Raw genomic sequence first — 121,896 nt, forward strand, 5'->3', positions numbered from 1 at the left:
TCACATTTATAATGTAGTTTTTATAGGTTTACTCTTGACTTTAAACTGGAGAAATTGAATTTTAGAAGAAATGTCAGAACCACTTCAGAAACAGCCTTGCCATCTAATTTATCCCAAACGGCCAGAAGGCCACCTAAAATCCGATATTTTTGCAATTAACTCAGGAAATGTGGAAATCAGATGTCTGCATTCTTGTGTGAGACCATAACCACATCATGCTTCATTTGCATTCCAGGTCAGCACTTGCTGTGCTTCTGGTTGTACTGTGCCAGCTGCACAGCAGACAAGTCAGAAGATCAGTGGCATGGGCCTGAGAGTCTGATCCTGTTGGATAATTCTACTCAGTGGAGTCTTGCCTGCTTTCAGTGCCCACTGGAGCACGTGAGTGGACAGTGAGGTGGATTGAAAGTTGGCTGAATGACAGAGCCCAGAGGGTGGTGATCAATGGCACAGAATCAAGTTGGAGGCCTGTGATCAGTGGAGTTCCAAGGGTATCAGTTCTGGGGCCAGTCTTGTTCAATATCTTCATCAATGACCTGGGTGAGGGGACAGAGTGTACCCTCAGCAAGTTCCCTGACAACATCAAACTGGGGGAACTGGCTGATTCCCCAGAAGGCTGTGCTGCCATTCAGCAGCATCTCAACCAGCTTAAGAGTTGGGCAGAGAGGAACCTCATGAGGTTCAACAAGGACAAATGCAGAGTCCTGCATCTGGGAAGGAACAACCCCATGCACCAGTACAGGCTGGGGATTGACCTGCTGGAGAGCAGCTCTGCAGAGAGAGACCTGGGAGTCCTGGTTGAGAACAAACCGAATATGAGCCAGCAATGTGCCCTCGTGGTCAAGAGGGCCAATGGCATCCTGGGATGCATCAAGAAGAGTGTGGCCAGCAGGTTGAGGGAGTTTCTGCTCCCTCTCTACTCTGCCCTGGTGAGGCCTCATCTGGAGTCCTGTGTCCAGTTCTGGGCTCCTCAGCTCAAAAGGGACAGAGAACGTCTGGAGAGAGTCCAGTGCAGAGCCACCAAGATGATCAGGGGACTGGAACATCTTCCTTATGAGGAAAGGCTGTGGGAACTGGGGCTGTTTAGTCTATAAAAGAGGAGACTGGGTGGGGGGATCTCATTAATATATAGCAATATCTAAAGGGTGGGTGTCAGGAGGTTGGGGCATCCCTTTTTTCTATGGTGTCTAGCAACAGGACAAGGGGTAATGGGATGAAGCTGGAACACAAAAAGTTCCACTTAAACATAAGAATCACTGTGAGGATGATGGAGCCCTGGCACAGGCTGCCCAGGGAGGGTGTGGAGTCTCCTTCCTTGGAGGTCTTCAAGAGCCATCTGGACATGTTTCTATGCGACCTGATCTAGGTGAACCTGCTTCTGCAGGGGGTGTGGACTAGATGATCTCTAGAGGTCCCTTCCAGCCCCTACTATTCTATGATATCTCTCATCACTGCTCAATAAGCATTCTCTCATCAAGAGAGGCATTCCCTCCTGCATCACCGTTTCTGGTGGTACTGCCTTAATTACACAGCATTCTACAATAATAGCAGAGTGCACAAGTCACTACTTTTATTTAGGATACTCAGCAAATTATGGTAATCATAATACAATTTATTTCAATGCCTTTCAATTGAAAAACAATCTAATTCCCCAATTAATTGTTTTTTACTTTTGCAATAACAACTTTATGCTCAAAAAATACACATTATAAGAAAGACTTAAAACTGTTTCTTTGTTGTTTTGCACTGATACTCTAAGTTAAAATGTTCTGCTGTATTTTAAATATTAAGATAATTTATTAGATCTGCATTTCAAAGTGCAGAAAACTTACAACCGGTTAATAAAAACAGTGCTGTCAATTTTTACATAACAAACCCAGAATATTTAGACACATCATTTTAACTGATATTAGTTTTCATGGCTCGGCTGCACTGGTACTTGAGGAGTAAACTTCACTTCTGCTACAGTATAAACCAATACTTGTTTGTAAGACTGTTTCTTTTCAGCCTTGATAAAGAGTTTATCAAGTTGAAGTAAATTAAAATTGACTAAAACTTGATAAAAATTTATAAAGTTCTTACATTATTAACGAATTTCTGTGCTTCTGAAAATGAGGGTTTTTTTCTAGAAGACAATAGCAGCCAGCTTAGTGGGGTGAAAAACTAAAGCTGAATTTTTTCAGATGTTTTATATGACCAGGAAATCAGCATCAATTAAAAAAACCTGTAGCTCTAAACACCTTACAGGCCAACACAAGAAGTGAGACATGGGATGGGAAAAGCAATGACAGCAGGAATAATATCACATCTCTCCTTTTTGTACAAGATGCATTTCATTTTCCTTCTGTCAGTAGTTTAAATATTTGCAAGCAGGCCAGGTCTTGTAGACTCGACCCTAGAATTTCAGAAGCATTTTTGGAAGAGTAGATAAACCCCAGGGCCAGCCCATGGGGAATCTGAGAGGAAAGCGATGTGAAGGGACACTGAAAGCAGAGATGGCAGCCAAGGACCAAAGGCAGACAGGGAGGAAGAACAGGATGAGGCTAAAAAAGCCAAGAGGGATACAACTGACAACGTTTCCCTTGAAATGAAAACTAGCAGCAATACTGCTTAAGTCAGCGGCTGCACCAAACCTTACTGACAAGAGAACTGTGTGCCTTCTTCAAGAGCCAGGTGCACATGTCTCCAAACTCACTTGTGTTGAGTGTTTTGCTCTCTATTCTTCCCACCCAAAATCACACCATTTACTTCACTTTTGAAAAAAACAACCAACCAAACAAACAAAATCTTTCAAGTACCCATGCAGAGTAAGTCTTAATGAATCTCCTCTTCAGCTAACGTTAACACTGCAGGCAGAAATATAACTGACAAACATATCATTTCAGAATCAACTTTTGAAAATGAGAATGGAGAATGGGAGAATATTCCTGTAAAACTATTTCCCTCATCCTGATACCTAGGAAGGAAACAACGGCTAATGAGAGTCACATTCAAGAGTCCTGAGCATCACCCTCATTCTGATCCCCAAAACCTGTGATTGATTACAGCAGCAATGAGAGTAGCCCTGTGTATTCCCAAAAAAAAATCTTGCTGAGTGCATGCAAAGACCACAGATATTTCTCTCTCCTCAGGTACACAAGCTACCTTCATGTCTGAAAGGCTGCAAGAGTGTGACAGGTTGCCCCAAATATATACTATTGTCAAAACAACATCCAATTCCTTTTGCAGTATATAGGGGGCTCGGGATTTCTGTAGGCTTCCCTGCATATATGTTCATATATCTCTGGTTGCCATACAAAAAGATTCTCTTTTCCCATTTGAAATAAGTTATTTCTTATTGCAAGTAGAAGGGAACATTAGGGTCCCACAAAGAAGTATGTACAGTCAACTTCCAAAAGGGTGTCTGTAGATAAACAGACCTACAGTCCTCAAACAGCTCTTTTAGATCATATTCTTCTGAACAATAAAAAGAAGCTCTCATCTCACACATCAGTCAAAGGCTTTACTTTTAGATTCCAAGTAACTTTCTTAAGCAATGTTCTGTGATCATTGAGAAAAAATTTCCATTAGAATTGGTCAAGAATTTTCTCCCCAATCAGATAGAAAATTCAGATTGGTTCAATCCAGCAGATCACCTCATTCTGCAGTTTGGACAAACTAATCTATTCTTCTTGATAGACTTTGAGACTTGAATGGTTGCAGACGTTCAAGACAGCTACAGAGAAAGAGGTAACTTGGCAAAATAACAGTTACTTAATTTTTAGTGCAGAAGCTTAACTTCTACCTTTAATTTGCTGCTTTGGAATATTTCCAAGGTCTCTTCCACATTGCTTTTCAACATTTGGTTGAAAGACACATGTTTTTTAGATCACAAAAAAATCATTCCTTGTGCAAATCTATCCCTCTTAATCCCACCCATCTACCCTTAGTAGGTACAGATACACATTTCTCCTTGTAGCTCTTCCACTTTAAAGAAGTAAAAAAATGCCTTCAAACAATCAGTGTAAAGGAGTAAACAGAGTTTGAAATTTATCAGGCACGTGGTCCTTAATGGTTTTGGTTTAATGTTAGAAGTCTGACACTGAACTCAACATGCACCAAAAATAAATTTTAAATTCAGAAGAGCTGTGTTCTACAATGTTACTGCAGGACAACAGTTTGTCACAGCAGCTTCCAGGAGAGTAGCTGTCTTTTTCTACAGCAATATTTTCACCTCAGAGTCCTCACTGATGTTTAGACAACAGGACAAAGCTCACATGCTTTTAACTCTACTGGTTTGTCCAATAACAGATTATGTCTCTCCCCACATTCTACTCCTCTTTGGTCTTTGAGCCTTTATCGCACCAGTAGCAGTGCTTGACTGGGCAGGCATCCTGGTACTCGGTGCAACTCTACTCAAGTCTCTTCCATATGGTACCTTTGTGCACCTGAACATCACTGAAGATGTGCAGGTACCTCTGTCCTGACAAGGAACCTTTCCAGGCCATGCAGGTCTTTTCTACTTCAAAATATTTCTCAAAGACACTTGGCAGTCATTGCAGGCCCTGGAGAACTAATATGATTACAACACAAAACATCGGTTAAAAAAAGCAAACAGCTGTACACTGAATATTTCAAAGCATCACTTGATGTGGGTGACAGACCAGGGCAGAAAAGCTACATGAATGGCTTATGCACAAACTGCTCTGAAACATACAAATGACATAAAAATGCAGTCAGAAGTCTTAGGCTGTCAAAGAGCAAATAAAAAAGACATTTCCTAAATGTAAGCCAGCCCAAGTGGCTTGCAGTCTTATCTGTAGCTTTCCACTATCAAGCAAGTACATCAGCAGAAAATCCACCCCAAAGTTTTCCACTTATTCAGAAGGTTCCTTATTCCCCCTGCAACTCCTAAGGCAAAGGGCTTTTCTCTTTTACACTGCCAAGGCACGTACAGTAGCTGGAAGGTAAGTCCTGAAATAAAAGCAGACGACTCTCTTCCCACCTCATCCCCCCAAAATAGCCTCAAATGGAAAAAGATGACAAAGCTATTTTACAGCAACTGTCAAAACTCTGACATTTGGCTTTGGGTAGGGCTGTGTCTCGTCCCCACTCCCTCCTTCACTCAAGGACAGAACTGCCCCGACATTCTCCACTTTCTGTGCAAATACAAGTCTTCATCCAAAAGGAAAATCATGATACACTGAATATGGGGCTAATATACGACACACCTCTGTCATAAGCCTTAAAGAAACTTTTACTCTGTCCAAGAAGATAAGCAGCTCTGGGTCTTCTGCATCGTAACCTCATGTTCTGACCCTGGGTTAGAGCAACTGAGGGGTTGATAAGAAATCATCATGTTTTTCTGCATTTTTCACCAAATTAAACAAAAAAAATCAAAATTTCATAGATATTGGTACAACTCCTCTAATTATAATAATTTACAACCTTTTAATTATTTTTACTCTCCAAAATGCATGAGAATTTCACATCACCTTTAAATATTTGACATTTTAAAGATGAATATTTTATGCCAATTTTAATGAATATGATTCTTTTCCTTAAAGCTTCAGTTCTGTTACGTACAAAATGGCAATTCTGCACTTTCAGGTATGCTCTCAGTACAATGAAACAGAATTTTTAATCTCATACAAAGCAGACTACAAACATTGACCACTGCAGAGAAATAATACATTAAGGGTGAGTTTTTTCAAAACTACTTAAGTGATTGTGGAACCCACAGAGCTACCATTTAAATTAACAGAAACTGCAATGTCTGAGACTCTTAATAAATCTTGAATATTATTCTATGAAAGACTTCATCAGTTTAACAGTAGGAAGTTGAGAGTAACACATTGATAATATATTATCCTTGATGTACACCGGACACTTAAAGCAGAAGTGAACTTTAAGATACTACAATTATCCTTTGTTTTCTACTCAAACAGCCCTCTCCATATAGTATGCATATTTTTGCAGTAAAGTTCTATAAACATAGGAGGATGTTAAAACTTTAAAACCACTGTAATGTTTAACAGTTTGTTTTCCCTTTCACCCTTTCATCTGCAAAACAAGATACATCTGACTCAGATAACGTAAATGAGAGGCAAGTTTCAGAAGTGCATTTTTGGTCTAATCACTTTGGATGGCAGTGTCTTTTTCAGACCTCTCCCTGTCATTTATTCTTCTTTTAAAAGGTCTTTTAAAGCTTCCAGAGATGCAACAAATTAATAGCAGCACTGCCATTCAGACTGGTTTAAGGAAGTTGGATCCATAAAAGGCTGGGAGAGTAAGGAAGGGCAGGTGCAAGTTGATGTTAAAACAATTGTAGCAGGCTGTGCTGTTTGTTTACATACAGCCAGCCATGGATTTTGACAAAAAGCCACCTGTACAAATATTTAATTTAAAACAGTCTTTCATATTGCCATGGATGGTTCTATATAGTTCTTTTTTTTAGCAGATAGGTAGAGGGCAAGCCAAACTGAGAACAAATACTTAAAACAAAAACAGTTCAACAAAAATAAATTGCTGAAGTCCAACACATTTTTAGTTGAAAAAATAATTCTTTGGTCTACATTTCTGAAACATCAAGGTTATCATTTAACCAGTGACTACTTTCCCACAGAAAGAATGAAAGATATTTTATTTCACAAAGCCTAAATATATGTTAATATAACTGCCACAGCACAGTACTCAAAACCGTGTTTGAAGACTTTACATGCTATATATCACAGCTTGAAGGCCCAAAAAAACTGAAAAAGGCCAGATCAAGTTGAAATAACAGTTTAGCATATGAGAAATTAAACTATTCATGTTTAAAACTCCTCATCAATATCAGTCAGTATATTAATGTTATCAATCTTTTACAAACAGGCCAAGCTGATCAGGATTTCTTCATTTTATTCATTTAAGTTCCAGCTTTGCCATTTCAGCTGTTGATGATTCCTAGTTTAAAGCAAAACACCTCAACGTAGCTTAAAGGCAGTCAATGGCAACAGAGACTGACTGTAGGACTGAGCAGTTCGGTTAAGCAAGTGTGACTGAGTCAGTTGGCTTGGGAATTGTATTTATCACACAAAATCCACCACTGTGTTGCAGTAGCCTTTTTTAACTAATGTAAACTAAAATAAATGGGAAAAAAAAATACCTTCTACTTGGTACTACTAGTGTTAGACATTAATTACATGGAATGATCAGATCCAGACAGCAATTTCATCTGAATACTAGATTCAGTTGTTACAGATGTAATTTTAATTTTCAGCAGAAACAATTTCAATTCATTTTAAAATAGGTCTTTGCTCTTTTCCCCAAAGACTCAAATTTTAATGTTTTCCTAGTTCTTTGATGCTTCGTTTTAGTATTCTATGACGAAGCAACCACAATATTATGATCAAAACCACAGCTTGAATAGATATTCCCCAAAGAGTTTGCAGAATATCTATACATTAACTTACACTGCAGAGGTCAGGTATTTAACAGTAACTTAAAATTCTGTATATCCTTCTCATACATCAAAGAGTATTTCGGGACATAAAAAGACTTCCACACATTTACATATATCATCCCTTCTAGACATAAAGCAGTTGAGCTTAGCTTCACTGCATTGAGAAGCCATCCTAACATCCGCATCGAATGCTTGCTCAGAGGAGGCAGATGACAATAATAAGAAAGAAGATAAACTGAGGTGACAAAAAAAAAAAATTAGTGCATCAATTCCTGCCTATTACTCAGATCACAAGGACACCTCAGAAGTTGGGCTGATACCATTATATCACTCTGGTTTATCTTTCCTTTTTCCTCTTCATTTCCTCAAAATGGAAAGTTGGCACAAAAAAGTTAATTTTCAATTGATAAATACTCAGTAACTTTGTGCACAATACAAATTCATTTTTGGATACATTTCAGATTGCATCTGATACTGTCCATATAATACTGCAGTGACTTCCAAGAAGTAGGACAGATGAGCAGAAAACAACATTTCTTTTTGGGTATGAGAAAGTGGATTCCATAACCATTTTGTAAGGTTCTCTTCATGGCAACAAGCATGAACTCTGTTGATAAATTCTGTTAGCAGACATTACAAACAGAAGATATGGAAAAATGAGCACAATGAAAATGAAGTGCTACCTTTGTATCTTGCAGCACCATATACACACATAGACACACACAAAATATGTACACACATATATATTAAAAAATATATTTCTGCTTCTTGAGAACTAAATGGAGACAACAGTTTAAATCCTTAAGGGGTAACAGCAAATATGTGCCAAAGCACTTGCCTTTGCCATCAAGCTCATGTCAGTACTGAGTTGTTAGCAAGTAAAATCATGATAAGATAAACTCAAGTTTTGAAATCTTGAAAGTTATGACAGAACAGGTTTGCCATCCATTTGCCCTCTCTGGTCACCACCCTGCGAGCATTGAAAGAACATAAGCCACTTAAGATCTAGGCAGTTTACAAGTATGCAATTCTTGAAGTTGGTTTTTCACATGTCTCTATGTCATCATTTTTTTCAATAGGATGTTATAACCAAATTGTGCAAATGTTTGGGGTTTTTTCCCCCCCTCACTCCCGTTTAAAAAAATCTTTTTAAAAACAAAACAAAACCCCAGTTTTAGACAACCAGGAAAACTGTGAATCTACCTTTGTGCTGCCAGAGACTATTAACTACATGATTAAAAAAAATAGTCTGACGGATATATGTCATTCATGTTGTCTGTAAAAATTACAGCCATTCTTCCTTTTGCTTAAGCTGCAGCAATTAAGACTGAAAGTATAGGACACTGAGATGAGACATTCTCAGCCACAGGACAAGTATGACAAGCAAAAGGCCAACCAGATACTAAAACTTTTTAGACAGCAACAACACACAGATATAATCAAGTTTTGATTACATATAAATAAGTGGAGGTCAAGAGAATTGTGTCTGAGATTTTTTTTCTCTGCCTTTCATTATGGCCAGAGTATCCTGGATTTCAAATACTTCCTTTTGAATCCAGATAGCTAGTGAAAATGGCAGGTTTACAACAAAATGCATTTGGTCTATGTCGTTCTGACCACCATTAGAACAGATATTTGCTGCATTCGCTAATGTAATACACTAGAAGTTTCGCTGCTCATTTCACACTTTTTCCTCTTCCTTCAGACAGAACAGCCACAGTTATTCATCATCTCTTCACTGGTTTATGCTCTTTTTAATAGTCAACATAATAGCTTGTGTTAATTAGCAATGCAATACATTTTACTCAAGATTGCCAAGCAGTGGTTTCAGGAGGATGTAGTTATTTGATTTATAGGCATTTAGGCACCATTCAGATACAGGTTTAATATTGGGAGAAATTAAGCAAGAATAAGATGCACCTATCACTCTGCAAATGCATAAGGATGAAGTGGGGAAAAGATGCAACAAATCAAATGTTTTGATGGGTTTTTCCCTTTTGATTAGGGAAAAGCACAAGAAGAATCGTTAAGATAAGCCCTTGGACAATTAAAAGATCTTTTCAGAGAACCACCACCAACTCTTAGAAACTGACAACAGTGCTTAAAAGGATGATTGTCTAAAAAACAGCAAAAATCCAGATCAAATCCATGAGTCTGTGTGTATGTTATACTTTAAGCATGTGCTTCCCCTACGCTAGGTCTAAATGAAAATGAGAGGCAATGGACAGAAGGACATCTTGAAAGCCATTCCTGCATTACGCACACTATGCTGCTGGACATCCCTCAGTCTCCCATACCCAAGTGACGGGGCTTTGGGCTGGGCTGAGAGCAGGGAAGTTTGGGGGAATCACTCATTATACTTCCTCAAGGTGCAGAGCAGTAGAGAAATGACAGTAGAAAATACAAGATATTTTCATACCCCTTGGGACAAACAGAGATGTCTCTTGCAGCAGCGAATGCTATGGCATAGGAATTCCTGTAGCTGCATTATTAGTGAGTCATTTTAGAGACTAGAAATAGAAACCTTTTTCTTAAGTGCTTGTACATCATTACCCAGTATCATTATGGAACACTAACAGCTGAACACTGCTCACCTCCCAGAAAAAAAAAAGGAAAGTTTTTTAAGATTAAACCAATAATTTGTTCCATACTACTTGACAATTTTGTTTCCTCAGCACATGCACTTCATCCCTTGCCTTTCAACCACTCATTAAAAATCCATTTTACAGGAAAAAAAAAAAAAGCTCTGTACTGAAATGATGTATCTTCCTAAATAACATATAGCAAGGAATCTGATGTACCAAATGTTGGAAGCCAACAAGAGTGTGAATGGCTGAGAGTGATGATCACTTGGGGTAAAGAGCAAAGGAGAGAGCCAGAAAAGATAACTTACTGAAACAAGTCTCACCAATGCAAGAAGTAATTGATTAATGGAATTAATTGTATTTCTAGATATTTCTGCTGTCTCTCTGTATCAAAGCAGTACATCTATAAAAGCTGAGGAGTATCCTGGAAGACATCCTAACTGACATCTTCCTTTCCAGACATGCAACCTACACTGGGTCCCTGCAGCATGGCCTGCAGCAGCTTCAGCACGCCTCACTCCCACGGGTGACAGCAAGGAAGCACACAGAGCATCCAGCAGCAGCTGTGCTTCACACAGCAGGGAGAATTTCAACATGGATACAGAAGAGGCAGCAGCTACGCTCCATAGTGTAGCATCGGTTATACCTTTTTATCTTTACAATCATCAGATCGGAAGCACAGAGAAAACTGCGATATGAGATCAGTTCTGCAGGTCACAACACAGATGTATAAATAAGAGTTCTCTTTAACTGGAAGCAATCAAGATTTTAAGTTACCATCACGTTTTAAAAACAGCAAGAAGTTACAAGACCCCATCATGCCTTGTTTACTTCAGCTCAAACTGTAACATTGATTTGTCTGCTTACAAAACAACTCTTGAATCAATGCATCTTTTTACAAATGGATAAATATTTATTTCTAGCAGTCATCAACTTTTTGTACAATAAATGGAGAGAAATAGGAGCCCTTATAAATAGGTGCTTCCTGTTTAATATTGAAAACTACATTTTCTGTATAAGGCACAATATGCAGAATTCCTCTGCATCTCCTTTTGTCGTTTCCCTGGAGACAGATTATATTTGTAAGACATAACTGCTTTATGTGTCCTTGTGGCCAAGAAGGCCAATGGCATTCTGGGATGCATCAAGAAGAGTGTGGGCAGCAGGTTGAGGGAGGTTCTTCTCCCTCTCTACTCTGCCCTGGTGAAGCCTCATCTGTAGTCCTGTGTCCAGTTCTGGGCTCCCCAGCTCAAGAGGGACAGAGAACTTCTGGAGAGAGTCCAGCGCAGGGCCACCAAGATAATTCGGGGACTTATGAGGAAAGGCTGCGGGAACTGGGGCTGTATAGTCTGGAGGAGACTGAGGGGAGATCTCAATAATATTTACAAGTATATAAATGATGAGTGTCAGGAGACTGGGGCATTCCTTTTATCTCTGGTATCTATCAACAGGACAAGGGGTAATGGAATGAAGCTGGAACAAAAATGTTCCATTTAAACGTAAGAGAAAACTATTTCACTGTTCAGGTGACGGAGCAGTGGCACAGGCTGCTCAGAGAGGTTGTTGTGTCTCCTTCCTTGGAGGTCTTCAAGACCCACCTGGACACATTCCTATGAAACCTGATCTAGGTGCACTTGCTTCTGCAGCGGGGTTGGACTAGATGATCTCTGAAGGTCCCTTCCAACCACTACCATTCTATGATTCTATTTTAAGTAATCTCCATGTGTTATTATCTCACCACTGCCTTATACCTTTTCCCAGGAAAAAAAAAAAAAAAAACAAATCATTAGGTTCTCTCTCCAGACCTTCAACTAGCAGATAGGAAAATTCCCGGTGGAAGTGTTTCTTATGCTAGTAGAAAAAGAAATATATATACTGCCATCCATGAAGCTCCAGAACTTCAATAGGACTATAGGCCTACTACAACCTCAACCTGTTCTGCACCACAAAAAACAAAACCACAACAGAGCTCAACTCTTTTTAACAATATGCATTGTATCAGTGTATCAGAGGTCAAAATAAATCACCTTATGCTTTTCTTAATGCATGAAAAATGGCTTTAGTTTCCAAATAGTTGTCTTTACAATCAAGGTTTTCAAGACTTTGGAAATTTCTAGAACATATCAAAAGTTAAGTTCCTTTTTTTTTATGGGGTACATTGTTTTCAAAAGTTCTGTCTCACTTTCTGATATGAACTTTCACAGTGAGCTAAGAAATGGTGAGTCTAATTCTCTACATATATATGTACATGAGGACATATATATTTTTAAATATGTATCTAGAAACGAGTGTTTTTAAAACTTAATTGCTTCTCTCTAAATCACATTACAGATTTAGAAAAAGGTAAAAAAGGGAACACTTTCATTAGGGGGCAAAAAAAAAGGAGAGTGGAAGAAACTGAAGACATCTCAAAGAGTTGAAATGAAGTTTTAGAAACAACATCAGAAGGATTTTCAGGCTGGGAATTTAATAAGAAAAGACTTCAGCAACCTAAAACAAAAGAAGTTATTAAAATGCCTTTGAAATTTGAGCTATGGGCCCAGATGAAGGTCAATGAAATAGCACAGGAAGGCAGTCAAGTGGCGACTCTCAGTTTCTAGTTTCACTGCAAAGGTTGAAGATGGGATGAAGAAGAGATGTTGGGGTGGTGGGAATGGAAAAGGTTCTCTCTGGAAGTGGAACACGCCTTCTGCTGAAAAGCTAAAATGGCAAGCTAGCCAAGTGAAACCACTGACCTTTAACTACAAATTACTGACATCTCTTCTAATAGAACCTACCAAAAAATAAACTCCTTCTGGATAACAATATTAGCAGACTCAGCTGAAAGGAGACACAGTTTGTGGCTATCTCGAGGCAAGGAGGCCAAAAAGCTGCCATCATCGAGGGAGGCTGGCAGGGCTCAGCACCCCATGCGTTCCCACACTCCCCAGGCTGGATCATACTTCCAGAGACACGCAGACAGGCAGTGCCACATCCACCCCCCTGGGCTCTCAGTGCCCAGCACATATTAACACTCCAAGCGTGAGGTTTCCCTTGGCAGCAGCCACACAGCCAACACAGCTGAGCCTTGTGACAAAAGTGGCAAATACATGCTGAAAAACAATGGATTAAAAAAAAGAAGGGGCAACAATCATATTTAAATGACTGGTGCCTAACATCACTTATAATAAGATCTTAGATATAAGGAATAATAGTAAGGAAAAGAAAACCTGAAACAGTCTAAGTATAATTGCTGTGCATCATGACCCATTTAGGAGGTCTAACTTGTAATTAAAGTTGCTGCACAGAGTTTAAGAACTTTATGTTCTGCACAATTAACCAGCCTTGATAAAGCTGTTTTATGGAAACAAAAATACTTTGCTTCCAAGCACACAGATGTCTCACAGAACTACATCATCTTGTCAGTTTATTCTGCTCAGGAAGGGATGAGGTTATGAAGCATACAATGTACCTTTATATATATGTATTAATTTGAATATCAAGGTTTCCATAGTTCAAGATAACCAAACTCTTTCCACTTGGTCAAGCACTCCCAATGAATGGGACTGAACTACTTTCAGCAGTTAAATCTTCTGAAACTTAAATGCTTAAATAATTTTAATGACAATAGCAGCAGTCCCAGGAGGACTTTTGCATGTCATTATCCCCAGCACATAGAAATTATGTTTAAGTCCTTGTCAGAGTCTGCATTATCTTGTCACTGTTAAGACACAACAAAATTCCATGCCACGTCTAACAACCAAAATGGTCTCCGAATACCAGTTTGTAATTGCCCACAAACAAAGGCTCTTCTCATAGCTGCCCCAAATCAATATTCAGGATTTATTCCCCAAAATTAGAACTTAGCCCCTTGAGCTGTGCATGCTCATGTGTATGCATATGACAGTATGAAGCACATTTGTAAGACAGGTGTGCAAAGCACATATTACCTAGTAATGTACAGGGCATGTACTCTTCATATGTTTTGCTTGGCATTGTACTTATATTTATTGTCTTGTATTTCTTGTAGTAATACCATCTCCTTAGAAATTATTAGAACATATGAAACTCTGCCTCACAAAAAATAAAGAAGCATTACCAATCCTATTGTACTGAAATGTTTAATGACTTGCCCCAGGCCTCACAGGAGATCTGTAGGGAATTGCTTCTGGGATCTCAGCAGTCCCATCTCAATATTCTGGCCACTCTGTCACCCGTCCTCAGCCGGACTTAATACAACCAAATTACTGATGGCAACAAATAGCAGCATCTGACTTTCAGATGAGCTGATTTGTACAACGGGTCGATCTGTAACTTTTGTCTCCTTCAGACACTTAGATAGATGGGCTGGATGCCCAGCATGTTATAATAACCCTGAAAAGCTTTTGGCTCACACTGCAAACACATTAGCATTAACTTAAATCTGCTGCTTTGTTTACTATATGAGATGGCTGCTTCTGCACTATGCCTAAGTGATACCAATTAAAGAGACCCAAATCCAGAGCTTACAGGGCAGTTTACAGTGCAAGACGAAAACTACTCAATAATACAAAATTTAGTAAACTTCAGCTGGTATTTATTCCTCCAAAACATTATGGTCTGAGTCACCTTTTTATTTTCCAGTCATGGACTTGTCATGATTTACAATCAAAGCCGTCCCACACACACACAAAAAAAAGGCATTCAGGAAGCGTTAGAAACTGTGTCCATTCCTGCTGCTTCTGAAATGGATTAACACAACTCCAGTCTTGCATCTGTACGACTACAGATTATAGCAAAGCCACTCTTAATTTAAGCTGCTGGAAAGCAAGACAGAAAAGTCACTGAAAATTCTGTTCTGTTTAAACCCATTATAGGATCCACAGGGCTATATAGGTACTTGAGTAAATCACTTGGGGTGAGAGAACATCATTCACTAACAAGAGGCTTTTCTTATTTCTTGAGAATTACAAATGTGGTGGGCCTAGGAGGGCTCTAATTAGAACACCCAAGCAGCACTGGAAGTGATAATTTATTGACCATATCAGTGTATCTCAATGCATAGGCAGAAAAGACAAGTCAAGGATTGTATCCAGACCACTGAATTTCCCACTGCTTGCTAAGGTAAGCAGATTGCTGCAAGCTAATGATGTCATCTGACAAAGCCATAAGCCATGTTTTATCATAAAACCAAACTTAGCTTTTACTGCTTTTTAGGGAAATAAGATTTTTTTTCCCAATTTAGTTTTAAATGCCTCAAGGTTCAGCAACCGTTACCAAGACAGGCTGCTGGAATCCAGTCACTAATTACCCAGATGGGCAGCTAGGGAGCCAATTCAAAAACCTATCCAGGTCAACAGAGCTCTTGTAATCAACCGTAGCAGCCTCCAGATCAAGCCCCAGAATACCAGAGCTCACCTGCCTACTACTGGTTTATCCTTTCCACCCCAGTGATAACCCCCATCAGGTGCCAACCCTTGCCTGGCTCTGCCCTTTTGAATGCACGCAGATGTGACAATAAAAATTATAGACAATGCAAAAACAAAGTAGCATAGGGACTGCCAAAAGAGTTTATTCAAATACATTTTCTTGCTTTTCTATACTAAGCAACTCTTCCTTCTAGTGCTACCAAAAGAAGTGAAGGTTTCTGAGCAAAAAAAGTGCAGCACAGACTCAGAAATACATTTTCCAGCAGCTGCTACATGCTATTTTGCTTCCAGTGACACCTCCCCAAAGATCAAGCCCATTTTGCAGAAAGAGGAGAGAAGCAAATGGCAACAGGCGTATTTCACAGCCATGACTCTATATAAAGTCACTTATGACAGTTTAAGCATGTTCTTTGGATGTTTTCTCTCTTTAACACTGACATCAAGGAAAATAGAATAAAATAACCAAGAGTAAACTGGGAAATATTAATTTATGTAATTGTCAACTCCTATTTTTTCCTCCCTGTACAAAAAGATAGGAAGCTAGAAGCAAAAGCTAAAACAAACTGGATTGCAAAGAGCTGACACACCCCAGGCTTTATTCAACGCTTCACCCTCAGCACAATCAGAATCTGTACACTGCTGCCAATGAAGCCCTAAATCATTTGGTAAAGCACCACATGAACAGTCTCTACATTCAGCTGTTTGGTATCAGAAACACTGACTAGCATTGCTTGATCATATGATGAAAGAAATCAAATAGAAAGGCAAGGACTTAACATGCTTGGCTAGAATTCAGGCTCCTTGAAGAGAAAGAAAGGAAAGGAAGCAAACCTCAAGAACCGAGGACATTTTGCTCCCCTTAAGCACTTGTTCATTTAAAGAGAAGAATCAGAAAACCTCACAATCTCCTCTAGTGACCTCCTCCCATCACACTGAGGGGAAAATTCTTTCAGACAACTCTTTACAGAGATTACAGGCATTATTGACAAGTCTCTCTGCATCTTCTTGATCCACACGATGATTACTTCACCCAAGGACTGCAGAAACGCAGATTTTGGCACAGCTGAGGCAAGCCCCCCTTTCCATGCAGTTCTTTCAAAGATGTAGCAAGAGCACCTGCGTCTACCATCCCCAGGCTGCTCACGGGGGTCACAGAAAAATCTCTCCACATCTAGCGATTCAAAGCGGGGCTTACTAACCGCCGCCCCATCTGCCTGACGTATTCCTTTGCCAGAAGGCAAGCTTCCTCTTTCTACCGTGAAAGAACAAAAGTTCCTATTATCTCTCCCTACGATTTCTTTCCGTGGTTTCTTACACAGTACACGAGTTCTACGGTTGCTACTGTGCTACTGACAAATATCAGTGGGGCGGGGGGGATGGATAAAGCAAAACAAAACCCAAAGCACAGCCAACAAACAGAAGAACCTTAGAATTGCTCCGAAAAGCAAGGGACCGGAGATAACTTACGCCTCGGTGTATCTCCTTTCTCAGCGCCGCATTTCAGAGAGCCTCCGTTCCCGACGCGGCGCTCCCCGGCTGCGCAAGCCAGCCCCCGGCTCCCGGCGAGTGACAGCGCCGAGCGGGAAGCCCTCCCTTTCTCCCTCCCTCCCTCTGCCGCGATGTCACGCCAAATCTGAAACACCCGCGCGTGGGACGGCACACGGCACCCAGCCCGCTCCCGCCCCCGGCCGGCACCGCACGGCTTCAGACCGCGCGAGGCCAACACGCGGGGGCAAAGAGTCCTCCACGCGCCCAGAGGCGCGATCCTGTGGCCCTTGGGCGAGCACAGCTCTTAGGGGGCTAGCTCTTGCCCGAGGAGGCCAGGGGATGAACAGCAGCACAGAAAACACAGCGTGTGTCGTCGTCATCCCCCACGACAGACACCATGGACATCTGCAGTTTTTTATTCCCCCCACTCCCTTCTTCCTCTCCCCATCAACTGAAAAGGGGGTAAAACCTTGACCGGCAACCAGTATTTGAGACAGGTGAGGCACAGAAACACTAGCGAGCAGTGCCAGAACCGGAAAGAAAAGGGAAACGGAGAAAAGCAGCTGCTTCCAGATGGCTTTGCTGAGCCAGTCAGGCCAGCTGAAAAACAATGCAGGGTCTGTTTAAAAAGACACCTAAGTTCCCTTTACTGGTGGATGATAATACACTTCTGTGACTACAAAATCTGTGTAGCTCTGGCACTGAGCGAGATGGTTGTTAGTGGTGGATGTGGCAGTGCTCAGTTCCTCATTGGATTCAATCATCTTAAAGGTCTTTTCCAACCTAAGTGATCCTCCAACATAGCTCTGCTAAAATAAAGAAGCTTGAAATGCAAAGCTAGATTAAGTCTACACCCATACTTCAAATAGCACCCAATGGCAAAACCCTGGGAAAGGCAAGCCTAGGAGAGAGACAGAAGGAAAGACATGTCTCGGGATAAAGCCAGCAGAAGGGGTATGGTGTGTCACCCCCACGATGCATTGACCTCTGGCTTCAAAGGCCCATATTGCCTTCTTCACATGATGATTCAATGATCAGCAGAATACACTTCAATTGCAAAAAGCCCAGAAGTCGGTGGTACTGAAGTAAGGCCATATGGAGAGTGGTTGGGTTTCTGTAAAAGTGACTGTCACAAGATTAAAAGAGCAAGTCGGAGAGGTAATGGTTGCTGCAGAACAGAAGGAAATATTCTAGGTCAGCAAGAATAGGATTTCTTTTCTGAAGAGGTTTCAGAAAATATCATTGTTTACCATGTGGTTTAAAGGTGACAGACAGGTAACACCTCTCATTCTTCTAATATCCCTTCAGCATAAAATGAACAAAGTTTGTTATGATTACAATATCAGGGCTTCCTCACTGCAGTAATAGGTCTAATAGTAAGGAATACCATGTATTTTCCCTAGCTGCGGGGTTTTCTAAGAAAAAAGCTCCATACTAAGCACACAAAATCTTCTAGCTCAAGCCTATGGATCTTGAAACCTAAATTGTTTCAACCTCTTCGTATGGTTTGACAATTTTAGTAAGAAAATATTAACCCATAGGTCAAGAAGGAACAGAAGATAGGCTTTGATTGGCTATTAAAGAGTTAAAGAGAAGAGGAAGTATGAAGAAAAGCAAAAATAGAAAGAAACTCTTCTGTGACACTGTATACATTAGTAATGACCAGAGCTATCTGGAACTGATCCTGAGAAAGCTTTAACAGTTCTCTATATTCCTCCCATTAAAACTGTAAATGAAGTCAAGGGAGTCATGCTGGAACTTATATATATGGTTTTTTTTAAACAGTTGTCTTTCTCTACTTTTATTCCTCCCTCTGAATTAATTGTGTTATGCTTCCACACCACTGACATAAGACGGAACCTCTGAGACCAAAGCACCTAGCAGGATTCTTTGCACAGTCTGGTGAGGCAAGTTATTTTGAATCATGCAGCCCAAAACATGCACCAAGTACAATACAAAGGAAGCCAGGAATACAGAAGAAGTTAGGAAATTGCTGCATTCAAGTATGTAGCATGAAACATTCATTTGTTTTTCCCTATTTCTCCTTCTCTCATTTTCTAGATACATTTGTTTCATTCATAGCAAATGAAATCAATAATGCTTTTAGCTCCGAGTACATAAAGAGTTCAGCATAATGCTGCATCTCTTTCAAAGCTAACTCCTTGCTCAATTGAACAGAAGCAAATCCCAGCAGTAAAAGAAATGCTGGCGCAGGCCCAGCATAGCCATACAGAGCATTTTGATAAGTAAATACATATATATCTATATATACACACACACACATAGACTGAAGCTCTGAAAAGCCTGGGGAAAGCAGCAAAGTTTCAGCGTTTCTTAGTGGACTGCATTGGGTGCCAAAGTAGTTTAAGAAGGAGACTCTTCTGTCTCAGGGAGATGGGGGAAGCAAGCCATTTCACTAATTAAAGCTGTTCTTCCATGCTTCCCTTTCTGACTTTGAGCAGTCCAGTCTCCATCAGACAGTTGCCTTTCCCCAGGCAGCACAAGCAGGCCATTGAGCCCAAGCCAGAGGCTGTGCTTTTGAGGCTGATATCCTGTGACTCAGCTCAGCAATAATTTTTCCAAAAAAACCAAGGAGGACACTCAGATTCACCGAATTTCAGAATGCCTTTTCCACCCTGGAGTGAAAGTCTTTCTTACATTACAACATAATTAAAAAAAAATGTGGCCAAAACAACCCGTCACCAACCAGCAGAACAAGAATCAGTTTTCTTCTGCAAGAGAATGCTTCCAAGGTTTCACCATGAAGAGTTTTTCTCTGTATGGTAACAGACTACTAAAAGCAAAGCAAAATATTTCTCTCCAGCACTAATCCCTTTAAAAATAACCTAATAAAGGCCAGCTCTGAGAAGAGCCTTTCGTGTGCTGTCTCCTAAACCACTTAATGAGGGACAATTTTCACCTTCCTGGCAGAGCAAGCCACAGACTGAGAGAAGTCTTTGCCAAATGCGCATTAGCTCATGTCTGCCTAACAGCTTTGAATTATTGTAGATCCAAGCCCTGGGTATTTCAAAGGCAAGTTGGTTGGTTTGGGGGTTTTATCAAGTTCCATTCTTTGTTACATTACTTCATGAGATACTGCCAACAGCAAGCCCAGTTTCTTCCCCAAAGAAAGTGCTGCTAAAGGCATCAATCCAAAGTTTCCTATCAGAAGCAGGTCTGCATTCTTTGCAGGGGAGTCTCCATCTGTAGAAAGATCAAGATGACATCTGCCCACCCATTTGGGTCCTGGCCCACTCAAAAAAAAAACCAATTACCCCTTTCCTGCTGTAAATTCTCTCTCTACCTTACCTCCCAATCACCCACCCCAAACCAAATCCCATGGAGTCACTTTCATCAGGTAATGGGAAAAGCAGGGAAAAAGCATGGCACTTATGTCCTTGCCTTCCGCTCAAAACCTGCTGTTTTCTTGAAGGAAGAAGAATCAGGAAACATAGTATGGCCAAACTGACAAGTGAAAGAAGCCAGGTTCTCACTTTTTGGTTGAAAGGGTAACGTGACCTTGTTCTAAACTCTTTCCATTTTTCTTCACTGTTTATTGCCTTTCCTTTCCTCCCCCTCAAAGCCTAACTGGTAAGGGAATCTAACTTCATTTACAGCTTAGGCAAAAGGAAGTTCTCTGGTTGTTTGTTGATTTCCAGCACTATGTCTTTCTAATTGAATTTCTGTGCATCTCTGTTTAGTGTTTGGGATATAACTGAAGGAGGCGATTCCTCCAGTTCAGCTGCAAGCAGGAACCAACCTAAAGGTTTTCCGAAGCTCATAAGAGGAACCAACAGCTTTCAAGCAAACTTCATTCCCTGGGGAGCCAAAAGCACAACAGGTAGCTTCCATCAGTATGCCCAGAGATGACTATATTGCCATCCTTACAAACACACTGACCTACCCAGGATGGATCAACTCTGCAATACCCAGCAAAACTTAGAATCCCCTTTTTTTTCCCCAAGAAATGCTATAATTTATCAGATCAATTTATCCAACATACTGTGGAAATGAGAGCTATAGTACACTCTCTCAAGAAAAAAACCCATTAGTTCTTATAAAGGGCAAAAGGTGGGGGAAAAAAAACCACAACAAAAACCTCCCATTTCCGTTGATTTGGTACAACTTGTCTTCAGGGTTTCACATAACCCCAAGGAGCTGCATACTGTCTTTTGGTATTAGACTCACCAGAGAAGCCTTTGGAGCATACCAAGTACTACTTATCCCTGCACATAGACCAAAATCCAAACTGCCAGAATTTATTAAGAATGTATTTTCCACTGCACCTAAAGGGTGATTGGGAGAAGTGTTTTGAGGAAAATGAGCACATCCTGAAGTCAAAGAGTAAGATGCTGGTATGAGGTGATGTGATGATGGGGGAATAGTGTCTTCTATTTTCACTTGGAAAAAAAAAAGACAGTTCTCAGTATAATTGAGATACAGCCTCTCAGCCTATAGGTTAATCTGTACTTTTAAACAGAAGCTTCTTGTTAAACAGCAACAATTAAGGAACAAAAAAAACCTCTTGTCAGCACATGGTAGATTTTAATGGAAATGTCCTTGACATACGATATGAAGGCAAATTCATTTCTTGTCAGCCTGATCCAGTCTAACGGACTTTGAAGCTGCAGTTTCTCCATTCCTCTTAATGACTTGTTGCAATGGAGATGAGTGCTCTGCATACAGCAATGCCATCTTCTGGCACAGTTCCTGTGAGAAAGGGAACTTGCTGAATACCACTAAAAGCAAGCTCCTGTTTGGCGAAAACAGAAAGTCAGACTCCACAATAAATCTCAGATTTTTCCCTCTCCATTGCACTTACTGTTGGGCTGCAATTGTGTAAGGGACTGAAACGTAGCAGTGAGAAGGCACACAGTGCTGCAGGAGCCAACTCACTCAAGTGTCTCTTAAAGGCACACCGAGTATACCACCAAGAGCAAAGGCTGCTACCAAGCTTCCACAAACTCCAAGGTAAAGCACTGTGGCTGGAGACATGGATGCGTTCAATACTCAACGTGGGAACCTGGCAGGAAGGGCAAGTGGTAAAACAGAGACCACTTTGCATATCCCTGGGAAAAGGCTTCAGTATCAGCAAACATTTCATACAACTAATTTGTTTTACTTTTGTATTCCCAGACAGAAAGTCTATATTAAGCATCAGCAAATATTGAAAACACATGCTATTTACATTAAGGACATAAACAAGGGCCAGCAATTCATAACATACTCACAACTCTGACTTGCTCCTGAACCATCTTTATCTGCTATTGGGAGGGATAGTATGACAGGCTTAAGATACAGATCTTCCCTTAAATCCACGTCCTTTCTTTCCTCTGACAAATTAACAAGGTTCATGCTACAGTATGCATTAAGATACAGATTTCAAAGACTGAACAAGAATGGCAGATCCTAAATAGCCCTACTCTGAAATAGTAGTTGAAGAAAAACAATGCTGTTATTTACTGTGAGACCTGAGCATCAGATGGACTGCAGAGATGCTGACCTTGCCACCTCAGCCAGAACAGCCCATGAAGCCAAGAAGCTTCCCCAAAACTGGCCACACGAAACCACTAAGCAATACCCAGAAAAGACAATTTCAGTTGTTCTCCACCAATGAAAAATAATCTGAGGAAATATTTTTCAGAGTTAAATCAGCCACTCTGATTCTCAAGATATCTGTTCACTATGAAAATATCACCTCCATCTAGTTATTTTATAAAAAGAACAGCATGATTTAAATGTTTGTGCTTTCACGTGTGAGAGAAGTATTTCAAGCTGTAATCTGTAGAACTGTTGGACAAAGCTGTAAGTGTTCTGCTTTAATTTCTTTTGTGTCTTCCATTGTCTTACCTCTGACTTTCCCCCCCCAACTCTTTTGTGTCCCTCTTCTCTCTTCCCTCTCATGTTTCTGTCAATTCCCATAAAAAGGGTCTTTGCTGAACAAAGGTTATCTTCTCTTCCTTTTGCCACTGCTCCAAATTGAATGCATTTTTTACAGATGCCTCCTTCTGCAGAGAGTACAGCCTTCATCAATGTGTGTAAATAACTTTTTAACACACATGGTTGTGCAAAAAGAAGCCTGAAGACATTTATTTTTTAAAAGTTTACCAGTTACTTTTTAAAGAAAAAATTAATTGATTTTGGACTTCGGTAAGATGCGGGACAGATACCATCAAAACTGTTCATAAAGCACTTAAAGTCCCAGGTTTCCATCTTGTGTTGGTGAGCAAGTAAACAGACTGTCCCCTCAGAAGTATCATTTTGGATGTCAATGATAATCAGATGCTTTCTATGCTGCAAAGTCCCTGTCCCCCTTACAACAGTGCCAGAAAGGAAGAATACAGACAGTTTGGCAGTTTTTACAGGCACAGGAAAACAGTCACCTGCCTGACCATGATACCAGCATAGCAAAAGGTGTTACTTTAACAACTGAGATTCTCTCTGCTGATATCTATATCCCTGGTCCTTCCAGTAAGGCATCCTATGCTGATGCTAACAAAAGTCAGGCTTAGTTTAATATCAGTTGGAAGGAAGAACCATTTTGACAAACCAGGCTGAGGACATCAGTGTCTTGACCTGGCATGACTCATGAGGCTGTGCCCCAACAAATGGCACTTCACAATCTATACGGTTAAAGCATTGAAAGAAGACAAGAGGTAGAAATATAGAGCTTTGCAGATACCAGAAGTGCTCTAGGAGCAGCCTGAATTATTTGAACTACATTCACGTGGCAATGAGTTCATCTCTCAAGCCTTAAGAGAATTTTGTACAGGAAAAACACAGAAAATAAATTCTTAGGTACCTAACAAAGAGAAAACTCCAAGTAAACTGTTTCCCACAGTAAGTGTGCCTAGAGACTCTCCTTCTCATAGATTCCCATTAGACTAGGGTCAAGAGTCCACTGCCCCAGCAATTCTTACTAGTTGACAATAAATCCCTTTCAGAAATCTTCCGTTTATTCTCTCACAACATCAAATGTTTCAACATGAACATGCTTTGATCAGATTCTCTGCTCATATTCTGACCAAAAGAGAGGAAGCATGTACAGAGGCATGGCCCACAGTTCAAGTGGATTTTTCAAAAATGATTTTGAAATATCTGATAAGCCATTTAAGAGCTAGCCTATAAAAAAACCCAAACAGCCAGACAGGCACTTCCAAGAAAATTAGATTGTTACTGGAAGCGTCTTCAGTTAAATAAAGTTTAGCCTCTGGACATATAACAACCGCTAACACTGCTCTAATATATGTGGGCAAATAGAACAAAGGGACAACCACAGCCACTCAAAACATGAAGCTTAATAGCTGACTCAATCAGCTTTGTGTTCAAGGCCCCATCGGCCAAGCATTTTGTTTGTTTTTTCCTCTGTGGGAGAGATAAGTCATTCAAAATAATATTGCTTGGGCCAATCCACTCAGTCTCAAATACTGTCTAATTTCTTTTTTTAAGACTATTTTAATGTTTCATTTTTGCAATCATCAAGCAATATAGCAAATAGCACAGTTAGGTCAAGCAAATTCACAAAACCTGCAGAATAAGCAATGCTCCAGCAGGGTAACCAATAGGAAAGTGTTATTGCTGACTTTTTGGAAGCTGCATATTTCGTTTTCCCTTAGTTTTACTATTAAACTAGTAATATATAGTTTTGAACTATTCCTGTACCTCAGTTAATCAGGCATTATTGTATATAAAACCGGGATCAAAAGCTCTATTTTTCCATCTTACACTCTCCTCTCAAGCGGCACATGAAAGTTAACCACACTTCCAATACAACTGTGTCTGCAGATAGTTGATAATCCACCAGGGCTGTTTCCCGAGGTGAGAAAGATGCAAACTGGCACGCTTGGGAAACAGCACAGCCAAAATGCACATGCTGGAAAGCAAAAGCGATACTCTTACCTCAGCTGTAGCAATTTTTTCTCAGTGGGAGAGAACAGCAGACCACCTGACAAGTTTTTGCAGAGTTGTAAAATCAAGATCTGGTCTCCGGTAGCTCTAAATTCAACCTTTAGTAAGATTAAACAACAATGAAGAACATGCTACTAATTTGCAAGATCTCATTTTCTGAGATGTCTTCTCACTCAGGTTTAATATGTTCAACCTTCTCTGGCTCTGGCAAAGCTATCAGAAAGGAAGACTTCTCTTCCCACAGGGATACCCTATATACGAAAAAGCTTAGGAAAGACAAAATAAAACGTAATTAACAAGTACTTAGGGCCAAATGTAATAATTCTGCTGATCGGTAGCTGAACACAGTAGGTTTTTATTGAGTTCTCTCTTCAGAGACTGCTCAACTACATCAACAAGGTCACCTTATGCATGTGCCTAGAGGGTTCTTCACACAGCAGAGCTGTTTACCTGTAGTTCTCCTTTTACAAGGGCAGTTAAAAACCTGAGGAAAGCACAGAAGACAGTCTAAGATACACAAACACACTTACACACAGGACATCCAAAATGTGTACATTGGTCAAATACTTGGCTAGCCAAGTTAAATGACTTTCCTTCCAAAGCTCATGCATCTGGGTAAACACAATCATTTCCCATGTCTGCGGGTGTCCAAACTCCTCATGAGTAACCCCTGATAATGTAAATTTGGCATCAGAAGTGAAGTATTTGTCTTGTCCAATCATGGACACCAGTAACCACTTTTCAGTAATATTTTTGTCTGGCAGCACAGTCAAATTGCAGGTTCTGGTATAGTAACACCAAGAATTTGTTGGGGCTTTTAAATAGCTTTTTTCCTGTACTCAGAGAAATGCTAAATGGTCTTCCATCACTGAAGCTTTAAAATCAAGTGAAACAAAACACAGTTCTGTGGCGCTTACATTTGAGGTAGCAGATGACACACCTGCTGCTCTTCACTGCATTTCAGAGCTGGTTTTGACACCTAGCTCCCTTTTCTCTTTAGAGCAGCAGCTTAATGCCAGTCAAGCAGATCAGTTGTCAGATAAAAGAGAATTGCTGCGTGTCCCTTCAAGGAGGTGAGACATGAGTTTTCATCAGGCAGGGAATTGTGATTGACGACATCTCATTTAAAAAAAATGGAACCAGACTTCACAAAACACTTTTTTTTTTTTTAATTGACAGAGCTGCTGATCCATCCTTTAAAAAGTTACATTTAGTACATCCTCTGTAGTGGGTGATGCAGAAAAATTAAAAGTTCACCACATTCAAACTGCAAAACAAATTTAGCCTCACCTGCTATCTGCAACATTCCATTTAGGTTTAGGAACACAAGACAGAAAATTCTCGTCTTTCCCAATGCCTTCTTTCCAACTGCTCTGGTCACCAGTATAACTTTTTCACATCAGTTTTCCAGTCTCACTGCACAGGGGACAATTCTTCAGTCCAATGACAAGTAATATACTTCTGCATGCAAGACTGCATTCACTTTTGACAGAATATAATCCTCAGAGACCTTTCATTACAAGAGGACTACATTGTATCCCCAGTTGGGTTGGTACAAGTTTACCCTCTACAGGAAGGGTATAGAAGCAACACAAAATGCCCCCGTAAACCATTATTCAGTACTCACATATTAGAAAAGCAGAATTTCTCCAAGTCCATACTGATTTCTAGATGCATATTTATCATCTTGCAAATGTAATACTTGAGTTGCTTAAAAATTACTATTTTAATTAGACATTACACAGGCTTTGAGTGAAATATATAGTCATTGACATAATTTTCATCTCTTATAGTTATTTTCTGGCTTCCACTGGATCTTAAGTATAAAAAAAAGCCAATGGCTTGGTTAGCACAATCTACGTTACCACGGTAAGTGCTCTGCCAAACATAACTCCATCTTCCTACAAACAGGGACCAAAAATACATTTGTGTCATCTCTAAAAAAAGAATATTTAATTTTACATTCCTGCACCAAAACGTGCTTCTGAAAACATATCTTTAACTGGTTAGAACAGGAATATTTTGACAACTACAGTCCTTATGACAACTACAGATACCAAGAGTTTAAGACAGATTCAAGAAATCACCTATTTAGAGACGTTTGTGTTGTCTTTGATTCCACAATGCTTTAACACTCCACTTTTCCTTCGCTAACCTTTCCAACTTTCTGCATTACAAGAAAAGGCTCTTTAGAATGTACCTTGAGCGAGTATTTTCCTTTTTTTCTTCCCTTCCAGGTAAGTGTATCATTGTGTACAACTCTAGCCACTTCACTAGACAAGTCTAGAGGGTACAGTGCAATGTCTTCATTAAGGGTAAAATCTTTGGTGCATATGCTTCCTATTAGATAAAAATCTGTATTACCAAAGGAAAATAATAGATATTAAAGAAACCTTCATTTATCTGACAACAAAAAGAATTACACTCTTATGAAAAAGACTTGACATTGCTTTTTTGACAATAGTGTATATTCTACAGCTGAGACATTGTTTTAAGTTACCAGGTTCAGAACATTTATTATGAAGAAACAATTTCTCATGGGACTTTTTTAACAAAACCACTACATATTCTGCAACAATTCTGCCATTTAATGTACTTACAGATCCATTCTTCATGTTGTATGTACAAACCTTACAAACTCCTTTGGAAATCCAGCTGAATTAAAATTCAGTATAAAATTAGTATTGATATATTATTATCTCTCCAACCTCTTCCATGGATTCAATTCACAATAACGTTTCTTTTGCAGTGTAAACTCACATCACTTCCTCCAAATGACCGTTAGCAGTATATTACACAAGTAGAACTTAACTAAAAAGGATAACATGTTCTTTATGCAGCCCTGAAATTTGCTGCCTTTAGTGAATGCTGATTTTATGACTCCTGCAGAAATACAGACTAATAAGAAATTTTAAGCTGAAGCCAAAATTAATGTGAATAATTTCCTCAGTTCCTTGTAAAAGAGTAGCAGGATTAGAATATTTTTCACAGCAATAGTATTGTAGGAAGCTGGAGAGGTGACTTGGAGCCTGTTTTTACATCACATAGCATTTTTAGTACTTCAATTTGATGTATCATAATTAGTGTCAGTGTCATCACCTGACCATTCTATCATTGACGTCAAGATAACTCAAAATGCTGTTGCTCAGTAATTTTCTCTCACTGAAATGAATCTCTAACTGCAAAACCTTGAAGAAAAAGAAATAGCTCAGATACGATACAGCCATACTTTCAGGGGAGGCTGTTATGAGGAAGAGGTCTGTATGCTGTATTCTTTCTGCATGTCAGTGATGTACCAGTACAGCTCAATACTAAAAACTCCAGCAGACACTCAAAGCTCAATGAGACAAAAGGAGGGGCAGAGGATCTCTTCAACTCCCAAACATCTCAAAGGATGAAGTTTAAGCAATTTGCCGTTAGCATAACTTCAAAAGGCAAGCCAAGCACCTTTCATACATGTAGAAGCTCACCCCAAGTCAAGGTCTAGGTTTAGCTGCACCCCTCCCAAACAGGCACAGTAATACTCAGGCAGACAGAATACTTAACTATGTTTAGTTGCAGTAAAGGCTGTGTCAGGTCACATTTCAGACAACCAGTGCCTTCTACCACCCCCACCACCACACTCAGAGGAAAAGGTTTGCATCTCACCTCTATATCATATTACAGATGGCCTTTCAGGCAATTTGGTATTTCTTAAGGTACTGTTACAGACAAAGGAGATGCCAATTTCATCAAGTGCAGCTAGTAACATAAAACACAGGAATTTCTTGTGATTTTACATCAGTTGGTATGTCTGGCTGTCACCCAAAAAAGAAGACTAGAAAGCTGCAGGGCCAAGCCCAGACAGCAAAGCAGCCTTAGCTGCCTGAGCCAGGGAGCCTGAAACAAGTTAGGGAGGGAGATGGCACTACAGCACACTGAGCTGTCACTTGTCAACTCATGCCTTGTGGGATGCATGTGCTACCACAAACAGGTAACACAAAATGTCCAGAGACATTGTCAGAAGCAGATAGGAAGAGCCAGGCTCCCTCCCTGCACACCCCACACCCCCTGCCAAAAGATTCCCCAGCCCTCCCAGTGTGGCGCTCTCACAGAGCCCTCAGGGAGATGGTAAACCCAAGGTCAAATAGCTTGAGAAGTTAAAGCCTTTAACCTTAACCTCAAGGGAGCTGCACTAGCATAGTTCAGACACAAGTGCCAAGACCAGGAGCAAATAAATGACCTGCCAGGAGCAGTGTTATTCTGGGTGGTAAGAGATTATCACTTATTACCCCATGCTGAGTAAGTAATTTTATAGTACAAAAATAGAGTATCTAACAACTTTCTACAGTGCCTGCCCACCAACTTACCAAATCTTAAAACAACACTCAAAATGTGAGACAAAATGCTTTTACATACATTGCAAGCACACTTGCTTTACTTAATATAGATGTTCTTCTTTAAGCTGAAGGGGAGCTAGCATGCACTGAAGCCAAGAGGAGTTTTGCAGAGGTACTACTAAATATTTATACCTAACTTTTTCTTGCTCATTACTTGCTCTGACTTACCTAACCACCATTATGAGACCCATAAGGGTTTTGCATTTTAGTGCACAGAAATGATTGTCTCTTTTTTTCAATATAAAAAACTTTCTCCTGTTGCATCCTTAGAACTTCATAATTATAACAACATAATTACTGCAAATCATGTTTGATGCTTTCAGGTTTTTTTTTGCTCTTTTTCACCCACTGATCCATTGTGATGACTAATATAAAGCAAAGGTTTGCTGAACATAAACTTTCCCCTTTAATGCTGAGATGACACACATAACAGCTCAGTATTCCTGTAAGGTACATGACACAAGGAGTGCTCAAATAGCAGGAATGTGGGTTCTTGCTCTAAAGACTTTCCTGGCATCTAGAGGTATTAGCAAACAGATACATAAGAAAATTTCATCTGGCAACTCAAACGATCTATTCTGAAACTTTCAGCCTTGGAATTACACTTTGCTTATGCAAGGTTTTGACCCAGCAGGGAAAGAGTCTATTACTCATTACTTCCAGCACATCATAGCCCTCAGCTCCTTCTTGCTCTCAGTAAATTCTGAGGAAGACTGTGCTGACACATACTTTGAGGGTGGTCTTAAAAATAGGACCGTGATGGCATCTTTTCACCCATTATTGTCACTTGGAAAATCATGCACGTTCCTGGTGCCTGAGACCAAAGGTAGACCAGGAGGAGGGATGTCAGTCCAATTTTCTGATTTTCAGGTATACTATGTTGCCCACATCAAAGAGTCCAATTGCTTGGAACAGACACCTCATCAAACACCAGCCAGGCAGGAGAGAGCAGAGAATGCATACCAAGACTAGAAGAAACCCAGCAAGGACTTAAGGTTGAGCTTTTCCAGGACAAGTCTCCAACTGCTACAGAAATAATTTTAATAAATGGTCTCACTAAAGGGCAGGATCAGATACAAGAAGCTATTTGGAAAAAATGTAAGACTAAGTTATTTGTGACGTGATCTGGATCTAAAAACTCTTGTAACACAGTAAACTTTGAGAAATGTAAATGCAGCACATGACATCCCCAACTGCTATCCCGGGCAAACCCAAAAGGCTTTGGCTTCTGTGCATTGACCAGCTGCTGCTCTCAGCACGAACTAAAATATCCTCTTGAATAGAGGCCAGGCTATTAGCACCCAGCCTGAGCAAGTTCAAGTTCCCAGAAAGCTTTTGTGGAGTCACAAGAGTGTTCTACTCCTGCCCAAGTCCTGCCCCTTCCCCTGGCAGCTCCCACGCCACCCACGCGTACATCCACAGCACACATCAGAGCGAACCGCAGCCCCAGTCATCCGCCGCTGCTGGAACCAAACACACATTCCTGAGAGCAGCAGCAGCAGCTGAGGGTCACAGATGACCAAGTACTGGCAGCTATTCTACACCAGGAGGAGGAGGGAAAGCTAGATTTTAGAAAGATAAAATAATAAACAAAAATGTCTCTGAGGAATAGCGTAGCTGTAGCACAGTAAGATAGTGTACAAAGGACACTTCAGAAGAGTTACGGTCATGCGATCTAACAGGCAGTGACTTGCTTAGATCATACACAAAACACTCCACCTCACAAAACAGCAAAGTTTATTAGTGCTCTAGGAGTTGCCTACTACTTTGGGGCAAGCATGGTGGTGTTTGCTTTGCATTGTTTTGGTTTAAGCCAAAGGTTTGGGGGCATGCTCTTTGTAATAGCACAGAGCTGTAAAATGGAAATTGCCCTCAGTTGGATGTTTTCTGAATGTATAGGCAGATAAGTAAACTGGGATTACAATTTTAGTTTCCTTGAAGAAAAAGAAGGGAAATGTGACATCTAGAAAGATGGCAGGAGAAGATTAATTAAGTCTACACACCCTCAGCCTCTTCAGAAGAAAGCTCACAACAGTACTTTACCCTTAGACCTGACACAAATGAGGGCACTGTTTTTACACCTACAGCACTGTTCCACTAGCTTAAACACAGACAGTTTGAATGCTTGAAGTACATTCTCATCAACTTTATATTCAGAAGTGTCCCAACAAGACAAAAGTTCTCCAACAGGACATAAAACTTATGTCAAGACCTCCGAGTCCTCCCTCAAGGTCAACAGGATCTCAAATCACGCACTACTTCATGTGAATTGGTCCCCCACATACACACCTCACGTGAAGTCACGCCACTCATGGCAGTCGTGTGACTATCTTCATGCCTATGTTTAACTTACCTAGCAAAGAGATAAGTTAAAGGTAAGTTGATCCCTCACCAGAGGGATAAAATACTTCTCCCATTTAGTCTGATGTGAAACACAACTACCATTTTTATTTAACTTATGATCTTTGACACATTTAGAACAAGCAGTAGTGAATGTAATACCTGATGTGAGGATTTCAGCAAAACTAACAGGATGCCTGCAGAGGTACAAATATTAAGAACAGCAATGAACAGGTTGACAGTTAGGCCATTACCTCCTTCGACCTTAGCACTAGCAGCTCAGCACACAGGAACCACTTGCGTCCATGGAAGGAGGAAGATAAGCTGGGCCATACTCTTTCTTTCTAGGCCAGATACATCATCTTAAAACACTCAGATTAATAAAACTTATAAAGAAACTTATCAACAAATGTTACTAAACTTATCAACAAATGTTACTAAACTTATCAATAAAGCTCAAATTAAGACAGAGAAGTATTTCTTAAAGTTTCTTACCAGCCTGCAAAACTTTAATACAAATGACAGAAAGTAACTTGTGGAAACTCACCTTGTCTATCTACATTCAAAACATTATTGAAAGAGAATCTCTGCAAGAGACAAGTCATCAACTTCATGTGCAGATGCTGTCATTTCAGATACACCAACAGAATCGCATAAAGAGAGTTAACAAGGCAAGTGCTTTTCCAAAATGTTTTGCAGGGGGATGCTGATGAATGAATCCTTGTTGCATAAAGAGAGATTCCTTTAATATAGGAAGCCCCAACTAACTGCCCCATTACACACCATACTCTTAATACTCCATAGGAGCAATCAAGTTCTGCAGATAAATCAAATCCTTGAAGGCTAGACAGCCAAAACAAACAAAAACCCTAAACACCCCAAACCCCAGAGAGACAATAAATAATCATGCTACAAGTAGTGTACAGCTCACCACAGTCCATTTTTTCTTCATGTTTGCAACCTCAGATGTGACGTACAGCTTGACCAGAGCTTTAACTTGATTAAATCTGATAATGCACAGCAGTTGCACATAACTGATACCAGCAGTTATGGCACAGGAGGGAAAGTAGATACAAATATTATTCTAGGATATTATTAGACAACTTACAGAAAGGACGTACTTAAACAGTATTCCCAACGCGACTTCTGGAAACTCTTCAGTTCTCAAGGTTGTAATTTTGTGTTCAGAGGCAGGGGGAAAGCAAAGCGCGACTGACATTACTGCCATAATCTCATTAGCAAAGCTGCCACACTACTGCTGCTGTCTGTACACTGAGGGTTTAGCAACAACTAGCCTAGTGCACATACTCAGCTAATTATGAGAAGAGCATCAAGATGTCAAGCACTCTGCATTACCAGAAAATGAATTTTTTTGACTAAGTTGAAAGAAGAAATTAACTTCAATACATTCTCAGTTCCAAAAGTTTGCAGCACCGCACCTTTAACCCTTTTTCTGTACGGTATTACTCCTTACACTTAACTGTAAGGTTCAGCTTTTGCCTCTAAAGCTTTCTGACAAATTTTATCGGATTTTTTTCAGCCAGCCATCCATTCGCATTGCTCTAAAAGTCATCAACCATGAGTTCCGAATACAGTATGTTTTCCCCTATCCAAGTTCACAAACCTTCATAGGGTAGTGAACAACAATTTCTAGCTCATCTCTTAGCCCTTTGAACATTTTCATTTTTCAAAGGAATGTAAACAAAGAGCACAGAATACAGTTTCATCTGCAAGTCTACATCCTGCTACATAGGACAGCTTGTTTTCTAAGTTCCCAGCTTACTCACCATCCCAGTAAGGACTATTAGGCACTTAGGAAAGAAGGATAAAACATAAAGAAAGGACAGCCATCAGAACAGAACATATTGTGTTTAGTCAAGTATTTTCTCCACTCTGTTAGTCAGCTCTTTATTGACAGTTAACTAGGGAACTTCTGAAGACCATTTATCAGTTGCTGTTTATAAACAGAGAAAAGATTTCTCTCCAAACAAACATGAAGCAGCAGGAGAGGAGGACCAGTTAAGTTCTCTGATCATCAACAGTGTATTTGAACATGTTCACAGTGACTGTAGCTTGAGCCTGATGCCTGAGAGTAGGCTCGGATGCCAAAGTTATTTGTCTGGGGCTGCAACATCAGCATTTTTGCTTATCACACCACATAGTGATACCACATACAGTGACATATTACACTGCAGTGTGATAACAACACAGTATAGTGATCCATTCTGGTGGAACGGTTCCAGTTCCTTGGAGGAAGATGGCCTGAGAGGAAGGGAGCCCTCAAGTAGCCTATCTGTGACTGACAAGCACTGCTACGCTCACCAAAGCGGAGGTACCAGTGGCTCCACACACCTTTGCCCGCCCCAAGACTCTCACACCAAAACCCTCACAGGGACATATATGGCTGTTGGAGAATGCCATATCACACAATAACCACCTTAATATAAAGCCCAGAATCCTGTATAAAGAGAATCTCACAACAAATACCCCAGACTAATACTTCAATACAGACAGCACCTTCACCATGACCATTTTGATGTTTCATAGCAAACGTTACTATTATTTACCAGAGATCTAATCTTACAAAGCAACAAAGATAAAAATATCAAATAGCAATAAGTTGCATTACCCCAAACCACCTGTAGTGATTGGTATTTATCACAGAAAGGCCCACAAAGTTTGTGTTGAGGGGTAAAGATTTTTGTTTACTTTTTTCTTACTAACTGATAACAAGCACTTTTCCTTCAACATTCAACAGCCAACTACTAAAAAAGCCCAAAAACAACAACAAAAAAAACCCCACCAAAGCCAACCTTCTCCCACCACAACAACAAAGCAACACCACAAAGCATCAGAAACAGAAATCATTAACAAATTACAGTTCTCAGCTCACCCCATTTCTTAAGCATCGACATTAAAAATAAAATGAACTTCTACCTCTGTAATGACCCTAAAACACCTTCCTCTCTCTCCTCTACAAATACTGAGGCAGGGACAGCCTTTTCAAGCTGTTCTTGGTACCTTCTACACAGTTATTGGGAAAAGTGAGCAGGTGCGTTCCAGGACTTTTGTGTGGGTACTTGCTTCACAATTAGCCCCAGCTGGGTGTAATTAATTACTTTAAGCAGGTTCCTGAGTGTGAGGAGATTGTCTCTCAGCTCTGCTAGCAGCTGTGAGGGGTGAAATGTCAGGCCAGGACAACTGAAAGGTAATAAAAAAACTGAGGAGATTAAGGAAATCTTTTCCCTGGGATTTCAGGAGGGATGATGCCCTTCTCAGTCAGTTATCTTCCCTCACTAGCTAATTTCTCTCCACAACACTAGAAACCCAAGCCAACTATAAACACATAACCTGTATGTAAGAGAGAATAATCTTTATTTTCAATATATTGACTTTTGGTGGAGCAGAGTGAGTATCAGTGATCCCTGAGGGCTGCTTACCCTCAGCCAGGCCTCCCTGAGCTCATTATCCTCCAGGGATGCCTTCCCCCCACAGCCCTCTCCATTTGCATTTTGGCAGCAGCTTGGTTGGAGTTTCAATGGGTTTGCTTTCCAGTATAAAACTGTAACACAGCACCAGAGCAAATGGTCTCCTGCTGGGTTTATTTTTGGGGGTATCCCAGTGCTGGCAGGCCCATCACCAAGGCTACCCTGGGAAAGCCTCCCTGAGAAAGCATTGTCCCTTTGGTACATATACAATCATCAACTTTTTTATATTCCAAGTTTTTATGCACTCATGGAATAAATCATAATATTTGAATGACACTTTGTCTATTTCCCTTTCCACTTCTTTTAGATACTCCAATATTATGTATACATCAGGGCACCTGACAACATTTACTAGCTTAGTCTGAGAACACATTTAATGTCAACTAACAGAAAGTGCTCTGCCACTCACTATATTTTCTTCCTTTCCTTTTTTTTTCCTTTTTTCATGCTCCTTTCTTCAAACCAAGAAAATACCCAACCAGAAATGAATGGATTTAAAACATTTAATTCTTCCCCTCCACAGTAGGCTGAAAATGAGAGCTCAGAATAGTGGTTTTCATGGCAGAGGTAAATCCTTGCATGCCTTTTCTGCATAAATCGAGACAATTCACCATAGTTCCCTCATTTCTGAATCTCAGGTGTGATAGAAAGGATCTGCTAATTTCCAAGATTTCAGAGCACTGCTTTGACTAAATGCAACCAATCCACACTCAAGCCATCTGGCAGGCTCTACCTTTCAATTCCTGTATGTCATAGAAATGCAACTGACACCAAGAATTAGCTGTAATTTTGCATATACCAGTTTTTATTATGGAGAATTTCTTCTGTTTCTTAAAAAAAATGCTCTGTTTAGAGTATTCAGGTGACTGAGAGACAAATAGGGAGCTGAGTCGTTAAGTAACAGATTAACCTAGCTGTGGTTGCATTTGCTTTTAGAAAACACCCTACTTAGGCTTTCTCTAAATGAAACGTCAGCTTTACACAGCACCAGCAATTAGTTTGGTTGTTCTTCCCATCCATCCTCCCTGACATGTGCTTTGTGTGCAAACTACTGCAATATACCTCTTCCTACTGCGATCATTTTCAATTCCCTCACTGAATGCTGCAGAAAACAAGCATTTTAAAATATTTCACCCCCCTTATATATATAATTTTCTTCCCTGGGGATTAGATAATCTTCATGCAATCCAGCCATATGCCAAAGCCCAGTCCCTAGGTGACAGGAGAAATTTGCCGGGGTAAAGACCTGGAGCCAGAGCTGTACCTTTAATCTCTGCTTGCAAATTCCTTTCATGTTTGGCTGGGAAGCGGGCTTTCCAAAATTACCATTTCCCTTTTCCTGATGGTTGGCCTAAAACAGCCTGGCAGTCTCGCAGAAGTATGTTATCCTACACTGTGTTATCATATATTGTGATTCTGTGTCTAATTATACGACCACTTAAACTCTTTTTTTCCAGAGCTCAACTCAGTATAAAGGACAGACACAGAAGGGGACAGAATGAAGGTTGCACAATCATTAATTCTATTAGTTTGTAACTACTAAGTGCTTGATTTTGCAACATAAATAATAATGTAGCATAGTAATTTTTCAATGTAATCTTGACAGTGTGTAGTTATTTACACACCGTAATTACTTTTTCCTACATTAGCCTACATCTATTATGCAACGAGTTCATTATGCATTATGTTTCATCATTTCAAATCATCAAGAGGATGTTTTCTAGCACCCTTTTTCCTTTGACAGGGCATACATGCTTCACTGAAATAGAAATGTTCATTCTGGTAGACATTCTCTTCACTCAGTGCCGTGACGCCTGAGCCAGTACCTTACCATGCTGATTTGCAAGTCATTCTAGTTTTGAACAAGTTAATTCCAATCCTTCATAGGAGCAGCAGGTAAAATTTAAAACAATAAGCTTGAATCAAATTCCACTTAAAGGAAATCTTGACAATAAGGAATTCAAACCAATCTAATTTGTGAAATTATGGAACTAGAATCCATGTCAGCAAAGACATGAAGGCAAATAACGCGGTGCCCAAAGAAAAGCTACTGCAAAGGTGGGCTGGCAGGGGCATCAGTCCAAACAACCCGTGGAAGAGAAGTTCCAAATATCCTCAAATCTCACCAGCTATTATAGAGGACAAAGAACATCCTGCATTAGGAAAAGCCTGGGGAGTGGCATAAAGATCAGTGGACTAGGAAAGGCAGCACCAAAGTACATCAGTACTAAACAAATAGTCAGTCGTATGAATAGTCCAGAAGATGACCTCCAAAGCTGCAGCAGCATACAAGTTTTTAGGAGGGTTTGGTTTTCTTCTCCTTTCCAAGAGGAAAGTATAAAACAGTAAGAGACAAAATCTAGTAGAGTTATAGAGGGAATTGTCTTGAAAAAAGAAATTAAACCAAAGAAAACTAGTTCCTGCAGTCTGACACACCAATTGAAGTGATAGCATACACACAGCTTACTGGGTGACCTCCACAGGAATTAAAAACCCCATTAATAAATTCACAAAGCCATTCAAGACTCAGGTAAAGAATACAACAAAGGCCGAAGTCAATGAGTTTTTCCTATTGTCAAGGCAGTATTTCTCTTGTCAAAAGAAAAACATTTATCTTCACGTTAAAAAGTACAACATATTTATAAAATTTGTCTTCTACACAACCCTTGGTCTGTAGAAGAAACAAAGCTACAGAAACAGTATCAAAGGGAAAGCCCAGGATATTGGGATGATGTTGTGACGTGGATCCACAATTAAATGAACTCCTTCATGGCTCAGCCATTGCCTGTTTGGCAGGTAGGTCCCTTCTTCCAGTCTCTGTGGAAGTTATTCCAATGTTTTAACTAACTGGACCATCCCTCTCAACCACCACAAGCATATCAGCAAGCTGCCTTGCCATTTCGAATGACCTTCCACACTGTACAATCAAGCTGGCTTCAGGAGAACAGATTCAGGTGACTGTCTTAGGACCTGACTGACAGATTACAAGTTGTTCAGAGTAAGAAAGAAACGACTGAAGGTGCAAAAGGATAGAGATCACACCAGGGTTCAGCTCTGGTCCTTTGAACAACCAGATTTCAGTGAGGAATCTTGTTTCATTTGGCATTGTGATTGTGTGCAAGTGTGTTTCTGTGGGTAAAAGAAAGGAAACAGGGATAAACTTCCCCTTTACTAAACGTTCCCTAAGAAGTATTTTTAATCCATTGATATTGTAAGTTGCCTAACTCATTAGCAGGAAGAATGTACAATAATAAATGTACTGTTTATGGAGCTAAATAAAATTAAGGTGGTTTAATGGTTTGGACTTGAGCTGAGCATATGTTTGGTTAACTAGAAACCAACCAGCAATACTAAAATGTGTGAATACCATATTAGAAAATACTAGTCTTACGATTTAGTGAAGAATCTAAAGAACACATTTACCAGAAGAGACAGAATATCCTCTCAGTAATGTAGATGCTTTCAAGCTGCTTTCAAGTTACATCTAGCAACTTTGCTGCATTCTAAAGGGAAAAGCGAAAATCAAACCAAGGTATAGGTACCTGGATGTACAATACTGGGCAAACAGTTCAGCGTATAAGATAGCTTAGAAATTATAAGATGTCATCCATAGAAATAAAGTCAGCAGAAGAGCTAGGCAAGAAATAGTTTTTCAGTTTTTGGGAGGTATTAGGTGCTCCAGACTTTTACTACATCACACCAGGACAAACCTTTCAACACTTTTCATGAAGAGAAAGATGCGTAAACAGCTGTTGCCCATCTTTCCTGTGCTGTGAGACGTGAGGCTGTAAAGATCCTTTCTGCCTTGTTTGGGGTGACGGATTCCCACATGGTTAGCTCTCAGACTGCCCAGAAGTCCTTATCTGAGAACTGATTCTCCTGCTCTGTGTGTCCTTCACAGCGTTACCTGCCATGGCCCGTAGGTAGTACTGTCTTTCTGTGCCTCTGAGTCTTTCTGTGCCTTCTGGACTATTCAATAGATCGATGACCTTAATCCATTATCTGATATGAAGAGAAAGTCTGCAGAGGTGTCTTTTACTATGATTTAACAGATCTCAAAGTTGCTTATCATTGAGCAATACACAGCAGTCACACAGGAATTTTCCTGATGTCATGCCATTATTGATCCTCCTGAAATTCCCTTATTCAATAGAATGCTCTTGGTAAAAGACTGCAAAATGATGCCTGGAGCTGGAAGTCCTGCTTTTCCTATTCAGGCTCTTTATTTATTTTCTTTCAAACTATGGTTGGATGTATTTGAAAAGCCAGTTACGTACAAAAGGACGTAAAGGATTCTGGGGTGCCAAACACACAGCTCAGAGTGTGAACCAGAACTGGAGAGACAATGCCCACCATGGTATTCAGAAGAGTGCTGGCATGGACGTGGGAAGGTGCAGAACAAAGCTCACATCATGCTGTTTCTCTGGGGATGTTTCCACAGCAAAATTGTCCTGTATTATGAATTCATGAGGGTGAGATTCACTTCAGTACTTGAGAGTGTAGAATACGAGACCTTTGGATTTTTCCCAGCACCTAGTTACCAGGACAGCCAAAGTCACCACAAGCAGTTGAGACGGCTGCAAATAAGAGGTACGTCTGGCCTTGTGTATTGCACCAACGTGTCTCTTGGATGCAACAACAATTCACCTCTGTGCTCAAATTATGCAGTTTTTCAGCCTGTTAGATTACATGAACTCTTAACAGATGTGGTCTAATTGGCATGAGGTCTCCACCAAGGGCTTGACAAAAACCTCTTGTTGGCAATTTACCAACGGGCAGCGAAATTCAAATAAATATTAGACTCTACCACAGCCACAGTTCAGAAACATGTCTGACAAGTGACTTCTTCCTAAATGTAATTAGAAATAATTTCTAAATACAGAGTAGATGAATGTGTAGGAAGACAGCAAAAGCAGCACAGCAGTCAATTTTTGTCATGAGCAACTTCTGCGTACCCATATATAAAACAATTCAGGGCTTCCTGGCCCTTCATCCCCATCAGTGGCTGGTGGCTTGTTATTAAGCACTATTAACGGTGATAATTGCTGGCTATTAAAAAGAAATAAAAGGCAACGTCATGTTTCCCGTGCTGCTGAGGAGTGAAGTTTCAAACAATCATGATCACGGCAGGAAAGGAGCTGTCACCGAGGGTCTCAGTTGCTGCATGGAAAGATACGGTCCACCTGGTTCCAGTAAGCACGCGGAGTAAGTTCCATGCAAATGGGTTTCACAAGGATCCTGGCTGCTCAGGGTCTTCATCGCCAGCCCTTCCTCTGCAAGCTAGAACGTCTCTTCCGTCCCTGACACTCCTCATCCATCCTGCTGGCACTGCTCACTGTCCCTGGTACAGACTGACAATACACCCCAGAAATCCCTGCTCATTCTTCTTCTTCCCAAAATGAAACTTTGCTACAAAAATCAGCCACCTTTTTCTTTTGTTAATTCCAGTTTCCACAGAGGAAGAGAAGTGCCAAAATATGTGGGGGTAAGGGAGGCAGCTATGCTTGTGGCATTTCCAGCCAGAGACTAGAGCAAACACACACAAAAGCGTTTTTGCTCAAGTTCCCCAGCCCAAATTTCCAGCATATGGGGGGGATGGTAAGTTTTGATACTTTCAGGCTCCCATCTCAACTGCAGACCACTGAGATGCCCTTGCCAAAGGCACCATTGGCTTTGCAGCAAAAATGGGGGGGAAAAAAAATAAAAGGAGCAGGATGGGATTTCTATTTGGATTTCTGTTTGAGTACATACATCCTACGCTAATCTGATTACTGCTCGGGAATCCTTCTTTGTGACAGCTTTTTCTTTATTAATCTTATCACAGCAACATTACAGCCTTAGTGCAAAACAGCAAACTGAAGACACTGGCACCGTGTCCCTCCATTTCTGCCCCTCCCATGGCGTGAACATCCCCCCCGGACCCCGGCAGCTCCGCGGTACCACTCCTTGGCTGTGCCGTGCCGTGCTAGTCAGACACAGAGCGTCAAACGTTCCCGCCACCAACTTCACCATTCCAAATGTAAATTAATGCAGCAGCCGCCGCAAAGCCGAGCTCTCTTCTTGCAACGGGATGGATGCGAGCAGTAAAAAAAAAAGCTTCCATCCAGCGAGCGCGGGAACAGCCCCCTGGAAATTGCTGCATGACGTTAATTAAGATTTTATTCATGCCTTCTGATACACTCTGCTACAGCAGCGACGCCCCACAAAACAGAGATCACGCTGCATCACCGGTGCTCACGACCACGCCAAGTTACACGCGCGTGTCCGCGTGTGTGTGTGCAGCCTCCGCTCCCCGCGAGCGACCGCACGGGTACACCTGCGCAAGTGTGCTGCCTGACATCATTCTGGGGTGGGGCTGGGGGGTTTTGGTTTTTTATGGGGTGGGGGTTTTTTATTGAATGACAGGCAGAATAGAAAAGCCCCCCCCTACCCATCGCTGCAGATGCACTTTGGGGTCCCGACATTCCCGTCCGCCCTCCCCGTCCCGCGGGGCCCCGTCCCCGCTCTCTCTGCGGGACCCACCCGCTGGCTCCCGGCCACCGAGCCCCGCCTGGCCCCGGCCCGCATCCGCACCCGTTGCGCCGCCACCCCCCGCCTCACCGCCGCACCTGCTGCCCGCGCAGGCGCGGCCCCACGCGTGGAGCGGGGGGACGGGGGGGCGCGGACGGGCGTGCGGTCGCGCACCCACCTGGCGAAGGCGTGGGGGGCCGGCGGGGGGCGAGGGCCCGCCTCCCGGCGTGGGGGGCGCGGGGGAAGCCATCTTCTCGCCCCTCGGCTCCTTCCCGCCGGCGCCCGCCTCTCCTCAGCCCCGCGGCCGGCGGCGCCCGGCTGCAGCCACCATCCCGGGGCCCGCGGCCCGGCCCCGCCCCGCCCCGCCGGCCGAGAGCGCGGGGTGACCTTCGGAGACGGCCAGCGGTGGCAGCCACTGCCCGGGCGCTGCTGCGGCGCGGCCGCTCGCCCGGCCCGACCCGGCCCTGCGCGGCGGGGTGCGGGGCGTGCGGGGCGCCCGGGGCGGCGGGCGCGGAGGCGGAGACCGGGCTCCCGATGAGATCACGGACAGCTCCGCCGCGGCGGGCGGTGCCGGCGGGGGGGCGCGGAGGAGGACCCGCCTCGTCCACCCACACACGCCGTCGTGCACACACACAGCACCCTCACACACACCCCCTCACGCACAGTCCCCACACGCGCACACGCAGGGACGCTCTCCTCACACGCATACCCTACACATGCACCCACGCCCTCACGCACCCACACCCGCCCCCCTCGTACACACATGCACACGCGCCCCCCTCACACCCTGCTGCACCATCCCCTCCACATCCCTTCCCTTTCACCTCGGCCCGCGCCGCCCCCAACCCCACGCTATCCCCGCACGCACAGCTCCCTCCAGACGTGCAGCCCTCTCCCCACAGCCCCAGCGCAGCAGGGAGCGGGTGACCGGGGCTGGGGCATCCCGGCAGCACGCTGAGCCCACTGGAGCTGTGTGCTGAATTCTGACATCTCACCACACCTTCCCGTTCAGCTCCAAGTTTAAAACAGAGGGAAATAAAGCAGCGGCCTCATGGTTTGACTGTCACCCCTCTCCACTGTCTGACTGCAGAAACGCAGGCAGGGTTTTAAATTGCCAAATGCCTTTTGGCCTTTATTTAGGTGGAACATGAAGGGGAATGAATTATTCCCTGCTGCCTACGTTTGGATATTTGAAGTCCGCGAGGGACCCTGTAATCAGAGAGCCTGATCTCCAGCATAAGACAGGAATTTCTGGGAACACAATTTCCCTTGGTGACTCTTACAGCAAACCCCAAACAGCTGGTGGAGCTACAATATACATGTCAGAAAGACGATTTGAAATGTTTGAGTTAAAATAAATCCATTATGTACCCCTAGGCAGGTGGTTAAGGCGGTTTATTGTACTCAGTTCTCTCTAGGTTTTAGCCACAGGAGCTTGCAACGCCCCTGCTCACCCAAGGAAACCTGCGCTTGCTTGTATTTAAACATAGCACCATGTCACAAATCCTCACGGAAACACTTGTCTAGTTCCACAGCCATCTGCCTGCTAGCGTAGGGGGAAAAATGTGTTGATCTTCTTGTTCGTCAGAGAATAAATTCACTGCTTCCCTCAAGTTTCTGTCCAAAATTAGATTGGTTCTTTAATACAAGGTATAGGAAAACTGTTAATTGAAAGCATGAGGCACGCTCCTGCCCTGCCCCAGCTTGTGTCACCTTGCTGGCCCATCAGCTACATCCAATCTCGCGAAGCACAAATTCCAGAAACCACCACGATTCCTACTGCGTTAGCAAGATGCTATATTTATTTCTATACACTAACAAAATTGAAAGCTAGTCTCATTTGCACTGGAATTTTGCCACCACCCCCACCTCCTGCTCCATGTCCCTCCATCTTTTCCTTGCTGGCACTGTGGCAGCTGGGCAGTCAGCCATGTCCAGCTGTGGGCTGATATTTTTTAGAGGGCTGGTTGCCAGCTGCCCTGCGGGACCTCCTGGCCCTGCTATAGGATGGAGAGAGAGTAAAAACTCCCTTCAGAGGGAAAGTTGTCTTGGGTTATTATCATGCTTTGCTAAGTGCGGAGGTACCACACAGGTGACAACGCAGAACACAGCCCTGTCTTGTCAGAACCATAGAGAAATCAGTTTATGTCTTCCAAGCTGGCACTTGCTCTGCAGGCACTTCTGCCATAATCAGCATGTCTGTTACATTTGTTTCACCCCTTCTTAATTTCTCCCTATCTCATAGAATCATAGATTGTTTTGGTTGGAAAAGACCCTTAAAGGGCTTTGAGTCCATCCACTAACCTGACACTGCCAAGGCCACCACTAACCCATGTTCCTCAGCACCTCACCTACTTGGCTTATCAATATCTCCAGGGATGGGGACTCCACCACCTCCCTGGGCAGCCTGTGCCAGTGGCTAACAACCCTCTCAGTGAAAAAGTTCTTCCTTCCTTCCTTCCTTCCTTCCTTCCTTCCTTCTTTCCTTCCTTCCTTCCTAATGTCCAATCCAAACCTCTCCTGTTGCAACTTGAGGCCATTTCCTCTTGTCCTGTCTCTTGTCACCTAGAAGAAGAGGCTGATCGACACCTCACTATAACCTTCTGTTAGGGAGTTGTAGAGAGTGAGAAGGTCTCCCCTCAGCCTCCCCTTCTCCAGGCTGAACACACCCTTCAGCCTCTGCCTTTTGTAATGAGGGGCCCAACATTGAACACAGCATTTCAGGTGCAGCTTCACCAGTACCCAGTGCAGGAGGATGGTCACTGCCCGAGTCCTGCTGGCCACACTACTGCTTACAAGCCAGGATTCCATTGGCCTTCTTGGCCACCTAGGCACACTGCTGGCTCATGTTCATGTTCACTTAAACATGACCTAGTCCCTAACAACGTCTTTGTGTTTTGAGCAGACTGGAAACTGCCCACGCAGGTTTGAAAGGAGGACTACAGCTTTTTGTAACACATAACATGTCTTTCACCATGCAAAAGACACCTTTGCTGGGGAAAGCTGTTGCTTCTCATTTCTGGCTTCTTGCAAGTGCAGAGGACATTTTTACAACTCCCTGCAAAAGAAAGTTCTGACTCAGAGGAGGATAGAACTCAAGCCAAACACAACTGCAAGATCCACCTTTCTGTTTACTACAAGAGCTTTCATCCTATTTACTTCTATTTTCCAGTTACTCCATCTCCTTGTGTTTCCAGAAGCAACCCTTGCCCATGTCACCTTCATCTCCTCCACAGATCCTGCCGGGGTGCTCAGCATCGTCATGCCTCATGCACGTCAGACAAGTTTATTCCTGGGAACCACCAGCACACTTCCAGTTTGTTGCAGAGCTCGAGAGCCATGGAGACACTGAAAGGATCCAGAGGATGAGGAGGGCTGAGAGCAATAATGACTGGTAGCAGGTGGTGGCAACAGGATATTTAGTCCATGAGAAGGGTGAAGCAGAGGGAATGAGTGGAAAACCAAGACTCAGGCAAGAGGGCTGCAGTGCTCTGGCCGTGACTATATTTCTGTCTGAAGTCTGTGGTATGGAAAGTTGCTATGAGAGGGTGGCTCCACAGGAAGCTTGTGAAACTGGTCCCATCTTAGGTGGTGACAAATGATCTTGTTGTCATCCTCCCTATGGTCTTTTACTGAGATGGCCTATAGCATTGGCCAGTTGTGGAAAAATATATCTCTCTACTGACCTCAAATAATCCAGGGAGGTTCAGCCCTGGGCACGGGGACAACCCAGAAGAACTTCAAGGCACCCTGTCCTAATTTTATCATTCCAACAAACTTTTCATCCAGAGGCAAAAAAGAATAAGCTCTGGGAGACAATTAGTGCCTCCAGGCAGCAAGGAGGAGAGGAGGGAGCCAGACCGTGTCCTGCTGCTGACCAGTGCAAGGCCCAAATGAAACAATAAAAAAAGATGTAAAGAACAATTAAATTTCCTCAGTTCCTCTATTGTCTTTCCTAGGGTGACAGGGCTTTGGGCACAGTTTCCCAGCCAGCCTGTGCCCTGCTTCAGGAGGAGGACTGAGAGTGATGCAGGTAGTGACTCAACGCTGCTTACTTGGAATGATTGAGGAGAGCATGAAAGGACGGCATTCATCTACGTCAATTAAAGCTGTCTGGGGACCTTGCTTCAGCAGAGGATCACACGTGCTAGGGACTTGCCTCTTGACAGTCCCACTTACTGTGCCATGTGCCCTGCTCCACAGGATGTGCTCAGTGCCTGCTGTCCTTCACCTAATGCTCCTTTGCAAAGAATCCTCCAACTTGAAGGGCATCCATCCCCATCGTCGCCACCAGACCCGACCCGTAGCCCAGAAGCTGTAACCCAAACAGCTCAGGTGCATGGTACGTGCATGTGAGGTTCTTAAACCAGCTGAGAAAAAGAATCCATTGAAACTAGATCCCACACTGCTTTACTTCATGGGAGGACAGCCTGCTTTTTCACTGCTAATCCAGCATCATGTTTCCATCCCAGAGGTACAAAAACGGGCCAAAAGTGAGAGGGGGGTGCCTGGGAGAAAAAATGATGATCGGCTGGTGTGTAGTGGCTGGCACAGGTGCAGCCCTGAGCAGCCTCAGGAGGGATGGCCAATCCTGTCTCCTGTCCCCATTGAGGCTGCTCAAATGCCATGTTTCAAATCTCTAGCTTTAGCTTCAGCCAGAGGTCAGTGCCAGCAGGAGCTGGAGATGGTGCTGGAAGAGGAGTGAGGAGCAGAGGGGCAAATCTGACTGAAAAGTAGATGCAGTGTGGAGTGGTTGTGATTTTCAGGACTGCCTAAGGGACTTGGAAAACCAATTCCTATTTCATTGAGCATTATAATATTCTAGGCATCTTTGAAAACCTCTGTCAAGACTTACAAACCATTAATTTTCATGTCCAGCTTGGGGGAGCAGCCTGTTCTATCCCAACACTCAGTTTAAGCTTCACCTTAATGTAAAATAATTAAAGTATTGAGTTTTTGTTACTAGGACATCTCCATTTCTAAGTTGTCCTTGTGTCTTCCATTATATTCTCTTTATACTTTGATACTAACTCTATTATTGTTACGTTTCTTACTGATATCTGCAGGTCTGGGATTGAATTGTATTCCTGCAGACAGCCTGCTAACAGACCCCCAGGTTCCTTTCCCTTGTTTAGTGAGTTAACCCCCCCACCAGCAGAGCTTTCCCCTTTGCCTGCCGTTTCACTCAGGCAGTGATTTTATGTTCTTTTTGGATGAACATCCTGTAAGATTCATATAACCAATTTTCTTGCTGAAATGTCTCTAGTGTTGGGCCACAAGCACTCTGCCATTCATTACCCTCTGAACAGCCTCTACTCCTCAAAGCTTCAAGTTTCTCAAGGGATATTATTCCTGGGCATAATAAACAGGAGCCAGGTTACCAAGCTGCAAGGGGAGGACCCTGAAGTGCTCTCCGTCCCTTGCCAAAGCAGTGGAGGGGGTCAGTGCTCCATCTCAGAGCAACTAGCAGAGAATTAACAGCTGGATGGGGGATAAATGAGCATGACCAGTCTCAAGGTGAAGGGTGTAATGCTGTGTCACACGTACAGATCCTCTGCTTTCACTCCCACCTCCTCCCTGTGTCAGATGAAGATGAAGCGTGCAGTGCTGCAGTACAGCTGATGACTCTCTCATAACAATGCTACATTTTCAGCAACAGCCCCTTTGGGCAAAGAGCCCTCCTCTTGTTCTTTCAATTTGCCAAACATGACTGGTGAAAGGCTGAGCTGGATTCTCGGGCAGCATTGTCTATGGCACTGTCTTCAGTGAAACCCCATCAACCCATCCTTCCTGAAGATGTGAGCCAGCCTGCTGGAGATGCATGGGAGCGGATGCCCAGCAGCTACGGCTTTGCAGCGCAGCCGTGCACCACAGCACACTGCCCCAGCCCATCATCTCCTTTGGCACACTGGAGATGTGCTGCCTGCAGGCAGGTCTGCAGACAAAGCAGAGGCACCATGGAAACTGCCAGAGAAGAAAGGCACTGCAGGAAGAGTAGGGAGAGTGAGCTGGGCCAGCCCTGCGAGGAATCCCCAAAGAACTTCCCCCTGCCTCGCCTTCACCCCCCGAAGCCACAGCCCCCGCTGCACACAACCAAGACGTGACCTGCCCATGGATTTGAGTGGGATCAGGGGTTCACCTCCTGTCTTCTGATAAAACAAATCCAGGAATTGGGACAAGCAGATACTCATTTTACACAGAACTGTGTTTTCTATCTCCAAGGTGATGATGCAAAGTAGGGCAGCCTGTGGGAAATATAGAGAAAGAACATTTACTCTCTAGTAGTTGTCACCAAACTGAAAAAAACAAAGAAAGCCTACCAGAAGGGAAATAAAGGAGTTGAAAGGAATACTTTGCACTCTAGAGGCTCAGGGGCCATTTCAGGGAAGTTTCAGCATCTGTTTCTGCATTTTTTTCCTCTTCCCTGTGTATTGACTGCCAGTGCTGCTGGAGAAAAGATGCCAAGCTAAAGGAAACCTCAGTCCCAGTGGGCACATGGCTGCTCTTCCTCCTTCTTCCTTTTAACATCTGCTGTTAGCAAAACCTTGATATACTTTAAGATAACCGTACAGAGAGGCACCAGCCAACAGAGTCCATGCTGCACCTTTTCCATCTAGTAGTCGTAGCAGAGCCCATGGGAGGATTCAGTGTAACACACGTTGTCTCCTATTGTTAAGGAACAGCTGAAACACAGTATAACTGCAGTTTTTGGTCTCGACATTTTGAAGAATGACAATTGTATTTGCTCCCACGAGGGAGATGGTATGGGATTTATAGAACTAATGTGGTTTTCCCCACATTACATCTTGATGGAACAGGTCACAGGTACCAGGAAACAAGCTCTGGCAATTCCCAGGCTGCTTGTATGGATGTCACAAAGCCACGGTGTGACATTAACAGTTCTTTTTCCTCTCCGGTGACTCTAAGTCTCAGTGGCAGATGAATACAAATCATATAGGACAGTGGCAGAACATCATCACATGGATGTGACAGTCCTCTGGCTGCCAATGGCATGGCATAGATTAATGTCACATAAAGCTGGGGTTTGTATTTTGCTAGTCCAAGAGAGAGGGTGGACTTCATCTTTCACAGAATCACAGCATCACAGAATGGTAGGGTTTGAAGGGACCTCTAAAGATCATCCAGTCCAATCCCCCTGCTCAAGCAGAACCAGCTAGATCAGGTCACACAGGAACATGTCCTGGCAAGTTTTGAAAACCACCAGAGAAGGAGATTCCACAACCTCCCCAGGCAGCCTGTGCCAGGGCTCCCCTCACCATTGAAGTAAAGAAGTTTTTCCTTAAATGGAACTTCTTGTATTCTAGCTTATGACCCCTAGTTTTATCACTGGACATTACAGAAAAAAAGTGTCACCCCATGCTCTTGACATGCACCTCTCAAATACTTGTAGGTGTTAACAAGGTCCCCCCTCAGTATCCCCTTCTCGAGGCTGAACAGTCCCAGATCCTGCAGCCTTTCCTTATAAGGAAGATGCTCCAGTCCCCTGATCATCTTGGTGGCCCTGCACTGGTCTCTCTCCAGAAGTTCTCTGTCCCTCTTGATCTGAGGAGCCCCAACAGAACACAGAACTCCAGATGAGGCCTCACCAGGGCAGAGCAGAGGGGGAGCAGAAGCTCCCTCTACCTGCTGGCCACACTCTTTTTAATGCATCCCAGGATGCCATTGACCTTCCTGGCCACGAGGGCACATTGCTGGCTCATGTTCAGTTTGTTATCAACCAGGACTGCCATGTATCTCTCTGCAGAGCTGCTCCCCAGCAGGTCAATCCCCAGCCTGTCCTGGTGCATGGGGTTGACCCTTCCTAGGTGCAGGACTCTGCACTTGTCCTTGTTGAACCTCATGAGGCTCCTCTCTGCTCAACTCTCAAGCTGGTCAAGATCGTGCTGAATGGCAGCACAGCCTTCTGGTCCCCTCATCCCTTCTGCCACTGCCATGTTTAACTCCTGTGTGCTGCTGCCTGTGGTGTTTGGGCCTCTCCACGTGTCTGCAACAAAACAAACAGAATTTGCTTTCTTACCTCTAGCACTGAGACAGCAAAAGTCATTATATTCAGCAAATATAATGGTAACCTGGTACTTTGGGTTTTCATTGTAAAAGACTCTGCTTCTCAGTTCAATTTTTGACATGGCTTGTTTCGCTCCAGCCCTGTTCCTCTTTCCAAGCCTTTTCATGCCTTTTCCAAAGAGGCAAAGCAACAGACAAGACAGCCATCACCATTTGGAAAGGTAACGATTGCTGACAGGAGAACAACCAATGCCAGACAGTTTGAATAACACCTGCCCACACAACAGGACATCCAGCAGCCTTCCCCGTGGGCTAGTAGAGAGAAATAACATTTCCTGGGCAGGCAAGCTGCTTTTTTCCAGAGTTAGTTGCCATCTAATATTGAAGAAAACATTACTCTCTCTCAGCCTCACCTGCCACCAGCTTCATCTGGAATACTTCCATTTGCCCCCTGAAACTGCTACCTGGCATCCAAAGTCCAAGACAATGTGTGTGTGCTCAGCATTAGCCAGCACAGCCGTACCTCCCCGCTCCAGCCATTGCTTGCTGCTACAAACCACTCAAGAAGCTCTCCAAGGAAGGATTTTCTCTGCATGCACCATTCAGCACCTACCAAACGCTTTAGTGTATTTGACTATTACTTAAAACTGTCACTTTCACACATCAAAGAGGTGAGTATGCACAATTTAGGACAACATAAACATGGAGTACCTGATCAGCAAAGGAAGAAAGTATGAGTTAAAAGCTGCAATCAATGTGGCCCCAGGTGTGGGAAAACTCTTTGGCAACAAATAGTATACAAAATGCAGCAGAGGAGCGGTGATTGGAGCACCTGAGACGGGACAGTGCCAAATTCAGGCTCAAAAACTGCAAAATGACTGCGGGTGCTTCTCCCTGATGGAAGCTGATGATGGACCCATTCTGCCACTGCATCTATATATAGCTACAGAGAGAGACTTGTGGCTATAGAACTATAAATATAGATAGAGGCTAAACCCAATTAGGCTGCATAGCTGCGTATTTTGAGACCTAAATAACTTTAAATATTTTGCCCCTGATTTCAATGGTATTATTCTGGTTTTTCCCTCAGTGTAAGAGCATGGCAAGGGGTCTGGCAGAGAGCAGTATGGTTTCAGAAAGGCCTGTGGTAACGAGGCAATGAGAGCATTAGAGGGAAAGGGATTCACCTTTAACCCTGGCACCCAGGCAACCAGTGACAAAGAGAGAAGGAATGGGCATAAAAAGCCAGGAAAAGAAAAAGAAGGTTATGTGAATCAAGAGGGAAAGGGAAATAATTTCCCTCTTACTTCAGGTTTTCCAGAGACTCATTGTGTTTTTTCCACAGTTGTGAATTTTGTCATAAGAGCAGTTCTGGTGTCAATGCAGACATTGAGTGCTTGGCTGGGCAGCATGGGCAGGGAAGGGAGTGGGATCTGGCCAAGGATCCAGATGCTATCCCAAGGCCCCCAACATCATCTCGAAGAGCAACCCTTAGCAAAAAGTATAAAGCACTCCTATCATCTGGCTCTTCCAAGAGCAAAATAAACCCCTGTCAAGTGGAAAACCCAGGAGAGGCAGTTAGTCAATATCCTCAGCATCACTCTGGGCATGGGGTTCAATCTACCTTCTCACATCAGACACGAGAGGTGAAGCCAAGACAGACCAGAAAACACCTCAGAGCTATAGATGGGAGGGGATGAGGAGAAGCCATTGGAGGATGAATTGTGGTGGCATAAATACTAAGCTGTGAAGTGGATGTGCCAGTGCAAGTCAAGGAATTTCAGTGGATTTAAAATTCACCTTTCAGTTTTGAAATGTAAGAATCTTTTTTTTTTTTTTTTTAAAATGAAAAAAAGAAGAAGAAGATATATTTATGTACCAGTACAAGTTGGGGAATGAACTCTTAGAGAACAGTGTAGGGGAAAGGGACTTGCTGGTTCTGGTGCACAGCAGGATGAGCATGAGCCAGCAATGTGCCCTCATGGCTAAGAAGGCCAATGGCATCCTGGGGTGTATTAGAAGGGGTGTGGGCAGTAGGTCAAGAGAGGTTCTCCTCCTCCTCTACTCTGCCCTCGTGAGACCACATCTGGAATCTTGTGTCCAGTTCTGGGCCCCTCAGTTCAAGAAGGACAGGGAGCTGCTGGAGAGAGTTCAGCACAGGGTCACTAACATGATGAAGAGAGTGGAGCGTCTCCCTCCTGATGAAAGGCTGAGGAAGCTGGGGCTCTTCAGCTTGGAGGAGACTGAGGGGTGACCTCATTAATGTTTACAAATATGTAAAGGGCAGGTGTCAGGAGGATGGAGCCAGGCTGTTGTCAGTGATGCCCAATGATAGGACAAGGGGCAATGGGTACAAACTGGAACAGAAGAGGTTCCGAAGAAATACAAGGAAGAATTTCTTCACTGTTCAGTTGAGGGAGCACTGGAACAGGCTGCCCAGATGGGCTGTTGAATCTCCTTCTCTGGAGACATTCAGAACCCACCTGGACAAGTTCCTGTGTGACCTACTCTAAGTGGTCCTGCTCTAGCAGGATGGTCGGACTAGATGATCTTTTGAGGTCCCTTCCAATCCTTAAGATTCTGTGATTCTGTAATATGAAAGCAGTATTGCAAGGTTCAGATTAATTAAGCTGGAAACTTCAGCTAAATAAATGGAGAGATGTTTCTATATTTGTTATATATCTTTTTGGTGAGCATCAAGTTCAGACTAGACAGCATAGCCCATTTCTGAACCAAGGTCTCATTACTCTGACTAAACCAAGGTAAGAGGTCAAGTACACTTTGTATTTGTGCACATGAAGAGGTCTTTTGGGCTAAACCTTGCAAGAAGTTATATACTAAGGCATCAGACATGACAAGCAAAGTCTGAGGGAGTGGTTATATTCCCAAAATATTCATCAAATACTACATCGAGCACTAGGTAACAAAAAGTTAGCTTTTTTTTGTAATAAAAGCACATTTTTGGTGTGCAGCAGGTAACAGAAAGGAAAGCAAACAGAAATACCAGCCATAGGGGAGAGGGGGGAACCCCCAAACCCAAACCAGATAATTGCATAAACACAAAGGCAAAAATGTATCTAACCACATCTGCTCCATATGCTCTTCAGAGTAGAGGAGAAGTGGAACATGCTTCTACCACAGAGACAAGGATGGAGTCAGGGAGTTTCCTACTTTTATATTAATGATGCTAAGGAAGAACACGTCACCTGCATCCCACATATCATGATGGATGCTCCCAGTGAAGGAGTTTGATGTGATCCACAAACCCAACCAGCCAAGTGCTTCTGCTCCTGATGTAGATGATCTAGAGGCTTTCCCAGCTCTGTCCTAAACTGGGTGTCACAAGCCAACCCTGCCCTCGCTGGGCCTTCCTCTCTGACCCTAAACAACCAAGAAATTTCAGTTTCATAAAACTAAGAGATCTTTGTGTTGATGGAACTTCTGCATTTATCTGGTCCACTAATGACTGTGAAGAGTAATTCAGTGCCCAAGTACCTACATTTCCCTGTGCATCACTCTGCGGTCTGAGGCAGAGCAGGTACTCAACCCAGATGCAAGTAGTTTCAGCTACCCTCAGAGAAGTATTTTCCCAGCTTGATGAAAATCTATCCTGGATGCAGCACAAAAGCATCTTTCTGGTCTGTCGCAAACAGCAGACAAAAGCCAGGGCTTGTGGCTGGTGCGTTGTCCCAGAGCTTGGCCATCTTGCAAGTTCCCTGGGAACAGAAGGGTCTTTTTTTCCCCCCTGGAATTACACATCTAGCTTCATCAACGTGACCAGCTGGGGGATGTGGCACCGCAAACCATGTGGGTTGTGTGCAGCAGTTTTGCCCTCTGCTGGCCGGAGCCTCGGTGAGGGTCCCCGGGAGCCCCTTGCCTCACAGGCTGTCCCTCCCCGGAGCTGTTCCTCCGCGGGGCTGCCACCAGCATTCCTCAAGGCAGCAGAGCAAGAATTACCGACAGCAACAGAGTTGGTGTGTGTCAGCTAGGGGGTAGTGGTTCTTCCCTGGGAATGGCTGTATCTAAAAGTCTAGAGAAAAAAAAAGAGCAGGATAAAACCCTCTAAATTGGAGCCACAGCCTCTGCCCCAGCCCTGCAAAAGGCAAGCAAGAAGCAGGGTAGGTTAAATGACATTAGGTAAAATTACACTGTATTGGAAAGCTTTTCCCATTAGACTCATCTCACTCTTCACTTTATTGCAGGTCCTATCCTTTGCACAGATCATTAGGACTGAACACTGCAACAAGACGTTCAGAAGCTGCAGAGATGCACATGGCTAGGGCCTTGCAACACAGGTTGGAAAGAGAAAATCCACTGCAGAAACACAGGCAGCTCTTCTGCCCACACAGCCATCTCTTGCTTTGAAGTGCTGCTGGTTTGTCCTTTCCCTGCACTTCTCCCCTACTTCTTTTCACCTTCGGGTGTTTGGTCCTCCTCCAAATGTTGTAAGGCAATAAAACCCCAGCCAGTGTTTATCCAGCTTAAAATAAGTCGCCTTGGCAACAGCAAGCAAAAGAAAAACCCCTCCCATATTTTCATGCCTCCATTTTCTCCTGGTTCTACAGCAGCTGGTGTTGCTGGGATAACAGCTAGGCATGCTAAGTATGCCATCAACACTGGTGCCAGCCAAGGGAGGCATGACAATGGGAGCTGACCCAGCTCTGCTTGTAAACTAACAAAAATCTGGGGGCTGCCAGCTTCCCTGGAGAATCATCTGGCCTCTCAGCACTGGCAGCTCCTGAGTTCAGAGCATCTGGGCACCACCAGCAGCCACCTCTTCCTTCTAGGGCAAGCCCAAGTGTCCCCAGCTCTGTCCCCTTTGGGGATAAGGATGCCATTAGAATGTCTGTATGGTTGCTTTGAATACATGTTCAACCAGCGTGTGAACACTGTGAACTTCAGACACCAGACACTGTGACTTTCTGCAAAGCCCAAGCACTAAGATACATGGCAAGGACTCCATTTGCAGCAAATCTGGTTCACCCACCGTGGGTAATTCAGCCAGGCACTTAGGGTCTGTTTACACACAATGCCTTCCCTCAGCAATGAAGTCAGCTTAAAATTTCCCGCTGTTATTTGTCCAGATTTGGCTCAGAATTTCTCACCATTATTTCCTCAGATTCCTCTGAAAATTTCCCACTATTGCAGAGCCACAGCTGAGAGGCAGAAGCACATCTCATGCTACTTTTGGTAGAGAGCAACTTCTTTAACACCATCCATGGAAACTTAATCTCCTATAGGTAAGATAACCATATTATTTCCCACTCAAGCACATTTCAAAGTCACCCAAGCATACCTCATCTAATTATTTTCTACAGTTAGGCAGCATTATTCTCATGATTTAATCCTGTCTGAGATCATTAGACACTATGGTACCATAAGTAAGCAATTACAACGCTGACCTGTGTTCTAGGGGACCTAGGCAGGAAAGTGCCTTTGTCATCTATCAGAAGGTAATTTTCTAATTAGATTTAGAGCCTCTCTAGAAAAAGATAATTTACATACCCGCTTGCTTTCAAGGACTGGCTTAAACTGATTTTTACTGGGATACACAATATATGTTAGGGAAAAAAATGGTACAGAATATCAGCATTAGCTGTGTAAGATCAAACAGATAGAACAGTCGATGTTAAATGGGACTTACAAGAGTAAACAAAAGGAAGGGCATAGTTTTGGGGAATACAGCACATCAAGCGAGGAGGCAGACAGATTTAGCAAGTTCTCTCACTGCAGAGTCCCATGCCCAGACAAGAGCACTTTGGCAACCCAAGTCTCCTGCAGGAACAGTAATTCAGTGCCATTTTCTTTTTCCACAGACTTTACTTGTTCCAGGTGAGAGTAAGATTGAAGACAGTCAAACAAGAAATGTATAAATTAACAGAAGATGCAAAATGTAAGGTAGAAAAAAAAAAGCACTTTTCTATGCTGCAGGACAGGTGGAAAGGGCAGCAGGGTACAAGCACCCTGCTGTGAGTGGGATCCTGAAGTGACTGCAGACCACTGGCTGCTGAAAACCCTCAGGGCCAGTGATTTTGGAGTACTAGGCTGCTACTTTTGAGCATGGGTGTTTTACCAAACGCACAGTCTTCCTTCCAGCACTTGTACTACACAAACACAGCTTGTGGGAGGAAGAGAGTCACAAAACAGGAGGATGCATACCTAGAGATGTGGGTAACGCAAGCATCTCCTAGAGGTGTGCCGTGGCTCTGTGGTGAGAGCAAGGAGGCCCTGCTGCCCATTTTGCACCACTCAGGTCCTCCACTTGCTTATGAAAACATAAGTCTTTCTTGCTACTACACCTCCATCCTGCTTCCAAGCTCTTTATCTGTATGAAGCCTTGCACAATGGAGCCCTGGTCCTTATTACAAAGTACTCACCAGGCCAACTAAACTTGGAAATGCTGCATCAGAGGTGAAATCAAAGACGCCCTCATGGGGACAAGATTACGGATGACAAGATCCACAGTCCTCAGGTCTTTGACTTTAACACAGACCTCTCTTTTTAATTGAAGATCCAAATCACAAATGTTCTGCTGGCACCAAGGACCTCACTGAGTTGCAGAGTCTGCAACTAGTGGAAAAGAGGTAAAAATATGAGCGCTAAAAATAATGTCAGATTGAGCCCTATGCTGGGTCACAAAGAGCAGAATCAATGCTGGATTTTGCTCCAGGCAGATTTATTTGCAATGATGTTCTTTCAGAACACTCCACAGTCAAGGGAGACAGAACAATCAGCAAAACCAAACAAGTAGTCCAAGGTTATGAATTCCTGTAGTTTTACAGTATCACCTTGAATTTTAGAGTAAAATGTGGCAGTTCTTGCAGTAGAGTTGGGGGAAAGGGAAAAAAAGTCACTGTTGGAAGCTCCTAGGTATGGATAATCCTGGAGAAAAACAGCACAGTGGAGAATGCAACTGTAAGCAACAAACCAAACCACCCCAGGTAAATGTGCCAGACTTGGCTAAAGGCAGCCTCCTTTGGAAAGGTTGAACATGAAGTACCTTTAGGGTAAAACTCAGTTATGGACCCCTCTTCTTAGCACGTGCTGATGGGGAGAGACAACAGCAGTAGATATTAACTGTCATGTGTACCTAAAGACGAAAAAAACCCAACCATAAACCATTCTGGCATACTTAGGAATACAAGTCTGCTTTGTGAAAGCACACAGACCACCTGAAATAAGTGGCAAAAAGTCTTATTGTCGACTCGTAGGAAAGATCTGAACCCTATCCTGATGAAGCAGATTGCTGAACTTGTTTGTAACAGGACAGGAAAAGACCTGTTTAATTGTAAATACATAACCTATATAAATATGGCCAGGAACAAAAGGGTGACTTCTCTTGGCATGTTTTCAAGTCGGGAATTGTTACTAAAAGAGCAAAATTCCAAAACTTATGCTTTTGCAATTTTGCTCCAGTTTCTGCAAAACATAAAATGTTTGAATCACTTATGATCTGAATTATTTATAATATGGATGAATTTTTTACTTAAATGAATTTCAGCTGAATCCCAAACCTTTTATCCAGAGCAGACTGTTAGGTTTTACCCCCTTCACATCAAAGAAAAAAAACAAACCAAACCAAACCAAACTGCTTGTCTTTCAGATAGCGTGTGCAGAAGACATTCATTGATTTTCACACACAGTTCTCTCTGCTGTGTCATCAAATGTCTTACCCATCTACTGTAAGAGAGAAGGGGAAGATTAAATGATAAGAGTTAAAAAATCCTGGACTAAACCTCTGAGTGCTGCTGCTGTAGCCCAGAGGCAAGCTCCCAGCCCACAGGTCAGTCCTGGCCTTGCCTCCACCTCTCCCCCAGTCCCCAGGGAGGAATCCTTACGCAATTTCCAAGAACCATTAGCAAGCTCTTCCCCACCTCCCCAAAGTTTGTCCCTTATCAAGCTTGCCCTTTTCTCCCTCTGTTTCTGCTATCTTTAGTTTGCTCTCCATGGATTTGAGGTAATCCTTGCCCAGGCAGAAGGATGCAGGTCCCACCACATACACGTGCTGCATCAATATTCCTCCCCTCTTACGCTGCTGCTTCTCCACACTATTCTTACCTCGGACAGTTTCACTATAGTTGCACTTTTGGGTAGAAGAATCCCTTGAAAAATATTTTTTCCTCCTGCTTTGCCTCCTGTTCTACCCCACTGCAAAGCTACTTTGGGTAATACACCCACACTACTTCCAGGAATACAGAAGAACTAATGCAGATTATTTTCTTGGATACCAAAAAAAACATACCCATGTCAAACACTGGTTTATTAAAATATGCATCACTGAAATACCTACACTGCTCCAGCCGTTTCATAGCATAGAATTTTAAAATGTTAACCTCTCTTGCCAGAAAAATCTACAGCCACTAAGCTGCCTAGTGTCACTGACAGCTTCCTTAAGTAGACTGTCAGTATTTTAGGAAGGTACTTCTAGCTTCAAAATAACTTGCCCATCCTTCTATTTATAAGGGAGTTTCGCACTTCTATAAACCAATGTGTTAGTGTCTTATTTGCCCTGCAATAAAATTCACTACAATTATCTCGAAAATCAATATGTAATTTCTCTCCATCAAGGGAGAGAGCTTTAACAGCAGACTTAAGTCATACCTAAGTTCAACCTTTTATATCACTCCAATTTTATGTTTAGGTGGGGTTTTTTTGTTGTTGTCCTTGTTTAAATATTGTTAGTTTAGGATGAAATATTCTAAAGCACATTAAAATCACCAGCTTACTTGTGAACTACTTTAGCACTTCTCTGTAAGTGAGCATTACTTCTGGAGCTACAGTTACCATATGTAATAATAAAGGTTTTCATATTTCTTCCTCCAAAGATTCTTCTAAAGAAAGCCTCAGCTCAGTTAGCACACATGGATTCTCTGACAGGCCTAGCCACCTGGAAATGCATGGAAGATTATCTAGTCATTTTACTGTATTTTGAATAGACTAATGGACTAAATAGAGGCCTAGAGAGGTTTATTTAGCACTAACCAGTTTTATTATTTATAGCATCATAAAACAGACTGAAGAATTAGAGATGCACAGCTGAAAGTTTCTCAAGCATTTTATTTCATCACCTAGTGTATAAAACTTCAACATACAAAAAAAACCCCCAACTCCCCCCCAAACCAAAACTAAAGCAAGATCTCTTCATACATTTTTATTCAGAAAGCTTTACCTAAAGGCTCAGAAGCAGTAAACATTCAGCCTATTTAAAAGTGAGATTTGGAACAATCTTCATACTTCAGTGTGCAGAATTATGAATCAAAGGGACCGGGATTTGATGCCTTCTTAAAAACGGTTTAGTTGCTGTAAGCAGTGGTGTTTGTGGGGTTCATCTTCACCGGTGTTTTGTTTTTAAAGATGTAGTTTGCTTTCAAAATCCATCATCAGTCTTGGTTAGTTATCTTCAGTGAAGCGAATGTGTTTACTCGTTTGTTGAGTCTTTTCAAGTCTCATTCTTTCAGCTTTAGCTATCAACTGCAAACAGGAAAATAGAGTAGAAAATATGAGAGAAACATTATAGTTATGATTTTATCTTACAATATATTATTCACTGATTTACCAGACTTTGTAAGAAAATGCTAATCTTTGGACAGCTGAGCTCACCTGTGCATCTGACCAAAAAACCCAACCCTGATATAACTTCTTTCAGCATTGCCTTAGAACCATCTAAAATAGGACGGCATCTCAACAATCTCTGGACAGTGCAGTAACTTTCATTCTACCCCTTTCTCCTTCTAGCATGGCTGAAGAGAACAAAATGACAACTTTAAAAAATCCCCAATCCCAGGCTCATATAGTGAGTTAAAAACCCCTCCCCTTTTATTGGATTCATGCAGTTACTGCTGTAGGAAAAACAAGGCCGGACCATAAAAAGTGCCTTAGGAATATTGTGTCATTTTCTGCACTCAGTGAAGAAACAGAACTACCTAAATCCAGATAGAGCCATCGCTCAGGGTGGGAAAATGGCCCAATACACAGCACAGCCCTGCGCAGCCTTTATCTAAAGAAATCACAGTGCAGTTTGGACGTATATTGATGCTAGGAATCCACAACTCAGAACCTTGTCTGACCAAGGATTTGTTCATTTTCAGTTGCATTTTAGGGAGACTGCCTAAATCACTGGGGTACTGGGTCAGAAATGAGAAATGCTCTTGTGGAATATAACTAACCTACTAATTTTCAACTACTATACTGTGTCTTCAGGCAGAAAGCAAAACCCTGAGAACACCACCAAAGCCTGTATCCGTACAAGAACTTTCACAGATTTAACCACAGTGCTGCAGTGAAGTCATGCTAATACCCAAAAGCACAGGTGTAAGCTTTGTTACTATGATGCCCCATGAAGATTTTTAAACATACACAGGAGACCATGAGGTAACAGAATAAGATGAAATAAGATGACAAGAAGAAGTAAATCTAATTACAAATAAATAATATGATATTAAAAAAGATGACATTCCTTATTCAGAACATGAGTAAGATGAAAAAAGACTCAAAACTAAACACCAGGAGCAAGACAGGTTGCCTAATCTGAAGACAAAGTGAGACTGCAGGAACCTCCTGTGAATCTATGCCCACCTGTAAGGCAGCAGCATAAATCTACACCGACTTACTCACAGTGACTGGTGAAACATAAAAGCTGGTGCTGAGGTGAAGGGGCACTTGCTCAGCAGACAGTCCAGTGAAGGCTTTGTTAGATTTTAAAAGTTTCTCATATAAATCAAATGCCTGATGATGTAATCTATATGCCTGTGGTCACAGCTAGGTCCTTCAGGCACTGCATCTTGTACATAGCACCAAGTGCAGAGCACAGTGCTGCACTGATTTTGGCACTCAGGAATTACACTCCGTACTAAAGTTGCACCAACCCATCTTTAGTTGTGCCACAACATAATTACACTACCACAGTTTTATTGGTACTCTCTCCTGTGCCCCTAAACTTGACTGTGATCCTTAACGTATTCTCAGCAGCATCACACTAAGTTCTGGTAGATGACTTTCTCAACTATTCTCCAGAAATAAAATTGATCTAAAGATGTAACTAAGAGTTACTTTCACTCCCTGGTATATGGAAAACTGGGTTCAAACAGTTAAACCCTAGAAAGAAGCAGGGACTACAGTGAGTCATTATTTCACATAGGTGACAGAGAATCACAAGATGTCAACTGCACAGTTCTTATGGGAGAGCATTTCTATAATCAGCACCTCAGGAACTGCAAGAGCCCTCAAGGATACCCCTTTTCAGCTAATCAGTATCAGCACCTAATTCTAAGCACACCACTATTCATGACCCCAAACAGGTATCCAGCCATTGGCCACCAACTTCAGAGAACCAGGGAAAGGGGCTTTTTTCTGCTCTGGAGAAGACCCTCTCCCCACTTGCACAGTGACAGGGAACTAGTCACTCTTGCAAGGGCACAGACATAATCAGAAGAGAATTACTTGGGCAGTGCTCAGACATTCCCACTATCCTTCTTTCTCATATAGTCTGTAAATTATTCCACCCTTTGCAAATAACCAATTCTCACTTCCTCACCAAATGCCTTTCACTTCTACCAACACTCCCACCCTCTTAAACATCCTATTCTTCTTCTGGGTAAAAGGGGTGCAGGAGTTGTAAACAAGGTTCAGCAGCACCTCCTGGATAGCTTGCAGGCACTTAAGCTTGACTCTGTGAACAGAAGACTGCCATCAGTCTACACAGTTGAAAGTACAGACTGATTAATTGCTTTAAGTCTACAACAACTGCCCTAGAGAAACAGTTCCATCAAAAGGGTTTTTAATCTCTAACACTAAAACATCAAGATTGTTGAAAGTTTTTTATCATGCAGTTGAACAACTGACTAAAGAGCATCAGGATCTGGAAGAGCAGCAGAGGGGAGCACAGAGGTGACAATGAAGGACCAGGCCTGGGGGAAAAAGCTTGACACTGAAAACTTTTGTAACTCCAAAGGATGGCTAGGCCATACTCCCAAGTTTTGGGGAATCTTGGCACATGTTGCCTCTTTTGGACATTGACTTTATTTTAAGAACCATGGCAGAGAAAGTAAAATTTCTACTTTTGGGAGGTGCGTTTTGAAGGTAGGGGGAAGCATTACACTAGAAACCTTCTGCTGAAGTGATAATTAACCCTCATCCTGGTATGCCCCAGGACCCACTGCAAGAAAGCAAAGTAAGCCTGTACTTTTTGGAACATATGGAAAAAGTTCATCTCTGACTGCCTGAGGTTACACTTTGTGCTCTGTTACTGTGTACTGCCTGTCATGTGATGCATTTCATGAAACAACACATATCTTCATTTTTACTACAAATACTTACACTGACACCACTGCAACTGTACAGCTTATAGGAATGTCACTTTTAAACTCTAATTGAAATAAAGTATAAGATGTCACCTTTATTCTAAGTGTAAAACAGTTAATGGGCAAATGCTCCTCTTCAAAGAGAGATCTCGTAAGGGATTTAAAACCTTTTAACGGCATAGATCTTTACAAGAAAGATACACTAAAGCCATATTCAGCTGTATATGTTTAATTATGAATTATTATAGTACTGTTTTTCCTTCCTTTTATTGTAATCTTCAAGAAGCCAACTGGTGAGTACTTTGGAAGAATTTTCAAATAAAATATTTAAATGAATATTAATGAACAGAGAAAGAAAAATTTTTTTGCTTATTATCAGTCTACATTTCTGGAATACAAACTGTCAAAAAGTAAGGAAAAGGTTAAGAGTTATTGACTACAGACAGACATTCTTTTCTTGATGTTTTGCTTGACAGTATTAGCATTTAAATAGTATTCACTAAGCTTTGAAGTTAACACCTCTCAGTGTTACAAGGTGCTGGGTAAGGGGGAACAGGGAGAGCAGGAGTTTGCACCCTCACTGCTGCTATTGTTAGTCAGAACTGAGACAGTTTATATTTGCAAGCCCAGATGAGGTACATTACTGGCCAATTTACACCAGTTTGGTCAACAAATACCAATCTTCAAAAGACTAAGAACAGAAGTTTGAGAGCAAAGCACCTACAGCCCAAACTGAAGCCAAAGGTCCCACTGCAGCTTTTGTTCAAAAAAGTAAAAGTACATTTTAAATAAACCACTAACAAAACAAACAAACAAACAAAAAAATCAACCTGGCAGCACTCAGTAAAAGGCCCCAAAGATGTGCAGTTTCCATATCCTCTTAGTTCATATATTAAAATGAATAATGGCCAGAGCTAATGATACTTCCATGTTTTGAAGAAAACTAAATTAAACTTTGTGCATGGCTTTCTTGAGATGGATTTGTTTGTCTACAGGTTTCTGAAAGAACATTTAGACTAAGAAGATCATCCATGTAAAACATGTCTTACACAAGACAAGCTTTGACCTGCACAGCTGCTGTTTCCTTAGGTCAATGTAATATTTCTTTTCAATTACATACGGAGCAACTAGGAAATGTTTACTATTGCATGCATCATCAGAGCATCTGGAAAACAAAAAGTCTCCGAAGTCACCAGCAAATAATTAGTCAGATGATTTTGAAGTTTTGCAAGCGAAAGCATAAAGATTCAACTTAAGGCCAACTCAGAAACCTTATCTGCAATGTGTGTGAAGCAAACCTAGCAATAAAATGTGAAATACTCTTTGGTTTCTCCCTGTCGGGTAAAGGATCTGACTGGCTTAATAAAGAACTCCTTACGCCTAGGATCTTCTGAGGCAAGAGTGGAGACTGCAGTCTGCAAGTTCATTGCAACACTCCCTCAACGCTGTGGCCTAACAGGCGCACCAAGGTCAAGGCTGGAAGGAAATATCACCCTTTGTGGGGCAGTTTTGGTCTACAAGCTACACAGCTATGGTTGCTCACTGCAGCATTCAGATTTCTCTCAATGAGGAAACAGACACGCTGGTGCACAGATTCTTGTCTACACTAGGAACACAGTGTTAACAGCACAGAACTGCACACTAAAAAAACTGTGTAAATCGAGAAAAAAATTAATTCTGAAGAAATCATTTTTTAAATCATACTAGAGAAAAGACTAAAGCACTAGACTCTTATCATACGAGTCAAGACTACTTAACTTTTTAATGAGCTCATCCAGACAGGGTTTTAAAGGAAATCCAGTTTACAAATTAGCCTTGTGCCTTTAGTCCTGGACTTTCTCCGATTGTCTCCATAAAGACAAGCCTTGCATTTGGCAACTGGTCCGGGACAGCCACACATTTTCTTTTTTGCGGCTCTAAAACCCTACTGCAAAGACAGTAGAAAGTGATTTAACTGGATTAAATACAGAGCCAAATATTAAAGTATCCAAAAATGTAGACCTACACAGAAACAGTCAGTTTCAACCACAGCTGACCAAGGAAAAGCATAGACTTTCAGATTACCTTCTCGGTACCCCGTTTCTTTTCTCGAGGCTGGTTCAGTTTAGCTTGTCTGTCCACTAAAATCTTCTGCCAGTAACGTTGTTCATGATCACCTTGAAAAACAAATTAACATTACAGCACATGTAGAAACATTCGGTACAAGTAGATGGAGTATGATGAGGATGACTCTTTTCTGAGGTAAACACAAATGATAATACCTGTTAGGGAACCCTAACAGGTATCTCTTCATCAATCTTAATTTTCACAGTCAGCCAAGTCACACAGCATTGCAACATCTGACTGATACACAAAATCAACAAAAACTGTCTAAAGAAGCTTGAAGCTAACACTGAAGTCTCTGTAGGAGTCAGAAAGGAACTAACTGGAGGCATTTTATTAACTTTAGGACTGGATTGCCAAGGCATCTGAAGCTTTTCTGAGTAAGGAGTCTTACAAACATAACAAGAACTGAGAAAACATGCAAATACCACTCTCTACATGTAATTAGCAGAAGGAGCTCAGTTTTAGCTAAAGTTTCACCATAGTACTAGGAAGTCCTTTGATTTACTGATATATTTACTTCCTGACTAACAACTACTAAACAGGAAAAAAAAACCTACTCTAAAAATGGCTGAAAATATTTTGTTTCATCAAAACCAGTGCTGAAAGCAAATCCTGGGGAATAGGCAGTTAGGCACACTTTAACATGGAAGGAATATGAGAGAAAGCAATTTTGCAGCCTTTTTCATCAGCTGTTTTTCAGTAAGAAGCAGTTTGCCACCGTTTCCTCCGGTTTGTGCTGTATCTGTAATGACGGGAATTTTGTGGTTTAACGTTGTATGGTCTGATGGGAAATCTTCAGTTGCAGGGAAGTTTTCCAGTGATCTTGGAAAAAGATTCCCACAAAGCTATGGAATTAAGAATTCCCAGAACCAATTTTGCATACATTTTAACAGCATTATTCATACATTCAATTGCAATAACACTAAGCATTACCATAGATGTTTAATATCTTGTCAGCTGAAACCATTTAGTCAAAGTCAAGTGCTAAAAAGCAAATAATACTGGGAAAGCTTTAGTCCTTTCAGTAGGGAGCATTAAAGATTCTTTCCTTATTCTTATTCTCTTTATTCACCTTCTGCCACCAAGAAAAGCTGAAATCCTTACTGTGAGTCACTTCAGCATTCTTCGGAACCCTTTGCATTCTCATTTCAATGAGCCAGTTTAAAAAAAAAATAATCTTATGACTATGAATGGAACTCTCCTACAATGTGCTACTTACTCCTAATCTACACTCTACTGCTACACTTTTATATAAGGATATAAAAAGACAGAGTACACAAAACACCCTATTTCAAGTTGTTTCTGGATCTTTGGAAGACACAGAATAGTCAAGAGACAAATCTATCTCCAAATGACATTAGTAGTGTTCAGTTAGTCTCAAACTTGAATTAACTTGGATATTATGAAGGTGAACACTTACATTATAGCTCTTCCCTCTGCACTCCTGACATTGTCTAGAATTATGAACTTTTATGACTACAGTAACAACATTTGGGAGATTTTTCCACTTTTCCTAACTCTCCCTTCTATAAGGAAGTTTTTCTACACTTGGCAGATTAGTCCAATCTAATACAAAATACAAGTGTGTAACAGCAGTTATTTCAGAAAGCAAGTTCCTCCTATTAGAATAAAGTTCCAAAGTAAACAAAAAAAAATAGCATAAATACAATTTTAAAAAGGCATTACTCTAGCTTAAGGGATTAATCTTTCTTTTTTTTAAGAGAAATTGAATTAGAAGGCAAGTGCTAAAATCACTCCAAGTGTATCCATGCAGTTAGATCCTTGGCCTGTTTTTTTCACACATAAGTTTAGTATTTTCAAGAAAATCTTCACTTAAATTTTGGACCATTAGAATGGTGTATTCATAAAGCTGAAACGTGAATTATGTTCTACAATCTATTGCCCTTAAAAGCGATGTAAATCGACCCATCTCTAAAAACCAGAATTATGTCAATAAATGCAAGCTAAATCATTATTTTGCTCTGTGGCACAAAAACCGTAACAGTGGCATAAAAACCCACAGCATTTTACCAATTTCACTATAATACCAAAGTGAGAAGACTCTCAGAAAAAAAAAGCCCAAAACAATCCCTCAACAAACACACAAGAATGCAGTATTTTCCCCAATCAAGATATCTAAAAATATCCATAAAGCTACCAAGAGATACAACTCTTTTAATAGTACTGAAGTCTTCTTCTGTACTACCATTAAAAAAAACACAAAAGCCTTACCAGTGAGAACTTCATATTTCCAGTTGTTTTTGATCTGTATTTCTTTGTGTGATCTCATGACAATCTGGGCATCTTCAGGAGTTTTAAAACGGACATGACATTCTGTGTCTCCCTCCAGCATGTCAACATAAGCAACATCAGCCAGCACTGCCAAAGCATCCTATCAAAGCATGTGAGAGAAGACAGACTATAAATCAGACTGAAAAAAAAAAAATTAAAAGGAGTGACTTCTTGACCATTGGACTTGTAGGTCACTGACATTTTCAAAAATGTCATGAAGTAGAAGGTAATAACCAAAGTTTTTCCTAAAAAGGTTATAACTGAATTCTGATTTATGAGTCTACAACATTTATTTATCTCTCATTCTGCCCTTCAAGACCAATTTAAAGCAGTTATTCAAAAACTGTTATCAGTGTACTCTAATAATATTTGTCACTCCAGCAGAAAAATATCTTTTTGTTATATGCATGAAATATATGAAAGTAAACTTATTAATGGCTGATTATTTAAGAAATGAGTAGTAGTAAACCAACTCTTCCTATCTTTGTGAAGTGACTTCTGTCAGAAAATTTTCACAAATAGCTGAAGGAAGAAGAGTCACACATGGCCTTTCAGATGAAGTACTCGACTTGTAATACCTGCTGTTAGGGAAATTAACTAAGACCACACATTCCTAGTCGATTTGGTTCACAGCAGGCAGCTCAAGAAAGGTGCCTCTTTATTCAAGACTTACAGGCTGTTTTTAATCCCCCACTACCAAGGACAGTGTCAGAACAAAAATTAAGTCACTATACTGTTGAGATAGTTGGAGAGCCAACCAAAGCTTCTTTCCACTCTTATTTCCAGTATCCAAAAATCATGCTTACATGGAAAACCACAGCAACCCAAATAGTTTACCGGAGTTGGCAAATGGTATGACCTTTGAGAAGTACATCAATAGAAAAATATGAAAGTAGTGAAGTTAAAAAGAATATTGAACAGAATATGAAAATATTCTAAATAGAATAATATTAAAACTACTCTGAAAAGAACTTTCAAGTGCATGGAAGTAATCAGGCTTGCCACACAATCAGAAACACACATCAATTGTGGAAGTTTATCCAAGAAAAAAAACCTAGATGGATTGCTTTGTGGCAGCATTGACTGCAGCTGTGACAGTCCAGAAACACAGGCCAGGACAGCTTTTGTCCAAGAGTTCCACCTTTCACAAAAGCCACTAGTGTAGCCAGAAAAATCCACTAAGCATTGAGTACATTGATTAAATCTTGCCTTGCTGACCCAAAAAAGGGCCTGCGCACCCTACAGATTACTGCTTCTTGCAGCTACAGTTGTATCCTGAAAGTACATGTATCCCCTTAAACCTTGCTGCATTTATTTGCAAACAGTTTGTGACTTAATTGCCTATCTACTTATTATGGGAACCAAAGACAATAACTGCAAAGGCCACCACAATTCTATTTTGCCTCCCTTTTATTTTTGTAAAGCATTAGTTTTCCCTGAAATGCTTCTGTAAAACTAAACCAAAAGTATATCGGGAAATACCAAACTAAGTTTGTCTTCAGCTATGGCAGGAACAGTAATTTTACTTCCTGCCCACAGTTAAGTGAAGTTGTGACACAAGCTTAACACAGTATCCTGCAGTCAAATTGGCCATCCCCTCAGACCTCAGGGTGACAACTGCTACATTCTCTCAGCATCTGCAGCACTCAGACAAATACACTTTGGCCGATAAGACTGATTAAGTCCAAACTCTATCATCAGTTTGTTTTGAGTGAGAGGGGTCTGGATCTCTCATCTTACTTAGATTTATGCATACATTAAACTTCACACACTTGCCAGCAGTCAGTGGCTTCTAATGGGCTACTTTTAAATTTAGCTAGTTTGAGAAGTCATCTCAAAACTCACATTTTGAACCATTCTCTCATTGACCTAAGTGGTATATTTATCCCAATACATGTTAAAGTTGTTCAAATTCTTTCCAGTTGTTATTCATCCAAAAGTGCAATTTGTGAAAGAACATGTCTTCTGTCACGTTCATGGAAAAATGAAGTATCTGGAAAAAGCCTGTTATTTCCTTTGGAAAGTTTCTAATACTTTTGAAAAGATGCAGATTAAATCCACTATTCTCCTTAAAAGAAAACAGTCTGTTTAATATTGGTAAATTTCTTATCATGGCGTGAAAGAAAATTTCACTTATCCTAAAAATGTTTGTGTCTTTTTTCTGTTCGGGTTTTTGTTGTTGTTGTTGGTTTGGTATTTAATTTAATTGACAAAAAAGAGCACTTGCCATAAAGAAAAAACCAAAATACATTAATAAATTCCTGGGCAAGATCTGCTGCTGTCACTGTCACTCAACTGGAGTTTTAGCAATTGTGAATTGCCTACAGGAAACCACAAAAAACAATTATTTTCTCAGGCAGAGAGCATTTTCTCGGTCCCAAATTCCTGATAACAGTAAAAGCCCCAAATATACTGTCACAGATTTCTTGATCTGTACTGTGCAATAACGATGCATATGCAACACTGCACACACTTGTCTTCAGCTTCTCTTTTTAAACTGGAAACAAGTATTCATCCTTTATAGCATTATTTATTTTAGTCATTTTTTTCATTATAAACTTGACATTGCTTGCAGAACTCTAAGGAATAAGTTCTGCTTTGAAGCATATTCTTTACTCTATTTTGCCATTGTAGAGTCTGCCATTAACAGGTACTAGAGAAGAATTTGTACAGAGCTACTGGCTAAATAAATAAAGAAAAAAAAGGGTAAGACTTGTTTAAATGGTATTCCATATTCAAAGATGTGGGGGGCAGTGTAAGAGGAAAGGCTAACTGCTACCCTGAGGTTACAAAGGCATTACCTTGATCTGCTTCCTGCCCGGCAGGGGCTCAGTGCTAATGATCTTCACAATTACTCCACTCACAAACTGGGGTCCCATTGTGTTAACCTTGGCAGGAGGGGCGTAGTCTTCACTGGTGGCTGCTCAGGAGGAAAAAGGAATGAAATTTAAGAATTATTAGTTTGACAAACTAAAGATGCTGTGAAAGCAGGTAAACAATGTGATGTACACAAGAAATAAAACAAGGTGCATCAAAAATAGTGCTATTGTGGATTATGTATTTTTTTTAATCTAGCATCAAAACCTTTCACAAGGCAAAGACAATGTGAATTTAGAATAAAGGAAAATAGCTCTGAGAAAAAATTTCGAAGAAGTTTTCACAGTCTACAACATCTCCTTAGAAGAATATTTTATTTTGTTGTTCGCAGTTAAAAGGTGAACTCTCTGTTGTAGACTGAATAAAAGTAAGCAAACAGGCATCGAAATGTCAGTATTGAACCCTGTGAAGTACAGAGCATCCAGAGGAAAAATAGCAATTCTATTTCTGAAAAATACAGAAATTTAACTAAGATCATATAATTATAAAGCAACTTTGAACCATATAGGTGGTAAAAATTCTACAAGCCATTATTTGTATGCCTTAAAAATCACTTTGTAAATCGCTGCAAGTATATACAGTTAAGTCAGAGCAAATCAGGTCCAAGTTACATAACGAAACAGATTATTCTCCCTTTTTACCTCTCTGAGATGTTTATAATTGCCTATCAAAAGACACTTAATATTAAAAAAAATGCTACTGGAATATGCTGAAATTGCTTGTTCAGTCTACTGAAGTGAGAGGGAAGTTGCTTTTAATAATAATTGGCACTCAGAGAAAGCTTCGGCTATATAGAAAATTAATTTTTTGCATTGTTTCTGGAGAATTGGTCTCTTAAAACACTTTTGCTTGTGTATAGAATGAGGAATAAAACAAGACAAAACCCATTGTAAACAGGATTACATTTGTCATTTTCAGATTGAGGCTTCTTCTGTGCACAAGATTCCGTTTCCATCTCTCCCACAGGCTCAGGTTTGATTTGAGACATTGTTTTCTTTAAGGAGGCCATACTGGCTTTTTGAAGGGCCAAATATTCTTGCTTCAAATCCATCCATTCCATCCTGTAAGTGACAACACAGGCATAGGACAACAAGAAAATAAATGTTTAGAAATTCAATGATAATTTAAGACAAATTGGTTTACAATTAGTTTACTGTTTACAAAGAAGCAGAACCTAGTGAGTGGTACAGATCACTCTCCCCGTGCTTAGGGAAAATCATGTCAATATTGGCATTTTCATTAATTTGCTTTTGCTTTTAATATTCCAAGCAAGTTGAAACTCCCAAATTTCTTGTACATATTCAGAAAGCATACAGAACAGCATGGTAAAGTGTTTTCTACTAGAACTGCACAGAACATAGACATAAAATTCAGAGTTAATTCAGAGACAGTGAACTCTGAATCCACTGAATTAGTTCAGTGAACCTACACTATATTAAGTCATTTATTTTCTAGGAAAAAAATCACTGTTGGAAAATCAACAACTGGTTAAACTCATCAAAAACCTACCGAGATAAGAACATTCCTCACTATTCAAATGCATTTTGGTTAAAAAATACCACCACATGGAAGCAATTTATATATTTACATACATTTAACATGGAGATGTTTCTGCAAACAGCGAGGGCTTTGCTCTACAGAAACACAATGCCTGTAGTGCCACTGTGAGAACGACTCATTGTTACCCTAATCTGTGCTATCAAACAAGCTGATGGAGGATTTTTAAAGAGGAGGATATCTTGTGGTAATGGTTTTAGCTGTTAACATTGACAACTGTATACTTCAAAAAAGCATCCAGACTCACCCAGGATCATACATTCTCAACAGAGCAAAGACATTAAAATAACAAAAGACCCACGTAAGGATTCTTCCAGATAAAAAGGCAACACCATGCCCTGGCAAGGTACAGAATAAATACAAGCTCAAGGAGTTACTTGGCGTTGACTCCAAGGAAGAGGAGACCATGTGCAACGAGACTGGCAAGTATATACCCTGCTTAAACTCTTTTTAAATAATTTCTTTACCCCCTCCTTTGCAAACTAAAATGTAAAACTCTTTTTCTCTGTATTTGATGCAGTACTGTCCAAATGTGGTGGAAGAAGACCAGCAATGTTTTTAACTTTTTTTTTTTGGTGTGGACCCCTTTTACTTTAACATGGAGGTGCTTTCTGTGATTTTAAAAAAGTAAGTGCTTCCATGTTTTAGTAGAGGTGCATCCTGATCGCAATACTGAAAATCCAGCGGCATTTTTTTTTAAATTTTTTATTTTATATTTTTCCTTTTTTGTCTATGCTTCTGTGAGATCCGGGGAAAACAACAGAAGACTTTTGCCTAAGCAGATGGATGGAATGTTTCTTCAAAAAGAACTAAAAGTGTTCCTGAAGGAGATCTTTTTTTCAGCAATCTGTATGTTCAAAATTTTTTCAGGCAGTCTTTAAGGACTCCCTTCGCTTTAACATGGAGGTACCTGCTGCCTAAAAAAGTAAGTGCTTCCATGTTTCAGTGGCGGTGGATCCTAATGATCTTGGAATTAATTTATTTCTCTGAAAATACAGGTCAAAGAATATTTGCAGAAATATATGCATGCTTTCAGATTACTATATTATCAGGATTGTGTATGTAATTTTATTCTCTCCACTTCAAGGACCCCCACAACTTAAATGTGGATGTACTTGCTTTGAGCTCGAATAGTAAGTGCTTCCATGTTTTAGTGATGGTGAATCCTTTTCTCTGAACTGAAATAGCACTTACCCCTTCTTTTTAACTAGGGAATATTGAAATGTGCCCAAAGCAATATCAAAATCTGACTCCCGTGTTGCACTTAAAGCACAATTTTTCATTCCTGTATATATTTATATATACATATAGAAAAGATGGCAAGGACCCCCTCTACTTTAACATGGAGGTACTTGCTGGTTGCCTAAAAAAGTAAGTGCTTCCATGTTTTAGTTGTGGTGACTCCTAAGAGCCCATCAGTTTAAAGCATGAGTATTTGTGAGTGAACTCGTGAACTTCTGGAGTTGCATGACTTGGTCCATGTATTAACTCTGGTATTTGAACCTTTTCAGCTACAGGCTAATACCGTTGCTAATGTGCAACTCTGTTGTATAAAAATTGGAATTGCACTTTAGCAATGGTGATGGACTGTCAGACATACAAAAAAACTAGTCTGAATTTAAACATAAAAATTTATATTAGTATTTTGAAAAAATGTATGGCTGTAACTTAAAATAAACTTTCCTTTAACTTGATTCAACTGCACACTTCAAACTGCTCTAAAATTAAAGATCAATGTTACAAATGTCCAAGGCTCGGTTAAAAGATTAAATGTGCTGCCCCAAAACTGATTCTGTGCCAGCCAACCTCTCCACATACCCACTACTGCAGAGAAAAAAACCTCCCAGTATATCAGTGAGCCATGGAAAAAAGTGTCACATAAGTAATAAGTAATAAAATTCAACATGCATTGCGTGCCACCCCCCCCCCCCCCCCCCATGTTCCTTCATCCAACAGTTACTGCAAGCTAGTTACACAGATCACTTTCATAACCTACTTGGAGAGTACTCGGAGTGGAATCACTTCTTCACCCATTTTGTGTCTTTCTTTGTGTTTTTTCTTGTGTTTCCTTTTAGATTTTGAAAGGGATGTGTCTTTTTTATCTTTATCCTCTTCTGCAGAAATGTCTAAGAATTACAAAAGAGAAAAAATAAAGAACACTGGTTCTTGTATTCAAATCTGAATAAAACGTTTTTTTTAATACGTGTCCATTACCTTTTTTTAGTCCTCTAAACACAAATGTGATTTCATCCTAGCTATTGCTTTTTTCTTATCTCATGTAAAAAACTGTCATCACCAGCTTTCCTTTAGTATTTTAAATCTTACACCATCAAACAAACCATTTGCCTAGACTGACACTTTAATCCATACTTCAGTGAAGTTCTATTAACTTATTTGTGAACTATTTTTACTTCTGATTAGATTTACCTGCTTCAGTGTTGAAAGTTCTTACTCTCAATGCAGTTTATTGCCTTTGAATGACTCACTACCAGGTTTAAATTTAACTGCAGGCAACACCACATATTCCTACACTAACCCTATTATGCCTCCACTACTGACAGAGAACCACCTTTTACCACAATCTTTAATCCAAGTAATAGCCCATTAGCCTCCTAAAGTTCACAACAATTACATTTATTTTTGTGTTGCAGGCTTTTTTTTTTTTTTGCAATACCCTTTTTCTCATACAAATCTTGAAAATACTGAAAAGACATGCAATCAACTTTACCATTGGAATTCTTTGGAGCTTCAGGTGTTTCCTCTTTTACAGGACTAACTTCTTCCTTTTGAATAGTTTTCTTGACTTTTGGAGTTGATGTTTGACAATCTCCGGAGCTGGTTCTTTTTCTCTTCCCAGGCCTGCTTTCCCAAGGCACCTCAGAGCTTTCTGTTCTGTCCCATTTTCTTTTCTCTCTCTTTGAGGGCTGCTTGTGAGTCTCCGTTCCCTCCATTTCTGAACACTCTGACGAAGTCCTACGTCTTTTTGACTTGGGTACTGGCTCTGTTGTAGTGTTTGTGTTTGATTCCTTTGTGTCTACAGCTGCCTGCACATTGCTCTCTTTTTTGATTTTTGATTTCTTTTTTTTCTTCTTCTTCTTCTCTTCTGTATGAAAAAGAGAAATGTTTAAAACTACCAATGACTAAAACCAGATCTAATCACAATACTGTGTATCGTGACAATCTGGGATGTTAAATGAAACCTTGTCTCTGACATCTCAAACTAAATCATCCAAAGTTCTTAGACTGTCAAAGTCTAAGCAGAAAAGAAATGAGAACAGATATAAGACTCTCAGCCACACACAAGAAAGACCTCTGGGTCACAAGGACAGCTTTACTACACTATTCCTCAAGTACTTTCAGAGTAAAAGGGAAGGAGCTAGACTTCTTTGCTTCTCCTTGCCAATATGTATCTTGTTATGGCATACCATACTTGTCTGTGAGATCACACACCTTCCTCCTTCCAGGCCAAACAACAAAGGCAAGAAAATTAAAAAAAAGACTGCTGACTTGCATTCTGAGAATAAAAGGTGATATTCAGCCCAGTGAATCTATCACACTACTGATGTAATGAACATCTGTATGACCACTAAATTAAAGGTTAAGCAATCTGAAAAAAAAACACCATTATTTTAAACACTGTCTACAAAGTCATCATAGGCAGGATGCAGTACAGAGCTCTAGAGTATCTTAGGTGAATTTAAAAACCAAATTTTTCCTTTGATTTTTGTTTTTGTCCAAACAGTTAGTGACGTAACAAATGAAAAAATAATAGTGAGGAATATAACATTCATTATTGTGCTTATGAAAAAGATGGGAAGATGCCTTAAGTATGGGAAGTTGTGTGGCATCATCAGAAAGGAAAAATGTTTCAGTGATCAAAGCTGCAACTTAATCCTGTGATGCTGCTTTCTAAGTGGTAGTAAGTGCTATTTATTGGAAACACACTCAATTGTGAATTCAAGACATTGCTCAGCAACATTCTCCGGGTCTTTATGAGTAATTATGAATTATGTGAGTGAAACTGTTAACGTGCTGTAAAAAGTTCCTATCACTAGAAATGTTCTGCTTGAATAACAAGAATTCAAAAAAGGAAGAAAGGTAAAATCCACCTTTTTCAGGGTTTTCTCACACAGTTTTAGCAGTGAGAATAACATGTTTGCTTTGAAGTATTTCAAATGAACACAGATTCATCTGAACAGTACTAACTTTTAAGTGCAATGTTGTTATTGTCTGTATACTTCCCTTCAATATTAAATATTTTTAAACAATCTGTGTCAGCTTTGTCCTTTGCTAATGCTGAATGCTTAATGATTTATTGTACGCTCTGAAAAATGCTCTGCCAGCCTAACAACGACTAATGTTCGTAGCTAGCAAGGGAGGAATAAATAAGTTCTTTTATCAAGCAGGAAATGGAATAGAAAAATAAACTATATTTTAGTTTTACACCTTAATTCTTGAGCCTACATTGGCCAAACAAACATGTGCACATGAATTAGTATTTTTATAATGTTTTTAAGAATCATGAGATTAGACTGCAGTAACACAGCAGTTGAAAATTCCCTCTTCAGAAGTTGAGTTACAAACCATTTTGTTTCTCTATCGCAATAACCTAATAACACTTACCTACCACACTGCTGTTACTTGTATCCAGTGGAGGAATAGGCTTGTTCTTTACTGTCTTGGGGAAAATCCCGGCTTTCCGTGGTGCTTCTTCTGGTGGATTATTCAAAAACTTAAACAAAAAAAACCCCAAACAACAGAAACCTTTAAACTATTAATAAATATATATATTTTAAAAGAATCTCCATCCAAGTTAAAAGCAACAGTCCTGTGTTCTTTCAAGAAAGATGTGGTCCCTCAGGACTCCAGAGGTATACCTTTTATTTTCAGTATTTTCAGTGGTGGTGTGTTTTTTGTGGGCTTTTTGTTGTTGTTGAAGTCTGCTTTTTAAGTCCAGAGTTTCCATGATTTCACATTATTAGTTTGATAACACTGATATTCAGAGAGAAATGGTTTTAAACTTTCAAACCACATCTAGATATAGAAAATTAGGTATGACCATGCTTGGCTCATGTAATTTAATAGCCTTTGTAGTGTTACACAGAGATTTCCACATCCCTAAAAGATGTTAAGAGCAGCCAACCAGATTTATCAAAACAATTATTGCCACTATGTTTCTACTAAGTCTCCAAGTTATTAACAGAATTCCACTTTTAAATTGATTTTAATTGATTTGAGGTCTGACAGTAGGAGATAGAAGCATAAGTCCTAAGTTAAGTTATTAAATGATATATTTTAGGAATTTCTACAAGACTCAACAAGTGAACCAGCAACCATCCAGGTGACAAAATGACAATCAGGAAGAAAGTTAACACAGAGGCACCATTACTCACCTCAATAGCTTTCTCTGCTTGCTCCTTAGTTTCAAATTCAACAAAGGCAAATCCCTTTGGATCGCCAGTACTTTTATACCTGGGTATACTGATGTAAACTACATTACCACACTTCCCAAACACCCTTTCAATCCAACTGTGATTGACATTTTTGGGAAGCAGCTCCTAAAAAATGAAAGACAGAAACAAAATTGTCTCACTACTGCATTATCATTGTATTAGATGGTTTACTGTATTTTCTAATTTAAAAGTTGTCATAGTAAAATATTTTAAGTTTGATGTGACAACATCAAAGAAAAAAATATTTCAATAAGTGTTCTTGCTGAGAGGTCATAGTATTCAGGTAGTAAAAACAGAGATCAGGTTTTCAATCATTGGTCACTCACATACCTATCATAAATACATTATCTATGTAACTTAGATGTTGATCTTCCTCTCGTGACAGCAATACATCACCTGCAGCTCTATCTTTGCAACATGAAGTATTTAAATTTGAGACTTTTGAGCAAATATAATTCTGCATTATCTCAAACTATCTGCTACAAAGCACAAGGATTCTCTTAAAAAAAAAAATGTTGGTAATTCAGGTATCACAGAAAGATAAAGTCACTACTCAAACTGATAAATTTCTGCTGGTGGCAGACATTTTAAAGTTCAGTCGTTAGCAGCCATGGCCTAGTTGGTCAGATGCAGCAGAAAATTTTAGCCAGCTTCTTGCACAATAAAACTGTCCGATTTTTATTTCTATCAAATCCTTAATATAGCAACACATCTTAGCAGCTTGCAGACATCATGTCTCAGATGCTAAACGTTTCCCTTGGACAATCAAAGAGAAATCCCATTAATTTCTAAATAGACCCAACCAGACACTTTAAAATCTTACTCTCCAACTCGTGCCCAGAGTCAGCAAGACTTCATTTTCTTTTATGGCAAGTTACTTCACTAAAAAGTTTTCCTTGTGGGAAAACACTATTTATCATGTTCAGGTAAAAAACTATTTTTGCATTAGTTTAGCCTGCCTGAGAAAAATATTTAATTATACTTTGGTATAAAGTTGAAAAGCACTTGCTAGAAGCTTTAAAAATATTATGGGATGAGGGCAAAAAAACCTACCCTTTGAAATCTGTTATTAGTATTATAGCATATGAAAAACCCAGGTCACTACCATAAGATTATTTCAGAGAAATTTTATGAAAATTTCCCCTAAATTAAATGAGACTGTTAAAAATATAAAGTAATGAAGTTATGATTCCTTAAAGAAAAACACCTTTAAGTCTCAATTCTTAGTTCAGAAATTAAGTTTTGACTGCCTGCATAAATTCAGAAAACATACTACTGTTGAAGACAATCGTTCACAGAGGAGGTTTTTACTGTAACTTTTGCATTACTGTGACACAGAAATCCTTCTTCCACTCCAGAAGGAAACAAAAACTTGCCAACACTACTCCTGATCTCCCCCGATTGTTACATACTGTGCATTTAACATGGTTAAACATTCTAGTGATTGCAGTATAAAATGCAGACACTCATACTCTAGTCTTTAAAAAGGAGAACAAATCCCTTTTGGTAGCTGGAAGAGAAGATAATGGCTTGCTACAGATGCTCTAAATAAGATCTCTATGAATCCAGTAACTTACCAAAACACTAGTGTACTATTTTGATTGTCTTACAGAAAGCATTAAAATTAAAAACCATTTAGCTATGTATGTAATCTCTGTATAGACTATGTAGCTCACTAAATTTAAAATATCTTTAAAAAAAAATAATACAGACAGGGTATTCCCAAAGTTCTATGCAGTTTCTTATTAGGGTAATACTACAATTGCACTTAAAAATTGTACTTAAAAAACCTAATAACCTTTTCTGGGCTTTTGTTGAAGAAGGTAACGACCATCACAATCCAGCTTCTTTCTCTGGACCGGTTGGCATTTTGGGTATGACTACTATCTTACTTATGATTACTTATTATCTTCATCACAGAAAGCTTTGGGCCCAATTAAAATTGCTAATTCATCTGCTAACAGGTACAGGTAAATACCTAAATGGACTTTAGTCACTAAAAGCTTTTTTCAGAAACAAAAGTAATCCCAGACTGTTCAATTCTATTAAAAACTCGCACAAGACTTTTATTTAGTGACAGTTCAATCATCAGATCTCTTTCTATGCTCCATTTAGGTGTCTCAACAATATGCATAAAGGTGGTTTCACTCCGAGACCTGAAATATCAGTTGAAATGTTTTTCCAGCGGCACATGCTATTTTTATTTAAATTAATGAATCATTTCAGTATCAAGGTGGCCACAGGACAGTGTGCTATTAGGAGGGTTTTTATTTATTTGGGGATTTTTTTGAAGCCCCCTAAAAATAAGACTAGCTTATTTAGGTAGATTCTGCCTTCAAAAGAATTATGTTTGTCTGTTACAAAACCAGAGGCATTCGCAGTAACAGATTTTGCAAACAGATTATACTTTAGTAACCCTGACTGTCTTGCAAACAGCCAGATATTGGTATATTGTCCTAGGCTGGGACAGAGTGAAGTTTCTCCCTAGTAGCTAGTATGGTTCTGTGTTCTGCGTTTGAGTACAGTGTTGAGAGAAATTTCCAGAACATTAGTGAGTTTAGTAATACTTAAGTATTCACCTAAGTGAATGACTTCTCAGTTGGGTTTTTTTTTGGTTTTTTTGGCCAGGGTTTCATTTCTCTCTCACTTTCTTGTTATCTTCCTTTTAATTACAATTATTAGAATATATTTTATATTGTACTTGATTTGATGTTAGTTAGTAAAATGTTGTTTCCCAAGCCAGGCACACTACTTTTTTGTCCTGATTCTTCTTTCCATCCTACTGCAGGGGTTGCAGTAAGCAAGTGGCTGTGTGGTGCTTAGTTACTGGCTAGGGTTAAACCGCAACATTGATAAAACTAACAAAAGTTATTATTATAAAGCTTTGACTACTATTAATTTCACTTGTAAGTATTTCTTAGTACCAGTGTTGCTCCCCAAATAGAAATGGCTAAATGAAAGCTCATCTTTTCTTACTAGTAAGTGAAGCAGCTCATCGCTCAGAATTTAAAATGATTTAAGATGGTACAAGAAATCAGTGTACCAAATTAACTCTTTTCTTACCATGGTCACTGCCAGTGCTCTTCTGCTTTGATTAATTTATTTCCCTTACATACACTGCACAAGCAACAGCAGCCAACTCCCTGCCTGGTCCCTCCCTGTGTTGACAAGATATTGATGCATGGATGTATTTTGAACACAAAAAGGTATTTACTGACTTGAACTACATTGACACTATTCTATGGGCCTGAGCGTTACAAGTCCAGTACTCCTACAATGCATTTACCTCCATCACATGGAGAAAAAAGGTAAATTGATCAGTTTATATATGTTATGTGTTTCTTGTCCTTATACCATGATGCTCTCAAGGAAAATCTGCTTTCTAATTCTGGTAAAACTATGTGGCTTCTTTATGTTGGCTTCTGTTGTTCTTGAAACAGTAAATAATAGTATACAATTTGATCATCATGGACATGCACAGCGGAGTTCCTGCTCTTAAAGAATTAACAGCAAGAAAGTTTAAGAGTTTCCATAGTTGGAAACTGCCAGACACGAGGCATACACAAGTACAACCTTACCACGTAGACTGTACGACTATCCACATCCTTTGGCCGCTCACCCAGAGGCTGGCGTCTTCTGATTCTAGTTCCTTCTAAATCCAACTAAAAGTAACAAGAAACAAACAAGCATTTTCTGTAAGATTGCTTATTCAGTACCACTATCACTATTACTGCAGCATCAGCAGATTGAAGAGAGCGAAATATTAAATACCTCTACAACAGATGAACCTTTAACTGCTCGAGCTATCAATTTTCCATCAGTAGTCAATTTTTTCATTTTGTTGAAAGAAACGAGAAGCGATATGTCAACATCTAGGGGTAAAAGCAAAGGTGCAAATGATGAAATCGAGGTCATCTAGAATGCATTCATTATCATGTTCTAATCTGACACGAAGACTCCAGCAGTATGGTTGTAAAGCAATCTGCAGTTCGTAAATGCAGTATGTAACCATGCTGCCAAGGACTGACAGAACATTTTAAAACATCAAAATTAATTTTTAAAGTGAACATATATTTAGTTTTCTTTTGTAATAACGTTTATCAAAGGAATTTTGTTCTTTTACCTCCCCACTGATAACTATTGTCTTTGAAAAGAAAGGCTGAAACCTCCCTTTCTGATGTAGTTTTACAATACAAAACCAATTTGCATTGAAAACATGCCTCTCCTTCAAGCACTCAATTAAGCATTTGACCCAGCCTTCCCAACACAAAAGAGCCTCAGCTTGCACTTCAGTGGCAATGAGTCATGCTGCTAAAACCTTGACAGAAAATTAGGCAGTATTAGTCTTAATAAAAAAAGGTAAAGACAACCAAGCTCTAATATCTCTCAAAATGTGGAGGTTTTGTTTTTTTTTTTCTCTGAAGGCCCTTTTTAAGAAGTGGCTTAAATTTAATGTAATTGAGCACTATACCATGCAGTGGGAAGGTCAGATTTTTCACACAACTGGAGTAATGATTTAGCCTTCAAATAAAGTAAACACTTGAAGAAACTGCTTTTGTTTTGATGGAAAAAGACCACCTCTTTTTACAGACATACCGATGTTTTAGTCTACCTGCCACAACCAGATAATTGACCAATTATACCGATAGACTGTATTTAACCACACATGTATTTTTTTAAACAAAACCATTCTAGTGTCTCCATCTAACATGTAATTTAACTTCTTCAGAAACGGTCAGTTTCAGAACCAAGCTCAATTTTCTACTTTGAAGTCAAATCAACCGTGTCAAAAATTATCTAAAGGAAAGAGACTCGCAGTAGCCCTAGAAATAGTTTATCACATATCAAATGTGCAGGAAGCACAAAAAAAAAGTATCCGTATCTAACTGCAAATCCAAATGGCATTTTAATTTCTGCATATATCTAGCCTACAAGGCAAGTACTGTACTTCCAAGGCTAAAACTACCTGTGTTGTTTTCTTGTTCTTAAAATTACACAAAGCTAAAGAAAGAAAATCAAATCTCCTAAACACCCTAGCAGATAGTAACTTCTGGCTGGTAGGAAAGGAAAAAAGATAAATACTAAATACAAGTTCCAATAACTATTGTCAAGCTTTGCCTTCTGAGCTGCTAATTCTAATGCTGGTTTCCAGTATGAAACTCTTGCCTTCCCCAAGAGCAGACGTGCACCTCAAAATAACCTGTAACTGTCACCAGCAATATAGTGAAGAAGAAAGTTAAACATCATTGTTTACTTAAATACAATGAATATAAACTTACACCCATCTCTGGACTTTTCTATTTGTTCTCGGAGAAATCTATCTTTGTGGAGATTAACATCACCAAACCAGAAATCCACTTGTTTCGCTATGTCTGCCAGCACCTGTTTAACCCTCGACCTCTTCTTTTTCTCCCTCTCCTTTTTCTGTTCACTGCTTTCTTCTTCCATGGCTTTGTCTCGTGCAGTTTCAGTCTCCATTCCTGTCATTCTGTCAACTGAAAGTGAAATATAAGCTTTGAGAAAAAGCAAAATATTCTTATTTCAAGGCATAAACATTGTTGGTTTTTTCTTAAATTAAAAACTTCCTGAATCTCCTGTGAGACTATGTGCCATTTGTTATTTGTAGTGAATAAAAATGAAAAGGGTAAAGAAGATAAGGAAAATTAGGTCACACAATAACTGTGTGGTGAAGGGTAAGCTGGAACTCACACTCATGGCACTCAATACTGCCCTTCAGTCACAGAGATTCACTGGAAGCAAGTTGATAGTGAACTGCAGGCATTTCATTTGAAATTTGTCCTATTGTGTGAATTTAAAAAATAAAATAACAGATGGGAGTGAATTCTTTAAAGTGTGTTTTAATAACACACAAATTCCTCTACCAGGAAAGAAAGCTACTTGTTAAAGGGAGTCTACAATAACTAAATCTAAAAAGCAAATGATTTCCCTCCCAATAAACACATTTTCTTAGACTTTAAATTAAAGACAGAAATATTTTGTTCCCCACTCCTCTTGTCTCCCAGCACAAACCATTACAAGGAACACACAAAAAACTCAGAGATGCTATACACTTCAGAAAATACCTTTTATCTAGAAGGCAAAGTACAACCCCCCACCCCCCAAAAGCTGGATTACACAGAAGACTTCTGAAAAGGCTTTCCAGAGGACAGTGCTCAGTAGGCATATATCTTAAATCCAGTGGTTTCAAACAGGTCATGCTGACACATGCACAGCAGCTGAATAGCTTGCTGCAAAAATTTATGGTATGGCCTCCAAATGAAAAGCATCTATTTACCCTTATAAATGTATGCAACATAAAGTCATACTTAAAACACCTATTTTGATATTCGTGGCAGGTCTAGAGTACAGTTTGCTTTTAAAAATCGCCTTTGTTACGTCAAAAACACAAACCACTCACTGTCAGTTACCAAGGCCCTACAAAGGAGCAGAAACTCAAAAACCTTCCAGTCCTGCTTTTGAATATGTGCTAACACACTCTTACTTGCCAGTCCCTGTGACAATCAGTTCATGCTGCACTTAAACACACATTTTTTTGTTTCTTTGCTTAGGTCTCTTTCATCCTCTGTCACTGATTTTAACAGCACACCAAGTTCTGTCAGAATGTCTGAATCGGGCCCCTAAAAACAGGGACTAATTGAAGTGACATGAAGGTACAGATTCACCTCGAAAAATTTAAAACCGTTTTAATGCATCAATTAATAGTAATTCCCTGTAGTTAGTCAGTCCTCCTTGAAAACTGTCAGTCACCACGGTGCTTCACTTTACACTAGCAAAACAAAGGGATACTGCCAAAAGCAGACAGCTTTTTGAAAATGAAATTAACACAAAAATTCAAGTAATTAATGTAGCAATCACCATATGAAAGACTTCTCAGCTTTCTGTCAAGGCAAGACAGAGGGAAACATGAGTACAGTCATCAGAGAGGAAGCCCATCTATACAACAGGATGGCAAAAATGGAAATGGTCTTCAAATTATTGTGCAAATCAGGCTTCCTTCCCCGGATATCAGTTTCTCTCCCTGCTGTGAGCTGACCACTCAGGATAGCAAAAGGTCAACAAACACCTTGAAAAGATAGGGACAGGTAAAACTCCCAGCTCAAGCACAAGTCCAAGCTCTATTCAAGTCTTTCAGCCAGATATTTGTATTAATAATCAGCAGAATAAAATACTACTTAGCTGACAATTATTGTGAGTTGCACCATTAAAAATAAAGCATCATTATGGGATACACTTTTAGAGGCTGAACAGTATTAAATGACCATACTGACATATAATAAACATGGTTTATGTACCACAAAGTTTTGTTTTAAGAAGCTATTTGTTTCAGGCATTTTGAGTTACTCAGCCTTGGGACCTCCTTCCCAGGAGACAGGTTCTCATTCTAGCTTGCAGCTGTACTCCAGGCTCCTTCCCCCCACAACCTTATTTTGTGCTGCTTACTTTAGAAATGAAGCTTTGAGAAAACTGTTTTGGAGGAGCTTGGAAATACACAGAAAATGTCAGTTACAGCTCTGCAATTAGAATGTGTATACAATCTTACATTTAGTGGTGAAACATTCATACCTGAGACATGAGATTAAAACTCGGGATTTAAGAAAACAATTTATAAGTAAGAACTCTTTTTTTTTTGTTGGTATTCTCTTTATTTGTCATTACTAGTGCAAACCTCAACTTGTCAATGAAAGCTGCAATAAGATGCTGCCATCCCTTTGCTTTTCTCAAATGAAATAAAACCAGTGTCTCTAAGTGCGAAAGAGACCAGGAAAATGAGAGATAGTTAAACAGGTGAAAGGAACTCTTAATAAAGCAAAGATAATGTAAATAAAGATAACAAAGACCCCCACAAATCTATGTGAACTCATCTACACTATAAAAATGAAACATTAAACATGTTGGTAACCTGTACAAAGTCAAGTTTCCAACTCAACTTCTATTGTTACAAAGATTTAGAAAAACATAATCAAATTTAACTGCAATCCAGGTTCCGGAAGAAACAGGGCTCCAGTTACAAAATATCCTTTAATATTAAGCATTGATGCACATGTTTACTTGCACTGGGCATTTTAAAAAGCAAAATGAGGCAAGAGGGTGAGGTGGAGGGAGAAGAATCATTCAAAACATTTTTTTATGCTATGAAAATGTTTCCATATAGTCAGTGGCAACACTTCCTCTTCCAGACATGTACTCCAAAATAAACGCAGGCATTAAGCAAACCTGAAACTACTTTCAAAAACGCATTCTGTAATCCACCTTGGGCATTCTTATTCTAACACACCCACAGGCAAAAGTTGCAGCACTTAAAATTCCTATCCTGCCTTGTCACTTCACTTTATGGAAAGAAGTTAAGAAAAGACAGAAGTCAATACATCTGTTAATATATAATAACTATCACAATTTGCTTAATGTAAGAACAGAGAATCTCCTGCTTTTTTCCCATTTAAACAATGAAGCCAATACATGATTTTAAACTCATATTTAAGGCACTGAAGACATGTCACAAAACCACTGTGCTCACAAACAGGTGAGGCTTTGATTCCACGTAACAGTGCCCAGACACAGACACACACCATAGTTATCAGTTGTGCCATTTTTACCCTTTCCTCTGCCATCATAAGAGGTATAAGCAGGTTTTTAATGAAATGCAGGCTTGCAGCACAAGACTATGATTCGATGGATTCAGGTATAAGCACCAACGGTTCACTGACAGCAAAAGGGCAGCCCAGCTCACTCATCTTACTTTGTATACAGTCCTCCCTCATAGCATCTCATCCTCTGGTTCAATGCTTTGACCTGAGGAGTAAGCTGCTATTTTCAGGTCCTTCCTGCTGAATAAGTGGGTTAAACCAACTCTGCAGTTGCTGAATATGCAGCAGAACTGAGGAAGGGAAGCAGCAGGAATAAGCACTTGGGAGCAGGACAGAAGTAGGTATAAAAAGCAAGATATTCTGCTGCCCTGTTAGCAAATGCACACAGATTAGCCCAGAAGTACTGCACACATATAGGAGAATCTAAGCTTCTTAAAACAATGGGGAAATACATCACATAGAATTTTTTTAGCCCTGACTTGATCTTTGCCAGTGTAACAACTTGCTAAATCCTTGTTCCTGAGAAGGTCAATCTCCACACGTTTACCAACTGCACAGGTACTGATCACTGCAAGTTTCAGAAGTGCTGCTGCAATGGCTGCCAGAGCCTGTATGCACGGAAGCATTCAAGTGTCAGCCCTAAGGCAGATGCTTCCCATGTCTCTCCCTCAGGAGAGTAACTTGTGACAGCCAACATGAGGTGTCAGCTCTCCATCTCATGTGAAGGGATCCCAACCAGTCTTCAACCCAACCGGCATTGCTACCTGTGCAATGTGTCACCTGAAACCAAAGTCACCACAGAGCCCCAGGGCATTAGAAAGCCTCGAGAAGGTGCCACACAAGCACGGAGATGTGGGCACCGTGAGGGAAGGATGCCCATGAGCCAAGCTCGTTGGGGCAGAAGGCCACTGTAGGCGAGTCCAGGGCACGGTTAAGGTGCAGAAGTAGCAATAACTGTGGGAGACCAGCAGGGAGCGACGGTTCCCTGACCGGACAGTTCCCACCCTCCCGCCTTCGTCTGCGGGGCCCGGCCAACCGCCCAGCACGCGCACCCGCCTCAGCCCAACGGCCGCACGAGGCGCGCCCGGCGCATGCGCCCGGCGGCGCGTGGGGGGTGTGTGCGGGGACGCGGGGGGGCGTGTGCGCGGGGGGGCGGGCGGCAGCGCCCCCTGCCTGTACCGCCGCCGCCGCGACCGACTGCCCCCCCGTCGCGCACCACTAACCTGCCACCGCGCCCGCGGGGCTGGGGGGGCTCGCCAGGCGACGTCACCGCAGGGATACCGGGCCGCTCCGTCCGCGCCCGCCTCTCACAGCCGGCCCTGCCCCCTCCGTCGTCCCCGCCGCCGTCGCCGCTATCGTCGTCGTCAGTCCCGGCGCGACGCGCGACCCCCGCAGGGAGAAAAGCCCCGCCGCGGCGCTCACGCATGCGCAGCGCAGCGGCAGGCGCGCCTCGCGGGGCGCACGTGATTTCCTCCGTGCGGCGGGACGCCGTGACGTAACGCAGGCTGCGGCGGCAAGTTTCGAACGCGAGAGGGGAGCGCGGGGACAGCGGCTGTCAGCGCCCGGCGCGCCGCCCGGCACAGGTGGGTAGGGTCGGGGCGGCCGATGGGCTCGTCAGCGGGAGCGACAGCTCCCGGGGGTCTGGAGGCGGCAGGCGGCCCCGGGAGGTGGGCTGCTGCGGCGGGGCCCGCCCCCTCTAACTCGGGGAAGGCCCGGGGAGGCAGCCTTTCATCAAACGCCTCTGTCCTGAAGGAAATCCTTAGTGCTGAGGGATTAAAAAGGCTGAGTCCCGGTGCTGGCCGGGCTCTGTGGGCCAGGTGGATTTCGCACATCTGTATGAAAGTGTCCTGTTCATCCTTGTCTCCACGGTGTTCCTTGTTGACTTGTAGTATGTGCTGGCATTCATGCAGCTGTTTTTAGCTAAAGGGCTCATTCTGTGCTCTTTAAGGGTGTCCATTTCCAAGGTTTCTATTAAACACCTGGGGCTGCCAAGAAAGTGACAGCTATAAGAAACAGTGTGCACCCTTCTCCCTCCGTAATAGGAACCGTTCCTCCCTAATTCCCAGTACAAGAGGAGCTGACAGTCTCCCCTCATCTCTTGGGATCATTTGCATTGCAGTGCTGTTAACGGACGGTCACAGGTGCAGCTCTCCACAGGTGGATGCAAGTCACAGTACCGATCAAATATTACAAGCATATACGTAGAGCAGTAAGTCACTGCCTCTGGGGATGAGTCGCTTTTATTAATGATTTGTTCCTGGTTTTATTATAGAATTAACAAATATTTACAAATATCTAAAGGGTGGGTGTCAGGAGGTTGGGACATCCCTTTTTTCTGTTGTAGCTAGTGGTAGGACAAGGGGTAATGGAAAGAAGCTGGAACACAAAAAGTTCCATTTAAACATAAGAAAAAACTATTTCACTGTGAGGGTGAGGGAGCCCTGGCACAGGCTGCCCAGGGAGGGTGTGGAGCTTCTTTCCTTGGAGGTCTTCAAAACCCACCTGGAGGCGTTCCTTTGCGACCTGATCTAGGTGGACCTGCTTCTGCAGGGGGGCTGGACTAGATGATCTCTAAAGGTCCTTTCCAATCCTTACAATTCTATGATTCTATTCTATTTTAAACGTTAACGTGATCTAATTTTAAATATGTAAAGAGGCTGACTTCATGGGTAACTGGTTTTGAAAGTCCGTTATCTTTAACGTGCCTTTAGCATGCATGACAAAGTCCAGAGTAAATAAATTGTAATGAAATTATTCCGTTAATAGCTTTTATGGCTTTTTTCTTGTTGTAAGTAAACGCATTTAGGGTAATTTGTAATTCTGAATAGCACCATGGTCACAGGAGTTTTCAGAGTTGCCAGACACTTATTTAAATCAATCCATTCCTCTGAAAGTTAGAAAATATGTTGGCATCTATTAAAAAAACCCCTTTTTTTACTAATGATCTTTCTGTTCTTTTCAAGATTCTCCTTAAAATACTCACATCAGCTATATCCCATTGCTTTGACATTGTCTTGCATCTATCTCTCTTCTTCTGAGGAAAAAAAAGGATAAAAAAGTGAATTGACATCTATTTTTTTGCTGATATAGTCTTTTCACAATTCTGGTGGATTCTAAACATTTCTCTGTCTCTCAGGCTGTGTGAAGATGTGAATATTTCTGAAATAAGCTGTTGGCTGCCTGTTTTGTCAAAGCAATGGCTTCTCAAGAGTTTATTGTAAGTGATTTTTAATACTGTGTACAATTAAATGCAAATAAAAGACATTGTAGCTGCTGTGTGATTTTAAATATTTTATATTATTATTTCTACATTTTACACATTGAAAACAGGTATTATACACTCACCAAAAAATGAAAAAATCAAAAACGTGGCAAGACGGAATTCTGAGGATGAGAAGTGGCGGAAATAAGGTGAAGCAACTCATTTAATACTGTGGGATTTCACGTCATCTGCTGCTGCTGGACTGTCAGTGGCAATCACGTTGATCTGTAAAATAAAACTAGTTACTTAAAATTCTGTGTTTTCATTACAGGCTATCTTGTTTGATGATAAAGGACAATGTTTGGAGAGTATTTTCGTAACATCTCAGGTATATATATAATTTTGTTTGGACTTTTTATGTTTATGATTGTGGTTTGTGTTTGGGAAACATTTCAAGCTCTTGGTTGGTAATGAAGGTTGTATATATTGTAGATATGAAAGTCTGCAAATAATCAGAAGGAAACATAGCTTCAATTCATTGATAAGTCACATTGTGTTTCACAACCAATGTAGAGGATTTATGGAATTTTATTCCTTTTGGGTAAAAGTAGTGATATTTTAAATAAACATAACTTGACACCAAGTGCTAATGCTTTCCAGTACTGGGTGTAAACTTCTAATATTTTTACAGATGAGTATCTAGATAACTGTTTAGAAGCCTCTTACTTTTTCTTACGTAACACTATAATGCACACACTGCTGCTTTCCCTTTTCTAGGTGAACATTGGAGACAATTTGGAAAGTGAACGATATTTGATCACAGTTGAAGCAGTAAAAGTCAACGAAAAATCTTTTGAAGATCAGCCAAGGAAAGCAGTAACTTCAACAGTGGACAGAAACAGTGGAAAATCTGGTATTCTGCCTCCAAGACATCTGTCTGTCGGCTTGAAAAGGAAGTTTACGGTATGTCTTTATTTCAAAAATTATCACAGAATAGTATGCATTGGAAGGGACCTCTAAGATTATCCAGTCCAACCCCCCTGCTCAAGCAGGTCCACCTAGATCAGGTCACACAGGAACATGTCTAGGCAGGTTTTGAAAATCTCCAGAGGAGGAGACTCCACAACCCCTCTGGGCAGCCTGTGCCAGGGTTCCCTTATCGGAACAGCAAAGAAGTTTTATCTTAAGTGGAACTTCTTGTGTTCCAGCTTATGACCCCTCGTCTTATCACTGGACGCTACAGAAAGAAGTGTCACCCTATCCCCTTGACATGCACCTCTTAAATACTTGAGGTCGCCCTTCACTATCCCCTTCTCGAGGCTGAACAGCCCCAGTTCCCACAGCCTTTCCTTATAAGGAAGATGCTCCAGTCCCCTGATCATCTTGGTGGCCCTGCGCTGGACTCTCTCCAGAAGTTCTCTGTCCCTCTTGAGCTGGGAAGCTCACAACTGGACACAGGACTCCAGATGAGGCCTCACCAGGGCAGAGCAGAGGGGGAGCAGAACCTCCCTCGACCTGCTGGCCACACTCTTCTTGATGCATCCCAGGAAGCCATTGGCCTTCCTGGCCACAAGGGCACATTGCTGGCTCATGTTCAGTTTGTTATCAACCAGGACTCCCATGTATCTCTCTGCAGAGCTGCTCCCCAGCAGATCAATCCCCAGCCTGTCCTGGTGCATGGAGTTGACCCTTCCCAGATGCAGGACTCTGTACTTGTCCTTGTTGAACCTCATGAGGCTCCTCTCTGCTCAACTCTCAAGTTGGTCAAGATCATGCTGAATGGCAGCACAGCCTTCTGGTCCCCTCATCCCTTCTGCCACTGCCACTGCCATGTTTAACTCCTGTGTGCTGCTGCCTGTAGTGTTTGGGCCTCCACCTGCCTGCAACATAACCATCAGAATTTGCTTTCTTACCTCTAGCACTGAGACAGCAGAAGACATTATATTCAGCAAATAAAATGGTAACCTGGTACTCCCAGGTACCCAGACTGGCCCCAGAACTGACCCATGTGGAACCCCACTGGCCACAAGCCTCCAACTTAGCTATTTTTTTCCAGAGTTTACTCAATCAGTTCAGTTTAGCAAGACTGCTGTTGCTAAGGCTACAGTGAAAATCGCAAGGTCTTGAGATTATTTCTATTTATCTGTGGAATCATCAGGTGGTACTTAATCAGAATATATTTTACAGACTACACTCAGTTTTCAACATTTGATTACAGAATATGAAGTTCATTCCTCACTAGAATTAATTTTAAATTTCTCTCCTAGGGTTTCCAAGGGCCACGCCAAGTTGAAAAGAAAATATCAACAATGGAAGATGGAGAAAAAACAACAATATTGCCTTTATCTAAGCAGTGTCAGGATACTTTTCCATCCAAGTTTTTTGTTACCTCTCCTTTATTTTCTACCATTTGCAAGAAGGACGTGGAAACAAATCTATCTGCAGACTTTCGTGAAGACACATGTATGGATAATGATAGAGAACACACGTCTCTCTCCTCACTGCTTTCAGCTCCATTTCTTGGCAGATGTGAGGAGACGGGGAATCAGAACTCTGACCAGTTTGTTGTGAAGCCAAAATCTCCTATAATTACCAGGCACACAAAATCTAGTAATCACGCAGCAAATCATGGGGTAATGTCACACAGCATCAGGAGCACTGCACAGGTAATAGCTCTTTTGAATTCTCAGCCAACACAAGGATGCAGAGAGCCAACAACATCTGAAGCCACAGAACATGTTTCTAGGTTCCAGACATCAGAAAATCTGACTAGTTTATGTAACCAGAAAACCACAATCCTACCTGCTTTTTCAGCCAAGCCTCCCAAAAGACTCATTGAAAACATTCAGCACCTGCCTTCGATGAGAAGAACTATAAATGAAAACAAGGAATGTAATGCTGCACTGCTTTTAAATTTAGCTGAACAGTCTTGTGATCAAGAAGTTGCAGGACAGAGACATGCTGAAAAGGCAAATAGCTTAAGCCAAGATTTACAAGATCCTTGCAACATAAATAGTTGCATCCTTCCTGAGTCTGCCATACGGAGAATGAATGACAGTCAGTTTGTCCCATCCTCAGGTGATATTTTGTGTTCAGCAAGTCCAGTCAACTTTAAAAAAGATCTCTCCGCATACAGGGAGCATTCAGTGACTAATGGCCTTAAGGAGAATTCATCTGTGAAGCTACCAAGTGAACTTCAGCCTAGACAAAGTTTAGAAAGAGTGCCTCATCACCCAGAGCTCTCTGTGGACATAACATTGACTGAAACTGGAATTGTAAAGGAAGAATTTAGTACAGGTGGCCAAGACTGTGACCCAGATGAACAGGTGATGGAGGTTAACTTCAGTCTGATGGAGGCTTTTGATTTTAATGACAGAGACAATGAAGATCTGTGTGAAAGAGATGTGAATAAGCTCACTGACGGAGACACGCTTTCACAGAGTCCAGATTGCTTAAATGGAGAAGATGTAGCACCAAATGCTTCACAGAGACTTGGTTCTTGCTGTGAAGTAGTGACACACTGTCAAAATGAAAAAATCAAGTGTTCAATGTTTAACAGAGAGAATGGTGGAAATTACTGCCCTGGGGATACACCACCTCAACTTTGTGATAACAGTTTTGGAGACACGGGGAGAATTGCAGAAGGCTCTGCAAATCAGAACAGAATTGAAGTGGAGCTTTTGGGTGATGGACACAACATTAAAGAGATTAATGAACGTCAATTAAGTACTGAAGCCACAAACAGTAAAGAGGATCTTGCTGGCTGCACAGTGCACACCATTAGTGCCACATCATGGATAAAAAGCAAGCCCTCTGATCTTTTGCCCAGTGACACAAATGTTGATGGATGTCAGCCTAAAACCAGTACGTTGGAGAAAAGTAGAAATGTTTCATGTATTTCTACCAGTAGAGTAATTTCTGCAGTGGACAAAAGTACTGTAGAAGATGTTACACAGTTTGGATTTATGAAATCCCCAGATGTTGATTTAGAACACCTCTGGGGTACTAAGGGTGATGACATTAAACAAGGTAGCCCTTTCCTGCCTTTGTCACAAAAAGCAGATCCTAGCTATGGCTCATTCCAATATATTGCAGACCACCATCAAAATATATTTGGTATTTCACATCAGGAAGATACTTACAGTTCCAGAAGTTCTGTCTGCCCGTTAGGAAAAGGCCATTCAACTCCAGAGAAAGCATCGATAGGTGAACCTGAGTCTGAAAATATAGAGAGTGTAAATTCCTTTGAGGAAGACTGCAAAGGTGAAAGAATAGGAATGGATTGCCTGAAACATACGGCAACGGCTGAAAATTCTTCGTATCTTCCTGATTTAGTAAATGATATCGCTCTTGTAAGAGCTTTGACTCAACATAGCACAGCATTAGAAAGCTTACAAAAGATGGAGGAAAATAATAGCCTATTATATGAAGCAGAGACTTCTAAAGAGATACTTGAACCCTTTGTGCAAGATGAAGGTTAGGTCAGCTTCTTTTTTTAAGTGATTTCTGTATGACTACCTATTTGACTTCTGTGCTCTTATCTCTCCTGCTGGACAATTCACATTCAGAAATCATACTTTTGGAGCCATGCCTTAGGAAGGTTCCCTTGTGCAATTGTTAGTATTCAAAGTAAGAATCTAAGTCTGTGTCTTGGTTTGCTTTAGTTTAGTTAAATCCTAAGTGTGCAATTATTTTCATGAGTAAAATTTGCAAGCCCAGTAAATATTCAGATGTTTTCATGTGAAAAGAATACTCTAACTGTAACTTCTTATGCTTTTCCTTCTCTTGTAGCTATAAACCAGTTTACAGAAATGCCTTACTCAGAAAGCGTACAGGCATCTTCCTGTTCATACTTTGATTCTGCTGGCCTTATGGTAACCAATTTTGTACTATTTTTATCTATCTGTACAAGGTAAATTAATTTCCCATCAGGCTTTTTGAATAAAATTTTTGTTTATGAAAATATAGACATTGAACTAGAAATTGCTTAGAGACATGGGATAGTAAACTGAAGATGTCCTCTTGCAAACTCAGTTGCCAGTAAACGTTCAGGAGGCCTAATGTATGACAAGAAACAATGCAAATTGTAATATTTAGTTATGTTCAATATCACATTAGTATACCTGGTTATTTCCTTCCCTACCCCATCTTCATTTATCACCTGTTTTTTCTTTCACTATCTGTTTTAATGCATGGCCTTCCTAGGAATTTTGGCACTTGGGTTGAGATACACTGTCAAATCTCTTTGTGCTTGATGCTTCACACTGAGTTGTGTCCAATGCCAGTAATAGTCTTTTTCTTTCAATTTCTCCCAAGTGAAGGAAATATTTTTAGATTAAATTCTTCACTTTTTTCCTGTCCCACTTGAAAAGCAAACATGGATTGTTCCAGCTTCCAAATTAAAAGACTGTAATTTAAGATGCTTTCTCTGGTATAAATACAAGAGGTTTCTTAGCTTAACTTTTCACTTTAAATAGTTTTAAAATTGTTACACTAATTAGCTTTTGATACTTTTACGTGCAGCCCAACTGTGTGGACAATGTTATACAGAAAAGAGAAGCATGTATTCTACCAGTAGCTGTAGCCCAAAGAGACCCTAGGACATCTGACTGCCAACCAAAGGTACCATTTATATGGAAGTGAAGTATAATGAATAGTGTTTCAAATTTCAGTTTGGTGGTTTACTATTTGCAAGATACCGTAGTAAGTCCTAATATATATTTAACCAGTCTCATAATGGGCTTCTTGGCACTTTCTAGTGCATTTGCCTGCGGGAGGTTTTCCACTGAGAGCTTTAAACTCAAATCTTACCATACAAAAAGAAGACTAGACATGCTACATTTTGTGCAAAAACTTTACTGCTGCTGAGTTACAGGAGTGTAAGAGAAAGAAGAAATGTGTGTTGTTGTTTGGTTTGTTTTGGTTTGGTTCTGCAGTTTCCAGCAATTTTTTTTTCGTTGTATGTATGAAAAGTACTTCCATTGACTGTAGATAGTTCCAGAACAGCACTTCTTTTCAGTTAATGATAATTCCGATATATCGCATAGCCTGTTGCATTTCAAGGGCACCGAGTAAACGGATCAGCAGCTAGTGAGGTAATGCTGAGAGGTCCCTGCTCACAGCTAGGATTGCAACAGTACCCAGATAATATGGAGACATTTTTGACACCCCTATTTTCAAGCAATTATGTCTCCTCTGACTTCAGACAGGTAAAACATTTTATTTTCAAAATTAATCTTAGTAACCTTAGTGCAAGAAAGTATCCTGTAAATGTAGGGATATATAGAGTTTAATTTTAGAATACTGCAATCATATAAAAACCATTAAGAACTCAACTTATTCCTCTGTGGTTAAAACTTTGCAGTTAGTCAATTATTTTTACTCATCCTTATTACAGGAGTTGGCATTTGCAAGATGTAACATGTTTTTTTTTCCCTCTGCTCAGTTTCACTTTGAAAACTGTATGTGGTCATAATGCATTCTATTGAACAGATTTCTTCTAGAGCCAAGTGGCAGAGGGCTTTTACAATGATTGTTTCCTGGTGTTAGGAGTACAATACTTCAACTGGATTTGCAATCTGGTATAAATTGTTAGAGTTGCAAAGCGAGGCTTAAAACTTTCTTTCTTCAATTATGACTCCGTTCCCCCTGCATGCAAAGAAACGTGGCATGCAATGCTAAATCAATCAGTTTCTTCTAATGCAGTACATATTTCAGTATTTAAAATAATGGAAGAAAACTGATGCTCCATTATTTATTTCCAGAATGGGATAGAGATACAGAAAGATTCTATCTAGAAATTAAGGTTCAGAGAAAGGTAATATTTATCTAGAGGTTAAACAATTTACTTTCTAACAAGTTTTTGCTTACACTTTCTTGGTAAAGTCTCCAGGTTCAAGGAGCCTTTATGAAGATGATACTGACTTTATCAGAGAAGAGACTTTCCAAGACAAGTCTGACATTATCAAAGAGTTGAGAACAGATGAGTCCCGTAAGTGAAAGTGAAGTAGAATGGCAGTGGTTGGCCTCAGAGCAATTATTCTGCATGACTTCTGTCCTTCACGTTTTTCCTAGCATTGGCACTGAATGTGTATTCTGGACTTCCACCATGGACATCAGACTCACCTTCATGTTCTGATTTGAGACAAACGCACTGGACTTCCTGGGAACCTGACAAGGTGTGAAACGACCATCTTTAGTTCTAGATCTTTTGGGCTTTATTTCCTGCGTGTTCACGGTAGCAATTTCTTATTGTTTAAACTCTTTTATCTCAACTGTGAGAGATATTTTGTTTGGAACGGTGAGAGAGATAATAGTGACAAACGAGCTATAATCAAATTGGTTTTCCAGTCATTCACTTGAAAATGTTAATGCTTCATCTGTAGATGGTTTCACCAGTAGAACTGACTTCCTTACTTGACCCAGACTCTACAGTTTCTCCAGCTTCAGGAAGTGAGGAAACTATTGGAGACATCCAGGAGCCCCCAATACACAGGATCTTGCCAAATGAACCAGAACTTTCAGATTTTTTTTTCAGTAAGAAATTTAAGTTTAAAATTGCACTTTACAATAGTTTTGCTAGAAAATCCTGGAGGATTTTTGAAGCACGGTGGGTTGCGCCACCAAACACAGTTCCAGTGAGTGCTGAAACACACTGAGCTAGGGCTGGTTAACGACAGAGTTTGATTTGCGTTTGTCACATGTTTTTCACAGGGGTGTGTCTTAGTTTAAAGCATAATTTTATACAGTATTTTCCAAATTAGCTAAATTAGCCTTGAATCTCATGCCTCCTCACCCCAGTGATATTCTCCTGAAAGAGACTTCAGAAAAGTGATTTAACTGTGTAAAGAAAAATCAGCTTCTAGTTTGGGTTAAAAAAAAAGGCTGTAAGCTAAGCTTTTAATTCTTAACAATGTTTTAATTTATTTACTTGTTTTTTGTTTTCTTCCAGTTATATATTTCTGTTTAAACATCAATAAATTAACATAAATATATTATGTTTAATATTTCTGTATTTATGTTTTTAGTTTTTTTCTTTCATCTGTCCTCTAACTCACCTCCAGCTGACAGCTGTCAATGACTGTCATTTGGTATTGACAGTGAATTGAGTCAAGAGGATGCTTGTGGTAGAAGCTTGGCTTTCTACACTGGTTAACATTAATTTACAGAGTTTTGTCAGTATCTTTTTGGAAAAAAGGAGGAATTGTTGAGCCATTTGTTTTCCAGTTGGCAGTTGCCAGTGACCTACCAAAAATATCAGATTACTGACCTCCAAAAGACACTAATGTTTAAATAATTTCCACCAAACCTTTTCTTTTATACAAATATATACAGAAATATGTTCTGAACTTAGGGTTTCAAGTATTACAAGAATCATGGTTGAAATGACATGTCATATGGAAATTCAGTGTGGTACTGCACAGGCGTGATCCAAAGAGCTTGCTGTGTAGGAGATAGGATATAAAGGAATTCAGAAATATATTCAGAATCCTTCCTTTTTTTTCTTTTTCTTTGTACATCTGAAGTTAACATGCCACCCTTAAGTGCTACAAGTTGCTTGTGCAATGTATTTGCCCTACAGCCCAGGAGAAATCCAGCTTTCCAGAGGAGTGCAACCTCTCAAGATTCAAACCGGCGGTTAAAACCCGAGCTCCATTTGTCACTCTTCCTGCCACTGAAAAGAATCCTGATAAGGTTTATCCAACTGACAGTGAGGAGGTCCAGCAAGCTTTTGGCTCTTCAGTAGTCCATTTAGGCAACAAATTAGGAGTATTTCCGTTCAGTGTTTTTGGCCCTGAGGACAGAAATTATGAAACCTCTGTGTTTGGAGAGTATACGGAAGACAGAGAAAGGGAATCCATACAACCACTGTTCCCTAATGTGGTTTCACAAAATAGACAAAGCAAGTGGCTAAAATATCAAAACAGTGCTCAGTGTGACTTGATAACTCAAAACAGTGACGATGGGGAAGTGGATGACAACATCTGCACTGAGAGCGTCCTTGGAATGCTGCTGGGTGACACAGGAGAGAGCAGTGCTGTGAACAAAAGTGCTCCCGGCTCTGCACTTCTGCTGTCAGCCAAGAGCATGCTTGGAGAAGGCTGTGCAGAGACCAGCAACCAGGATTTGATTTCAGAGGGGAAGTTACTTTCTCTGCATTTAAGTCAGACACCTTTGGCAGAAGCAACACAAAAGGTGTTAAATCACCTGAGCTGCCACACCGTAAGAGGAAATGGCCAGGTGTGTAACTGTTCAAGCAGATGGTTATAAGTGACAGAAACACATTTTTTTGGACAAAGCAACTGCATTTCTCTGATTTCCTGCAAGATATTATCAGTGTGATTGGATGAGATGTTTCTGCATATGTACTAACACAAAAAGAGTCTCAGCTACAGAACAGCAGCTGCTGATGTATTTTTTAAAGTGCTGTGACTACTCCTTTGTAAAGGTAATTCCTTGACACATGCAGAGCCAGATTTAGATTTTTAATCTGCATGTTGATGGCAAGAAGATGAAATAAAAGCCTTTGGGCTGTTTTGTAATCTATAGTTAGTAAGAACATGTTTTTAAGAAGTCTATTTTCTTTATTGTGAAATTGGCATTGTTTTAATGAGCACACAAATCTTGCTTCAAACTCCCAATTTGAAAATATTTTACATGTCTTCAGTTTTAATTGGGGAAATGTAAGTTTTAGCACTGAATAAGCACCTAGAAAGTTAGCAGAGCTGTTTGTGACCAGTAGACTGTCTTAAACAAGTGGAATAAATTGGAAAAAAAAAAAAAAACCACAAACAACCAAACCTAAACCACAAGTCAAGTTTTAAAAGTTGCCAAATGTTTGTGTTTGGGAGTTCAGAAAATGTTGGCTTTTCCTTTTCTGGGGGGAGGTGAGGTGGGGTGGTCGTTTGGCCCAAACTTAGTATGTTGTGTTTTCTAGTTCTTTATAAGTGTTTGTACAGTAAAATATTCCTGTGACATAGAGGTCTAGAAATAACCAGTGTGTTTGATACACACAATGGCATGTACATTGAGTGTGGTTATTTATATATATATAAAATCCATGTATATTGGGTTTAAAAAGCTTATGAAGACAGCTACCATTACGAAGCCCTCAGGACTAGATGGGATGGCAGACACAGAGATAGCCTGTGGTATGCACACTTTCTCTACAGCTCTCCAGTCTGGTTCTTCCTTCTCTAGCCCATGCCACCTTTGCTAATAGTTCCATCTAATGGATTTATTTCTGTGCAGAAATGGTGTTAAAAATGGGGTTTCTGTGCTCTTGCCCCATACATAGGGCTGAAAATATGATTCTGAATTACCTAATTTACCCTAAAGCCTTTCAAAGTATTGTCTATGTTATTTGAATTGCTAGCAGTTTCTCAAGAGGCAAAATGTAACTCCATGGTACGTCCTAAATGGCAGTCCAAGCTGTATGCTGTTACTCCAGGCTTACTTAGTTTTATTCCTGTCAGCAGTCTTATTGAATACACACTCCTGTATTTAAGAGTTAACAAAGTCTCCAAACGTTTGTGGTGAAACAGGGTATTTTGCTTTTAGAAAAGTAAAGCTTTATTGTCAGTGCTCATGTTGAAATTTCTGGTTGCAGAAGGGGACTCCGCTGTGTTTCTATTTAGGTGTACTTAATAAGATCACAATATATGATAGCAGCAATGAAAACAGAGTAATGGCTAGGTTTGGGTATATTTGTACAGCAGCTGTTTATCAAAATGTGTCTCAGTTCATTCAGGGTTTTGTATGTTTTAATGGTTTATTTTTCCGTTAGGACATAGCGATTTCTGAGTTGTCTTTTCCTAACGCGGACAAAGTAAAACATGCCAGTCTTCCAAAAAGAAAGATTTCCATACCAACTGTATTTCAGTCTCATGTTCAATATAAACAGATTTTTAAAGCTGCTCTGACAGGTATGTCTAACACCATGCTATGTAAAATGCTGTCATTTTTAAACAGTGCATTTCTTAAGCTTCACAAAGCAGCATAACAGGGAGAGAGATCACCAATGTGATCAATCAGAACAACTGTGCACGTTTGGGATGTATGTACTGAAATGTATTTAGTCTAGACCCAAAATTACAAAGACAAACCAAAAGACCAGAGCAATTCTGTTGAACCATGTAACCTTGTTCACCAGTCTTTAGATTCCCATCTAAGTTGCTCGGGGGGGGGGGGTTGAGTCGCATCCTTCAGTGTGATTTGAATGAAAGTAAGGCACTTAGAACAAATTAATTACATGTGCAATATGTGCATTTTGCAGGCTATATAGTTTCTGTTAGGACTCCAACAAAATGTTTCCATTTAGATTCAGGACTGAAAGTTTTCAATGCAAATGCATTTGTTTCAATGTTGTGTACTTGTGTAACCATTTTAAGGCTTTAGTAATTATTCTTTTGTTCTTCTTTCTATGTCAAGAGCAATTAAACATAATGCTGTTTGAGCTGTCACAAAGACTACACCATGCTCTTGCAAAAGTGGATATATCATTTTACACTTCCTTGAAAGATGGGCAAAGTGAGAGCCAAGCAAGCCGCGGTCCACTCTGCAATCACATGCATCCTGCTAAGCTTGTTACTGTTAAAAAAGAAGGTCAAAACAAGGTGCTGTTTATTGCTTGTTTGTTTACAGTTTTGGCTTGTTTGAACAATTGCAGGGCACTTCTCAATGTACAATTCTGGGCTAAAGGGATGTGTGTTTAAAAACTGTTCTAGTCTTCACTAGCGTCCAGAATTGCTTGTGTAACAGCTTTCTCTATGCAGAAACAGATTTGTATTTGTAGAGAGAAAGACACTTTTCTAGGTTTCATGGGATTTGTGTAAGGTATGGTTACACAGGCTGGCTTCAGAAGCTGACAGTTCTGAGAACACACTTGTGTTTTTCAACAGTGAAAACACGGATGTTTGCCTGAGTATTTATACAGCAACGACTATGAGTCCATTGCTTTAGAATATTTTTTGCTTGGTTAGTGTGCTAATGGCCTTTTTTAAAATTTTTTCTTTTCTTTCTCCTCCCCTCACCTCCTAGGGTCGGATGTTCTATACCTGTGATGCTCCAAAAGCTGAGCAGTGCTCCTTTTTCAAGTGGATAGAAGATGTGAACCCTGCACAGATAAAATCTAGACCTAGTCTAGTGCTTCATGATATAAAAAGTATTGGGACATACCTTAGAAGTCAAAAGATTTCTCTCTATGAGGGATGCCAGCTTTTGGTGAGGTATCCTGAAATGCTATGCACATTTCACAAGTTCTATGGGAACTGCAGGATTTCTAAATATTTCGGTAGCTGTGGAGTTCAGCAGCATTTAACAGACACTTTCAATAACTAGGTTTAAAGAGGCTGCACTTCTGTGTAGAAATGTAAAAGCCAAATTAGCAAAGGAGCAATATTGACAGTAATGGCATTTCAGGTCAGCACTCTTCGGCAAGAATCAAAACTGCTTACCAGCAACTTCAGCAGTTACTTAATGAAATCCCTTCAGACTGTTGCATTTCAATTACTGTTCATTTAATCTTTTGCAAGATAATTTGATTTATTCTTTTCGTGACTCCAATTTCTATGTTAGAAGTTGTATCAAAGGCTATTCTGTGCTGTTCATAAGGGCAACAATTTAATGATGGTTAATATGAGAAAAGTATTTTACAGTCAAGAGGCACATATTTAAAACTTGGTAGCGTAAGATGATGAACAGCCACCAATAGCTGTGCTGTATAATTTGGTGCAATCTGTGGAGCTTGCTTATTGGTGGTGGTGAATCCAAACTGTGCCCATTGTTTACATACTTTTTCTTAAAACCCCAATTTGACAGGAGAGCCTTTGAGATTCAAACACAGCGGTGTAGTAAGTTCAAGAAATATATGAATATACCTGATAGATATGATGGTGATTCCAAAACCAAATTATACCTCAAACTAAGCAGAAAGGAGCATTATTCTCTGTACAGCAAAGGTAAGCAGATATAAAGCATCAGAATTGTCCTTGTCATGTTGCGCATTTTTAAATCTGTAATTTGTAACCTAAAAACTGAATCCTATTTTTAAACTCCTGACAACACTGACACTTCATTGCCCTGCTGGAGTGAGAACTGAATTATAATGTTCAGCTACCTTAGAAGAATATAAATTACAGATCCTTGGGTTTGAAGAACATGAAATCCATGACTCACTAAGCTTCAGGAAATCTCAGTGTTCAAACAGATGATATTTTGCCCAGCTTCACCTTCTTTAAAAGATGTTAGCAGAAGAAGCTAATTAAAATTCTGTATTTTTCTTGACAGATGATATTTGGGTTGTCTCGAAGACTCTGAACTTTGATCTCCTTGATACTTTCATTGCAAGTAGTGTTTTCTTTGGGCCATCCTCCAACAATGAAGTAGAATTACTACCACTAAAAGGCTACTGTCCTTCAAACTGGCGCTCAAATAGTGAGTTCTACACCAAATAATTCAGAATTGTGGGAAACAACTCTTGAAGGAAAAATCTGGCCAGCAATGAAGGATGGGATTAGAATTTCTCAAATCTAATACAAGACTTTACTCACAGGTGTTTTTTTATCTCGTATCTTTAACTATGTAATTTGAATACAGTCCCTAATGCAATTAAACCTGCAAAGTAGCTGAATTCTAAATGAGTGATGAACAAATGAGGATAATGTAGATGATGTAGTAAATAATGTAGAATGCGAATTGACTGTCAGAGTGCAGGTAACATATTGTTATTCCCCTTGAAAAACAAACAGAAACCCCTTACAATGAGGATGGAGAACTTGCATTTATACAAAAAACCATGTGTTAAATCTGTGATTTTCCTTTCTGTGCTTTTGTTGCTACAGTTTAGAATGACTTTTAAAATTGGCATTTCAAAGTTTAGAAACCCAAATCTGTCTAACTCTAGTTATTTCTGTCATTGTATTTTTAAAAGAGTATACTACTAAAGGTAGCATTGATGGTTTCTAATGAACTGCTGACCTCTTTATTCTTTAGCAGGCTCTTTCTTCCCGACTAAGTTTCAGCACTTCTTTTTGGTTTCAACATTTGCCTTTGGGGTATTTTTGTAATACTTTGTCTTGAGTGTTTTGGAAACAGTAAGGTTAGTGGGCCTTAAGTGCAGAGCAAAACGGTGTGTGTCTGCTATAGATGTCACAGAAACATGATAAATGTGCTGCCAAACGTGACACAAGTGTTTCTTATTTTTACTGTTGACTTGAGCTAAAGTTTGGTTTGTTTTGTTGGGTTTTTTTTTTTTTGGACAAGAAAGAGATAAAGAATACATTATGTGGTTATTCTGGAGCTAGTAATGATGTACTTCTGCTTACTTTCTTCTAATGCAACATGAAAATTGCGTGCTTGACCACAAAAGGCTTCATTCACTTAACCTCAAGCTAGTAAATTGTAAGTTTCAGGTTTACAGATTAGAGTTTTTGGCTTTTTATGTGATTATTAGGGAGACAATTCCTGCAAAGCCCAATTTAGTGAGCCTATGTTAAACTCCTGTTTGGAATTACATGCAGAAGACTAAAAAATATTTTAAAACCCCAAAATACTAGCACACAAGTTCTTTGTGGGAGTACATGCTATCAGAATCCTGGGCTTCAGGTGCAGTTAGAGGTCTGGTTTTGTTTGTTCCCTCAGTGTGGACTGCAGGACTGGATGACTTGAGCAGTCCAGGTCTGGAAGAGTTAATACACAGCTTTTCAGTCATAATGCTGTTGAATCACAGCATTTTAATTTTTTCTTTAAAAAAGAATTTGTCTTAATTTTCTTTGTGATCATAAATACGGATCATTCTATAACAATTACAAAACCAAAACCCTAAGTAGTATGAAAATAAAGCTTAAAGTAATGTTTTGTTATTGGCAGTGATGAACAACAGCAAAATAGAGGTAGGTGAGTTACTGAACATATTAGAAACCTGTTACTTTGGCAATCCCTGAGCTCCAGAACCTCGGGAAACTAGCAGTGAATTCAGAAAAATATAATCGAGTAATTGTTCTGGTTTTATATTCTGCCCTAAGGATCACTTTTGTACACTTGGGAAACAGGCTAGATGGAATTTGAGCTTGTCCCACTGGAGGTGTTCTGATGTTCCTGTTGTGTCTTTTGTTAAGATAACATCTGTTTAGCTACTGTGATACAAATAGTTTACTTAGAAAATGCACTTCCTCAACACACCTCAAATGTTTCTAAAAAGAGTAAGGATTTTTACCTGAGCTTCCTTCCCAGAAGGTTCCTAATGCTGGAATCACAAATACTTCAAAATAATGCACCTTAAAAAGAAGGGCTGACGAGTGTCCCCTCATCTGCAATATTCGGTCAGACATGGGAATTGGGTTAACTTGGTTTCTGCTACAGGAGGCTAATTACTCTTATGGGATTTTGTAATTCATTTATGCAGTCTCTTGTAAATTTTGGCTCATTTCATTTCTTCCTCATTTTCTTTTTCCTGTGGCCTTTTCAGCGCCTGTTCACGCCCTGCTGGTTTGTAACGCCAGCGGCGAGCTGACAGCTTTGAGAAATATGGAGGAGCACTTCAATCCATCAACGTTACCACTAATACCCTATCTACTCAAAATGTAAGTTCCTGTTCCAGTGATGCTCTAAGCACACAATATGTCAGCAGGGAGAGAAAAAAAAAATAGCAACAAAAACATCACTGAGTTTGTCCTATCAAAAAGTACATTATGAAAATGGAAATCAGTGAAATGGCGCAAGGAATGAGCTCCTGATAAGGCAGTTTTCATGCATGTGGAAATGAAAATATGTTGCTTAGCTTAACTCAGTGGAAAGGCTTTTTCTTCAACCTTACCTATAGCCCATGTTTTACAACCTATGGATTCATATTGGGCATTATTATCACTGTTACACTGATAGTGCAGTCACTGATCTGTATGTTGTTGATGTAGATGCTTCACAGGGCTTCAGTGGAGCTGGTTTTCCTTCCTGATATTTGGAGTCACTTGACGCAAAACTTAACATGCTTTTCTGGAAAACTGGTACAATAGAGGGATATTTCCAAGCCTGTTTCTCAGTCACTGTAGAAAACAAATAATTAAATGAATGTTCTTCTACCACTCTTAATTGTCACTCTTTCGTGGCCTTGGAGTAAGTCAGATCAAAAGCGTTAACAGAGCAAGAATGATAAAACCCAAAACCCTGTTCCATACGATCCAGCTTTCACTCAGGAAAGCAGTATGGGGCAGGATATACAGCCCAGATGTATGGCAGGGTGCGGGGGTCAGCAACTTTTAATTATGTCCCCTGTTAATTGTAACACATTTCAGTATCAGTTGAGTAAGAGCATCAGAACCATGATACACAAATCAGATATACACGGTATGATATCCCAACTTTGAACATGGTGTTTTTTCCTAGGAATTTTGATTCTGAAAATGCTACTAATAGAGGCTACAAAAGAAAATTTATTCCACCTGCTGTCAGCCTGAAACACACAATGATGCCTGGACCTGTCAGTGCTGAAGTGGTGATGGGACTAGCTAAAAAGATGATCCAAAAGTTCTCGTTGAACCCAGATCAAACTACAGCCCTGATTCAGATAGCTCACATGATGACCTCTTGTGAAAATACCAAACCAGTGGAAGGACATCGGATCTTCCCTGTCACAATCATACGTGGTATATAGAAAGTAATTGTGAAATTGTCTGTTGTGGTATCTTGCAAAAATGCTGATTTATATGTAATGCCAGCATTAGTGAAATACCCCTAAATTCTGTTAGCAATGAAACAGCAGACTTGTTTCCTTAATCGTACAATTTCAGGCAGACTTTCAGAGAGATACTTATGTATAGGTAAATGTTGCTGTATTTTAAAGGTGGCACAAAAGATGAGCTTGAATAAACTGCCTCTGTGTAGGGAATATTATTTTAAACTCTTTTATAACACTGTTGTCTGTCGTCACAAACTTCATGCATTTCCTGAAAAGCCATTTCTTGGGCGAGGTCCCTCTGATAATGACCTTGATGTTATAACATCCCTCTGATAATGACCTTGATGTTACAACATCCTTTCTGTCAGCACAGAGCTCTTGATCCTTGAATTTGCATCCTGCTTTTTATAGGTTTTTACGTAACTATAGAGTTCTTTCCTAGCAAGATCCATACACAAAATCAGAGTTATTTAGTGTCTTCTACTTATTTATTTTTGTATTTTGAACACTTCTTGTCACGTTTCACCTTTGCTGACAATTTTTTTTCTACCATACATTATTCCTTGCTGTTTTATACTTCCTTCTATCTTTGTTTTATCCCTTTTTAACACTTCCAAAAAGACTAGTAACATCTAAGTTCAAAGGTGGGCGTTATTTTTAGTCAGTATTGAAAAGCAGTTATCATAAACCTAAGTTTTCAGAGTGTGTCAAAGTAAGTATGCTGACAATAATGGCACTCTTGGTACAGGTACTACTAGGCTTAAATTGCCTGAGCTTTTGTTAGACTGTCAGGCATATTAATCTAGTTATTAGTCATCCCAAAATAACCATCTCTCAAATTCCTTATTCTGTACCTGAGGACATGGTATGAGGGGTGTGCATGCAGGTACTTGTAGTATTTTCATGTACTGGTGTGAGTCCTTAGGAAGGAATGCATGTGTTCAACCAGAAAATTGAGGAGAAATAGCTTCCCCTCTGCTGTAGTTTTTTGTAAACTTGTTGCAGGCAGTAAATGTGAAATGTAAGGCAACTGGTTGCCCCTGGGTAGTTAGAGCTGCTGAAGCAAGCACATGGCAATGTTTTTACAGGAACTGTAGCATAATATTTTGTAAGATAAACTGAAATTACAGCCTGTCTAGAAAATTTTCACTTGTAACTTTGGCTTTTCCTTCCAAAATACCAGGTGTGTTTGGAGCTGGGAAGAGCTATCTGCTGTCTGTTGTGATCTTGTTCCTAGTACAGCTCTTTGAAAGCAGTGAAGCTACAGAGGGTCCAAGGCCAGTTCCATGGAAACTTCTGATTGCTTCTTCCACTAATGTTGCTGTTGACAGGATACTGTTGTGGTAGGTTACTGAGATTATTACAGGCTATTGCTCTAAAAACCACTTATATCATAAAGATAATTGTGTTGATATTTCTAGCATAAGACCTCAACAAGATTACATTCTTTCCTTGGAAAGTGTCACACAGGGGCTTTAATTTTACCCTTGCTCCTTTGCACAGCATGGATATGCTAAAAGACTATGGGTAGCTTTGTGATGGCACAGGAGACTTGCATCAGATTTATCACTACTGAAAGTCTGGCTTGGGAATCTTTAGGAAGTAGCAGTAGGGGCAGGGGAAAGAGGGGTGGCAAAAGAGGGGGAGGCAGAGTCAGACTTGGTAAGCTTTAGCATGAAGTTGACATGAAATAAAACTCATGATTAGGAAGGACAAAGGAAGGGTAACTGCAAACAGGAGACTGATTATGAGCGAAGAATTGTAAAGGCATTAAGCACTTTTGAGGCCAATCGTGATGAGGCAATTTACTTTGATTTACTTGAACTGTGGCCCAAGTTACTTCATCTGGTTAAATCACAGAAGTTTGTGGTCTTCAGTGTTCTGATGTATGTGTGGTTTAGAACCACTTTTAATTTTAACATTTCTTTTTCTATTTCTGCAACATTCATCATCTTTTTCTTTGAAGTTTACTTGATCTTGGATTTGAGGATTTTATCAGAGTGGGAAGTATTAGGAAAATCACCAAAGCGATTCTTCCCCATAGGTAAGAATCTAAATCTTTGAGAGATCTGAAGCAATTCCAAGATCCATGACAGTACACATGCTGTAAAATTACTATTCTGAAGTCATTCAAAATGTGACTGTAACATGCTTGTCTCAGGGTTCCTGCCCAGTGCAGAAATTATACCTTGATTTGGGAAAGTCTCTTGTTGCTGAAGAGGAGGGAGTAGAGGAGACAAAATAATGGCAGTTACAGATTTGGGAGTTTACACAAGGAGGAAAAGCAAAACAGACAGACTTGAAGTAGATGTCTACTGCTGTAGAGATAAGAAGGCGGAGGAAGTAATCGTAAATTGAATGTGCAGGGAATTGATGGTAACAACTCGTGAATTCTGCACTGTTTAACTCCACTTATCTTTGCTGTAGTGTTCTACCAGTTTGCTTTTAACTACTTTAAAGTAAGCAAACTACACAGTCCTTTCAACACAATTTGAGAGAACAAAGTCATGGTTGAAAACAAGTATTACACGTGTCTGTCTCAGCTGGATTTGGGGTAGGTTAGTTGTACAGTACTGGGATGTATAAAGTATGATTCTTTTCCCGTATTGGCTGTTCACCGAGCACTGAAAGCACTGTTACTTTCAATGATTGTAATGCATGTTATAAACTCTTTTTGAAGTTTACATGCTGGCTCAGGAAATGAAAACGAGCAGTTAAAAGAGCTGTTTGCTCTCATGAAAGAAGATTTAACTCCAGTTGAAAAAATGTATGTAAGGAAGAGTATTGAGCAACATAAACTGGGGACCAATAAAACTATACTGCAACAGGTACGGTCCAGGCACTGGGATGGGAAAGTGGGGAGTCACTGTGTCTTATCCACAAGGCCCAGCAAACAGGAACTGGGAATCCCCTCTCATATCTCCCAAGCTCCTAATTTTGAAAAATAAAATTCATGTTAGGTCTAGGAGAGATTTGATTCCACAGCTCTAGCTTGGTTTGGTCTCTCACTTGTGTATGATTTCTGAGTTGAACTTGCAGTTCCTGTCAGTGATACAAGACAGAAACCCCCTTTTGAACTGTGTTGCAATCTCATATTACTAATCTAGTTTACAAGGCTGGGAGAGGAAAATATCTGACCTCATTTAGTCTGCACTGTCACCTTGAAACTAAAGTTTATAGAGTCATAAAGGTGAAAGATAAGGACAGAGTTAAATCTCTGCTAGAGTATCAACAGCCAAGAGGATTTCAAATACATTTCAAGTAACTTTTCATCAAAGCATTACAAAGCATTTAAGATTACTACTTCCTATAGAAAAATTATCCAAATTTCTGGTCTTTCCAGTTATTTACCATTTTTCCTCAGTTCTAGACTCAAAAAAAAGTCCAGCTTGTTGTACAGCAATTGTAGCAAAACAGCTCTGAGCAATTTATTTCTTGTGCTCATTCCTAGTGGTCATTGCTGCCACTTTTCTGCTGGGACTGAGATGGTTTTGAAGGATAGTATAATCTGAACTTTCTCTGTACCAAGTCAAATCTGGTCTTAAAATGCATGAATCTGTGAAGGATTCTAACGTATAAACACATGCCAGGTGTAAGAAATGGTAACCATGATCCTTCTCCGTGCACACACCTTGCTTTTCACTGGAAGTTAGACTATAGCTTTTTGAGAGCCAGTATGACACAGCACGCAGCAGAACTGCCAAAAGAAATCAATTTAAGCGTATCCTATTGGTGAAGCTACATTTATGTACTGCACAGAGGTCAACTATTAAATGATTTTAACTCTTCATCTGTCCCTTTTCCCCTTGCTACAAACAAAGGTAAAAGTGGTTGGAGTGACCTGTGCTGCCTGCCCCTTCCCTTGTCTGAACACTCTCAAGTTTCCTGTAGTGTTGCTGGATGAGTGCAGTCAGATGACTGAACCTGCCTCTCTCCTTCCTATCGCAAGGTACAGCCTTCCTTTTGTGTTTCAGTGGAGAAATAACTTTCCATCTGTAGTGACACAACCTCAAATAATTGCTGAATTTAAGAACATGAACTTTAAGGAGTAATTTTAAGTTGAGGCCTGCTCTCAGATGCCTCTCTTGAGTTACTGTGTTATTTTAACTGTGGAAAGAGGGTGATGGAGGAGACAGCTTGATGGAAAGCCATCTGTGGTGGATAAACACAGCATGGGATTTCATTATGAATACTTTGACATGCATTTTAGAGCATTTTCTTATTTTTTTAACATTCTTATTTAGGTTTCAGTGTGAAAAGCTAGTCCTTGTTGGAGACCCCAAGCAATTACCACCAACTATTCAAGGGTCTGAGAGTCATCATGAAAAGGGACTGGAGCAGACTCTCTTTGACCGCCTTTGCCTAATGGTACGTACCAATAACCACATCTTTAAAAAAAAGATGGAAGCTGAAGCTGTAAGTCTGCTGAAGGCAATGAAAGAGTTCTGGTTTAGATGCCAGAGGATCAGCGTTTCAGCCTGTTAGAATCATAGAATTATAGAATGGTAGGGTTTTTTTGTTGGGTCTTTTTTTAAAATAAAACAGATTCCATTCTAGTGTATTTCTCTGTAAATGCTGTTTCCATGCTGTACAGAAAAGTTCACAGAAAACTTGCATCCAGTCCTGGTCTCCCCAGCTCAAGAGAGAGGGAACTGTCAGAGAGAGTCCAGCGCAGGGCCACTAAGATGATCAGGGGACTGAAACATCTCTCTGACAAAGAAAGGCTGCGAGACCTGGGGCTGTTTAGTCTGCAGAAGAGAAGGCTGAAAGGGGACCTTATCAATGCTGAAAAATACATAAAGGGGCAGGTGTTGAGAGGATGGGACCAGTCTTCTTTCTGTGGTGTCCAGTGACACGAGAAGGGGTAACAGGCACAAGCTGCAACATGGGAAATTCCACTGGAACACAAGGAGAAATTTGTTTGCTGTGAGAGTGAAGGAGCCCTGGCACAGGCTGCCCAGAGAGGGTGTGGAGTCTCCTCCTCTGGAGGCTTCCAAACCCACCTGCACACATTCCTGTGTGACCTGATCAAGGTGAACTTGCTTTAGCAGGGGGTTGGACTGGGTGATCTCTGGAGGTCCCTTCCAACTCCTACCACTCTGTGGAATTTCTAAGCACACAAAAATGTAAAACAAGCACGGATTGAAAAACAATGACAGATTCTGCCTTCTGTTCTTTTTGTGCAGTTGTCAATCCAGGCAGAAGAACCAGAGGCTACAGAATCTGTTCTAACTTTTGCTGAAGAGAATGTACAAAGGTTAAGCCAGTTTACTGCAGGAATCATTTCCATTTACATCTTGTTTGACTTAGCTGGAATTGTGAAATACATAGTAATTCTTTTTTCTCTTCATGTCTTCTATACCTTAATTCTTTAGGGACATAAACCGACACTCCTTCGGACACAGTACCGATGTCACCCTGCTATTAGCGCCATAGCCAACGAGCTGTTCTACGAAGGAAACCTGATAGATGGGGTTTCTGAAAAAGACAGGAGTCCTGTACTGGATTGGCTTCCAACACTATGTTTTTATAATGTTAATGGGGTAGAGCAAGTAAGTTTTTAAACATTTCCATTACAAAAACTCAATATTGCACTTTTTCCTCTGTTCTGTTTCTATTCATTTTGGTTTTTTCCTTTTGTTGCATTCTGCTGTTTGTGAGAGCTAAACTGAAAATCTTCATCCCCTATTCCCAGATGGAAATAGGCAACAGCTTTTATAACATGGCAGAAGCTCATTTTACGGTCAAGCTCATCCAGTCTCTGATTGCAAGTGGAATAGAAGCGTCCGCAATTGGTGTGATTACTCTTTATAAATCACAGATGACTAAGGTTTGTACAATGTATCATCAGTAAAAGTTTTCTTAAATGTATTTGTTGGTTCTAAACTCAGGCTCCCATTTCAACTAGTAAGAGTCAACCAGACGTGAGAAACAAAGGCTGGATAGGTAAAACAGTGTTTACCATCACTTCATGGCATCCTGTTTTCCTATGTTTAGCTGAGATTTTCCCGTCATTGCAGTCACCGGTTTCTTAGTTCACATCTTGTGCAGACTCAGATTTGTGGAGTGTGTTTACTCCAGACAAATGATTGTCTGTGAGGAACATAACTCATCAGCATCCACATCTGTTTGCCTGCAGATTCAGAATTTGGTTAATGGTGTACACTCGGAGGCTTTTGAACTGCAAGCTGTGCAGGTGTCCACTGTAGATGCCTTCCAAGGCGCCGAGAAGGAGATCATTGTTTTGTCCTGTGTGAGAACCAGACAAATCGGGTTCATAGACTCAGAAAAGAGAATGAACGTCGCGCTAACGAGAGCCAAGAGGCACTTGCTGATTGTTGGAAATCTGGCCTGTTTAAGTAGGAATCAACTGTGGGGAAGAGTAATTCACCACTGCAAAGGTAATAGTTTCTTATCCTGTAGTTTTGAAACCATACGGCTCATCTTTTTTAATTCAACCACATGTAATACACCATATGTAGTACAGTGTATATGAAGTACATAGTATGCATTCTACATAAACCAGCATATGACATATAAAATACAGTATATTTCAGGAAAAGGCAAGTATTTGAAAGTGTGCAAGTTACATGTTTGTGGTTTTATCTGCAAACTGGTTTGACACCCGAGGGGTATTTGTTAGCCAGTAATGTGCTTCCTGATGACATCCAGATAGATACACTCAGAGCACAACAGTAAGGAGAGATGAAACCCAGTGCTGTACTTCCAGTCTTTTTCCAGTTTGCTTTTACTTAGTAGACCCAGGCAGAAACAAGTTACAAATGACTTCTTCTGTACAGCAGTATTCTGAATAGATACCACTTCAGTAAAGGAAAGAAAAATGGGTAGTGTCTTTCTGTAACTAGGGGCTTATTGGTTTAGGGAGATAAATTTGGAGCTGCTAGGAAAAAACCCAGTGCTACTGGAGATGAGCTAACTGCCAAGTAATTCCCGATTGCTTTGTTTACAGGTCACTGTCTTGTGAGTGCATATGTTTGTTTTACTGGACCACAGACAGAAAAGCAGCTTTTAAAAAATGAGTCTTACAGTTTCTACATATTTGCTGTGACATTTACTGCAACTGAGTGTTACATCTGAAAGCTAATCCTGCTTCAAAGAAAACCAAATAAAAAAACCTTACAGGCCTTTCTCCACCCCCTGCAATTTTCCTAGAAGGTGTCTGAAATGCCCAAACAGTTCTGTCTTCCTTCCCCCTCGGTGGTAGTACCTTGGAAGGTCAGGTTATAGTTTCTCCTTTAGCTGGCACTTGAATTAGTCCCCTTTGAAACAAGATGGCTCGTATCTGAAAGCATTAGTCACATTTCACCATAAAGCCTTGTGCAGGGATTTTTTTTTTGAGTTAGAGAAGCAAGAGGTGGAAGAAATAGTGCCCAAATCTCTGAAGTACATTGAATAAACTCTGTCAGTTCTTCCTGACACCCCAGAACATCCCTTTGTGGAGGGAGTACATAACACAAGGAGTGTGCTCAGTCTCTAAATCAACAGCTCACTGCAAGAGTAGGTACCAAAAGAAGCATTATTTTATTTACCTACTTGGACATGAAAGGAGGCAACTTGGTAACAGCTGAAACTGTAAGGATAGCAATTTTCCAAGTAGAAATGTTACAGCCAGTTGACAAGCTTGCGGAAATAGATGTTTGTATCACCACAGACTAATTATGTGATGGATGCTGTAAAGGGAAATGTAATTATCCTGTTTGTTGCTGCTTTTAGGATGGGAAAATGGATTACAACATGTAAGCCAGTGTGAGCAACAGCTCAACAACATTCTTCAGTGTTATCTGGAGCAACGGAAGGCAGAGGAGCAGAATAAGAAAAAGGTGAAGTGAAATGTGTGCCTGTTTAATGAAAACATGAAGTGTGTGTCTATAAAAATTATCAGAATGATTGCAAATCTATTTAATGTGAGAAAGTTTTGTGTGGATCTCAGTGATATTTCTAGTTTGATCTCGTTTGTATGACCAAAAATGAATAAAGTAACTTCCTCTGCTTGATAACTGAAATCATTTTATGCTTCCACAGTAATTTATGCTGAGTGTGTAGTTTTTCTTAAGCTTGGAGATATAGGTAACGTCCTATCTTAGGAGGTTTATGTCATCTTAGAAACGGTGGAAGGAGAAGGGGTAAAACCATTAAAGGGATAAATAAACCACTCACCCTAAGCCTGCTGCAGTGGAAGCTGCCCCCGACTACAGGTGAAAAACAGCGAGAATTATAAATTGCTAACATCGGTGTGAGCGGGACGGTGTTCGCCGCCGCCGCCGCCGGGGGGCGCCGCCTGCCCGCTGCAGCCCGCGGCCGGACCGCGGCAATGGGAAAGCGCGGGGGGAGCGACACCGGCAGGGACCCGGCACCGGCAGCCACCCGGCACCGGGAGCGATCTCGGCAGGGACCCGGGAGCGAGCCCCGGCACGGGGAGCGACCCCGGCAGGGACCCGGCACCGGGAGCGACTGCGGCACGGGGTGCGGCCCCGGCGGGAACCCGACACCGGGAGCGGCCCCGGCAGGGACCCGACACCGGGAGCGGCCCCGGCAGGGTCTCCAGTACCGGGAGGGACACTGGGTTCAGGAGGAGCACCGGGAGTGAGAGGGACCCCGACTTCGGAAGGGACTACGGCCCCGGCAGGGATCCCAGCAGGGGCGGCGGCAGCCCGAGGCTGCCTGCCCGATCACCGCTCCTCCCTGCGAAGGAGCGGCGGGTTGAATAGCGCCTTTAAATTACTGCTGACACCTCTGTCCCGGCTCCCTAAAATCTCAATCAACAAGCCATTAGAACTCGACGGGAGTAAAACTAAATCCTCGTTTAAGTGTATTTATCTGCTCTCTTTTCTCTCTTTCAAATGCTAAATCCATTTCAGCATATGCCCCTTCTTTCTCTGCCTTTCTCTAAAGCCTGGCAGCCCGTACTACTCTTGTAAATATGAAAGATGCTAATCATATGACATATCACGTCTCAGTCGGAGCCTGGAATAAAGCCTTGAGATTTGGGATCATTGCCTCCAGACAACAGCTTCATCAGCCGGAAAGTTGGTTTTTTTCTCCTTTCCTTCAACTCTCAATCCCTTCTTTGTCTGCGGGAAAATGCAGCCAACTCGAGCCACCCCGGCCATATGGTTCACTCTGTGTTTTCTTAGTTGAATCCTGAATTGTTTGTGACTTGCGAAGGGGTTTTTTTTTTAAGAAGTGTGTATAAAGACATAGCAGAGGCTGCCCATAGCGGGGCAGCTTCGCAGCGTTACTGCATGTTCTTCATGTGTACCTTTCACACACTCCTCTGTCAGCCGCGTCACCGCTACCGCTCTGCCCAGGAGCCAAAAGATACAGTCCCCGACACGCTTTCTAACACCAACACAAACCCGGGCTGCGGCTCCTGTTATTCTTCCGTTCGGTGGGAGGAAGGGCATCCGCACGCAGCCGCAGCCCAGTTTGGAAGCTGCGTGCGTGAACCAGGAGCGCCTGCTTACCAACACCTCCCCCGCAGAAACGCCTCGGCTAAGACAAGCCCCCGAGCGTTCTCCGTACGGCAGAGTGGCTTTTAAGATCTGTATAAATCACGAGCTGAACTGGCGCGCTCGAGTTTGGATAGCCCCCTGTTTGATAGCAGCCTGCCAAATTTTCTTTCTCTCTTTCCTTACACAAACCCCCAAAAAGGCCCTTTCACCAAATCATTAAATTCTACAGAGGTGGTCAAGCTAGTCCTGCTTTTCAGGCGTTGGAGAAAGAAAAGGGTCCTTGAAGTTTAGAAGATGCCCAAGAAAAACTCATTGAATGACATCAAAAGAATGAGTTTCCATAGCTGTTGAAGCACGAGAGCCGTGTAGCTGCACAAAGGCGGGTTGGGGCAGTGGGACTGTCCCACTGCTCTATCCCAGCACAATTGGGTCACTGAAATAGGGAATTAATTACCATTGGAGAGTGGGCAGCCCATTCACCACTGGCTGAGTTTTATTAAACGCCAATATAAATAACAAAACAACTCTTGTGGCTGCACTATTCCTACACGCCAAAGGAAGGATTATGCTGGGGATTAACATCTTAAAGTCTATGAGACTTTCTGACTCAAGGCTCGGAGCTGGTAATCGTATTTGTCTCCTGGTTCAGCGATTAGTGCTCTCCCTCGCGCACCTTCGCCTGGATGGCCAATGTCCCTTTTTGCAGGCACTGGGTTTTTCACACAATCGGCTGTTCTTTTCCCCACATCTATAGAAAAGAATAAGAAAACTGAAGCGTGTTCACGCGATCCTCAAGCTTCTTCTCTTCTTCATGGGAAAGGAAGGGACCGGCAGCCTTTTTTTTCACATGGGGGGGGGGGGGGGGGGAGAAACCCTCTTGGGGAGGGGGGAGGGATTCGAGCCCAGGCAGGGCTCGAATGGCAAAATCGCTCTGCAGCCTGCACCTGCCATGCAAATTTGCCAGGAACAATCATCCCACAAGGGGCTCGTCTGCCCACATGGGGGGTGCAGGGACTGAGGGGGGAATCTCTCCTCACCTAGATCCCAAAACGAATCCTACACTTGCTTAGAGTAGCTTGGGAGTTGGAGAGCTGGTCCCCATCCTCTCCTTCCCTGCAGCAATTTTTGCTGCAGCCTACATAGGGGGCTTGGGAAGGACCTGTCTCGGGAAAGTGGGGGACACACACCCCCTCTTGATTTCTCCCCTCCACAGAGCATCTCAGTACTCTGCAGGATGGGAAAGTATTCCGATCCCCCATTTAAGAGCAGAACCATCCCACTTGTCGGGTTTGTGGGTGCTGACATAGGGCCGAGCACCCCAGGATTCAGGGTGCAACGGAGTACCTTGCTGTGAGCAGCTCTGGTCCCCCAAACCCTCCGGAGACTCACAGTGGGTGTGAGGGAGCCAGAGCTGGGAGGGGTCAGGCCATCCTCACCGCACAGCTTTGCCTTTTCCCAGGGGAGGATCACAGCCTCCCAGCCCCCCCTTCACCTGGGGCAGGCAAAGGCATTAATGCTGGCTCACGACTTGTGAGGTCGAAGTGGGCTGTCTCCAAAGGTCTCTCAGCAACACAGACCCTAAACTTTTAGGGCTATTGGGTCACCTCAGAGTTCAATCTTCTTACAGCAAACAAAGCCTTTCTGAAGGTCCCCCCTTCTCCCGCACACAAGCGCAGTGTCCTTTATTTCTGGGCTGTGTGATAAGCTTAAATCATTGTGCTCCCATTTCTTGATCGTCGCCTACTTTGGGCTTTTGTTCCTGTAAAGTAGGATTGAGTCTGGCAAAGGGGCTGAAGTTGAACAGTTTGACCCTTGGAGGACAGTTCAGGTGGTGGGCAGCGGCAGCAGCAGCAGTAGTACCGCTCCCTTGCCCCTTGCCACCCCCCCTCCCCAGCACTCTCAGCCCCACAGCGTAGCGACGCAGCCCTCGCTGTGCCGAGGCCCGACGCAGACCACACAAGTACCTGCTGCGCCGGGAGGGCTGCCAGGAATCGCCAGCCCAGCTCAGCCCGGCGGAGAATCCCACTGCATCACGGGTGGGGAGGCAGGCTGGCAGCAGGAACGCGGCCAAACCCCGCACAGGCACCCCAATGGGATCCACGCGCCGGGGCTGGCGAAAGCTGGGCTCATGCCCTCCTGCCCTCCTGCCACCCGGCAGCTCCGCAGCCACCTTCCCCCCGCCTTCCACCTGACCTCTCCACCAGTGTCACAGCGGCGAGGGAAGGACAGAAATCTCAGTAAACGGGCTTGGAGCAGAGGCACTGACAGAGTCACAGGTGGCTCTGCTCCACACCCAAAGATGCTGAAAAAGAAAGAAGGTCCCTTTGTGTCACAAGGGGATGTATGGACTCCTCATTATTCAAAAGGAGGCAAGGGTAGCCATATTTTCCAATAGACCAGCTAAATCGTAGCAAGGGGGTAGTCACTGATCACAGAGGGTGACGGACCGGGGAAACAGCCATGGCCTGTGGAATGGCAGAGGGGACAATGCAGAGCCAGAGTGTGAAAGCCAAGCCAATGCTCAAGTACACCGAGGGCCATCCAAGGCAGCCCCCCAGCTGCCACCCCTCTTGCAGGCAGCAAGACAGGGGCCACAACTCAGTGGTCGGCAAGAATGACAGATCAAACCACGGGCTTATTTGTAGTGTGCTTGGTGATATATTAACTGAGATTTTAGCTCTTTCATCTGTTTGGGGCTTTTTCCACTGGTTGCAAATTCTGCTTCCAAGCCTGACTCCTCCAAAGTGGCAGCGTTTCCGCACGGGAGGGCACCGCACTGCTGCAGTTTTCATTTCATAGGTCCTTCCCGGCAGGTCTGTCAGGCAGAGCGAGCCCGTTGACCCCGGGGGCATGTCGCCAGGCCTAGCTATTCACTGGGGCTTTCTGCCCCAGAGGGTGGTCTGGGAGAGAAGTGGGGAGGGGGGGGGGAAAGCTTTCCTGGTGGATTGACAAGTTGTGGTTTGTTTTTTTGGTCTTCTTGAGCCTAGGTTGTGTCCATGGCTCTAACTGGACAGCTCTAAGCGAGGATGCAGCCCGTGTGCCGGGAGTTTAACTGGACAGCCCTAAGAGAGGATGCAGCCCGTGTGCCGGGATCGCAGCTCTCCTGACGATCAAAACACAGATGTCAGAGATGCGTGGCTCCCCCCGCCTTGGGCTTGCCCTGCCTCTTGCAGAATCTCCTAAAAACAGAGGGAAAAAGGCAAAGCCGGCCAGGTTGACTGGTATTGCTCCCGCATCTGGCCTTGGGGAGCAGATGAATCCAGGGCACCGCGACCCTTCCAAGTTCTGTACCAATTCGGTACCCTTACCAAAGCTCCTCTCTCGCGCCCCTCCTCTCACCGTGAGGGTCACCCTCCAGCGCCCAGCTCTCTCTCCCTCCCTCCCGGGGCTGCAAACCAGGGCACAACACGGTACTTCCCTCGAAGGGCCGATGGCTGCGCAGGATGCCCCGTCCCCGGGAGGCAGGGGGGCAGGGGGTCGCAGCCGCCGCCGCCGCCGCTCGTTAATGAGCGGCTGAAAGGGAGCCGGCTCCGGCGCGCGTGGCGCGCGGGGCGCGCTGATTGGCCAGCTGCGCCTCGCGCCCCCCGCGCCCCCCCGCCATTCATTAATAAATTAGCGGCACGCTCCAGCCGAGCGCGAGGCACCAATGACGCGGCGGCGGCCCCGGGGGGCGAGCGGGGACGGGGGGGCCCGGGGGGGCGGCGGCGGTTCCCTGAAAAGAAAAGCGGGAGGCGCGGGCGGGGCGGCGGGGGCCCCGGGGGTAGGTTTGATTGTTCCCCGCGGGGTATATAAGGGGTGTTAAGGAGGGTCGTGTGCCAGACACGCAGCCGCCGGGCCCCGGGCCGCTCTGCCGCCGCCGCCGCCGCCCCGGGGCGCGTGCCAGCGCCGCGCCCCCCCCTTCCCCGATCTTTCCATCCCCCCCCCCCCCGCCCCCTTTCCCCTTCTTCTCTCCGCGTCCGCCCCGTCAAACTGTCCGAACCGCTAAAACCACAGTCCGCGACGCCTTAAACACCGACCCGGCTCGGCCGCGACGACAGGGGGAACGCGGCCGTCGAGTCCCGGCCCCGTCGCCCCGCAGGATGCTGGTGAAGGCTGAGGGCCTGGCGCCGCCGGCCGAGGACGAGCTGCTGCTGCTGGGGCTGACCTCGCCCGCCCCCTCACCCTCGCTGCCCTCCAGCGCCGAGGAGGAGGAGGAAGAAGAGGAGGAGGAGGAGGAGCGGCAGCTGCGGGCCGCCTCGTCGGCGCGGCCCGTCGAGGCGCCGGGCGCCCGGGGGCTGCGGCGGCCGGAGGGAAAGCGGCGCCCGGGCCGATCCCGCGGCGCCCCGCGAACGGTCCGGACAGCGGAGACGGCTCAGCGCATCAAGCGGAGCCGAAGGCTGAAGGCCAACAACCGCGAACGCAACCGGATGCACAACCTGAACGCGGCGCTGGACGCCCTGCGCGACGTTCTGCCCACCTTTCCCGAAGACGCCAAACTCACCAAGATCGAGACGCTCCGCTTCGCCCACAACTACATCTGGGCCCTGACCGAGACGCTGCGGCTGGCCGGGGCGGCGCGCCTGGGCGCGGAGGCGGGCGCGGCCGCGGGGGGGGCGGCCGCCGCCGAGGGCAGCCCCTCGCCCGCCTCCTGCTGGAGCGGCGGCTCCGCCAGCCCCGCGCCCTCCGCCTCGCCGTACGCCTGCACTTTATCGCCCGCCAGCCCCGCCGGGTCCGCCTCGGACGCCGAGCACTGGCCTCCCCCGCCGGGACGTTTCGCCCCGCCGCCCCCTCCTCAGCCCCCGCTGCCCCGCCGCTGCCTCTAGCGCGGGCCCGAAGCTTCCTCCCCCCGCTGTCCCCGGCGGCGACGGCATCTGCCCGCTTCCCAGGGCGGGCTGTGGGAACGGCACCTGCCGAACCAAACTTGCTCTCTCCGATGTGCACTTTGTCCAGGTTCCCAGATCTGTCACCAGGGGCTTTTGTGTCCCCCTCCCCGCTCCCCCTTTTGCCATCTGTCCCTTAGGATTTATAGGCGGGGGGGAGGGGGGAAGGGGAGAGGGTGCGGGAGGGGGGAAAGAGGAAGAAAGGGAGGGGGGGGAAATAAATTGTTTTGTTCGGGGTGCAGGTTAGAAGTCATTGTATAATTTGTAGGCTTTGTGAGGGCTGAATGCAAGCGTGGAAATTTAGGCTGAACTCTCTATCAAAAGAAAAAAAAATGTGGAGGGAAGGGGAAGGGAGGGGGGAAATGGGGAGAGAGGATCTCCTCATGCATTATTTATTTCGACCTTTAGGGGACGAGGAACTCCCCCCTTCTTTCAGGAGATTAAAAATAAATCAACAGACTGAAAACCTCAACAGACACGGAACATTACAGCGATCAGCCACACACGTGTTCACATTTATTTATTATAAAGAAAGATTTCATGGAAAATATGTATTTTTTGTATAATTTACAGAGTTTATTCTAGTATGTATTTACAGCTGAAGAGCAAAGGGATTGTTCTTGTGATAAAATATAAATAAAAAAATCTCTAATTTTCGTAACTTTGGGGTTGCTGCTTTTTCTGCTGTTCCTGCCAGCTGCTGGGAGGGATGGGGCTAGGGGGCCGGCATCTCTTCTCGCTGCCGGTGAAACTGGGGAGCCGGCGGGAGCTGCCCGCGTTGGCGGGGACTTACGGTGACCAGCGCCGGCTCCGCGAGCAGCGGCTGCTTCTTCCAGCCAAAGCGGTGCCCGTGGTGTCCGGAGACACCAGCAGCAGCACAGCCTCCGGCCGGCTGGTGGCTGTTTGCATTCTGAACATTTGCTTCTGCTTCTTAAAAGAAAAATCCTTTTTTTTTTCTTTTTTTGTCCGGCAGCATAAGAGAGACTAAACTGGGGATGTCAGTTTAGCCCCAGGGTGGGGCTGGGCAGATATCCTTAAGTTGCTTGGGGAAAAATGGACCCAAAACAAGAAAAAATGTCATTTTTTCCAGACGAGTAAAGTCTCTGACTGATTCTAGAGGCACCATCAGAAACAGGCGCATGACTTGGCCTCTACCTCTGGTCATGGCCTTTCATTCCTGTTCTTAGGTTTCTCCTGTGGCTGATAACGTCAAAGAGGAAAACAGCATTAAGCACAGTATATATCCACAGACATGGACAAATTAGGTGGAAGTTTACTGATCTTTTGCTTTTGCCCCTCAGTACAGAAGACGCAAACGCATGCTGGATGGATAAACTGCTTCTTGCCCTGTTCCGGGCTGACAGCTCCTGGATTTCACAGAGGAGGCAGTAAGAAATAAATGTTACTGAGAAAAAAAAAAAACCAAACAAAAAAATCGCGTGGGTTTAAAAATGAAAAATTTCCTTTCTCCGTCTCTGAGGGACAGATGAAACCCAGGTCACAAGCAAGTCCAGGGAGTTCGAGCCGACGGCTCAGCGCATCCCTCAGCCGTCCCAGGCACGGCGTGGGTACTAACAGCACGCGGTCAGGGATGTCACCGCCTCGGGGGGGATGCTGGAGGCCGCCGAGGCCCTTCGATCATCGCCCCTGTGCGCCTGGGAGCACTTTGTGACTTCTGGGTACAAACACCTGGAAATCATTAAAAACCAGCGGAGGCGCCTGAATGTATTAATTCAATAAACTGCGCCGCACATGAATCCCTGCCCGGTGCCCCCCGGATCCTGGGAGCGTGAAACCCGGCCCTTGGAGCAATGTCCCTGAAAAGGGAGGGGTGTTGGGAGAGAAAAAAAAAAAAAACACAACAAAATGTGTGAAAAGAGAATTAGTGAAATTAGGTTAGGCCAATAAACCGCGCGGGGGTTCGCCCCCCCCTCCCCGCGGCCGCGCAGCCTCGGGCGAGCAGCGCTATCTAGCCTGATCTATTGTTTCCCCCCCCCGGCAGGGGGGTTATTGTGTGATAAATAATTCCTTAAAAAAAAAGTGAGCGCATTTGCATAATCACTGCTTTGATGTGGCCAGCAAGATGAAGCTGTGTCCCCCAAATCTGCCACGGGCCAGAAGGAACAAAACAAGAGGGAGCCTTTCAATCCGCTGGCAGCGTGTGGGGCAGCCCGTCGGGAGCGGATTTTTTACTCTCCCTCTCTTTTAACGACCCCTTTTTAATGATTAAACTCCAGGAATGCCAAAAAGAAGACTAGCGCCTCGCTCGCCCTCTCTGTCTTTTCTGGTCGGGTCTTATTGTCCTTCCCTGTCTCTCTCCTGCTTTTAAGAGGCACTGGAGTAGGTGCCTTTGGCTCTTCAAAAGGCTGGGAGGGATGGGATGCGCTTGTGCTCCCCCGATGGTGAGGCACGCAGGAGCGGGAGGGACATCTCGGGTGTTTCAGCACCGGGATACCCTCTCAACGGTCCTCGCTGCTTCTTGCCAAGTTCCTCATCTTGGAGCTGTTTCCTTCTGTCCCAGGCACACACCGTAGTAGCAGGAGCATCCTGCTGGAGCAATGGCAACCAGAACCACACTGGGAAAAGGCACATGTAGTCTTAAGGGATGTGAGGGCGATTGAGGAGAAGTTTTTCCTGCAACCGAGCATGGGGTATGGGGTGAGAACCTTCCCTGGTTCCCAGGCTCGGTTCATCACTTAACCCCCTACCCACGTCCCAATATTTCTCTTGAATGCAGCAAAGAGTTTCTTTCCCTCCTTCCTTTTTCTTTTTTTTTTTCCCTTTTCACTTCCTTCTTTTCTCTCAGAAGACTGATTTTGGAGGTGATGGGAGATCCCAGTCCCAACGGGAGCTGTGGCTCCCCACAGCATCAAGAAATCAGCCAGCAGCTCCAGGGATAATTACAGTGGACCTAGACATGGACTGGGGGATGTGGGACAGGGAAGCACCTCTTCGGATGCAGTGGAA

General features: G+C 41.9%; 3 protein-coding genes across 5 annotated transcripts; 2 read left to right on the top strand and 1 right to left on the bottom strand.

The window, feature by feature from the left end:
• Positions 1–58,586: 58,586 nt before the first annotated feature.
• Positions 58,587–86,171, bottom strand: LARP7 (La ribonucleoprotein 7, transcriptional regulator). 2 transcript variants are annotated; one of them, XR_009818398.1, is made up of 14 exons: positions 85,947–86,171; positions 81,397–81,612; positions 79,889–79,989; positions 79,696–79,779; positions 76,058–76,222; positions 75,288–75,396; positions 73,393–73,767; positions 72,661–72,790; positions 70,011–70,168; positions 69,032–69,150; positions 66,171–66,330; positions 63,897–63,988; positions 63,591–63,759; positions 58,917–59,004 (listed from the first exon to the last, which is right to left on the bottom strand). XR_009818398.1 is itself a non-coding variant. In XM_061992212.1 (13 exons), exons 2-13 carry the CDS (start codon positions 81,602–81,604, stop codon positions 58,924–58,926), a joined length of 1,782 nt encoding a protein of 593 aa, XP_061848196.1. In that variant the 5' UTR covers positions 81,605–81,612; positions 85,947–86,171; the 3' UTR covers positions 58,587–58,923. The 2 variants fall into 2 exon arrangements, 1 of the variants encoding a protein (XP_061848196.1); XM_061992212.1 differs by lacking the exon at positions 63,591–63,759 and having other exon boundaries at positions 58,587–59,004.
• ZGRF1 (zinc finger GRF-type containing 1) lies at positions 85,957–112,600 on the top strand. 2 transcript variants are annotated; one of them, XM_061992211.1, is made up of 29 exons: positions 85,957–86,306; positions 87,860–87,940; positions 88,054–88,134; positions 88,257–88,313; positions 88,703–88,888; positions 90,193–92,401; positions 92,717–92,799; positions 93,449–93,547; positions 93,973–94,134; positions 94,811–94,916; positions 95,000–95,103; positions 95,311–95,461; positions 96,507–97,165; positions 98,712–98,850; positions 99,356–99,540; positions 99,965–100,152; positions 100,745–100,884; positions 101,213–101,359; positions 103,392–103,506; positions 104,306–104,565; positions 105,781–105,940; positions 106,564–106,641; positions 107,278–107,425; positions 108,419–108,546; positions 108,842–108,965; positions 109,973–110,149; positions 110,293–110,427; positions 110,737–110,998; positions 112,332–112,600. In XM_061992211.1, the coding sequence occupies exons 2-29, from the start codon at positions 87,920–87,922 to the stop codon at positions 112,445–112,447; spliced, it is 6,420 nt and encodes a 2,139-aa protein (XP_061848195.1). In that variant the 5' UTR covers positions 85,957–86,306; positions 87,860–87,919; the 3' UTR covers positions 112,448–112,600. The 2 variants fall into 2 exon arrangements, with proteins under 2 accessions (XP_061848195.1, XP_061848194.1); XM_061992210.1 differs by lacking the exons at positions 93,973–94,134; positions 95,311–95,461; positions 96,507–97,165 and having other exon boundaries at positions 90,193–91,789.
• Positions 112,601–118,149: 5,549 nt separating this feature from the next.
• On the top strand, positions 118,150–118,872 carry NEUROG2 (neurogenin 2). Its single transcript, XM_061992213.1, has one exon. It carries the CDS (start codon positions 118,150–118,152, stop codon positions 118,870–118,872), a length of 723 nt encoding a protein of 240 aa, XP_061848197.1.
• Positions 118,873–121,896: the final 3,024 nt, after the last annotated feature.

This window comes from Colius striatus, chromosome 3 (assembly GCF_028858725.1).
Source record: "Colius striatus isolate bColStr4 chromosome 3, bColStr4.1.hap1, whole genome shotgun sequence".
In the NCBI taxonomy this organism is placed as follows: Eukaryota; Metazoa; Chordata; class Aves; order Coliiformes; family Coliidae; genus Colius; species Colius striatus.

Bases quoted from the DNA above. Each gene is read 5' to 3' on its own strand.
- LARP7 (XM_061992212.1), bottom strand. From the start codon at position 81,604: ATGACAGGAATGGAGACTGAAACTGCACGAGACAAAGCCATGGAAGAA. The intron at 76,223-79,695 runs GTAAGGTTGTAC...TTCATTTTTTAG, and splicing joins ATAGTCGTACAGTCTACGTG to GAGCTGCTTCCCAAAAATGT. The intron at 59,005-63,896 runs GTAATCTGAAAG...TCCTGTTTGCAG, and splicing joins AGAAACGGGGTACCGAGAAG to TTGATAGCTAAAGCTGAAAG.
- ZGRF1 (XM_061992211.1), top strand. From the start codon at position 87,920: ATGGCTTCTCAAGAGTTTATT. The intron at 98,851-99,355 runs GTATGTCTAACA...TTCTATGTCAAG, and splicing joins TTTTAAAGCTGCTCTGACAG to AGCAATTAAACATAATGCTG. The intron at 108,966-109,972 runs GTACGTACCAAT...TTAATTCTTTAG, and splicing joins TTGACCGCCTTTGCCTAATG to GGACATAAACCGACACTCCT.
- NEUROG2 (XM_061992213.1), top strand. From the start codon at position 118,150: ATGCTGGTGAAGGCTGAGGGCCTGGCGCCGCCGGCCGAGGACGAGCTG.